This window comes from Zea mays, chromosome 2 (genome assembly GCF_902167145.1).
Source record: "Zea mays cultivar B73 chromosome 2, Zm-B73-REFERENCE-NAM-5.0, whole genome shotgun sequence".
Taxonomy (NCBI): Eukaryota; Viridiplantae; Streptophyta; class Magnoliopsida; order Poales; family Poaceae; genus Zea; species Zea mays.
Genome location: NC_050097.1, coordinates 11526792 through 11670203, shown reverse-complemented (window position 1 = coordinate 11670203; position 143412 = coordinate 11526792). Strand labels below are relative to the sequence as shown.

Below are 143412 nucleotides of genomic sequence, written 5' to 3'. Positions count from 1 at the left end.
GCCTGGTCAATGTTGGAGGTGGTACCATGTCAATATATATATATACAGAATAATACTGCAATATTACCATTTATATGGAAACAACGTGGTCTCTGGAACATGCTATGTGTAACTGTGTTGCCTGAATTACGATTGAATAAATATCGATGGCCAAACTGGGATAAATTTAACTAAGATGTACTTTAATTGTGACTTTATCTTCTGATAAAATATGAACAAGATAGTAACACAAGGTCACCTGATGATCAATATGAGCCCCCAAAGGGCAAATTCTGTAGGGGCAAGCAGCAACCATAACCTCTTGTTCATCCCTTCCACTAATCTCCACCACCTTCTTCCGTACAGTGTCAAGCTGCAATACCAGCAAACATATGTAAAAGGAAAAACATTGCAATAGACTAACTAACAAGATTAAGTTAAGGTCGGCCACCCTACACTAACATGGGGTTTCCCATTTGAGATCATGCAACTTTGACAAGATCAGTTCCAGTCCCATTTGTTCAGCTAGGTACATGATCAGGTGGGGTCATCGGAAACTAATATGCACGCATCCTTCCTGTCCACAGAAATGGCCAGTCATATCGTTGTTGCTTATTTGAAAGTTGAAACCAGGAAAATTCAGGCTGTTCTGAGACCAGATGAAAGCTACAGGTCATTATACCCAGACTCGAACCAACAATGAGAACCCATTATCCCAACAAAAGCATAATGAATATATATCCTCTCCTTTTGTTTTATCAATTAAAAGGGAAATAATGGAACCTTACTTTCCACTACTAGACACGTCATCAGAAAGCAAAAGCGGGGTACGATATTATCCCAAATCAGTCGAGTATCACTAACTACCACCCAGCATTTTCCCAATCAACTCGAAGCTAAGAAAGACGTCTCAGGAGCATAAGCTTAATAATCAAAAGAGATGCATCTGGAACAAACAAAAAACGGCATGAACGGATCCAGATAAACTACTAATCAAGTGACGAGTAAATCAAGTAGTGTCTGCCAACTGGAGCCGCCTTCGATGGGCGTCCCCGGCCATAAACAATCTGAAATCGCCGGCCGCGGCTTCACCTCTGGATCCCCCGAGGCGGCAAAACCCACGCGGCCGCGAGATCGCAACCCAGCAACGCACGCACGCACGCCCGTCGCCCGCAGCCGGCAGCCCCATGCGAATCCCCGCCCCCATGTCGGTGGAATGCCGCACGCAACCTCTCACCTCCTCCGCCGCCGGCCACCGCGACGGACCTCCTCCTGCTCCTCCCCCCGGCGCCACCATTCCTATTCCGCCCGCCGGTGGCTGCGGCTGTGGTCTCTGTCTCCCGCGCGCGTGGTGGCGGCGCCGGCGCGGCTCGTGCGAGAGAGAGAGAGAGAGCGGCGCGGTTGGCGAAGGAGATCGTAAGTGGTGCTCTTAAAAAACGTACGTGGTGGGATCGGGGGATTTGCTTTGCCCCCGTGCGTTTCGACCGTCCGGTCGGCGTGTCGTTTTGCTATAGGTCGCGTGAACTCGTCGGCGTCTCCGGATTGGGTCGAGTCGAGGTGACCATGGCTCCAGTGGAGGCTGCTGCCTGCTGTAGAGTAATTTTTTACTCCCGCGCCGCGGGTGCTTCTCTTCTTTGGTGGCCTGTGGCCTGTGGGGTCTATTGGCGATGTACTAGCGAAGTGGATCACGGGCACGGGGACAAATGACAGAGCAAACGGTTGGTTTTGGTTCTTTGTGCAGTGAGCTCGTGATCCGCCGCCGTCGCGTACGGCGATGCTTGGTTTTTTCTTCTCAGAAGAGGTCACGCACGCGTCAAGGACCGCTCACGTTTGCTCGTCGCCACGGAGGCCCGCTCCAGGTTTGCTTTGACGCAGTCATGGCCCAGTTGGACAGAGATTGTTCTGAGCCGTCACGGGTCTAGTCGGCCCCATCCGACGGCAGCATACGCAGGGAGCGCTAGTCTGGTTTGGCCCACAACACGCGTGACGCCCAGATTGCTTGAGAGATAAGGCCCAAGCGGCAAGCGCTGGACGGTCGTTGCAGATCGACTGAATTATTCAGTCACGGCGGCATATGCACAAATATACAGGATTGAAACAGGATATAATAGTAAACTAGGTATGTGCCCGTGCTTGGCTACGTAAGTTAAAAATTAGTACACTTATTCGGTGATGGTCTAAGAGCTGTGACAACTGCAAATGCTACAATATTTACTTTTTATATAACGTGACGTAGCAGCATCAGCTACTGCTGCAGGGGCAGCAGCCGAACGCTAGTCCAGCAACCAAACAATATGAGTATAAAACATCAATACATAACGACAAATGTCACAATGATATATAAATCCATAGTACAATGAGATTCAAATATTCTATGTGACACGTACTAAACTTTAGTCTCTGGAACTAAACATCCCTTATCTATGATTAATACCACATCTCTTCACGATTGAAACGAATAGCTAGATCAAGGGTTGGTCTGCTACCAACAGACTGGCCATACAGAACAATGTCTTCTTCCCTGGTTCCATAAACGTTCACAAGACACTTATATGTATGGGTGACAATAGACTCTAAATTTTATACTATAAAATTACACTATATTCTACGTTTTCTTCATCCCAATTCAAAGATCTTTTGATGCTCCCGTGGCATACTACAAGATATGAAACGCTTGTCTTCATTTAAGGTCCTATCTGAATCAGAAGGCATATCTCTTTCCCTTGCAAAAGCAATTGGATCCACGGGTCTAGAGATTACACCAAGCAAGCAGTAAACAACATAGAACATAACAACATGATAATAAAAGGCTTCTAAATAATGTGCTCATTTAAACATACATAGTGGAGAAATCCCCAAAATGGCATACTTGGGTGCAAAAGAAAAAGAGATGAACTAACCCATGTGCATTATATCCTGCGATGATAAACAAAGAATCATCCCAAAAAACCTTAAGCTGCACTTAAAGGTTGATATCTCTAGTTTCAAACAGATGAAGCAACAAAGGCATGTTTGTTCACTCGTCATTACTGTGATTTTACTTATATTATATTTGTCAACAATTAACACGCCTTGTTTATCCTGGTCTATCTAGTCCTCAATCTATGTTTACCAGATATATAGGGGGATATGGCCAGTATTTTTTGAAATGAAACGACCCAGAAGAGATCTGAAGGTGCAGTTGGTGTGAATCCACACAATTCACTTTATCTCTGCCCTTGACAATAAAGAAATATTGTGGATCGACATATGTAAGCACTCAACTTTCCCATTTCAATCAGAGTACCAGGCAAATCAATTGTAATTATTGCATGCCAAATGAGGAAATTCTAGTGACAACCAGACTATAGCAAATTAGGAATTGATCGAGCCATATAAAGGCACCGTGATGAGTCACTCACCTAAACCCATGTCAATAGTGTGGCTCATCCAAGGACCTAGCTAGAGTGACAGAGAATGCCAAAAGCCACATTGAATATCGATCAGCAACAAAAGTTCAATGTACAAAATGCCCAACCTTAGAAAATTCTGGAGTAATTGCAAGTCTGGGATACTGTTTTGTCAAGCACAGATAATCCCTCTCAACATCCACAAAGCATTCGTGCACATAGTCATTTAGTAAAAGCAAAAATGTTGGGTGGGCGCGTGAGAATAGAAATGTCACCACCTGGAAATGGCATGTCCGGTCTTCCTCTGTCCTTGTTTGCATTGTCCTTGATGTGCTTTGGCAGCATGACAATCTCCTTCATGTCACTGCCTCCACCAATTGCATTGAAGGCACGCCATAGATCATTAAATGTGCATAGATGAATCAATAAAAAAACAAAGGAGAGAGCAAATCAGGAGAAAATTGAGATCACCCCTGGGAGGACTTGCTAGATGTAACCAGCGGTGAAGACCATCCATACATAGGTAAGAAATGAAGCCAGAGGAAAGAAGCGCTATGACGGTCGGAGGAGGGGGTGTTGGGTTACTCTCCACTGCCCCTCTGGGTCAACCTTGCTACTGCGTACTGTTGCTAGGCTTCCTGTCGAACTCATGGTCGGAGTCATCCATGTCGTCGTGCTCCCACCGCATCTTGCCAGAGTCATCCATGTCGTCCAGCTTCCAATAGTGTAATGAGGCGCCTTGTTTCTGGGAGGGAGTATATAGGTACTCATCCGACACCTTTAGAACGTCATGAATTTTGATCCATAATGAGGCGGACATCCCAGACCTAGAGAAAGAAAGCATGGGGTGTGTAAGCTGCTATCACTGAACAATGAACATTCAGTAAACAACAAAGCATTATTCATACCACTGAACTTCACTTTACATGACATATTTGACACACTAAGAATGTCCTAGCAGTAGTTCATGATATGTGCCTCAAATTCAAATAGAGTAGGAATAATGTTAGGAGAAGACATGAACCTGCATCGACGTTTTGCATCACATCCTTCAGGCCTTCACCCAAACTCCCGTGACGCAGCAACCCACCATTTGAGAGTACAATATTTCTGCAGATGCATGATTTAACCACTTGAATTCTTTCATGGTGCCAGCTCATCCCAGCTACATGATGAAGATGGTACCATGCCTATGCAGAACAGTTATTCAGAAATGTTATAATCTTGAGAAAAGCCATAACGCCTTCTCTAACATAAGCTTGTGAACAAGCTAATGGAGCTAAAAACAGACCAGATCAGTAAATGATAGAGTAAAAGCCTTATCTAACATAACTAAGAGTAGAATACATGGTGGATATGCCCATATTTCAGTATGTGTGCAGGCGACTAACACAGATATGCCCCTATCTTAGGGTGCGTGGTGGTAGGCAGCTTCTAGAGTTCTGAGAGGCTCCAACGTTCTGCAACGGCGCGGTGTGAACGTGCCGACAATCCTCATCGCGAGTTGAGGTGGAGCAGGGCGAGGTCAGCGAGGAGGTCGAGCCTAGGGCAAGGAGACCGCATCGTCGTCGTGGTTGAGGTCGACCCCGGCTACAACGAGCACACGGCGGTCGGGGCCGGAGGGGAGCGGTGCGGAGTACACGCCCGTGTAGATGCAGACCCCCGATGTGGATTCATGGGGTTATTGCTCTAGAACCTGCTTGCATATGTTCCACCTGGTCTTCTCGTGCGCGTTCGGGAGAGAGGTCGTGGCTGCAGCGGAACTCTGATCGAGCGCATGGCCGGCTCCAGCTCCAAAACTGTGAATAATTTTCATAAATGGGAGAACGAAGTGCGTACTCTTTATATAAGCTAGTTTATATATACAAAATAGTAGCAGCGGAACCTGTCAGTCTAGACCAGAACGTGTTTCTTTCTGCGATCAATCGTGTTCAGTATGGCAGGTGACTTGGGACCAGGACACGTTTCTTTTCGCGTTTCCCTTTCACACTTTGCCTGCTCCACAAACAAATATCCATAAATATATTCAATTATCAAAAAAAGGAAAAGCATACCTCGATAAGAAAATACTCATAATCGTGTTATCCAGCCACCTTCATCACCTTATATCAGGCAAACAAAAATGTTGTCCCTTAGATCAGTAAGGAATTGGCTTCCCAGCAAAAAAGTTCCTGAGACTGCAAGCCATGGTAGCGACCATAAAATTAAGACCATCACATTAACAATAAGTATTTGTAACTGAAGAATAAGGTTTACCTTAACAGAGGCATATGTCTTCTCATAAATTTCAACAAAAGGAATTGCTTATGGATGGGTGATACAGTTGAACTCTGATGGTAGGAACTTGTGTAAATGGGTGATACAATTAAACTCTGATGGTTCAGACTTTCCAAGGTGCAACAATTAGATTAATAGATCTCGTCATTTCAATTTTTTCATGGTGACTTGGAACCTTTGGGCTTCACAGAAACAATTATATTCATTTAAATTTGTGACAAGAAAGAGATGAACTAAAATAGACTAATTCATGTTGTCAATAAAAGAAATTCATAAGAACGGTTGCTGAAAAAGGCAATTGCTAATTAAAGATAGAAGAAAAAATCCTAGGCCTACTTAGGTGCTGGATACCGACAATAGAAAAAACCTTTCCTGCCATGAATCTAGCTGATAGATAACTTTACCTGCATCAGAATCAGATGCATTAATGGTCTGTTTATATAAACAGAAATTATTGACAACATGATAGATAACTTTACCTGAAAATTATTAATGGTCTGTTTATATAAACAGAAAATAGAGGCATTAATAATATGGTACATACCCATCAAAACCAGATGCAACGGTGGAGTTATCCACCTTCTCATCGAGCGATAATTGATGCTCTGTGGCTCCAGCAGAATATGGCGCCGCACACGACGCGCTAAAGCCCTTAGTCCATGGCTCAACAACAAAGCTCAACTTCCAACCTGGCCCAGCGGCGTTTGTCCAGAATGCCATGTTCCCCCATGGCTCACACGACTTCAAGCTTGCAGCTACCTTCTTACAAGACTCCATCCCTCTGTACCTAAAAGAGACGTCTGGTGTAGATATTTTGCTCTTCTCTTTGCACAACTTTCTACTGGACTCAGATACCAGATGTTTCTTGTTTTTTTCTTTGTTACCAGAATGGATGAAGCTAGACAGCCATTGTCCAGAAAGATCCCGCTTCCTTCAAGCCAAATCAACCCCAGAAAGATTCTGCTTCCTTCCGTTCATCCCGTTTGGCAGGAGCAGGATTCCCAAATCCGGTCGACCGCGACCTCCTCTGCTTGGCTTTGGCTCTCCCAGGGGCGGCGACGACGGCACCATCGATGTTGTGGACGACCGTGTACTCGGGAAGGCCCCTCGCCGAGCCCTTCCACCGGCCGAGCGCCCCGAGCTGCGCCGCGGCGACGGCGGGGTCCACCCTGTCGCCCCCGGCACACGGGCTGGTGGCGAGGTACCCGAGGAGGGCCTCGGCCTGGAGCACACGCGTGGCAAAGGCTGCGTCCACCGCTGCCCCGGGTGCGCCGTCACGGACGCCGGCGTTGGTGGACATGGGGCGAGATCCAGCGCGGAGGGAAAGGATGGGAAGAACACGACGCAGAGGGAGAGGATTGGCAGCCGCAAACCGCGCGGAAGGAGAGGATGGGAAGAATCGCGGCGCGGAGGGAGCCGCGGCCATGGATGGAAGGGCGCAGAGGGAGCGTGACTGCCATGGATGGAAGGGGGCGACGCCATGGAAGGGGGAGTCGTGGGGAGGCGCGGTTTGCGGGCACGGCTGCCATGGATGCGGCTGCCATGGATGGGAAGAATCACGGGATTAAATCTTGTCTGCGGGATTTGGGAAGCAACTTCCCTTGCGCGGGCGCGGCGGCTGCCATCGGCGGCGGGGGCTGCGGGCGCGGGGAGGAGGAAGCGGACGGATCGCGCGGCTGCGGGATGCGCGCGTGGGGCGGCTGTGGGCGTATGTGGGGAGGCTGAGGGTTGCGGCGCGGCTGCGGGATGCGCGACTGGGGCGGCTGCGGGCGTACGCGGGATGCGGGCGCGGCAGAACGTGCGCCATGCGGTGGTTGGACGCCTACACTACTAACATAATTAGTAGTAGAGATTATCTCTTCTCTTATTTTTCATTATAAGAGATATTCCTCTGTCCCAAAATATATTTCGTTCTAAACTAATTACATATTTATTAAATAACATATGAATCAAGTTTGTATGCATGTCTATATTCATTATCATTTTAATGAATGTGGACACAAAAAATGGGACGGAGAGAGTATATGTTTATTATATAGAAAGGTAGAAACCAGGAATATGTTTGGTATTAGCCGATATAATCCTACGTGGAGTTTCTTTAACACTCTTCTTTGCACAAATAGAGCAACTAACCCATGCTTCGTTAAAACTCTGAAAAACTCGATGGCAAAAAAATAGAGAAAGAGTGCATAGTATCACTCTATGCATTGCACTTATTGCCTCGTTAAAGACCATCTGTGATAAACTACAGAAAAAAAATACAGTGAAAACATGAGTACAATAGTTATCTTCTGGACAACTACGGTCTTTAGGGTCATATAACTTACGATCTTGGACTGTATAGATATAGAAAAGACTAATATTCAGGGGTGTCCTCTCTCTGAGCCCTACAAGTCTCTTAAGTGTCTCATCTCATAGCTTAGAATTAGAACACATGTTCTGAATATAGTTTTTATAAATAATATTCATATGAGGTCATATGATAAAAAAATATTTCTTTTAGAGATGTTTTATGCAAGCGAGTGGCCAAACAGAGGACTTTTTATTAAATATACCCCACATAGCAAATTTCCAAAAAAAAATATAGCTTATTTATATGACTCCGTATGAATATAAAATTTATATAAAAATTACGATATTTCATGAGATCTACAACTTATGGACTTTTTGTGTGAGGCTATTTTAGTGGCAAAATAATTGACACAATGTTTAGAGTTCCAAACATGTGTTTATATATACGAATATATATGAAGGTGACCCCTAATGAAAAGGTAGTAAGCTACAAAACTATAGATTCGCAATTGGCATACCTATTATATGAAAAAAATTGTGAATCCTTTATGATAGTACGTAGTGCATAAAAGAGAATATCTGCTCATTGAATCAGCAAAAAAACGAAATTCCACCAATTTAATTGATGCAATTAAAATATATATGACCAGTTTAATTGGATCACATGAGTATATTTCTGTATTTTGTATTCAGACAATTAATTTTTAAAATATAAGAGAATGGATTGATGAAAAAATATGTAAAAGTCATATATTATATGGGCGTCTTTTATTTTCAACAAAATAACAAACAGGCATGTCGTCGGCCCAAATCCACCGCAACTCCTCCGCGGAAGGGAGCCCACAGCCCAGCCTGACCAAAAGCGGAAGTTCCGTGACCAAGTCAATACAGATTAAGAAGCGTCGACAGAAACACATACATAGACTAGTCGGTTACCCGTACGTGTTACGATGGCGCACAATAATACCTATATAAATTATCTATTAAAAATATCTCAAGATTTTTTATTGATTGTCTCCGTTCTACGCATAATATTTTTATGAACGCATGGGTAACATATGCAGCAAATCAGAGACCTCCATCCCTCGACTCTCCCACTTCCAAAGTTTCGTAGAGCAGGGGAGGAATGGAAGAGGCGGACATACATATTCGTTGCCGGAGAAAGACACGACGAAGACCTGTGCATTTAGAGGCGACATAGGTAATATACCGCTAAATATATAGGGAGAGAGCACGCAAGTGGAGAAAGAAACTCAGCCGAAGCAGCTCCAAACCGAGAGGTACCCGCACCAGGCGTCAATCTGAGAAGGGCGAGAGAATGCAAGTGTCTTCCTAGCCCTGGACTTGCCGAAGCGACACAACACCACCACCAACTCCGTAGCATATGCTGACTACTGCCACGCTACGGGCCTTGATTGTCCAGTATCTCAGACCTGGACTCCTCATCGCCAAGATAACCTAAGCGTGGCAAGCGTCATCATGTTCTCCTTGATGGCACGCACGGAAAAAGCTCAGGAGCATGACCGACTCGCGTCGTACCCGCGTCGACGACCGTGGGCGGGGGCAGCAGGTATAGGTGTACATTTGGGCCGGGCCTGATGGACCGGCCCGAAGCATAAAAAAAGCACAGCCCAGGCACGTCACGACACGAAATATTTTAGTGTCGGGCCGGGTTTAGGCCGAGGTCACGGCCCGTTTAAGGCAAGCACGAGCACGGCCCGTTTAAGGCAGGCACGAAAAGGCCCATATATTTATTAAAATCATACTTCATTCCACACTTTCATGTACTTGATAAAGAACACAAAGCTATAGATAATGTTAGTTAGATGTTTTTTGTAGCTTTGAATTATAGTATGTGATGTAATTTTATTTTTGTTATGAACATTAGATAATAAACTGGACTTACGAACTTTATTTAGAGCTGATTATACTCTTTTTCTTTGTAACAAAATGATTTGTAAACGAGGTAGTCATTGCATAGCTCTAGTAACTTAATACAAATATTAAGTTTACTTTTGGTCAAATTTATTTGTCTTATCTTTTATTTGTTTTATTAAGTTTATTTTGAATTTCGGGCTCTGATGTGAATTTCGGCCCTGATGTGAATTTCGGGCCCTAATGTGAATTTTGGGTTTTTATAATTTCGGGTCGCCTGAAATGAGCCCGGCACGTTTAAGCAATTACGGACCGGGCTGTGGGCCGAGGGCTAGGCCCATGGGCCGGCCCGGCACGGCCCGAAATTCAAATGGGCCAGGCCGGCCCGGCACGGCCCGAAATTCAAACGGACCAGGCCGGCCCTAAAATTCAAATAATACGGGCCTTTTCGAGCTTGGGCCGGGCCGGACCGGGCAGCCCGAATGTACACCTATAGCAGCAGGTTGGGGAGAAAAGAACAGGGCGAAGGCTGGGAAGATGAACGGGACGTCCGACGACGGCGAAAACGATGATGCGCGCATGATGTAGAACTTTCTCGTGGACGTGCAATAGCCACTGCACGAGTCGATGTCGGGGCTGGTGCAAGACGAAGGGGAAGGAGGCGCATGCTCCTACGCCCTCCTCCGAGAATAGGGTGGCGCGGAGGTGGAGGCATGAGGGGGGAGAGAGAAAATAAGTAGAATGGCGAACGAGGTGGTGACAACTAATGCGAGGACTATCATTATCGTGTGAATGTATAGATGGTCAAATGGGGCATGTCTGGCGAGTCGGTCCGAGGCACGTCCTATTTAATAGTGTCTGGGCCAAGCCGGCACGAGCGTCGTGCGGTGTTTGGGCTGTAGCCTCGGCCCGTAGTGCTGGTCTGACCCGACACAATTATTTTTTTTAGAGGTCGACCAACTTTGACGTGGACAGAGGCTGTGAAGAGAGACCTGAAGGAGTGGAATATTGACAAAGAGCTCGCCGCAGATAGGAAGGGGTGGAAGTGTGCAATTCACGTGCCAGAACCCTGATTGATAGTTTCGCTTTTCCTCCTTAATCGTTTGACCTTTTCTTGTGTCCATTTTAGATCTTGCTGGTCCTTGTGGGTTTTATCTCTTTTATGTGTTTCCCCGTTTCGTTGTTTTCGGTTCTCCTTTGCCTTTGTTTCCCTTTTCTGTTCTTTGGGGGTTGAGCTCTGAGGTTTTCATACGGGGTTTCATCTCTAGCCTACCCCAACGTGCTTGGGACAAAAAAGGCTTTGTTGTTGTTGTTGTTGTTGTATAAAAAACTATATATACATATGTATAATTTGTATTCAATATTATAAACTTCTGTCTCCTGATCATGATGTTCTATTGGTTAGAGAACTCCGTCTAGTGTCTCTCGCACTTCTTTCGTCAGAACGTGAGTTCAAACTCAACGTTAGAACTTTTTTAAAAAATGACGCAGGACCACATCTCAGACTCAGAGGCGCGGACGTTCTACGCACGGGCAAGCTGCGGCGACTGACTATGACGAGGACGACGTTTCTTCGGCTCTTTGCAGCTGCCCGCCGACGACCGGCTCGCTTTCTATCCCAGAGCCCCAGGGTTAGACGGAGAATGATGCCGGCCAGTGAGAGCACGCGCGGCCAGCTTGCTGATGGCGACGGACTCATTTTTACCAAAGGTCCGAGAAGATGGTGAGCTCGCAGAAGCCTCGCATGCCAAGCTATAGCCATGGAATCTGTGGTCTGCATTCCATGTTCATACCATCATGCATGCTAGTCCCAAGTTTTACCAGTCTTGGTCCGCCGCCGCCCCGACGTGTCGACCGGGGTCACTGGTAGGTAGTACGTGTGATTGTTGCACGTACGTTATTTGTACAACTCAATGTATCCGTGCGGGGCCAGCTGAGACTTCATTCGTAACTTGGTGGCCGCTTACCAAACTTGTTTCTTTCTGTTTGATCCAATTGGTAGTATAGTTTTTCAGACTAGATCGACTTCAAACGACTTGTTTTTAACTTTCTTATTGTATGCTCTAGCAACCCGAACCTTAATTGTCCTTCTATATATAGCTCTATATCCTTGAGTACCTTTAATCGATCTCTTGTAGCAACCAAGACAAAGTGATGCACTACCGGAATCAACCTCTTCGCCGAGTGCCGGAAGCACTCGACGAAGCCTTAAAAATACTCGGCAAAGGCTTTGCCGAGTGTAACACTCGGCAAAGAAGGCTCGGCAAACAGTACATCGGCAAAGACTTCTTTGCCGAGTACTTTTCTTCGGGCACTCGGCAAAGATCTTTGCCGAGTGTCGTGGTGCACTCGGCAAAGAAAAGCGACCGTTACGGCGCCGGTTGACGGAGACGGCGGCTTTGCCGAGTGTCAACGGTGACACTCGGCAACGAAGATATCTTTGCCGAGTGTCCTCTTGGCAGTACTCGGCAAAGCCGCCGTCTTTGCCGAGTGCCACTTGGGACACTCGGCAAAGAGCCCGCCAGGGAGGGTCCCCATGTCAGGCTCTTTGCCGAGTGTCCCAACTGGCACTCGGCAAAGCCGACCTCTTTGCCGAGTGGCAGCGACATAACACTCGGCAAAGAGCCTAAGCCGGTGCCCAGGTCTGTGCTCTTTGCCGAGTGTTATGACCCAGACACTCGGCAAAGAGCCTCTTTGCCGAGTGTTACACTCGGCAAAGTGACCAGTATGTACCTTTTTTATTTGTTTTTTGTTTTCCATCCACACAAACAGAAGATATCACATATATACATCACAGATATCATCACAGACATAAATAGCCAACACAAACATAAAACCGTGACCACAAACATAAATATCCATCACAAACATAAGTGTTCAACACAAACATAAGTCTCAAACGTCGCAAGATCTCACATAAGTATCAAACAGAAACATAAGTAGTATACATAAGTTGTGAAGTCTAAAACAACGACTCATGGAGGTGGGCGGTTTGTGAGAGCACCTAGAGGGGGGGGTGAATAGGTGATCCTGTAAAAACTTAAACTTATAGCCACAAAACTTGATTAGGTGTTAGCACAGTTTACGCCAAGTGGCTAGAGAGGAGTCAAAACACAATAACCACAAGAATCCAATCACAGAGATGACACAGTGGTTATCCCGTGGTTTGGTCAAGTACAAAACTTGCCTACTCCACGTTGTGGCGTCCCAACGGACGAGAGTTGCACTCAACTCCTCTCAAGTGATCCAATGATCAACTTGAATACCACGGTGTTCTTGCTTTTCTTTTCTCAATCCCGTTTGCGAGGAATCTCCACAACTTGGAGCCTCTCGCCCTTACAAAAGATGTTCACAGAGAATCACAGAGCAAGGGAGGGATTAGCAACTCACACACGACACAAAGATCACAGCGAATACGCACACACAAGACCCAGACTTGAGCTCAAAAGACTAGCACACTAGAACGGAGCTCAAATCACTAGAATGTCGAACAAGTGCGCGAGATTGATGTGTGAGTGATCAAGAGTGCTCAAGGAATGCTTGGTGTACTCCTCCATGCGCCAAGGGGTCCCTTTTATATCCCCAAGGCAGCTAGGAGCCGTTGGGAACAAATCTGGAAGGCCATCTTTGCCTTCTGTCTCGTGGCGCACCGGACAGTCCGGTGCACACCGGACACTGTCCGGTGCCCGATTTGTTTCCTTAAATGGCGAAGCCGACCGTTACCGACCGTTGCAGATCTGGCGCACCGGACAGTCCGGTGCACACCGGACAGTCCGGTGCTTCCTTCCGACCGTTGGCTCGGCCACGTGTCGCGCGCCGATCGCGCGGCCGACCGTTGGCCCGGCCGACCGTTGGCTCACCGGACAGTCCGGTGCACACCGGACAGTCCGGTGAATTTTAGCCGAAGTCGCCGGAGAAAAACCCGAGAGCGGCCTCTTCGGCCGAGGCAGCCTGGCGCACCGGACACTGTCCGGTGCACCACCGGACACTGTCCGGTGCACCACCGGACAGTCCGGTGCCCCAGACCGAAGCAGCCCCTTGGCTGTTCACAGCCAAGTCTTCTCTTCTCTTCTTCTATCTGTTTCTAACACTTAGACAAATATATTAGTACACAAAACTAATGTACTAAGGCTTAGAAACATACCTTTACTTGTGATTTACACTTTGTTCATCCATGAGCATATTTTCACATTTAGGCCCTTGTGTTTGCACTCAATCACCAAAATACTTAGAAATGGCCCAAGGGCACATTTCCCTTTCAATCTCCCCCTTTTTGGTGATTTATGCCAACACAACATAAAGCAACTAGAACAAGTGCAAAATCACTTCAAATAAAAACTCAAATTGGTTTTGATTCAACTTTGGCATATATGGATCATCCTTTGCCACCACTTGGTTTGTTTTTGCAAATCAAACTCAAATCTCTATTTCTAAGTCAAACACACATGTTGAGACATAAAGAGAGTCATTCCAAAAGAGATTGATCAAAGAGTTCAAAAAACTCCCCCTATTTCCCATAATCAACACTTCTCTCCACAAGGCCAACTTTTGACAATAGAGACAATAAGAGACAATAAAAGCTTTTGACAAAACAAAAACTCTATTCTACTATTTTCAAAATCTCTCAAGTGGTAGCTGATCCATTTATCACTTTGGCCTTTATTTTCTCCCCCTTTGGCATCAAGCACCAAAACGGGATCAATCTTGGCCCTTTTAACCCCATTGCCTCACAAAAATCTTCAATTAAGATCAAATGGCAATAAGAGTTCATGAGATGAACTTGGAATTAGTTACCCTCTCATCGGAGTGCAGTGGAAGTCTTTCATGGTCCAAGTCCACCTTTTCCCTTTCAATTCTCCTTCGAGACTAAGTCAAACAAACTCAAGCATATGGTTAGTCTCAAAAGGTCAAGTTGTAACACATCTCCCCCTACAACTGTGCATCACTTTGCAACGGACTTGTGAGGTCCAGGGAGTGTTTGTACAACTTGAGCACCACAATAAACAGCAAAATGCAGAATGAACATGATCAGAGGCATAAACACATGTATGCTACAATTCAATCCAAGTTCCGCGAATCTAAGACATTTAGCTCACTACGCAGCCTGCAAAAGGTCTTCTCATCTAGAGGCTTGGTAAAGATATCGGCTAGCTGGTTCTCGGTGCTAACATGAAACACTTCGATATCTCCCTTTTGCTGGTGGTCTCTCAAAAAGTGATGCCGGATGTCTATGTGCTTTGTGCGGCTGTGCTCAACAGGATTCTCCGCCATGCGGATAGCACTCTCATTGTCACATAGGAGTGGGACTTTGCTCAGATTGTAGCCAAAGTCCCTGAGGGTTTGCCTCATCCAAAGTAGTTGCGCGCAACACTGTCCTGCGGCAACATACTCGGCCTCAGCGGTGGATAGGGCAACGGAGGTTTGTTTCTTAGAGTTCCATGACACCAGGGACCTTCCTAAGAATTGGCACGTCCCCGATGTACTCTTCCTATCGACCTTACATCCAGCATAGTCGGAGTCTGAGTATCCAACTAAGTCAAAGGTAGACCCCTTTGGATACCAGAGTCCGAAGCAAGGCGTAGCAACCAAATATCTAAGAATTCGCTTCACCGCCACTAAGTGACACTCCTTAGGATCGGATTGAAATCTAGCACACATGCATACGCTAAGCATAATATCCGGTCTACTAGCACATAAGTAAAGCAAAGAACCTATCATTGACCGGTATGCTTTTTGATCAACGGACTTACCTCCTTTGTTGAGGTCGGTGTGTCCGTCGGTCCCCATCGGAGTCTTTGCGGGCTTGGCGTCCTTCATCCCAAACCGCTTTAGCAGATCTTGCGTGTACTTCGTTTGGGAGATGAAGGTGCCGTCCTTGAGTTGCTTCACTTGGAACCCAAGGAAGTAGTTCAACTCGCCCATCATCGACATCTCGAATTTCTGCGTCATCACCCTGCTAAACTCTTCACAAGACTTTTGGTTAGTAGAACCAAATATTATGTCATCGACATAAATTTGGCACACAAACAAATCACCATTACAAGTCTTAGTAAAAAGAGTTGGATCGGCTTTCCCAACCTTGAAAGCATTAGCAATTAAGAAATCTCTAAGGCATTCATACCATGCTCTTGGGGCTTGCTTAAGTCCATAGAGCGCCTTAGAGAGCTTACACACATGGTCGGGGTACCGTTCATCCTCGAAGCCAGGGGGTTGCTCCACGTACACCTCCTCCTTGATTGGCCCGTTGAGGAAGGCGCTCTTCACATCCATTTGAAACAACCTGAAAGAATGGTGAGCGGCATATGCTAGCAAGATACGAATTGATTCTAGCCTAGCCACAGGAGCAAAAGTCTCCTCGAAATCCAAACCTGCGACTTGGGCATAACCTTTTGCCACAAGTCGAGCCTTGTTCCTCGTCACCACCCCGTGCTCGTCCTGTTTGTTGCGGAACACCCACTTGGTTCCCACAACATTTTGCTTCGGACGAGGCACCAGTGTCCAAACTTCATTGCGCTTGAAGTTGTTTAACTCCTCTTGCATGGCCACCACCCAGTCCGGATCTAGCAAGGCCTCCTCTACCCTGAAAGGCTCAATAGAAGAGACAAAAGAGTAATGCTCACAAAAATTAACTAATCGAGATCGAGTAGTTACTCCCTTGCTAATGTCACCCAGAATTTGGTCGACGGGATGATCCCTTTGAATCATCGCTCGAACTTGGGTTGGAGGTGCCGGTTGCACTTCTTCCTCCATCACATGATTATCTTGTGCTCCCCCTTGATCGAGCGCCTCCACTTGAGGTACCTGTTCGTCATCTTCGGTTGGGGGATGCACCATAGTTGAGGAAGAAGGTTGATTTCGTTCATCTTGTTCCTGTGGCCGTACTTCTCCAATCGCCATGGTCCGTATAGCGGCCGTCGGAACATCTTCTTCATCTACATCATCACAATCAACAACTTGCTCTCTTGGAGAGCCATTAGTCTCATCAAATACAACGTCGCTAGAGACTTCAACCAAACCCGATGATTTGTTGAAGACTCTATACGCCTTTGTATTTGAGTCATAACCTAACAAAAACCCTTCTACAGCTTTGGGAGCAAACTTAGAATTTCTACCCTTCTTCACTAGAATGTAGCATTTACTCCCAAATACACGAAAGTACGATACATTGGGTTTGTTACCGGTTAGTAGCTCATACGACGTCTTCTTGAGGAGGCGATGAAGGTAGACCCTGTTGATGGCGTGGCATGCCGTGTTCACGGCTTCCGTCCAAAAGCACTCGGGGGTCTTGAACTCTCCTAGCATCGTCCTCGCCATGTCGATGAGCGTCCTGTTCTTCCTCTCTACCACACCATTTTGCTGTGGTGTGTAGGGAGCGGAGAACTCGTGCTTGATCCCTTCCTCTTCAAGGAACTCCTCCACTTGAAGGTTCTTGAACTCGGACCCGTTGTCGCTTCTTATCTTTTTCACTTTGAGCTCAAACTCATTTTGAGCCCTCCTGAGGAAGCGCTTGAGGGTCCCTTGGGTTTCAGACTTATCCTGCAAAAAGAACACCCAAGTGAAGCGGGAAAAGTCATCAACAATAACTAGACCATACTTACTTCCCCCTATGCTTAGATAGGCGACGGGTCCGAAGAGATCCATATGCAGCAGCTCCAGGGGTCTTGAAGTGGTCATCACATTCTTGCTGTGATGCGCTCCTCCCACCTGTTTCCCTGCTTGACAAGCTGCACAAGGTCTATCTTTTTCGAAATGAACATTGGTTAGACCTATCACATGTTCTCCCTTTAGAAGCTTGTGGAGGTTCTTCATCCCCACATGTGCTAAGCGGCGATGCCACAGCCAGCCCATGCAAGTCTTAGCCATTAAGCATGCATCTAGACCGGCCTCTTCTTTTGCAAAATCAACTAAATAAAGTTTGCCGTCTAATACACCCTTAAAAGCTAGTGAACCATCACTTCTTCTAAAGACAGACACATCTATATTTGTGAACAGACAGTTATATCCCATATTGCACAATTGACTAACAGATAGTAAATTATATCCTAGTGACTCTACTAAAAACACATTAGAGATAGAGTGCTCATTAGAAATTGCAATTTTACCTAACCCTTTTACCTTGCCTTGATTCCCATCACCGAATATAATTGAATCTTGGGAATTCTTATTCTTGACGTAGGAGGTGAACATCTTCTTCTCCCCCGTCATATGGTTTGTGCATCCGCTATCAATAATCCAGCTTGAACCCCCGGATGCATAAACCTGCAAGGCAAATTTAGGCTTGGGTCTTAGGTACCCAACTCATGTTGGGTCCTACAAGGTTAGTGCAAATATCCTTAGGGACCCAAATGCAAGTTTTGTCTCCCTTGCATTTTGCCCCTAACTTCCTAGCAACAATTTTCTTATCCTTTCTACAAATAGCAAAGGAAGCATTTAAAGCATAATAAATTGTGGAAGGTTCATTCACTACTTTCCTAGGAGCATGAATAGCATTCTTTCTAGACACATGATGAATAGTATTTCTCTTAGGAACAACATTTCTCCTAGTAACATTTCTATCATACACATAAGAGGAGCTAGGAGCAAACATGGCATGAGAGTCAAAATCATCAAAAGCATTATAACTCCTATAAGCATTTCTAGTTTGTCTCCTATCATAATACATAAAAGCATGGTTCTTTTGCACATTACTAGCCATAGGGGCCTTCCCTTTCTCCTTGGCGGGAATGGGAGCCTTATGGCTTGTTAAGTCCTTAGCTTCTCTCTTGAAGCCAAGTCCATCCTTAATTGAGGGGTGTCTACCAATTGTATAGGCATCCCTTGCAAATTTTAGCTTATCGAGATCATTCTTGCTAGTCTTAAGTTGAGCATTAAGACTAGCCAGTTCATCATTAAGCTTGGAAATTGAAACTAGGTGTTCATTACAAGCATTAATGTCAAAGTCTTTACACCTAGTACAAATTTCAACATGTTCTACACAAGAATTGGATTTGTTTGCTACTTCTAATTTAGCATTTAAATCATTGTTGACACCTTTCAAAGTAGAAATGGTTTCATGACAAGTAGATAGTTCAAAAGAAAGCATTTCATTTCTCTTAACTTCTAAAGCATAGGATTTTTGTGCCTCAACAAATTTATCATGCTCTTCATACAACAAATCCTCTTGCTTTTCTAAAAGTATATTCTTTTCATTCAAGGCATCAATTAATTCATTAATTTTGTCTATCTTAGATCTATCTAAGCCCTTGAACAAACATGAATAATCTACTTCATCCTCATCACTAGATTCGTCCTCACTTGAAGAAGCATAGGTAGAGTTGCGAGTACATACCTTCTTCTCTCTTGCCATAAGGCATGTGTGACGCTCGTTGGGGAAGAGGGTTGATTTGTTGAAGGCGGTGGCGGCGAGTCCTTCATTGTCGGAGTCGGACGAGGAGCAATCCGAGTCCCACTCCTTGCCTAGATGCGCCTCGCCCTTTGCCTTCTTGTAATGCTTCTTCTTTTCCCTCTTGTTCCCCTTTTCCTGGTCACTATCATTATCAGGACAGTTAGCAATAAAATGACCAAGCTTACCGCATTTGAAGCATGATCGCTTCCCCTTGGTCTTAGTCTTGCTCGGCTGTCCATTGCGACCCTTTAGCACCGTCTTGAATCTCTTGATAATGAGGGCCATTTCTTCTTCATTAAGACCGGCCGCCTCAATTTGCGCCACCTTGCTGGGTAGCGCCTCCTTGCTCCCTGTGGCTTTGAGAGCAAAAGGTTGCGGCTCGTTGATCGGTCCATTCAAGGCGTCGTCCACATACCTTGCCTCCTTGATCATCATTCGCCCGCTGACGAATTTTCCTAGTACTTCTTCGGGCGACATTTTGGTGTACCTGGGATTCTCACGAATATTATTCACCAAATGAGGATCAAGAACGGTAAAGGACCTGAGCATTAGTCGGACGACGTCGTGGTCCGTCCATCGCGTGCTTCCGTAGCTCCTTATTTTGTTGACAAGGGTCTTGAGCCGGTTGTATGTTTGAGTTGGCTCCTCGCCCCTTATCATCGCGAACCGTCCAAGCTCGCCCTCCACCAACTCCATTTTGGTGAGCAAGGTAGCGTCATTTCCCTCATGAGAGATCTTGAGGGTATCCCAGATTTGCTTGGCGTTATCCAAGCCACTCACTTTATTATATTCATCCCTGCACAATGAGGCTAGAAGAACAGTAGTAGCTTGTGCATTCTTATGGATTTGCTCATTAATGAATATAGGACTATCCGAACTATTAAAGTGCATTCCACTATCTACAATCTCCCATATGCTAGGATGGAGAGAGAATAGGTGACTACGCATTTTGTGGCTCCAAAATCCGTAGTCCTCCCCATCAAAGTGTGGGGGCTTGCCGAGTGGAATGGAAAGCAAATGTGAATTTGAACTATGCGGAATACGAGAGTAGTCGAAAGAAAAGTTAGAATTAACCGGTTTGCTTTGTTTGTCGTAGTCGTCGTCCTTTTGGGAAGAAGAGGACTCATCGCTGTCGTAGTAGACGATCTCCTTGATGCGTCTTGTCTTCTTCTTCTTCCCATCTCTTCGCTTGTGGCCCGAGCCCGAGTCATTGGACTTGTCATCCCTTGGCTCGTTGACGAAGGACTCCTTCTCCTTGTCGTTGATCACAATTCCCTTCCCCTTAGGATCCATCTCTTCGGGCGGTTAGTCCCTTTCTTGAAGAGAACGGCTCTGATACCAATTGAGAGCACCTAGAGGGGGGGGGGTGAATAGGTGATCCTGTAAAAACTTAAACTTATAGCCACAAAACTTGATTAGGTGTTAGCACAGTTTACGCCAAGTGGCTAGAGAGGAGTCAAAACACAATAACCACAAGAATCCAATCACAGAGATGACACAGTGGTTATCCCGTGGTTCGGTCAAGTACAAAACTTGCCTACTCCACGTTGTGGCGTCCCAACGGACGAGAGTTGCACTCAACTCCTCTCAAGTGATCCAATGATCAACTTGAATACCACGGTGTTCTTGCTTTTCTTTTCTCAATCCCGTTTGCGAGGAATCTCCACAACTTGGAGCCTCTCGCCCTTACAAAAGATGTTCACAGAGAATCACAGAGCAAGGGAGGGATTAGCAACTCACACACGACACAAAGATCACAGCGAATACGCACACACAAGACCCAGACTTGAGCTCAAAAGACTAGCACACTAGAACGGAGCTCAAATCACTAGAATGTCGAACAAGTGCGCGAGATTGATGTGTGAGTGATCAAGAGTGCTCAAGGAATGCTTGGTGTACTCCTCCATGCGCCAAGGGGTCCCTTTTATATCCCCAAGGCAGCTAGGAGCCGTTGGGAACAAATCTGGAAGGCCATCTTTGCCTTCTGTCTCGTGGCGCACCGGACAGTCCGGTGCACACCGGACACTGTCCGGTGCCCGATTTGTTTCCTTAAATGGCGAAGCCGACCGTTACCGACCGTTGCAGATCTGGCGCACCGGACAGTCCGGTGCACACCGGACAGTCCGGTGCTTCCTTCCGACCGTTGGCTCGGCCACGTGTCGCGCGCCGATCGCGCGGCCGACCGTTGGCCCGGCCGACCGTTGGCTCACCGGACAGTCCGGTGCACACCGGACAGTCCGGTGAATTTTAGCCGAAGTCGCCGGAGAAAAACCCGAGAGCGGCCTCTTCGGCCGAGGCAGCCTGGCGCACCGGACACTGTCCGGTGCACCACCGGACACTGTCCGGTGCACCACCGGACAGTCCGGTGCCCCAGACCGAAGCAGCCCCTTGGCTGTTCACAGCCAAGTCTTCTCTTCTCTTCTTCTATCTGTTTCTAACACTTAGACAAATATATTAGTACACAAAACTAATGTACTAAGGCTTAGAAACATACCTTTACTTGTGATTTACACTTTGTTCATCCATGAGCATATTTTCACATTTAGGCCCTTGTGTTTGCACTCAATCACCAAAATACTTAGAAATGGCCCAAGGGCACATTTCCCTTTCAGTTTGGCCGGGGTTGCGTTGGGCTGAACCCTTCCGGAGGGTTGTTGGATGTCGCCCCAGATTGGCCCTGCACAAAGAAGAGATAGCATGTGTTATACCAGATGCATTACAAACATCTAACTACAATTTTGGTACTCACAGGAGTGTGGAAGAGAGTAGGGTCAACTGGGGGGAACAATGGAGGTGGCGGAGCGATGCCCTGTGCGGCGCCAAGGCTCTGCATGTACTGGAACATCTCCGCCATCCTCTGATCAGCCGCCGCCCGCTCCGCCATTATCCTCGCCTCCATCTCTTCTAGTTGGGTCTGTAATATTACAAGCCAACGTTATAGTAACTCAAAGACTAGGTATATAACTAAAGGAAGGACGAGTTACAGAAGCACTAACCTCGAGTTGTGAAATGCGATGCTGTGAGCTGTCGTGCCGAGGTCGAATGGCTGGGCTCGAGCCAGTGCTCCTTGCTCTCACCTGAGACAGAGTGGGAGTGGAGGACGAGTCGATTGCCCCGTCGGCAATCCAGTACCGCCCATGTCTCTTGCCTCCTCCGACCCTCATGAGCACATCGGGGTCGATAGGCTCGGTGCTCGGATCATAGTCTGGGCCATGGACCTCCTGCGCCATGGCGGTGTAGTCATGGAGGCGGCTGTAGACGGCGGGGTTGGTGTAGGCCTCGGGCCCGTCATCCGGGTTGTAGGTGACGTCGGACGTCGCCTTACCCTTATGGGCCATAGCATAGGCCGAGAAGGTGGAACAAGGCCTGCCACCATGTGACGCCGACTGCAACGAAAACCAACGAGATAGTTAGAAATAATATCTAACTTAGTGCTATATATCGAAATAAAAAGGTGGCGTACCCATGCTTCGGCATATTGGCCCAGGCTCCGGCTGCCTTGGTGGTGCGAGGGCCCTTGCATCTGCAAACGCCGTTCCCGGCTAGCTGTGTGCACCTCGTCCCACTCAGCCGAACACCACCTATCCACCATCTGCTCCCAGCAGAGAGGATGTGCGGCGCACCAATGTGGAATCACCTGCAAAGTAAACACATAAAGTGCATATCAGAAGATAAAATAAAATTCATGCATGGAGTACTGGTACCAAACATGCATGACTTTACCTGCATGTACTGCTCCCTGGTCAACGACATGGTTCGGGCTTGAGGTTTGGTCACCTTCTCCCCAAGGACGGAGCCGTGGTAGGTGATGATGGCCTGGATGCGGGCCTCATAGTGCATGTCCACGACGAGCTTCTTACAGCACGTGGTGGCCACCACATCCGCCCTAGCCTCGTATCCAGCATCGCATCTGAAGAAATCCTGCATACAAAAACGATGTATCCATACATTATTTCAAGAATTTGCAACGAATGCGACATATTTTATATTATACTAAGACTTACCCACAGCTCTTGCTTCACCCGCTCCGCCTTGTTATTGAATTCTCTGCCGTCCCGGTCTACTGCATCGGGGGCGACGGCGTAGTGGTCGAAGGTGAAGGCTGGGCCCGTCACTCCGGCGTACTCCACAAGTCCAGGGAAGTGTTCCCTGCACAGCAGGCCGAGGATGTTGTTGGGGGGGCGACGATGACCCCCAGCATAATCCAAAACCGTCCAAGACATGTCCAAGTGATAAATAAAAAGTATTAGTTTATATTATGATTTTGAACACATAATATGAACAATGAAGAACATAAAGTTACATACCTCTCCCCTTCCGGCCGAATCAACGGCCGTCTGTCCCGAAGTATGGGACGCGGCGGGAGACTCGCGGGGCCTCGCAGGTAGATGCTCCTCGAACTAGAGCCGCCTGAACCTGAGGCGTCCTGCTGCTGGTCATCGTCGTCCTGCTGGTCGTCGTCGTCCTGAGGCGCCGGCTGCTGCTGCGCTGCCTGCTCTGCCTCCTGCTGCTGCGCTGCCTGCTCTGCATCGTCCGCCGTCCTACTCCTCCTCCCCCTCCTCCTCCTCAGGAAACCGCCCACCATATTTGTCCAACAACCTGCAATTAAGAGTAAACAAATAAGCACATATAAAAAGATGTATTTAAAAACAGGTGCGAAATAAAAAGTCATATAGCATTACATCGATTAAAAATAATCTTCATATGTGTCGGGGTTAGCCGGATCAAAACTCTCATCATCACTATCAAGCATTTCAATCTCAACACCATCGGAAGACGCAACCTCATCATTGCCTTCAAGGATTACTAAGTCATTATCATTTTGCACCTCATCATCCTCCTCATCAACAACCATTTCAATATCTACGTCCATTCCGATAGCTTCTGTTAAGTCTATCTCAAATCGCCCTTCTAGCCCATCTTCTTGGAAGAACTCTCCATCATATGTGTCCGGGTCTAAGTTGTAATCTTCATCGTTAGGAACAGGTAACCTCCCATGCGGCGATACCTTATACACAACATCCCAACCCTTAAGATGTTCTTTCGTTTGACACGCATATGGGAGATAATACACTTGTGTGGCCTGTTGGGCCACGATATAGACATCGTCTCCTGCTAAGGTGGAATCTTGTCGAATTTCGACTATCCCAAGATTAGAATGTGTCCGTCTCGTCACTTGAGGGTCAAACCAATGACATTTGAATATCACTGGAGTAAGAGGTTTGGAACCATAAAAATTGAGCTCATATATTTCTTCAATTCGTCCAAAATAATCGACATTGTCAAGCCCCGGCGTAAAGACTCCAGAACACGTTGTTTTCCGATTGGGCCGACTTTGGTCGTAGTGTGTTGTGCGAAAACGGTATCCATTGACGTCATACCCAGAATATTTCTTGACCCTATAAGCAAAGTCGTTGGCTACTTGTCTCAACTCGGCACTCATAGACGGATCTCTTTGGCCCTGCAAGTATTCGCAAGTTAAAAGATGCTAAATTGAGTTCAAAGACGTATCTCTTTTACAAACTAAGCACGTACCTTACGTTTGAACCAGGAAATGAAATCGGGCAACCCATTTCGCGCACCCTTTCTAAGAAGAGCGTCATATTCCTGTGGAGTGGGGTCCCTTGATCGACGCCAGAATTCATGAAGAAATTGTTCCATGTATGGCGTCACCTCTTCAAGGTTGGTCAATACGTATAGCATGATATGTCGCCACTCGTCATGATTCAGGGTCTTGGTGGTCGAGCCACTTGCGCTTCCGAGTTGGCCTCGAAATATGCTAAGGTTCGATTCATTGTCGCCATCATTGTAACGAGGGGGTGGATTATGCACGCTCGGCAGTTTGTCACCATAATAAGTTGTTGTGAAGTTTGAGACCTCCTCTAGAATGTATGCCTCTGCAATGGAAGCCTCGATTTTGCATTTATTTCTACATTTCTTTCGAATAGTCTTTAGACATCTCTCGATTGGATAGCACCAACGTCCCTGCACGGGGCCCCCCATTCGTGCCTCATAGGGGAGATGAAGAATCAAATGCTGCATTGGATTGAAGAAGCCGGGTGGAAATATCTTCTCAAGCTTACACAGTAACACGGGGGCCAATCTTTCCAAGTCTGCAACCACGGTCCGAGATAACTCTTTTGCACAAAGCTGACGGAAGAAATAGCTCAACTCTGAAAGCGTTAGCCAGACATGCTCAGGGACATAGCCTCGAACCATCGCAGGAAGAATCCGTTCAATCCATATGTGGAAGTCATGACTCTTCATCCCTAAGACTCGCATAGTAGATAAGTTCACCCCCCTACTCAGGTTAGCTGCATACCCATCAGGGAACATCAACATCTTGATCCACTGAAGTACTTCCTTCCTCTGGGCCCTGCTTAGGACGAAATCGGCCTTAGGCCTTCTCCATGTCTTTCCGCCACTTGGCGGCTTCATCTCTAGTTTTGGTCTATCACATAACGCTGCCAGATCCACTCTTGCCTTCACATTATCCTTTGACTTATCAGGAATGTCCATAATTGTTGCCCACAGTGCCTCGGCAACATTTTTTTCAGTGTGCATCACGTCAATGTTGTGTGGAAGGAGCAGGTCGTCATAATAGGGGAGCCGAGTCAAGCCAGACTTATGTGTCCACATATGCTGCTCACCATATCCCACAAAACCACCTTCTGTATTGGCCACGAGCCCATCTATCTGTTGACGAATTTCGGCACCAGTCATCGCTGCAGGTGGGCGGTCTGTCACTACGACACCTTTCGTAAAGTTCTTGATGTCTAGGCGGAATGGATGGTCAGCAGGAAGAAATTGTCGATGTTTATCGAAGGACGAATATTTGCCACCCTTTTTCAACCAAATGAACCTGAGAGCTTCCTTGCAAACTGGGCATGGGAACTTACCGTGAACACACCAGGCACAGAATAGCCCATAGGCCGGTAAGTCATGCATGGAGTACTGGTACCAAACATGCATTCTGAAGTTTGTCTTCGTAGCTCGGTCAAACGTCCATACCCCTTCCTCCCAGGCACGTACCAATTCATCGATCAAAGGCTCCATGTACACGCCCATTTTGTTCCCCGGGTGTCCGGGAATTATCAACGACACGAATATATTCTGCCTTTGAAAGCACACACCAGGGGGGAGATTGATTGGGATAACAAACACGGGCCAACATGTGTACGGGGCAGCGCTCATTCCATAGGGATTGAACCCATCTGTGGCCAACGCAACACGTACATTACGAGCCTCTTCGGCTTTCTCACGGTGAATGTCATCAAAGTGTTTCCATGCTTCACCATCTGATGCGTGCACCATCTTGTCAGGATTGTATCGTTTTCCATTTTTGTGCCAAGTCATCTGTTTCGCGGATTCCTCTGTCATGTACAGACGCTGGATCCTCGGTACGAACGGAAGGTGTCGTAGGATTGTCAAGGGGATGTCGAGCTGCCTCTTTTGTCCATCACCAGAGTCTACCTCCATAAACCTAGACGAATTACACTTGGGACAGTACTTTGCCTCCGCGTATTCTTTCCTAAATAGCACGCAGCCCTTCGGACAAGCATGAATCTGCTCATACGTCATCTTGAGTGCACGAAGTAGTTTCTGTGCCTCGTACATGCTCTTTGGCAGAACGTGATCATCCGGAAGCAGACTCCCAATAACCGTCAACAAGCCATCGAATGCGTCTCTACTCATGCTGTACTGCGACTTGAACGCCATTACACGCCCAATGGCATCCAGTTGAGAAACCTTTGTCTGGCCGTGAAGGGGCTTCTGTGCCGCGTCGAACATGTCGTAGAACGCCTTTGCAGTCGGCTCTGGCTCGTCATCCATACATCCTCCCGTGTACTGTGCCTCCTGATAGTCGTTCAACATATCTGCTACCCCCGCATCCGCGTCATAATCCTCGACACGTTGTCTCAGCACCTCCTCTCTCGTACGATGCGCTTCACCATGAAATATCCACCGAGTATAGCCCGACGTAAATCCATTCTTCCAAATATGTTCTACCATGGTCTTCTTTGGTTTTCTTTTCCGGTTGTCACATTTGCTGCACGGGCACGGGACTAGACTCGCTCCTTTAGTAGCTTCGCCATATGCCCGTTCCACGAAATCATCAGTCTTTCTAATCCATTCAGTGGTGACATCGTTCCTTCCTCTACGGCCCGTGTACATCCACTCACGGTCCTCCATCCCCTAACAGAAGCCTAGCAACAGAAAATTTCGGCAGCACCTCCCCTGCACGGGGAGGTTTCGAAATCCTGCAAATAAAAGTATCAGCACGATGGCTGTCTTCCACGCATAATTCAACGGCACGATGGCCGGAAATCCATGCATAAAATGATAAGGACATTCAACCTACGCAGAAATACCCTCATTCTCCTTCTCATTAAAAATGTGACTGTGTCTACTTTGATTACATTAATATAAACATGTGTTTGTTCAAATTAAAAGGTGGCGTAAATAATATTGTTTATTAACTAATACCGGTTCGTTATCAACAAATGACCAAAACAGTTAAACATGCATATAAATATTTTTGTTTATTAACTAACAAACACGCAACATATAAACATGCATAAATTCATGAACACACATATAAACACGCATATAAATAATATAAAAACGCATAATTTATACCTTCGGTGGCGGGCGGCGAGGCGGCGGGGCGACGAGCGAGCGGGTGCGGCGGGGACGGCCGCGGGGAGGGGGCGGACAGACGGCGCACGGCACACGGCCGCGGAGAGCACCACGCACGGCCGAGGAGGGCGCGGCGGGCGGCGCGGCGGGTGGCGCGGCGGGCGGCGCGGCGGGTGGCGCGGCGAGCGGCGCGGCGGGCACGGCGCACGGCCTCCAAGGCAGACGGCGGGCGGCGCGGCCTCCACGGCGGGCGGCGCGGCCTCCAAGGCGGGCAGACGGCGGGCGGCGCGGCGGCGACACTACGGCGGCGCGGCGGCTCGGGAGAGAAGAAAGAGAGAGCGTGAGAGAAGAGAAAGGAGAAAGAAGAACCGGCTAGTTATTTTCCTTCTTTGCCGAGTGCCAGCGATCTGGCACTCGGCAAAGATTTTTTAAAAATTGTAAAATATTCTTTGCCGAGTGCCAGATCGGCGGTACTCGGCAAAGAGTTCTTTGCCGAGTGTCCCCCGTTGCGGCACTCGGCAAAGAGTCTTTACTACTTCTTTGCCGAGTGCCCCCAGTAGCGGCACTCGGCAAAGAGTCTTTACTACATCTTTGCCGAGTGCCACACATCTAGCACTCGGCAAAGACCTCTTTGCCGAGTGTCATCTCCAGACACTCGGCAAAGTGTATTTTCATTTTTTTTTATTTTGCCTCCCAAACTTTTTGTGGTATGTTCCTACACTATGTAGACCTACATGTATCATTTGTGGACAATTATAACATAGTTTCCATAGTTAGTAGATTTAGTTCGTTTATTTGAATTTCTTCGGAAAATTCAAATTTGAACTGCAGGTCACTCGAAACTTGTAAAACCGTGCATGCAAAAATGATATTCATGTTACTTAGCATAAGTTACGACCGATTGCAGAAGCGGACCGGAAACTTCGAGCAACATGCTCACTAAACATGGTCGTGAACTTGCCATACACATGTTTAAAAATTGTATAAAACACAAACAAAGTCAGAAAATCCTGAAACTTGTCCACGTGTCATGATATCATATGTACAGGCTGCGATAAAAAATTTAGAATGTTTGGAGAAAGTTGTGGGACACTATGTGTAGAAATCTAGGAGAACTACACATGAAATCATAGAGTTTCAATGTAGTTCTCCTAGGTTTCTACACATAGTGTCCCACAACTTTCTCCAAACATTTTAAAATTTTTATCGCAGCCTGTACATATGATATCATGACACGTGGATAAGTTTCAGGATTTTCTGACTTTGTTTGTGTTTTATACAATTTTTAAACATGTGTATGGCAAGTTCACGGCCATGTTTAGTGAGCATGTTGCTCGAAGTTTCCGGTCCGCTCCTGGAATCGGTCGTAACTTATGCTAAGTAACATGAATATCATTTTTTCATGCACGGTTTTTGAAGTTTCGAGTGACCTGCAGTTCAAATTTGAATTTTCCGAAGAAATTCAAATAAACGAACTAAATCTACTAACTATGTAAACTATGTTATAATTGTCCACAAATGATACATGTAGGTCTACATAGTGTAGGAACATACCACAAAAAGTTTGGGAGGCAAAATAAAAAAAATGAAAATACACTTTGCCGAGTGTCTGGAGATGACACTCGGCAAAGAGGTCTTTGCCGAGTGTCTATTACGTAGCACTCGGCAAACAAGCCTCTTTGCCGAGTGCCAGCCGTTGGCTCTCGGCAAAGACTGACGGCCGTCAGCTCTAGGACGGCCGCTGACGGCCCTTTGCCGAGAGCCCCGTTTGCCGAGTGCGTTACACTCGGCAAACTTGTCTTTGCCGAGTGCCTACCTGTGCCGAGTGTTTAGCACTCGGTAAAGGGGCTCTTTGCCGAGAGCCTAACTTTACCGAGTGCGGCACTCGGCAAAGCCTTCTTTGCCGAGTGCCCGACAAAAGGCACTCGGCAAAGAATGCAACACTCGGCAAAGCCTCGAATTCCGGTAGTGATGTCCCTTTAATGATGGGGTGTTTGGCCAATGAAATCAACTATGGAAAGGCCATGCATAGACCCATAGTTTGGTGATATATGATGTAGCATAGCAGTAGGCATAGTTGAATATTCCCAAACCGCTGTGACGACTCTTCATAACCTTTATTTATAGCAGCGAAAATAATCGACCATCATAGTATATATTCCAATGAAATCTAACTCTATACAGTAACCATTTCATTATCGGATCCAGTACGTATGGATGTGGAGCACAAATATCTGCATGGAATTCTCCCAAAACCACTCAGCACTACCGGAATTCGAGGCTTTGCCGAGTGTTGCATTCTTTGCCGAGTGCCTTTTGTCGGGCACTCGGCAAAGAAGGCTTTGCCGAGTGCCGCACTCGGTAAAGTTAGGCTCTCAGCAAAGAGCCCCTTTACCGAGTGCTAAACACTCGGCACAGGTAGGCACTCGGCAAAGACAAGTTTGCCGAGTGTAACGCACTCGGCAAACGGGGCTCTCGGCAAAGGGCCGTCAGCGGCCGTCCCAGAGCTGACGGCCGTCAGTCTTTGCCGAGAGCCAACGGCTGGCACTCGGCAAAGAGGCTTGTTTGCCGAGTGCTACGTAATAGACACTCGGCAAAGACCTCTTTGCCGAGTGTCATCTCCAGACACTCGGCAAAGTGTATTTTCATTTTTTTTATTTTGCCTCCCAAACTTTTTGTGGTATGTTCCTACACTATGTAGACCTACATGTATCATTTGTGGACAATTATAACATAGTTTACATAGTTAGTAGATTTAGTTCGTTTATTTGAATTTCTTCGGAAAATTCAAATTTGAACTGCAGGTCACTCGAAACTTCGAAAACCGTGCATGAAAAAATGATATTCATGTTACTTAGCATAAGTTACGACCGATTCCAGGAGCGGACCGGAAACTTCGAGCAACATGCTCACTAAACATGGCCGTGAACTTGCCATACACATGTTTAAAAATTGTATAAAACACAAACAAAGTCAGAAAATCCTGAAACTTGTCCACGTGTCATGATATCATATGTACAGGCTGCGATAAAAATTTTAAAATGTTTGGAGAAAGTTGTGGGACACTATGTGTAGAAACCTAGGAGAACTACATTGAAACTCTATGATTTCATGTGTAGTTCTCCTAGATTTCTACACATAGTGTCCCACAACTTTCTCCAAACATTCTAAATTTTTTATCGCAGCCTGTACATATGATATCATGACACGTGGACAAGTTTCAGGATTTTCTGACTTTGTTTGTGTTTTATACAATTTTTAAACATGTGTATGGCAAGTTCACGGTCATGTTTAGTGAGCATGTTGCTCGAAGTTTCCGGTCCGCTTCTGCAATCGGTCGTAACTTATGCTAAGTAACATGAATATCATTTTTGCATGCACGGTTTTACAAGTTTCGAGTGACCTGCAGTTCAAATTTGAATTTTCCGAAGAAATTCAAATAAACGAACTAAATCTACTAACTATGGAAACTATGTTATAATTGTCCACAAATGATACATGTAGGTCTACATAGTGTAGGAACATACCACAAAAAGTTTGGGAGGCAAAATAAAAAAAAATGAAAATACACTTTGCCGAGTGTCTGGAGATGACACTCGGCAAAGAGGTCTTTGCCGAGTGCTAGATGTGTGGCACTCGGCAAAGATGTAGTAAAGACTCTTTGCCGAGTGCCGCTACTGGGGGCACTCGGCAAAGAAGTAGTAAAGACTCTTTGCCGAGTGCCGCAACGGGGGACACTCGGCAAAGAACTCTTTGCCGAGTACCGCCGATCTGGCACTCGGCAAAGAATATTTTACAATTTTTAAAAAATCTTTGCCGAGTGCCAGATCGCTGGCACTCGGCAAAGAAGGAAAATAACTAGCCGGTTCTTCTTTCTCCTTTCTCTTCTCTCACGCTCTCTCTTTCTTCTCTCCCGAGCCGCCGCGCCGCCGTAGTGTCGCCGCCGCGCCGCCCGCCGTCTGCCCGCCTTGGAGGCCGCGCCGCCCGCCGTGGAGGCCGCGCCGCCCGCCGTCTGCCTTGGAGGCCGTGCGCCGTGCCCGCCGCGCCGCTCGCCGCGCCGCCCGCCGCGCCACCCGCCGCGCCGCCCGCCGCGCCCTCCTCGGCCGTGCGTGGTGCTCTCCGCGGCCGTGTGCCGTGCGCCGTCTGTCCGCCCCCTCCCCGCGGCCGTCCCCGCCGCACCCGCTCGCTCGTCGCCCCGCCGCCTCGCCGCCCGCCACCGAAGGTATAAATTATGCGTTTTTATATTATTTATATGCGTGTTTATATGTGTGTTCATGAATTTATGCATGTTTATATGTTGCGTGTTTGTTAGTTAATAAACAAAAATATTTATATGCATGTTTAACTGTTTTGGTCATTTGTTGATAACGAACCGGTATTAGTTAATAAACAATATTATTTACGCCACCTTTTAATTTGAACAAACACATGTTTATATTAATGTAATCAAAGTAGACACAGTCACATTTTTAATGAGAAGGAGAATGAGGGTATTTCTGCGTAGGTTGAATGTCCTTATCATTTTATGCATGGATTTCCGGCCATCGTGCCGTTGAATTATGCGTGGAAGACAGCCATCGTGCTGATACTTTTATTTGCAGGATTTCGAAACCTCCCCGTGCAGGGGAGGTGCTGCCGAAATTTTCTGTTGCTAGGCTTCTGTTAGGGGATGGAGGACCGTGAGTGGATGTACACGGGCCGTAGAGGAAGGAACGATGTCACCACTGAATGGATTAGAAAGACTGATGATTTCGTGGAACGGGCATATGGCGAAGCTGCTAAAGGAGCGAGTCTAGTCCCGTGCCCGTGCAGCAAATGTGACAACCGGAAAAGAAAACCAAAGAAGACCATGGTAGAACATATTTGGAAGAATGGATTTACGTCGGGCTATACTCGGTGGATATTTCATGGTGAAGCGCATCGTACGAGAGAGGAGGTGCTGAGACAACGTGTCGAGGATTATGACGCGGATGCGGGGGTAGCAGATATGTTGAACGACTATCAGGAGGCACAGTACACGGGAGGATGTATGGATGACGAGCCAGAGCCGACTGCAAAGGCGTTCTACGACATGTTCGACGCGGCACAGAAGCCCCTTCACGCCCAGACAAAGGTTTCTCAACTGGATGCCATTGGGCGTGTAATGGCGTTCAAGTCGCAGTACAGCATGAGTAGAGACGCATTCGATGGCTTGTTGACGGTTATTGGGAGTCTGCTTCCGGATGATCACGTTCTGCCAAAGAGCATGTACGAGGCACAGAAACTACTTCGTGCACTCAAGATGACGTATGAGCAGATTCATGCTTGTCCGAAGGGCTGCGTGCTATTTAGGAAAGAATACGCGGAGGCAAAGTACTGTCCCAAGTGTAATTCGTCTAGGTTTATGGAGGTAGACTCTGGTGATGGACAAAAGAGGCAGCTCGACATCCCCTTGACAATCCTACGACACCTTCCGTTCGTACCGAGGATCCAGCGTCTGTACATGACAGAGGAATCCGCGAAACAGATGACTTGGCACAAAAATGGAAAACGATACAATCCTGACAAGATGGTGCACGCATCAGATGGTGAAGCATGGAAACACTTTGATGACATTCACCGTGAGAAAGCCGAAGAGGCTCGTAATGTACGTGTTGCGTTGGCCACAGATGGGTTCAATCCCTATGGAATGAGCGCTGCCCCGTACACATGTTGGCCCGTGTTTGTTATCCCAATCAATCTCCCCCCTGGTGTGTGCTTTCAAAGGCAGAATATATTCGTGTCGTTGATAATTCCCGGACACCCGGGGAACAAAATGGGCGTGTACATGGAGCCTTTGATCGATGAATTGGTACGTGCCTGGGAGGAAGGGGTATGGACGTTTGACCGAGCTACGAAGACAAACTTCAGAATGCATGTTTGGTACCAGTACTCCATGCATGACTTACCGGCCTATGGGCTATTCTGTGCCTGGTGTGTTCACGGTAAGTTCCCATGCCCAGTTTGCAAGGAAGCTCTCAGGTTCATTTGGTTGAAAAAGGGTGGCAAATATTCGTCCTTCGATAAACATCGACAATTTCTTCCTGCTGACCATCCATTCCGCCTAGACATCAAGAACTTTACGAAAGGTGTCGTAGTGACAGACCGCCCACCTGCAGCGATGACTGGTGCCGAAATTCGTCAACAGATAGATGGGCTCGTGGCCAATACAGAAGGTGGTTTTGTGGGATATGGTGAGCAGCATATGTGGACACATAAGTCTGGCTTGACTCGGCTCCCCTATTATGACGACCTGCTCCTTCCACACAACATTGACGTGATGCACACTGAAAAAAATGTTGCCGAGGCACTGTGGGCAACAATTATGGACATTCCTGATAAGTCAAAGGATAATGTGAAGGCAAGAGTGGATCTGGCAGCGTTATGTGATAGACCAAAATTAGAGATGAAGCCGCCAAGTGGCGGAAAGACATGGAGAAGGCCTAAGGCCGATTTCGTCCTAAGCAGGGCCCAGAGGAAGGAAGTACTTCAGTGGATCAAGATGTTGATGTTCCCTGATGGGTATGCAGCTAACCTGAGTAGGGGGGTGAACTTATCTACTATGCGAGTCTTAGGGATGAAGAGTCATGACTTCCACATATGGATTGAACGGATTCTTCCTGCGATGGTTCGAGGCTATGTCCCTGAGCATGTCTGGCTAACGCTTTCAGAGTTGAGCTATTTCTTCCGTCAGCTTTGTGCAAAAGAGTTATCTCGGACCGTGGTTGCAGACTTGGAAAGATTGGCCCCCGTGTTACTGTGTAAGCTTGAGAAGATATTTCCACCCGGCTTCTTCAATCCAATGCAGCATTTGATTCTTCATCTCCCCTATGAGGCACGAATGGGGGGCCCCGTGCAGGGACGTTGGTGCTATCCAATCGAGAGATGTCTAAAGACTATTCGAAAGAAATGTAGAAATAAATGCAAAATCGAGGCTTCCATTGCAGAGGCATACATTCTAGAGGAGGTCTCAAACTTCACAACAACTTATTATGGTGACAAACTGTCGAGCGTGCATAATCCACCCCCTCGTTACAATGATGGCGACAATGAATCGAACCTTAGCATATTTCGAGGCCAACTCGGAAGCGCAAGTGGCTCGACCACCAAGACCCTGAATCATGACGAGTGGCGACATATCATGCTATACGTATTGACCAACCTTGAAGAGGTGACGCCATACATGGAACAATTTCTTCATGAATTCTGGCGTCGATCAAGGGACCCCACTCCACAGGAATATGACGCTCTTCTTAGAAAGGGTGCGCGAAATGGGTTGCCCGATTTCATTTCCTGGTTCAAACGTAAGGTACGTGCTTAGTTTGTAAAAGAGATACGTCTTTGAACTCAATTTAGCATCTTTTAACTTGCGAATACTTGCAGGGCCAAAGAGATCCGTCTATGAGTGCCGAGTTGAGACAAGTAGCCATCGGCTTTGCTTATAGGGTCAAGAAATATTCTGGGTATGACGTCAATGGATACCGTTTTCGCACAACACACTACGACCAAAGTCGGCCCAATCGGAAAACAACGTGTTCTGGAGTCTTTACGCCGGGGCTTGACAATGTCGATTATTTTGGACGAATTGAAGAAATATATGAGCTCAATTTTTATGGTTCCAAACCTCTTACTCCAGTGATATTCAAATGTCATTGGTTTGACCCTCAAGTGACGAGACGGACACATTCTAATCTTGGGATAGTCGAAATTCGACAAGATTCCACCTTAGCAGGAGACGATGTCTATATCGTGGCCCAACAGGCCACACAAGTGTATTATCTCCCATATGCGTGTCAAACGAAAGAACATCTTAAGGGTTGGGATGTTGTGTATAAGGTATCGCCGCATGGGAGGTTACCTGTTCCTAACGATGAAGATTACAACTTAGACCCGGACACATATGATGGAGAGTTCTTCCAAGAAGATGGACTAGAAGGGCGATTTGAGATAGACTTAACAGAAGCTATCGGAATGGACGTAGATATTGAAATGGTTGTTGATGAGGAGGATGATGAGGTGCAAAATGATAATGACTTAGTAATCCTTGAAGGCAATGATGAGGTTGCGTCTTCCGATGGTGTTGAGATTGAAATGCTTGATAGTGATGATGAGAGTTTTGATCCGGCTAACCCCGACACATATGAAGATTATTTTTAATCGATGTAATGCTATATGACTTTTTATTTCGCACCTGTTTTTAAATACATCTTTTTATATGTGCTTATTTGTTTACTCTTAATTGCAGGTTGTTGGACAAATATGGTGGGCGGTTTCCTGAGGAGGAGGAGGGGGAGGAGGAGTAGGACGGCGGACGATGCAGAGCAGGCAGCGCAGCAGCAGGAGGCAGAGCAGGCAGCGCAGCAGCAGCCGGCGCCTCAGGACGACGACGACCAGCAGGACGACGACGACCAGCAGCAGGACGCCTCAGGTTCAGGCGGCTCTAGTTCGAGGAGCATCTACCTGCGAGGCCCCGCGAGTCTCCCGCCGCGTCCCATACTTCGGGACAGACGGCCGTTGATTCGGCCGGAAGGGGAGAGGTATGTAACTTTATGTTCTTCATTGTTCATATTATGTGTTCAAAATCATAATATAAACTAATACTTTTTATTTATCACTTGGACAGGTCTTGGACGGTTTTGGATTATGCTGGGGGTCATCGTCGCCCCCCCAACAACATCCTCGGCCTGCTGTGCAGGGAACACTTCCCTGGACTTGTGGAGTACGCCGGAGTGACGGGCCCGGCCTTCACCTTCGACCACTACGTCGTCGCCCCCGATGCAGTAGACCGGGACGGCAGAGAATTCAATAACAAGGCGGAGCGGGTGAAGCAAGAGCTGTGGGTAAGTCTTAGTATAATATAAAATATGTCGCATTCGTTGCAAATTCTTGAAATAATGTATGGATACATCATTTTTGTATGCAGGATTTCTTCAGATGCGATGCTGGATACGAGGCTAGGGCGGATGTGGTGGCCACCACGTGCTGTAAGAAGCTCGTCGTGGACATGCACTATGAGGCCCGCATCCAGGCCATCATCACCTACCACGGCTCCGTCCTTGGGGAGAAGGTGACCAAACCTCAAGCCCGAACCATGTCGTTGACTAGGGAGCAGTACATGCAGGTAAAGTCATGCATGTTTGGTACCAGTACTCCATGCATGAATTTTATTTTATCTTCTGATATGCACTTTATGTGTTTACTTTGCAGGTGATTCCACATTGGTGCGCCGCACATCCTCTCTGCTGGGAGCAGATGGTGGATAGGTGGTGTTCGGCTGAGTGGGACGAGGTGCACACAGCTAGCCGGGAACGGCGTTTGCAGATGCAAGGGCCCTCGCACCACCAAGGCAGCCGGAGCCTGGGCCAATATGCCGAAGCATGGGTACGCCACCTTTTTATTTCGATATATAGCACTAAGTTAGATATTATTTCTAACTATCTCGTTGGTTTTCGTTGCAGTCGGCGTCACATGGTGGCAGGCCTTGTTCCACCTTCTCGGCCTATGCTATGGCCCATAAGGGTAAGGCGACGTCCGACGTCACCTACAACCCGGATGACGGGCCCGAGGCCTACACCAACCCCGCCGTCTACAGCCGCCTCCATGACTACACCGCCATGGCGCAGGAGGTCCATGGCCCAGACTATGATCCGAGCACCGAGCCTATCGACCCCGATGTGCTCATGAGGGTCGGAGGAGGCAAGAGACATGGGCGGTACTGGATTGCCGACGGGGCAATCGACTCGTCCTCCACTCCCACTCTGTCTCAGGTGAGAGCAAGGAGCACTGGCTCGAGCCCAGCCATTCGACCTCGGCACGACAGCTCACAGCATCGCATTTCACAACTCGAGGTTAGTGCTTCTGTAACTCGTCCTTCCTTTAGTTATATACCTAGTCTTTGAGTTACTATAACGTTGGCTTGTAATATTACAGACCCAACTAGAAGAGATGGAGGCGAGGATAATGGCGGAGCGGGCGGCGGCTGATCAGAGGATGGCGGAGATGTTCCAGTACATGCAGAGCCTTGGCGCCGCACAGGGCATCGCTCCGCCACCTCCATTGTTCCCCCCAGTTGACCCTACTCTCTTCCACACTCCTGTGAGTAACAAAATTGTAGTTAGATGTTTGTAATGCATCTGGTATAACACATGCTATCTCTTCTTTGTGCAGGGCCAATCTGGGGCGGCATCCAACAACCCTCCGGAAGGGTTCAGCCCAACGCAACCCCGGCCAAACCGCCCACCTCCATGAGTCGTTGTTTTAGACTTCACAACTTATGTATACTACTTATGTTTCTGTTTGATACTTATGTGAGATCTTGCGACGTTTGAGACTTATGTTTGTGTTGAACACTTATGTTTGTGATGGATATTTATGTTTGTGGTCACATGTTTGTGTTGGCTATTTATGTCTGTGATGATATCTGTGATGTATATATGTGATATCTTCTGTTTGTGTGGATGGAAAACAAAAAACAAATAAAAAAGGTACATACTGGTCACTTTGCCGAGTGTCTGGGTCATAACACTCGGCAAAGAGCACAGACCTGGGCACCGGCTTAGGCTCTTTGCCGAGTGTTATGTCGCTGCCACTCGGCAAAGAGGTCGGCTTTGCCGAGTGCCAGTTGGGACACTCGGCAAAGAGCCTGACATGGGGACCCTCCCTGGCGGGCTCTTTGCCGAGTGTCCCAAGTGGCACTCGGCAAAGACGGCGGCTTTGCCGAGTACTGCCAAGAGGACACTCGGCAAAGATATCTTCGTTGCCGAGTGTCACCGTTGACACTCGGCAAAGCCGCCGTCTCCGTCAACCGGCGCCGTAACGGTCGCTTTTCTTTGCCGAGTGCACCACGACACTCGGCAAAGATCTTTGCCGAGTGCCCGAAGAAAAGTACTCGGCAAAGAAGTCTTTGCCGATGTACTGTTTGCCGAGCCTTCTTTGCCGAGTGTTACACTCGGCAAAGCCTTTGCCGAGTGTTTTTAAGGCTTCGCCGAGTGCTTCCGGCACTCGGCGAAGAGGTTGATTCCGGTAGTGCAGGTTAGAGTGCTGCCGGTCTAAGTACTTACGCTAGACGGCTAGATATATGTGTGACCTACAGAATTCCTGACCAACGACAACGACTCTCAGTCGGCCGCCGATGCTGTGGTGGACTGTTACTAGCTATAGCTAGTACAGGTTTTGAAGGTGACAGTGAAAAAAGCGAAAAGGTAATAAAGGTGGTGCAAAGATCACAAATGAGTGACAGCCACCACCAGTTCTTGCCTCCGTGCGCTTTTTCCGTGCTTCTACTACTCCGTCAGTCTCCAAATAAAGTAATTTCTAGAACCAAAAAAAACTAAATACCTTAAATTTTACTAAACTTATAGTAAAAAAACAACAATACATATAGTATAAAATAACTATAATGTAAAAATATATCCTATAGTATATCTAATTATATTAGTTTAATACCATAGCTTTCAATAGATTTTTTTTTAAAAAATAGTTACAAATTTAAAAAGTTTATCAGTCGAAACTCGACGAAAACGAAGACCGCTGAAGGACAAGGACTGAAAGACGACGGAGCATGCGGCATGCGAAATGGCCCTGCCTGCCTCTGCATGCGGACCAGCGACACGCGCCCGCGCGAGTCGTCGGCTCCTCGCAGGTCGCATTTTCGACTCGGAAGAAAGCTCGCTCGTCGCTCGACAACTATTGCCCGCAAAATCAAACGCACATGCTGGACATTGCAATTGCATTGCATGCTTGCTTTCGGGGTCGTCGTCGTCGCGTCAATTGGCCCCCCAAAAGCACGAGAATTAAATTTGGTGCGGCCCAAGAAATTCTAGTTGCTAAGTTAAATAATTCCGCTTCATCACATTTTCAAAATTCAAAGGCTTCATTTTCTAATGACCAGGTGGATTTGGTTGAGCAGCTTGCGAGGCATTTTTTTAGGTCTCTAACCAAGGAACAAATGGAGGCAATTATGGAGCTGGCAACTCAGGGGAACTCAGGGGAAGGAAAAGGAAGGGATCAAGAAGGGCAGCAAGGTGACACCCCTCCAGGCTCCTATCATCGAGGCTTCTGAGATGCGCTGAGTTGTAATCTGAGAGGTGTGGGTAGTTCTAGTGCATCATGTTATGTCATCGGTGTGCTTGCCTGTGGGTCGCCCAGGATCTTTTGTTGGTAGCTTTGTGTAGCAGGTTGTTGCCTGGGCAGTGGTGTTGGTTTCTTTGCCTGGCATTATCTGTGTCTCTGTCTATCTTATTTTCTGTTGTAAGACGCTGGTTATTAGCTTCTGAAAGTATGTTATGGACGGTGGAAGGCTGGTTGGTTCCTATCCTCCTTTCCTATCCTGTGTACCTCATGTGTGACATTTATTTAAGTAGGGGAGCTGGTTTTGATTAATGAATATCAACTGTTGTATTCTGTCTTGGAATGTGAGGGGTCTAAATGACCCAGCTAAGAGGGAAAGTGTGAATCAATTGGTGCAACTATTGTTTGTCTTCAAGAAACAAAGATAATGAGCTGGAATTGTAAGTTATTAAAGGAAACTCTCGGGTGTAAGTTAGCAACTCAGACGACTCATTTACCTTCACTTGGAGCCTCAGGTGGGATTCTAATCGCTTGTGATGCGGATTTTTCGATATGGTTACGATTCCATACCCATCTGTATTTTCGTTATCTGTCAGGGTTTGCTCCCGTCTTTGCGATGTGGCGTGGGACCTTACAGGAGTTTATGGCCCTCAACATGAGAACGAGAAAATGACTTTCTTAACAGAGCTGCGCAATATTCGACATATGATGAAGCCTGAATGGTTGATCTTAGGTGACTTTAACATGATAAGGAGAGCAAGGGAGAAAAACAAAGGTTCAGTAAATAGAAGAGTGATAAGGCAATTCAATCACACAATTGACTACCTTCAGCTTTTAGAGATTGAGCTCAATGGTAAATTATTCACTTGGTCAAACGAACAAGACGACCCTACGATGTCTAGAATTGACAGATTTTTGGCGACTACGGAGTGGCATGATACGTTTCCTCAGGCCGATCTGCAAGCCTTTGGGACCATGACCTCGGATCATTGCCCTCTTGTTATGCAAGGTTGCTCGGATTTTGGTTTCTATAGGGGTTTTCGATTTGAGGCTTTTTGGACAAAAATTGATGGGTTCAATGAGGTGGCCCGTACGGCTAAAGCTCTAAAGATCTGGAGTCGAAAGACTGTAGGCAATTTTAAAGTGCAACTAGCAATTATTCAGACCGTCCTTACCTTCCTTGAGAAAGCGCAAGAATTGAGACAACTCTCTGGTGATGAGCTAGAATTCAGGAGAAGCCTAAAATTGAAAATCCTCGGATTAGTGTCAGTTCAAAAGGTAAGAGCTAAGCAACATTCAAGACTCGACTAGATGCGCCTGGGTGACGCAAACACAAAAATTTTCCACTTGATGGCAAATAACAGAAGAAGAAAAAACTTTATTAGATCGCTGGTTCGAGACGGCAGACTGCTCACTAGTCAGGAAGATAAAGTGCTCGAGGCCCATAATCATTTCTCTACAGTTATTGGTAGGACGGGTGCTAGACAATTTGTTGTTCGTTGGGACAACTTAGGCTATAGCCCTTTTGAGTTATCAGATCTGGACTCTACGATCAACGTGGATGAGATTAAAAATGTGGTTATGGGGATGCACTCTGAAAAGGCGCCGGGTCCAGATGGGTTCATAGGATTATTGTCACACCCGGATTTAAGGGACAAAGCCGGGTGCATCTCATACATGCGCCAAGAAGACAACATATATAATAACAGAGTATATAGAGATAAATGTCACGATACATCTGAGTATTTATTACAAAGCGGAAGACTTATTACAAAATAAAAGAATAAATATAAAATGAACTAAGGATCGTCGGCGCCAATGTCAACTGAGGAACGCCACCTAGATCAAGTCGAATGCCTCAGTGTTAGGCGGCTCCTCTTCGACCACCTGTTCTTCTCCTGTGGGGGGGTGTGAGACAGCAAGAGTGAGCTCACATACGTTCATAGCTCAACAAGTCGTAGGGAATAATGTGGCATGAACTCACCAAAGGTGGGAGTTCATGAAGTGTAAGGCTGATCAATGAAATAGAGGCTGAAGCTGAGCATTGCTTTTAGAAGTTGGTTAATATTTTATTAGCAATTACTAAGTGTAAGTAAATACCAAACCTTAATAATAATAAGGAAAAATAATAGTAAAATAATCCCAAATGTGATGCAAATGTCAAATTAAATTTAAGTTCCATAATTAATCATGTGAGGGTCCGAGCCGCTCATGACCGTGAGCACGACTAGTATACTAGTTTTACACTCTGCAGAGGTTGCGCATCTTTACCCACAAGTCATGTTACCCATCTGCCAAGAGACGGCCAATCCCATACACCTCTACCGAGGAGGCGAGGCAGGGTAACACTATGAGGCCTTTATAAAGTTCCACTAGCTTCAGAAATCCCGCTACAGTTTATAGGAAGCTCCAGTGCAGGAATCCCTCGCCTGACCGCCATCGCAGCAAAATCAACCCAAGGACCTTCCTACACTGACCACTCCCCTACTGCCCTTGCCCCTTTCGGGTAAGGAAGACCTCCACTAGCTTTCCTAGTTAATCAGCCAAGGACGTCCCATTAAACCCTTGTGGTAGCACTGTTTTCCCGGGTGGTCGCTCCATGTTCCCATTAATTTAATGATCTTAACATGAACAGTAATAATAATAAAAAAAAAGATAATAAAAGAGTAATCATGAATGTTGTATCTCCATACCCAAATCCACATAAAGCAATAACAGATACTACCCAAAAATATTTCATGGGTGAACAAGGTATAAAGATAACCAAAACTGGGGTAACCTATTGGATCCCATCAAAATTATCCTATGCAGATCATTATAATTAACAAGAACATGGCTGGGAAAAGTAAGTGATCAAGGGCACAACTTGCCTTCAATGAGCTCCTGCTCAGCTATCTCTACTTGCTGAACCTCAGATTCCACGGTGGCTTGCTCGTCTACTCGCATCAACACAATACATACATAGTATAGCATAAATTAACATCACATCAAACATGCAAATAAAATATACAGTAAAAATCTACACATTAAAATGAGATCATAGGAACTGGAATCACTAGATTTGGAGTTATAGATTCCAAGTTATGAATTTCCTAAGGTTTAATGTGATTAAAATAGGATTAGATGAGAAATTAATTTTCTTACTGTTTTCATGTAGAAACAGAGACTCTAGATGATGGAGAATATTATTACAAAATTTTAGAAATTGGAATGGCTCAATTTGGAGCTAGAATGAATTTTCTATGCAATAAACAAGTTTTAGGAATTCTTTTTATATTAAAAATCAATTTCTATATTTATTTACCTATTTTATATGTTCTCTGGACTGGGCCTCATTTCCTGGAAAGTTCAGGGGCCCTGGCGTAAGTTTACCGAGACTCAGGGAATAGGGTCCATGGACTGTGGGTTCTATTCTCTAAAACTGTAAGGGTTCTTTAATAAAATTGTGTCACGAAGGGGTATCCTTAGATGTGGGCCGTTGGATTAGATCCGAACGGCGCAGATGAATCTATCATCATACCGAACCTGCATGCTACGCTAGCCGTTGGATCTAGGACCGATGATTCGGATTTAATTATCCCGAGATCACGGCCCAACTGTACGATGCGAGATCAACGACTTGGATCGACACGAGGCGAAACGGTATCGCTGGACCTAATCGGGACTGTCCGTCAACGATCCGACGGACCAGGGGCCATCACCTACCTCCCGACCAACGACGGCGGCTCACAGCATCGCGTCGCGGCAAGGCCATGGCCGGGGCGACCAATTTGCCCACACGATGAGTCGATTGCTAAATTAGTTGGTGCAAAATGAAATTAGGAAGGTGGCGAACACAGAGGTGGGAACTTTACCGAGGATTAGGTCACCGGGAGGCTCGCCCACGGCGCACGACGGAGGTTTGCGGGTCAACAACGACGGTGAGCAATTCGGGCCGCTTCCCCGACCGACTCCACTTGGCTCACCCGCGGAAAGCTCCACCGCGAACCCGCGACGATCACCAACCCAAACTTCAGCTCACACGCGGCCCGGACGCCAAGATGGTCGTGCGGCCGTCTCTCTTCTCCCTGTTTCTCAACTCTCTGCGGAATGTGGTAGTCGTCGCGGCGCGGAGTGGCTTGCGGGTGGAGGAATAAGCACGACGACTCCGCTTTTATCCGCGAAGTACAGGTCTCCCGAGGATCCCGCGGTAGCTGTTGAGATCCGATGCCCACGGAGCCTGCGCCGTCCGTGGCCATCAACGGAGGGAAGGTGGCTTCCTGCTCCTGGCAAACCGGGCCCACATGACAGCGTCCGCATTTTCCAGGGCGCGCGCGGGGAAAGACTGACGAGCCGAGCCCACGAAATCAGTGAGAAGATAGGAGTGCACGCGCGCGAAGGATCCGCGGTATGACATGGGGGCCCTATGTGACAGAGCAGCGCGCGGGGGGGGGGGGGGGGGATGGAATTCGGGCCTGCGCGAGGTGAGAAAGAGATAATGGGCCAGAAATGAGGTGGGCGGCCCATTTAGGTCGGTTTTGCTTTATTCTTTTCCTTTCTACTTCTTTTCTAGGTTTAAATTTGAATTTGTATTTTGAAGTCAAACTTGTGCTCCATTAATCTTTATTACTTTTGTGAAGTTAAGAATACCAATTCTTGAAATATAATTATATCATTTATATTTCTATTACCTTTATTTATAATATTCATTTTGTATATATATATATATATATTTCCTTTTCTCTTCTTGGTTTCAATTCTAGAATTTCTTTTAGGGTATAAATTCTAATTTAGGTACTATTAATAATATTATTATTTTATTTAATGCACCAACACATAAACTCCAACATGATGCATTTTTTTATCATTTGTTTGAATTAATCTCTAAATTTTGTGTATGCTCTTTTTATGATGCAAATGAGGCACATCAAATAAGGGAATCACTATATATTCTTTGTATACAATTTTTAGTGTTACAGTTATTTTATAAGTGTTGCTTTGAGCTGATTAAGGATGATCTCTCCAATGTTATTCATGATTTCTATAATCATAGATGCAAAAGCCTGCATCTGGTTAATGAGGCAAATATCACACTTTTGCAAAAGAGGGAGGGGGCTGACAGGATTGGCATGTTTAGACCGATCAGTCTCATTAACAGTTTTATGAAAATTTTAACCAAAATTTTAGCAAATAGACTTGCGCCAAGAATGAATGAGATTGTCTCCACAACCCAAAACGCGTTCATTCAGAAACGTTCAATTCATGATAATCTTCTCTACGTTCAAAAAGTTATTCAGAAACTTCATAAGAGCAAACAGCCAGCACTTTTGTCAAGCTCGACATATCAAAAGCGTTTGACTCCGTCAACTGGGCATATTTGTTAGAGGTTTTGAGAGCTTTAGGATTTCCTCAGAAGTGGAGGAATTGGATCGCCACAATTTTGGGCTCTTCCTCCTCCAGAATCTTAATCAATGGCCAACAAACAAATGCAATCAGGCACATGCGTGGCGTTCGTCAAGGGGATCCGCTATCGCCGTTCCTGTTTATTTTAGCTATGGACTCGCTACAGAGGATGATTGAGATAGCGGCAGATGTTGGGTTTCTGGGGCGGGTTCTGCCAAGAGCGGCAAAGCTTCGCTGTTCTCTTTATGCTGATGATGCTGGAGTGTTTGTTAAAGCAGATAAAGAGGATTTGAAAGTTCTGAAAAGGTTTCTGGAAGTTTTTGAAGGATGTTCAGGGCTAAAGATCAATTTTGATAAAACTGAAATTTTCCCAATTCGTTATTCCGAGTCTCTCTGGCCAGAACTGATGGAGGTGTTTCCTGGCAAATACTCAAAATTACCGGGGAAGTACCTTGGTCTGCCGCTTCATTTCAGGACCGTTAGGAGAGTGGACTTTCAACCTTTAATTGATAAAATTACTAATAGGATAGCAGGATGGAAAGGCAGGTTGCTCTCTAAGGCAGGTAGGGAAACCTTGGTTAAAGCGGTGCTATCTGCTCAGCCTATTTATCATCTGACGATCTTTCCGGCGCAGAAGTGGCTTCTTAAAAGAATTGACAAATTAAGAAGAAGCTTTCTTTGGAAAGGGAATAGCCCAGAATTTTGCAGTGGGGGTCATTGCTTGATTAACTGGCCCACAACTTGTCTGCCAAAGAATAGGGGGGGTCTAGGAGTTCTGGACCTTGAGCGTTTTGCGAGAGCGCTAAGACTGAGATGGTTGTGGCTACAGTGGACGGTTCAAGAAAAGGCATGGGCTGGCATGCCATTACCATGCGACAAGGCGGATGTGGATCTCTTCAACGCTTCAACAACTGTGACCATTGGGAATGGGAAGATGGCGGATTTTTGGGGTTCCAGTTGGATTGAAGGGCAGGCTCCAAAGAATATGGCACCAAATCTATACAAGAAAGCAAGAAGGAAAAACATCACGGTGTTCAAGGCTCTTCGAAATAATTACTGGATACAGTTCTGCGCGTCGTTCACTCGGGAGGAGGAAGTGAGAGAATTCGTCTCACTTTGGCATTCAATCAGCAACACTCACAACCTCAATGATCTCGACGACACCATTTCTTGGAGATGGTCGGCAGATGTGAAATACAGTTCAAGAAGTGCTTACAAAATTCAGTTCTCAACAAACTTCTGTAAAATTAAATTCAATCCCATTTGGAAAGCAAAAATAGAACCTAAGTGTCGTTTCTTTGTTTGGACTTTGTTGCACAACAAAATCTTAACTGCTGACAATTTGCAAAAGAGGGAATGGCCCTGCAATCTTAATTGTTCTCTTTATACCCTGTCTTTGGAGACAGTGTCGCATCTTTGTAAGGATTGCCCTTTCGCTGTGGAAGTGTGGAGCATGATTTTGTCTTGGGCTAATCTCCGGGTCCTTGTCGGTATTTCAAAGACGGGAACACTTAGCGAATGGTGGTTCAGGCTGAGGTTGCGCTGTAGCAAGCATTCAAGAAAAAGTTTCGATGGCCTTCTATTTTATTTCTGGTGGAGTTTATGGTTGGAGAGAAACAACAGAATCTTCAAGGGTCAACAGAGAACGCCAGAACAAGTGGTGTAGATGGTGAAAGATCTTGTGAGTAGTGGTCTGGCCTGCTAGTAGTGTCTGCGGGTCTGGCCATTTTTTCAGTGGTGCTAGCTAGGTATTGCTTGTCTAGTGGTTTTGGTGTTGGCGCCATTTTTGGTGCTAGTTTTTGTACAGTGTTTTCTCCTTTCATCTAATATATTGCTAGGCAATTCTTTTACCTTTCCCTTTCAAAAAAAAAAATTGGTGCGGCCGCGCAAGGTTTCCAACGGACGTCAACATTCTATCGCAGCAAGCTAGCTCGTCCTCGTACTTCCTATCGACGACGGCTCCACTCACCAAGGCTCGACGACCAGTCGCAGCAGGCTCGTCCCGGTCCTTCTAATCGACGACGACGACGACGACGGCTCTACTCACCGGGTCGGCCTGGCTAGCTCTAGCTGTGGAACGTGGAATCGTGGATAGCTACAGCTAGCATTTGGGGGTCAGCTTGAATCCACTAATTTATAGTGCTTGGTTTGAGGTTAAAGTGGGACGAGGCGGGAGCGACACCGTTCCCTCGATTTTTTAGGATCACACCACCAAAAAATTACTCCGATGTTTATCTCGCTTTTATACATGACTCTCATCCAAACACTATAGAAACTGTGGCCGCCCCCTTTCATCCCTCTTTATACATCCAACCAAACGCACCCCTCCCTCTATCCTAATATATTGTTCATTTTAGTATAACCATATTCAAGTAGATAATAATATATCTAGACATATATATAATACACATATATTAAATATCGTATGGATCCGTTAACACTTAAAACAAATATTATCTCCAATTTTTTTATTTGACGTTCTTAGTTCAAATTTGAACTGTACAACATCAAATATTAACGATCGGATAGAGTACTATTTTGGGACGGAGAGGGTAGTATTAATTTTTAGCTAGCTAAATTTTTTAGTATAATTTAGATCTAACTATTAATAGCTGATTGCATAGCAAGTTAGTTGAAGATGTATATTAGTTATTCGCACCTATTAATTAGCTAGCTAAATATTTGTCTGGATCACCTTTAATTTTAGAAGGCAGACCAACCAAATTCTCACAAGACCGAAAGCCTCTATCATCTACACAGAGAACGTGAAGTCTCCCTATCCGATACTTAATTATATGGATCTAATTAAGCATGGCTTTGAAAGTCTACTACTACTATATACTACTGTGTATTTTCAAGAAACTAAGCTACATGCTTTCTGCACAAATTCATTAGCAAACAAACAAACACGCGTCAGCTGAAGAAACTAGCAGCAACAATGGCGCGCGTCTCGTAGCCGCCCAACATATTCACCTTTCAGATTTGACACATCGTTTTCGCTCGTGCGCAACCACCTCTCGCTGAACGTACGTACACACAGTTGGACACATATTATTTCCAGGAGGAGAATAGTATAAAGATGTCTCTTTTATGCTAACTCCGTAGAAAAAAAAACACTTTAAATTTATCCTAAATCAAAAACTATTTTGAGTCTACTCAAGTCTACAGACCAAACATGCATGTACAACATCGTCTATATTTCATGACAAACGACGAATATAATAACCCTCATTTAGTGCTTTCTTTGTTTTAAATTATAGCTTATTTTTTATTAGTCTTTTTAGATATATTATTTTTACCTATATATCTAGCCATATGTATATTCAAAAATAAACTGTCTTATAGTCAAGAATAGAGGAGGTAATAGTATATAAATACTCGTATTTATAAACGTAAGTGAATCAGCTGATATTAATATTACACTATATATGTGGATGGACACAATAGACAAAACGGGCTTAAATTATATACTGCTCCAGCTTAGAGATGACAATGGGTACCCGAAACCCGATGGGTTTTTACCCCATTAGGGTATGGGTTTGGGTCAATTTTCATACCCATGGGTTTGTTAATGGGCATAAATCTATACCCGGCGGGTTTATGGGTATGGGTTTGTTCCTATAGTACCAAAACCCGTGAACCCGTGGGTTTTTTAAACCCGACCAAACCTAGTGCATATTGTCATTTTATTTTATAAACGAACAACAAACTTGTTATTCCTTATTTACTTCATAATTTTTATCAATTGGTGAATGTATCAGTAGTCGGTGAGAGTGTTGCTTGCTTGCTATTATAGTTTTTACTAGCGTTATATATGTGGTGGATGGATAACTTAGTGCAATGTCACTTAATTATACAACTTATTATTTGTATTTCATTCTCTCTACTAATAATTTTTATACCAAATCATGATCTCATTGTTCATTACATAGATTTTGGATCATGATATCATTAATCATTATGATACTTATTGATTATGAAAAGAATAAGTATATTGGAGATGAAACCCGCGGGTAACCCATGGGTACCCGCTAACCCGATGGGTACGGGTTTGGGCAAAATCTCAAACCCGTCATGGGTACGGGTTTTTTAATGGGCATAGATATTTTTCACGGGTACGGGTTTGGGACGGCAAAACCCAGCGGGTTTGTACCCGTTGCCATCTCTACTCCAGCTTGCTAGCTATAGGGTTTGACTGCGCCAACTAATTTAACCGCCAGTAGTTTAGTACGTAGTAGATTGCTGCATATACGCATGCTCTTGCAGTCTCCAATTTCGATGCTTTGCGTGGAAAGTACTGTCATCTTTGCATTGCATGCAGCGTGCACCGGCCTAGCTAGCAGTAGCAGATCAAAGTCAAACTAGGCCAGGCAAGAATCTCAGCCAGCGTAGGTAGGACGTACAAGTACCAGCGCGCGCATCAGTACGTACGGATCAAATAATGTAGATTAGCATCGCTGCCTTATCGAGGAAAGCTGCCTTTTATCGAAGAAATGGGTTTCGGACCCTATATACAGTATCGTACCGGTTGATTCTCACTGTTAGCGCTTTAGAGTAAGCATTAATATCAGTTGATGATTCGAACCGATATTAATATTCTGACTTTAAGATTCCCTCCGTTTGAAAATAGTAAGTCGTTTTAGTTCTTAGATTTTTTTGTCTATATATATTTAAATGGATGAAAATGAAACTAGACATAAATATAAAACATATACATCAAACATTTTATGAACCCCTATTAATTAACTAAAATGAATTTTAATTTGGGATAGAAGGAGTACTAGTTGTTGGAGCTACTAATCGGTACTAATATATATACTTGAGAGGTTAGTACTTGTTAGAGCGATCAATTGGTACCACTATTTTAGTCCATTATTTGAGAGCTGCTTAATTTCTTTGACACCATTAACAGAGAGATGCTTTTCACTCCTCGGACTTGTGGATCTTGAGACTGTCGAGCTAGTCCTATTTACAGAGCAGTGACCCTAGCTAGTTGTCGAGGAGGGGCATCGGCTTGTGCCCTTGCTCTCGAGTCTTCGACGATATGCAGCGTGTCGATCACCTCCTCAACAGAGATGTTGTTGATGACGATTAGGGTCTTGATGGAACTGTCACCTAAGTCAGATGCTCTGGATCGACTTAGCATCTTCCGCACTACCTTGACATCAGTGATGTTGTCACCGAGGAGACGCAGATCAACAACAAGCCTAGTGATGTTCAAGAAATCTTCTATGTTCGTTCCTCCTTCCCACTAAGAGACTCTGAATTCACAACAAGCTATGTGTGTATCATCCCATTCCCCTTATATATCGTGACTGTGATACAAGGAAGCACTCAGGAGAATAACTTCTTAAGCCCAGCATAATGATAAATTTATATAAAAAATAGAGAGAAATAAGAGAATCACATGTCTTGACAAGAGACAGCCACATGTCAAGTTGCCATGCATCAGCCATTCTAGCTAGTGTGGATCAGCAATTCAGCATGTTACCTCTTTGGAGTCTGGAGTCGATCTGGGTTCAGGCAAGAAGACGAACACAGATGCTTTGATCCATCAGTCGTCGTGCTACTGGCTGGGGTTATGTTATCGTTCAAGCGTTGGCAGATGAACAACTTGCAGACTGTATTGTAGTAGCTCTTACTGATCGATCAATAAAAAGCGAGGAACAGCCAGCCAAATTTTCTTGGCACAGAGATCGAGAGAGCTGACGACTAACAAAACAATCATGCAACGAACACGAACACCTTTTGGCATTATTGAGATTTGGAGCACTAGCTTGTTTTAAATACCAGCAATGGCATGGTGGTCTTCAGACTTTGATCATTAATTAACCACACCCGATCTGAGCAGCCGATCATGTGGTGTGGTACGTTTTTCGTACGGGACAACACGGTCGGTAGGGGTGAAGGATGCGAAGGACGATCGACACCGTAGATGCCGAAACCTGATGGGGGGAAAATTAAAAAATAAACACGAGCGCAGGCCAACTTTTTTCTTTCCTTTATCCAAGTCAACGCTAGCTGCCATGCATTGCCAACCGCGCCAAAATGATTAGGGCAAGGTAATCACAGGCAGCTGGTTGGCTAATTGAGGTTAGGAAATTAGCGCTGGTATAATGCTTTGGCTTGGCAGCTGGTAAAAAAGGCTCGTTGTGGTATAAGGGCTAATTATGAGCTAGCTAGCTAAAGATTGGGTCTAGTGTGTGTCGAAATAGGGGGGAAATATTGGTGGACTATTTTTTTACAAGTTTTCAGCTAGTTGGTAGCCATCTAACTAACCGGTTTTAACAAATTTAACATTTTTAAGCCTAAATATTAAGCTTTGTCTAGATTATCACATGTACTATATAGCTACTAGATTTTCAGCTAGTTAGTAGCTTCTTTCAACCGGCATGTTCACATTCTGATGGCCGGACTCCGGCCTCTCTTTCAATGCGTACATCCAGCATCAAATCCAGAGATGAATATATATACATAATAATATGGAGGAACAAGAACTTTTAACGAGGCCTACGCTGGAGCGACCACGCACGCCGCATATGCAGATGCAGAGCAGAGTGCATGCAGTTCTCGCTGGATTCCTGGCCGCCCAAAGCGCAGAGACAGAGAGGCTCTGACACGCCCGACCTGCTGTAGATCTGTTGCAGTTGCCGCAGAAGAGGGGGTGGGGGGGTGGCTGGTGGTCAGGTCAACTGGCGGTTTTCGGAGAACGGCCGTTGCTTGTTGGCAGACCAGAGAAGGAAGCTCTGGAGATCGCCAGCGCGCTTTGTTTGACTGGATATTTCAGCCCAGCTGGTGACGGTAGATTTTCGAGCCCGATAGCTGTCAGAAAAGAAAATCAACAATAACTTCTGCACATCCATGGACTGGCGCGTGCAAAAGGCAGCATTTTGTCCAAGATAAGATGAGAGAAATGTACCCAGCGTCTCCAGCACGCTTACCTGTTTCTTCGCGCCCGGTGGCCGTGGCTCGTCGGGTGCAGGAACGGCTGCCTGCGCGAGCGCCGGAGCCCGGAGGCGAAAGGCATGCAAACGTTGCCGCTGAGCCTGGGGCCTGGCTTCCGCGGGCGGGCGCGAGTGGAGACGCCTCGTGCCTCGTCTCAGAGACAGCTACAAACCAAAGAACAGACAATTTGTCTCCAAAAATTTAAAGTGAACTATATATACGCACTCTCAAAACTTAAAACTCTCCAAAAATAAGTCAAGGCAATTTGCCTGAAACCCACTACAGATCGAGGGAAAAATGAAGCTTCAGAGCCTCACTAGGATGATATATGCGCGGGCGACATCTAAAACTATTTTCAGATTTAAAGCTCTGTAGAGCTTTGTGCAGGTATCTAATTAAAGTTGCATCTCCGGAGCCTGGCGAGAACATGTACGGGCAACCAATGCTGACATAAAGCTAGTATTTTGGTCTGAGACTCTGATGGCCTTGGCCACAACCAGCAAGAAATATATCCAGGTGCCTTTAACTAGTGGCGGATCAATAAGGACTTCAGAAACCCAAAATACTATGGTTAAATAAAAATATTTATCTAGGAAAAAAAATGTAATGTTCCTTTTTGAAAAAGATCATTTGCGCTTCACCGTGTCTAAGGGGTGTCTGGTTTATAGTGACTAATTTTCAGTTCCTCTATTTAAATTCTAAATTATTAAGTTTTAGTTTCCATATTTATTAATTTAGAGATTAAAATAAAATAAAATTGAGTGACTAAAAATTAGTGCCTATAAACCAAACAACCGCGGTCATCTAAGGGCGTCGTGAGGTGGATCCACCACTGTCTGTCGGTGTACATCAGAAAAACGGAGCAATTAGGGCGTCTCTAATGGTAAAGTCATTATCTATAAGAAACATGCACTTTACCTGAAGATGGCATCAATAGACAGACTCAATCTTAACATGGGTTCGGCTGCCGCAGAGCTTTATTAATTACTCCCTCCGTTTCTTTTTAGTTATCGCTGGATAGTTCAAATTTGCACTATCCAACGACAACTAAAACGAAACGGAGGGAGTACTTCCTTACTTCTAGAATATAAGTAATCTTTAGTTCTCCCAAGTCAGATCATTATAACTTTGACCAAGTTTGTAAACACAAGCAATAATATTTGTGAAATCAAATGTGCTTCATTAGATACACTGTAAGGTATATTTTCATGGTTACTCATTTTAAATATGATAAAATTTTAATAATATTCTATCGAAATTCGACCAAGTTTGGGATATTATTACATTCTTTGGATTTGAAACGTCTGACAAAATCCTAAGAAGATGAAGAAAGGAGCGCTTTATTGACCAGTTAAAACTAGTCGACAGTTTCCTTGAATCAGTATTTTTTTAAGATAATAATCGACAGAGAGAAACTCACCCCAAAAAAATATATTGAAGTGGGACCACCTACCCAAGAAAAAAGGCCGCTGGGGCAGTGGGGCCCATCGCTCCCCTGCCTTTAAAACCCCCTCGATGCGCGCCGCAGAGCTCCATCGACCGCACCATCAAAACTAACTCGTTGAGAGCGGCCTCCTCAAAGCCCGCAGAAAAAAATTCCCAAGATCGTCGTCGTCCCGAGCTCAAACAAGCGCAGATGGAGCAGTCCGGCGCCAAGAAGTCGAACAAGATCACCGAGATCGTGCGGATGCAGCGGATGCTGAAGAAGTGGCGCAAGCTGTCGGTCACCCCCAAGGAGCCAAGCTCGCCGACCGGCGGCGGCGGCGGCAATGCCGTTGGCGAGAGCAAGGCTAAGAAGTTCCTGAAGCGGACGCTTTCTTTCACGGACGCACCGCCCTCGGGGTCCCCGCCCAAGGGCCACCTCGCCGTGTGCGTGGGCCCCGCGGCGCAGAGGTTCGTGATCCCGACGGAGTACCTGAAGCACCGCGCCTTCGCGGCGCTGCTGCGGGAGGCCGAGGAGGAGTTCGGGTTCCAGCAGGAGGGCGTGCTCCGCATCCCCTGCGAGGTCCCCGTCTTCGAGTCCACCCTCAGGGCCGTCGAGAAGAACAAGAAGGACGCCGCCGCCTCCTGTTACTGCAGCGCCGAGTACGCCGCCGACGAGGTCGGGCGCGGCACGCCCAACAACCCGCTCTGCAGATAGGTGGAGCTCGAGGACAGAACAAAAATGTCTTCTTCCTCTTCCTTTTTTTGTTTCTTTCTTCTTGCTCTATGTAACGTGGTGTGGTGAGGGATTGAGCCGATAGCATCTCCCCCCGCGGATTACAATTACTGCTCCGATTTCTCTCTCTCTCTGCTGAACCGAGCTGATCTTGACTGGGTAATGCAGCCCTCGTGGATGCAACGAATTATGGAAAAATTGATGTGGAAACGACGGGTGTTACGTGTTCTATTGAAAGGCAATGAGGAGGATCTACCTCTGACTGAAAGATTCGATTTTGTTTTTCCTTTCCGACTGTCCTTTGTCATCCTTGATTTGCAGTAATTGCTCTCCTATCTTTACGTAGTGCATCACAATTATTTATGAAGAATCTTGACTAGTTGCGCATAATCTATAAAATATAATGTACATTATGTACTTCATCAGTACATTTGTCTAGTACTCTAATGAAATGGTTGCTGCTTCAAAATTAATCTGTGCATAGTTTGATGGACTCTGGAACATCAGTTGTTTAGACTGAGAACCAATAGCTGACATTTTTTTTTATTCGAACGATGAGAGCTGTTGACTACTACTTCACATGAAGGCAAAGTATGAGGTCTGCATCACTGCATGAGTCAAGACCTACCTGAGCGAAGAATGAGCAACAACTTATCGACGGTACGGGCTAGATCGCCAAGGCCGCACACGACCCAAACATACAGCGTATGGAGGTCTTAACGGCGAGGTCGACCAGCAGGTCGATATGATCGATTAAACGCTCATTTTTTTGATCCCACAAATGATGAAGAGTTAGATCGCCAGAAGTCGCACACTCTCTACCATATAGCAGAGGAAGGCCTCACTAGCGAGAGGTGGATGAGGCTGATTAGACAGACGCTCGTTCTTTCTCTGATGACCCACGAAAGTCTTCTCCGTCCACATGAGTTTGCCTTTATTCTTCGTTTTGATCTCACTAATCCATTCTAGACCAAAGTTTGTTTTGTTGAGCTGTTTTTCTACATGATCACCTATTCACCCTCTCTAGGTGCTCTCACAATCAGATATAGGCTTTCACATTTATATTAGGCTATCTTGCTTGCGTGATTTACCTTCCTAGCTTAATTATAGGCTAGTGGATAAGTTTCGAACCTAGGTTGTATAACTTCTTTGTGATAGTGTTAGCAACACTTAGTTAAAACCTTAATTGCATACAAGATAACTTAATTATTGCATAAATTTTGACTAGGAAAAAATAGATGTCATAGTTTAGGAAGAAATTGGATTGCCTAATTCACCATCTCTTAAGCGTCAAGTGTTCCTACAATGTAGTTGGATGCCTTAATTGGCTATGTATACTATATTTTATATGGAATCGGATGGACTTGTTATGTTGGAAAATTAATATGATATTATTTATATATCTTTCCGTAGAGTTTTTAACTTAGATTTAGTCAAAACTAACATGAGACAATTCTAGGACCGCTCAGGTCTAATTTAAACGTCAACATCTGATATATTCATATATATGTTGCAAATTGGCAGCAAGTTGTTTGATGTAGAAAAAACACAGCTTTTGAATTCCTGAAGCAATACCTGATGTATGCATGTTCCCATGACCATGAGGCCATGGCACGCCTAGTATGTTTTCTGAGAAAGGTATGAACACCGAGGTTGCGTGAGATTTCAATCCCCCCACCCCCTATGCTAAACCTATTCAACCTCCACATTCCTGGTGAATGCATATTTGTTTTTCCAGGATTTCAATCTATTTGAAAGAAATTCTTTAAAAGTTTGAATTCACTGAGTTGCTGTTAGAAAAGTTCTTGCTCCTCATATGCCATTGCTTGGGACTGCACTTCCCTTATATGCCACTGTCGCTATGACGGGCTTAACGCCAATGACGTATATAGGGGGGGCGGGGGGGGGGGGGGGGGGGGGAAGCTAGGCGGTAGCATTTTTAGATAATGGAAAAATAGTTCCGGCCTTCTCCGTAGAGGGTCCGAGCCAACAGCTACATAAATAGCATCCACACGAACATCCTAGCTAAGCACACATAAAACTGAAACAAGGGGAAACCACGCAGGACTTCAAATATATCAAAAAGCTACAGATTAATGCGATTGGAGAAACGCCATCCATTATGCGCAAACACCATCATCACCACTTTCTCCAGATGTCTGCAAGCCTGGACTAGCTTCTCCTTTGCAGCTTCATGCCTTTGAAGCGGCGCCCAGGAACGGCACCAGTAGGTTCCCCTGTAGATTACCTGCATATAAGTTTTCGGGTTATCGTGATCAAAAACCACCTCATTCCTGCTAAGCCATAGAGCCCAAACCATTGCCGCCACCCCCGTCATAATTAGGGATTTGTCATGTTTACTGAAACCCATCAACCAATTCCCAGCAACATGCTCCATATCCCGAGGGATCGGCAAACCGAAAGCGGCTAACAGCGCCCTCCAAATGAAACGAGCGAAGTGACACTCAAAGAACAAGTGTCTAATCGTTTCGTCATTAGAGCAAAACACACAACGCTTATTCCCCTTCCAGTTCCTACGCGTCAAGTTATCTTTAGTAAGGATGACCCCCCTACCCAGATACCACAGAAAAACCTTAATTTTAAGCGGTAACTTCAATTTCCAGAGAGGATTATTTTGTCGTATAAGACCATTGGACATAAGCGCCAGATACATGGAATTAACCGAGAACTTCTTATTCTGGTGTAAATCCCACTCACCCACATCCTTCGCATTATTAACCTGAACTGTCACCACCAGCGACACCAATCTAAACCAAGCCTCAAGGTTGACCCCCGTCAAACCGCGCCTAAAAGAAACGTTCAGCGGAACTGACCTGAAAACGTCAGCCACCGAACTCCCTTTTTTCCTAGTCAAATTATACAAGGAAGGGAAACGATCTTTAAGCTTGAAATTGCCCACCCAACGGTCCTCCCAAAATCTGGTATTGGTTCCATTATTGATCCTGAACCTAATGAAGTCCAAGAACTTATGTTTGACTTTCATTAGACCTGACCAAAATTGGGAATCGCCCGGTTTTCTGTCCACCGCCCCAATGGGTAGGTCCTTTAAGTACTTACGATGTAACAAAGTTTGCCACATCCCTTCCTCATTGATGAGCTTAAAAAGCCATTTGCTCAGAAGGCATTGATTCTGAACACCCAGATTTTTCACCCCAAGCCCCCCTTGGTCCTTAGGCTGACAGATAATATTCCACTTGACCAACCGGTATTTTTTCTTGTGGTCATATAAGGCTAGTTTGGTAACCTCATTTCCTCGGAACTAATTTTACTTTGCAAAATTAGGTTGCCAAACTAGCCCTAAGTGATAAAACTTTTCCATGGTGCATAATAAATTATCTCAGCACGGACATCTGAGAAAATTCACTCTTGTCAAAGTATGATGGAATCCGCCCCCCCCCCCTCTAGAACACTTAGGGCTTGTTTGAGTAATCTTGGATTGGAGTGGATTGAGGTGATATAAGGTGTATTGAAGTGTAATATGAACTAATTTCCCTTTCAATCCCTAAAATACACTTCAATCCACTTTAATCCCTCTTTATCCAAACAAGGCCTTAGGAGATCTGAGTTTGATGCTTGTTTGACCTTGTTTTGTTTCATTCTTGCTGCTTTCTTTGTCCTCTTATCATCTCAGTGGTGATACTACTGTTGATCCGGCGACGGTGGAGTCATACATGTCCATGAGACTTCTGTACTAGTCCAGCACCTTTTCAGGTCTCAATGCTTGGCCCGCCGTTTTCCTCCTTGCTCGTTGTGGCTTGAACCCAAAGGAAAAAGAAAAAAAAGCGAAGGTCCTTTTTCCCCAATTAAAACGAACGACTCTAATGATTTCATCTGCTTCATTGCGAATATATTATACTAGTTGTATGCCCGTACGTTGTTACGGCGGCAACATGTTATAATAAAATACATTAATATGCAGAAACGTTAATCATCATTCCACATATGTGCTCCCCAATGAACAAACTGATGTCAAGAAAACAAAAAGGATGAAAACAAAATCATCGACCAGCTAGTAAATATTATTGAGATGCCAATAATAAAATGTATGCTATTGCAATAACATTGTATAAATCATCATTCCAGTTAGCTGTATGCTCGTGCTTTGCTACGGAGTCAATATATAATAATAAGATATATTGAGATGCAGAAGCACTATTTGTCGGTCTATACTCTCGTTAGCATCTTTTAAAAGTTAATTAGATTTACATACCTTAAAGATCTGCTATAGAATATAAGAACATCCTATTTGCGAGTTCAATAGGATTACCAGAACTCAACACGGAGGACATCGGAAATGGGCGTTGGCAGTTAACACACGTGCAAAACAATTATCAACATAAGGTTAAGGCAGAAGAGCACCAATCTATCCGAGCACTACAGGTGCAAGACAAGCAGACAAGCGCGCAACAGAGGCTAAAAAATTGATAAAAACTTGCAAGCGTATAATTTAATGCAAGTATAAGCCACTATATGTGAAGTGATGCAAAATAATTATGTAAACATAGATCTGAATACAACAAATCAAGGTCACACAACAAAGTGTACTTAGCATAGGCCAATGAATAAAGGTAAAGAAACAACCTTTTCAATCAGATCCAGCATATCCTGATTGTCAATGAACTCAATGTAGCTCCAATCCATTTCCTCACTTTTGTACTTCTCCTATTCCATCTTGAATACATGCTGTGAGAAGGCATTTATAGATCCCAGTATCAAGAGAAGTAAATGAAAAGGACATATGAATCCTATAGAAAAATACTATGCTCTTGGCTTGCGCGGGATTCGCGGCGTGGGCTGTTGAGGCGAGGGCAGTCTACGCTATGCTCTTAATAGTTAGTAGAGATTTTGAGATTTGTTACCTTATATACAAGACACTATCAGCTTCCACGTAATCTTGAAACTACTACTATGAGGGTGTTTGGTTTAATTAATCACTCCATCCAAAATATGGTGGTGCATGATGTATCCATTCCTTAAATTGTGTGATAACCTCATTCCTCATATTAATAATAACTAACTAACTATAATAAATGAGGTGTTAATGAATCAACTCATTTCATTCCATAAACCAAACAAAAAAGTGAAAAGACGATGAACTAACTCGTTTCTCAGACCAAACACCACCTATCTCTCCAATGCAAACATTCCTGGGCAAATCTCTAAGACATGCCATGGTTCTCCTTCTGTTGCAACCGATGAGTGATGACACAGATCCAACTTATTACTATATATGTAACTGATATACTATGCCAAATTCCTAATTAATGGAGTTAAAGCTTCTGCTACTCTATTTATGCACAAGTAGTGCAGCAGAACGCGGTATCAGTATCAGCATATATACTATGTAATCATACAACGATCTTGGTATATGAATATTGTAGCATCAAAGATCTTGAACCGAACCAACAACATCCTATTCATTTAGATGCTTATCGCACAGGATTCCAGGGGACCTTTTTGGCATGCATGCATGCATGTGCCGCAACACAAACATCTAGACCTTTTTGGCATACAATCCAATGCCAAATGAACATAATAATAAATTAAAAGTGGAGTCCTAGTTTTTATCTCAAATGAAAATGAAAGACTGCCCTCGTCCGTTCATAATAAGGAAGACATGAACAAGGCATGCCTTTATTCTCATACAAATGATGTTACAGCCTCTGAAACTGCATTGCATACATATCAAGTGCAAAATTCTTGTGTGGCTGGAGAGAGAGAGAGAGAGAGAGAGGAACCTGTGCACGAGCACTGAGCAGCAGGGCAAAGCAAAACAGATCTGAGCAGCAAGTGCGGCATATCACCTCAGGCTGTCCAAGGGTACGTGTGAACTGAACACCAGCGTGAGATGCTCACATCACAGGGCCGGTGGAACAAGCACCGATGCACCCACCATCCACCATGCCATGTCTGATGTCTCACAGTGCTGCCCATGGACCTTTCCTTATACCACCAAGAAACGAAACAACTGGAAAGTACAAGAGGGCATAGCACTGCGACAAACCGTTGCATGCATGAAGATAACAGGTAGCTCATGCAGTTCAGGTGTGTTCATCCATCTGCTCCGCTGCTCGTCACTATGGCACCTCCAGATTGCCATTCGTGTTGTGCACAAGGTGCATTCCAATAATTGGCACCAGAGCGCTAAAGGACATTGGTACTGCAAACAGAATATTAGGAGACAAGATGCTGGCGCCCCACAAATTACATCATTTCAGAAGAAAAGGAATAGGAAACTATGCCAAGGTCATGGATATGAGTGACACCCATGTATCAGGTGAAAAGCTCAAACATCCCTGTGGAGGAATGAAAGTCGCCTAGAGGGGGGGTGAATAGGGCGAAACTGAAATTTATAAATATAAACACAACTACAAGCCGGGTTAGCGTTAGAAATATAAACGAGTCCGAGAAAGAGGGTGCAAAACAAATCGTAATCAAGTAAGGAGTGTGACACGTGGATTTGTTTTACCGAGGTTCGGTTTTCGCAAACCTACTCCCCGTTGAGGAGGCCACAAAGGCCGGGTCTCTTTCAACCCTTCCCTCTCTCAAACGGTCCCTCGGACCGAGTGAGCTTTCTTTTCTCAATCACTTGGAACACAAAGTTCCTACAAGGATCACCACAAGATTGGTGTCTCTTGCCTCAATTACAAGTGAGTTTGATCGCAATGAAAGAATCAAGAAAGCACGATTGAAAATGCCAAGCGACAAGAGCGACAAATAACACACGGATCACTTTCTCTCTCAAGCCACTAATCACTAATGATCTCTTTTCTCAATTGTGAAACTTGGAGAGATGGAGGCTTTGAATGTGTCTTGGAATGGGTTGCTAGCTCTTGTATTGAATGTTGAAGGTTGGAATGCTTGGATAGATTGAATGGAGGTGGTTGGGGTGGTATTTATAGCCACCAACCACTTCCTAGCCGTTGGGCCATTCTGCTGAGCGCGGACAGTCCGCGACCCAGGTCCGGACGGTCCGCCCCTGTTGATCAATGGCTGAAAATGCAACGGTCAGCAGTAACGGCTATATCAACGGCTATATTGCATTTAATGCGTCGTCAGATGTCAGATAAAGCCAGTCGTGCACTCCGGACGGTCCGCGAGGCCCTCTATAATTCATTTCTCTGAACCCGTCACCTTCGGGTTTTTCGGCTTCTTGCCTACCGGACTGTCCGCGCTAGAGGCCGGACGGTCCGCACGAGGACCCAGACGGTCCGCCCTTTTCTCCGGACGGTCCATAGTGCAGACTTGGATTTTCGCATTGGTTCTGTCCGAGTGTCATCTTCGTGTCGCGGACGGTCCGCCGCAAGGGCCCGGACGGTCCGCGCTTGGCCTGTTTTTCCAAAAAGCTTCTCCTGTCCGGAATAATCTACGGTATTCCGGACAGTCGATTTAGTATAGTTGTATATGAACCTTTGGCACCTGTAGAACATATAATCTAGAGCAAACTAGTTAGTCCAATTGTTTGTGTTGGGCGATTCAACCACCAAAACTATTTAGGAACTAGGTGTAAGCCTAATTCCCTTTCAATCTCCCCCTTTTTGGTGATTGATGCCAACACAAACCAAAGCAAATATAAAAATGCATAATCGAACTAGTTTGCATAATGTGAGTGCAAAGGTTGCTTGGAATTGAGCCAATATAAATACTTACAAGATATGCATGGATTATTTCTTACTTATAACATTTTGGACCACGCTTGCACCACATGTTTTGTTTTTGCAAAATCTTTTGTAAATCTTTTCTAAGTTCTTTTGCAAATAGTCAAAGGTAAATGAATAAGAGTTTGCAAACCATTTTCAAGATTGATTTGAAATTTTCTCCCCCTGTTTCAAATGCTTTTCCTTTGACTAAACAAAACTCCCCCTTTTTGAAATTCTCCTCTTAGTGTTCAAGAGGGTTTTGATATATCATTTTGAAATACTACTTTCTCCCCCTTTTGAACACAATAGGATACCAATTGAAAATATTCAACACTTAAGTTTTTGAAAATGGTGGTGGTGCAGTCCTTTTGCTTTGGGCTCATTTCTCCCCCTTTTTGGCATGAATCGCCAAAAACGGAATTATTAGAGCCCTCGAAGTGCTATCTTCCTCTTTTGGTCATAAATAAATGAGTTAAGATTATACCAAAGACGAAGTCCTTTTGCTTGGTGCTCATGTTTTCTCCTCCTAAAACGGAGAGTTGCTTGGAGCGACGGCGAAGGATGAGTTACGTAGTGGAAGCCTTTGTCTTCGCCGAAGACTCCAATTCCCTTTCAATACACCTATGACTTGGTTTGAAATATACTTGACGACACATTAGTCATAGCATATGAAAGAGATATGATCAAAGGTATATAAATGGGCTATGTGTGCAATCTAGCAAAAGAAGTTCCTAGAATCAAGAATATTGAGCTCATGCCTAAGTTTGTTAAAAGATTGTTCATCAAGAGGCTTGGTAAAGATATCGGCTAATTGATCTTTAGTGTTAATGTAAGAAATCTCGATATCTCCCTTTTGTTGGTGATCCCTAAGAAAATGATACCGAATGGCTATGTGCTTAGTGCGGCTGTGCTCGACGGGATTGTCGGCCATTTTGATTGCACTCTCATTATCACATAGCAAAGGGACTTTGGTTAATTTGTAACCATAGTCCCGCAGGGTTTGCCTCATCCAAAGCAATTGCGCGCAACAATGGCCTGCGGCAATATACTCAGCTTCGGCGGTGGAAAGAGCGACTGAATTTTGCTTCTTTGAAGCCCAAGACACCAAGGATCTTCCCAAGAACTGGCAGGTCCCCGATGTGCTCTTCCTATTGATTTTGCACCCCGCCCAATCGGCATCCGAATAACCAATCAAATCAAATGTGGATCCCCTAGGATACCAAAGCCCAAACTTAGGAGTATAAGCCAAATATCTCAAGATTCGTTTTACGGCCGTAAGGTGAGCTTCCTTAGGGTCGGCTTGGAATCTTGCACACATGCATACGGAAAGCATAATATCCGGTCGAGATGCACATAAATAAAGCAAAGAACCTATCATCGACCGGTATACCTTTTGATCCACGGACTTACCTCCCGTGTCGAGGTCGAGATGCCCATTAGTTCCCATGGGTGTCTTGATGGGTTTGGCATCCTTCATCCCAAACTTGGTTAGAATGTCTTGAGTGTACTTCGTTTGGCTAATGAAGGTGCCCTCTTGGAGTTGCTTCACTTGGAATCCTAAGAAATACTTCAACTCCCCCATCATAGACATCTCGAATTTATGTGTCATGATCCTACTAAACTCTTCACATGTAGATTCGTTAGTAGACCCAAATATAATATCATCAACATAAATTTGGCATACGAACAAATCATTTTCAAGTGTTTTGGTAAAGAGTGTAGGATCGGCCTTTCCGACTTTGAATCCATTTGCAATAAGAAAATCTCTAAGGCATTCATACCATGCTCTTGGGGCTTGCTTGAGCCCATAAAGCGCCTTAGAGAGCTTATAGACATGGTTAGGATACTCACTGTCTTCAAAGCCGGGAGGTTGCTCAACATAGACCTCTTCCTTGATCGGTCCATTGAGGAAGGCACTTTTCACGTCCATTTGATAAAGCTTAAAGCCATGGTAAGTAGCATAGGCTAATAATATGCGAATTGACTCAAGCCTAGCTACGGGTGCATAGGTTTCACCGAAATCCAAACCTTCGACTTGGGAGTATCCTTTGGCCACAAGTCGAGCTTTGTTCCTTGTCACCACACCATGCTCATCTTGCTTGTTGCGGAAGACCCATTTGGTTCCTACAACATTTTGGTTAGGACGTGGAACTAAATGCCATACCTCATTTCTAGTGAAGTTGTTGAGCTCCTCTTGCATCGCCACCACCCAATCCGAATCTTGAAGTGCTTCCTCTACCCTGTGTGGCTCAATAGAGGAAACAAAAGAGTAATGTTCGCAAAAATGAGCAACACGAGATCTAGTGGTTACCCCCTTATGAATATCGCCGAGGATGGTGTCGACGGGGTGATCTCGTTGGATTGCTTGGTGGACTCTTGGGTGTGGCGGCCTTTGCTCTTCTTCCTCCTTGTCTTCCTCATTTGCATCTCCCCCTTGATCAATGCCATCATCTTGAGGTGGCTCATTTGCTTGATCTTCTACTTCATCAACTCGAGCTTCATCCTCATTTTGAGTCGGTGGAGATGCTTGCATTGAGGAGGATGGTTGATCTTGTGCATTTGGAGGCTCTTCGGATTCCTTAGGACACACATCCCCAATGGACATGTTCCTTAGCGCGATGCATGGAGCCTCTTCTTCACCTATCTCATCAAGATCAACTTGCTCTACTTGAGAGCCGTTAGTTTCATCAAACACAACGTCACATGAGACTTCAACTAGTTCAGTAGACTTGTTAAAGACCCTATATGCCCTTGTGTTTGAGTCATAACCAAGTAAAAAACCTTCTACAGTCTTAGGAGCAAATTTAGATTTTCTACCTCTTTTAACAAGAATAAAGCATTTGCTACCAAAGACTCTAAAATATGAAATGTTGGGCTTTTTACCGGTTAGGAGTTCATATGATGTCTTCTTGAGGATTCGGTGAAGATACAACCGGTTGATGGCGTAGCAGGCGGTGTTGACTGCCTCCGCCCAAAACCGATCCGAAGTCTTGTACTCATCAAGCATGGTCCTTGCCATGTCCAATAGAGTTCGATTCTTCCTCTCCACTACACCATTTTGTTGTGGAGTGTAGGGAGAAGAGAACTCATGTTTGATGCCCTCCTCCTCAAGTAAGCCTTCGATTTGTGAGTTCTTGAACTCCGTCCTGTTGTCGCTTCTAATTTTCTTGATCCTTAAGCCGAACTCATTTTGAGCCCGTCTCAAGAATCCCTTTAAGGTCTCTTGGGTTTGAGATTTTTCCTGCAAAAAGAATACCCAAGTGAAGCGAGAATAATCATCCACAATAACTAGACAGTACTTACTCCCGCCGATGCTTATGTAAGCGATCGGGCCGGATAGATCCATGTGCAGGAGCTCCAGTGGCCTGTCGGTCGTCATTATGTTCTTATGCGGATGATGAATGCCAACTTGCTTTCCTGCTTGGCATGCGCTACAAATTCTGTCTTTCTCAAAATGAACATTTGTTAGTCCTAAAATGTGTTCTCCCTTTAGAAGCTTAAGAAGATTCTTCATCCCAACATGAGCTAGTCGGCGGTGCCAGAGCCAACCCATGTTAGTCTTAGCAATTAAGCAAGTGTCGAGTTCAGCTCTATCAAAATCTACCAAGTATAGCTGACCCTCTAACACTCCCTTAAATGCTATTGAATCATCACTTCTTCTAAAGACAGTGACACCTACATCAGTGAATAGACAGTTGTAACCCATTTGACATAATTGAGATACGGAAAGCAAATTGTAATCTAAGGAATCAACAAGAAAAACATTGGAAATGGAATGGTCAGGAGATATGGCAATTTTACCCAAGCCTTTGACCAAACCTTGATTTCCATCCCCAAATGTGATCGCTCTTTGGGGATCTTGGTTTTTCTCATATGAGGAGAACATCTTTTTCTCCCCAGTCATGTGGTTTGTGCACCCGCTGTCGAGTATCCAACTTGAGCCCCCGGATGCATAAACCTACAAAACAAATTTAGTTCTTGACTTTAGGTACCCAAATGGTTTTGGGTCCTTTGGCATTAGACACAAGAACTTTGGGTACCCAAACACAAGTCTTTGACCCCTTGTGCTTGCCCCCAACATACTTGGCAACTACTTTGCCTGATTTGTTAGTTAAAACATAAGATGCATCAAAAGTCTTAAATGAAATGTCATGCTCATTTGATGCACTGGGAGTTTTCTTAGGCAACTTAGCACGGGTTGGTTGCCTAGAACTAGATGTCTCACCCTTATACATAAAAGCATGATTTGGGCCAGAGTGAGACTTCCTAGAATGAATTCTCCTAATTTTGCTCTCGGGATAACCGGCAGGGTATAAAATGTAACCCTCGTTATCCTGAGGCATGGGAGCCTTGCCCTTAACAAAATTGGACAATCTTTTAGGAGGGGCACTAAGTTTGACATTGTCTCCCCTTTGGAAGCCAATGCCATCCTTAATGCCCGGGCGTCTCCCATTATAGAGCATACTTCTAGCAAATTTAAATTTTTCATTTTCCAAGTTATGCTCGGCAATTTTAGCATCTAATTTAGCTATATGATCATTTTGTTGTTTAATTAAAGCCATGTGATCATGTATAGCATCGATGTTAATATCTCTACATCTAGTGCAAATAGAAGTGTGCTCAACGGTAGATGTAGAGGGTTTGCAAGATTTTAGTTCTACAACCTTAGCATGTGATAGTCGCCTAGAGGGGGGGTGAATAGGGCGAAACTGAAATTTACAAATATAAACACAACTACGAGCCGGGGTTAGCGTTAGTAATAAAGAAACGAGTCCACGAGAGAGGGCGCAAAACAAATCCCAAGCGAATAAGCAAGTGAGACACGGAGATTTGTTTCACCGAGGTTCGGTTCTTGCAAACCTACTCCCCGTTGAGGAGGCCACAAAGGCCGGGTCTCTTTCAACCCTTCCCTCTCTCAAACGATCCCTCGGATCGAGTGAGCTTTCTTTTCTCAATCACTTGGAACACAAAGTTCCTACAAGGATCACCACAAGATTGGTGTCTCTTGCCTCAATTACAAGTGAGTTTGATTGCGATGAAAAGATCAAGAAAGCACGATTGAAAAAGACCAAGCAACAAGAGCGACAAATAACACACGGATCACTTTCTCTCTCAAGCCACTAATCACTAATGATCTCTTTGCTCAATTGTGAAACTTGGAGAGATGATGGCTTTGAATGTGTCTTGGAATGAATTGCTAGCTCTTGTATTGAATGCTGAAGGTTGGAATGCTTGGATGATATGAATGGAGGTGGTTGGGGTTGTATTTATAGCCACCAACCACTTCCTAGCCGTTGGGCCTTTCTGCTGAGCGCGGACGGTCCGCCCTCCTGGTGCGGACGGTCCGCCCCTGTAGATCAACGGCTGAAAATGCAACGGTCAGCAGTAACGGCTATATCAACGGCTATATTGCATTTAATGCGACGTCAGATGTCAGACAGAGCCAGTCGCGGACGGTCCGGTCGTGCACCCCGGACGGTCCGCGAGGCCCTCTATAATTCATTTTTCCGAACCCGTTACCTTCGGGTTTTTCGGTTTCTTACCGACCGGACGGTCCGCGCCTGAGGTCGGACGGTCCGCGCGAGGGCTCGGACGGTCTTAGCTTTTCCTCCGGATAGTCCGTAGTGGAAACTTGTATTTTTGCATTGGTTCTGTCCGAGAGACATCCTTGTGTCGCGGACGGTCCGCCGCAAGGGCCCGGACGGTCCGTGCTTGGCCTGTTTTTCCAAAAGGCTTCTCCTGTCCGGAATAATCTACGGTATTCCGGACAGTCGATTTAGTATAGTTATAGATGAACCTTTGGCACCTGTGTAACATATAATCTAGAGCAAACTAGTTAGTCCAATTGTTTGTGTTGGGCGATTCAACCACCAAAATTAATTAGGGACTAGGTGTAAGCCTAATTCCCTTTCAATCTCCCCCTTTTTGGTGATTGATGCCAACACAAACCAAAGCAAATATGGAAGTGCATAATTGAACTAGTTTGCATAATGTACGTGCAAAGGTTGCTTGGAATTGAGCCAATATAAATACTTACAAGATATGCAAGGATTGTTTCTTATAACATTTTGGACCACGCTTGCACCACATGTTTTGTTTTTGCAAACTCTTTTGTAAATACTTTTCAAAGTTCTTTTGCAAATAGTCAAAGGTAAATGAATAAGATTTTGCTAAGCATTTTCAAGATTTGAAATTTTCTCCCTCTGTTTCAAATGCTTTTCCTTTGACTAAACAAAACTCCCCCTAAATGAGATTCTCCTCTTAGTGTTCAAGAGGGTTTTGATGTATCATTTTGAAATACTACTCCCCCTTTTGAACACAATAGGATACCAATTGAAAAATTTTCAACACTGAGTTTTTGAAATTTGAAATAGGTGGTGGTGCGGTCCTTTTGCTTTGGGCTCATTTCTCCCCCTTTTTGGCATGAATCGCCAAAAGCGGAATCATTAGAGCCCTCTGAGTAAGTTCCTCCCCTTTGGTCATAAGTAAATGAGTTAAGATTATACCAAAGACGAAGTCCTTTTGCGTTTGAGCTTTTACTCTCTCCCCCAAGGATGAAGTCCTTTTCCTTGATGCTCATTTCTCCCCCAAAGACGAGAGAGTTGCTCGGAGAGATGGCGAAGCATGAGTTACGGAGTGGAAGCCTTTGTCTTCGCCGAAGACTCCAATTCCCTTTCAATATACCTATGACTTGGTTTGAAATCGACTTGAAAACACATTAGTCATAGCATATAAAAGAGATATTATCAAAGGTATTTAAATGAGCTATGTGTGCAAGCTAGCAAAAGAAATTTCTAGAATCAAGAATATTGAGCTCATGCCTAAGTCTGGTAAAAGATTGTTCATCAAGTGGCTTGGTAAAGATATCGGCTAATTGATCTTTAGTATTAATGTAAGAAATCTCGATATCCCCCTTTTGTTGGTGATCCCTAAGAAAATGATACCGAATGGCTATGTGTTTAGTGCGGCTATGTTCGACGGGATTGTCGGCCATTTTGATTGCACTCTCATTATCACATAGCAAAGGGACTTTGGTTAATTTGTAACCGTAGTCCCGCAGGGTTTGCCTCATCCAAAGCAATTGCGCGCAACAATGACCTGCGGCAATGTACTCGGCTTCGGCGGTGGAAAGAGCGACGGAATTTTGCTTCTTTGAAGCCCAAGACACCAAGGATCTTCCCAAGAATTGGCAAGTCCCCGATGTGCTCTTCCTATTAATCTTACACCCTGCCCAATCGGCATCGGAATAACCAATTAAATCAAATGAGGATCCCCTAGGATACCAAAGCCCAAACTTAGGAGTATAAGCCAAATATCTCAAGATTCGCTTTACGGCCGTAAGGTGAGCTTCCTTAGGGTCGGCTTGGAATCTTGCACACATGCATACGAAAAGCATAATATCCGGTCGAGATGCACAAAGATAAAGCAATGAACCAATCATCGACCGGTATACCTTTTGATCCACGGACTTACCTCCCGTGTCGAGGTCGAGATGCCCATTAGTTCCCATGGGTGTCTTGATGGGTTTGGCATCCTTCATCCCAAACTTAGCAAGAATGTCTTGAGTGTACTTTGTTTGGCTAATGAAGGTGCCCTCTTGGAGTTGTTTGACTTGGAATCCTAGAAAATACTTCAACTCCCCCATCATCGACATCTCGAATTTCTGTGTCATGATCCTACTAAACTCTTCACATGTAGACTCGTTAGTAGACCCAAATATAATATCATCAACATAAATTTGGCATACAAACAAGTTATTTTCAAGAGTTTTAGTAAAGAGTGTAGGATCGGCCTTGCCGACTTTGAAGCCATTAGCAATAAGGAAATCTCTAAGACATTCATACCATGCTCTTGGGGCTTGCTTGAGCCCATAAAGCGCCTTAGAGAGCCTATAGACATGATTAGGATACTCACTGTCTTCAAAGCCGGGAGGTTGCTCAACATAGACCTCTTCCTTGATTGGTCCATTGAGGAAGGCACTCTTCACGTCCATTTGATAAAGCTTGAAGCCATGGTAAGTAGCATAGGCTAATAATATGCGAATTGACTCAAGCCTAGCTACGGGTGCATAGGTTTCACCAAAATCCAAACCTTCGACTTGTGAATACCCTTTGGCCACGAGTCGAGCTTTGTTCCTGGTCACCACACCATGCTCATCTTGCTTGTTGCGGAAGACCCATTTGGTTCCTACAACATTTTGGTTAGGACGTGGAACTAAATGCCATACCTCGTTCCTCGTGAAATTGTTGAGCTCATCTTGCATCGCCACCACCCAATCCGAATCTTGGAGAGCTTCCTCTACCCTGTGTGGCTCAATAGAGGAAACAAAAGAGTAGTGTTCACAAAAATGAGCAACCCGAGATCGAGTAGTTACCCCCTTATGAATGTCGCCGAGGATGGTGTCGATGGGGTGATCTCGTTGGATTGCTTGGTGGACTCTTGGGTGTGGCGGTCTTGGTTCTTCCTCATCCTCCTTTTCTTGATCATTTGTATCTCCCCCTTGATCATTGCTATCATCTTGAGATGGTTCGTCTTCTTGATTTTGCTCTTCATCATTTTGAGCCTCATCCTCATTTTGAGTTGGTGGAGATGCTTGCATGGAGGAGGATGGTTGATCTTGTGTACTTGGAGGCTCTTCGGATTCCTTAGGACACACATCCCCGATGGACATGTTCCTTAGCGCGATGCATGGAGCCTGTTCTTCACCTATCTCATCAAGATCAACTTGCTCTACTTGAGAGCCGTTAGTTTCATCAAACACAACGTCACAAGAGACTTCAACTAGTCCAGTGGACTTGTTAAAGACCATATATGCCCTTGTGTTTGAGTCATAACCAAGTAAAAAGCCTTCTACAGTTTTAGGAGCAAATTTAGATTTTCTACCTCTTTTAATAAGAATGAAGCATTTGCTACCAAAAACTCTAAAATATGAAATGTTGGGCTTTTTACCGGTTAGGAGTTCATATGATGTCTTCTTGAGGATTCGGTGAAGATATAACCGGTTGATGGCGTAGCAGGCGGTGTTGACTGCTTCGGCCCAAAACCGGTCCGGTGTCTTGTACTCATCAAGCATGGTTCTTGCCATGTCCAATAGAGTTCGATTCTTCCTCTCCACTACACCATTTTGTTGTGGCGTGTAGGGAGAAGAGAACTCATGCTTGATGCCCTCCTCCTCAAGGAAGCCTTCAATTTGAGAGTTCTTGAACTCCGTCCCGTTGTCGCTTCTTATTTTCTTGATCCTTAAGCCGAACTCATTTTGAGCTCGTCTCAAGAATCCCTTTAAGGTCTCTTGGGTTTGAGATTTTTCCTGTAAAAAGAATACCCAAGTGAAGCGAGAATAATCATCCACAATAACAAGACAATACTTACTCCCGCCGATGCTTATGTAAGCAATCGGGCCGAATAGATCCATGTGGAGTAGCTCAAGCGGCCTGTCGGTCGTCATGATGTTCTTGTGTGGATGATGGGCTCCAACTTGCTTTCCTGCCTGACATGCGCTACAAATTCTGTCTTTCTCAAAATGAACATTGGTTAGTCCTAAAATGTGTTCACCCTTTAGAAGCTTATGAAGATTCTTCATCCCAACATGAGCTAGTCGGCGATGCCAGAGCCAACCCATGTTAGTCTTAGCAATTAAGCAAGTGTCGAGTTCAGCTCTATCAAAATCTACCAAGTATAGCTGACCCTCTAACACACCCTTAAATGCTATTGAATCATCACTTCTTCTAAAGACAGTGACACCTATATCAGTAAAAAGACAGTTGTAGCCCATTTGACATAATTGTGAAACAGAAAGCAAGTTGTAATCTAAGGAATCAACAAGAAAAACATTTGAAATAGAATGGTCAGGAGATATAGCAATTTTACCAAGTCCTTTGACCAAACCTTGATTTCCATCCCCGAATGTGATAGCTCGTTGGGGATCTTGGTTTTTCTCATATGAGGAGAACATCCTTTTCTCCCCGGTCATGTGGTTTGTGCACCCGCTGTCGAGTATCCAACTTGAGCCCCCGGATGCATAAACCTACAAAACAAATTTAGTTCTTGACTTTAGGTACCCAAACGGTTTTGGGTCCTTTGGCATTAGAAACAAGAACTTTGGGTACCCAAACACAAGTCTTGGAGCCCTTGTGTTTGCCCCCAACAAATTTGGCAACTACCTTGCCGGATTTGCTAGTAAGCACATAAGATGCATCAAAAGTTTTAAATGAAATGCTATGTTCATTTGATGCATTAGGAATTTTCTTCTTAGGCAACTTAGCATGGGTTGGTTGCCTAGAACTAGATGTCTCACCCTTATACATAAAAGCATGATTAGGGCCAGAGTGAGACTTCCTAGAATGAATCTTCCTAATTTTGCTCTCAGGATAGCCGGCAGGGTATAAAATGTAACCCTCGTTATCCTGAGGCATGGGAGCTTTGCCCTTAACAAAGTTAGACAAGTTCTTAGGAGGGGCATTAAGTTTGACATTGTCTCCCCTTTGGAAGCCAATGCCATCCTTGATGCCAGGGCGTCTCCCATTATAAAGCATGCTACGAGCAAATTTAAATTTCTCATTTTCTAAGTTGTGCTCGGCAATTTTAGCATCTAGTTTAGCTATATGATCATTTTGTTTTTTAATTAAGGCTAGGTGATCATGGATAGCATCAACATTAATATCTCTACATCTAGTACAAATGGAAATATGCTCAATATTAGATGTAGAGGGTTTGCAAGATTTTAGTTCAACAACCTTAGCATGCAACATATCATTTTTAGTTCTAAGGTCGGAAATAGTAGCATTGCAAACATCAAAATCCTTAGCCTTAGCAATTAGTTTCTCATTCTCATTTCTAAGGCTAGTAATGGAAACGTTTAACTCATCAATCCTAGCAAGCAAATCAACATTATCATTTCTAGGATCAATGCAAACATGAGAATCTACCTTAGCAATTAATTTAGCATTTTCATTTCTAAGGTTGGCAATAGTGTCATGGCACATGCTTATTTCACTAGATAATTTGTTACATTTTTCTACTTCTAGAGCATAAGCATTTTTAACCTTAACATGTTTCTTATTCTCCTTGATTAGGAAGTCCTCTTGGGAGTCCAAGAGATCATCCTTTTCATGGATGGCACTAATTAGTTCATTTAATTTTTCCTTTTGTTCCATGTTAAGGTTAGCAAAAAGAATGCGCAAGTTATCCTCCTCATTTTTATCATTATCCTCATCACTAGATGTTTCATATTTAGTGGAGGACCTTGATTTTACCTTCTTTTTGCCGTCCTTGGCCATGAGACACTTGTGACCGACGTTGGGGAAGAGAAGGCCCTTGGTGACGGCGATGTTGGCGGCGTCCTCGTCGGAGGAGGAGTCGCTTGAGCTTTCGTCGGAGTCCCATTCCCGACAAACATGGGCATCGCCGCCCTTCTTCTTGTAATACTTCTTCTTCTCCTTTCTTCTTCCCTTCTTGTCGTCGCCCTTGTCACTGTCACTAGACATAGGACATTTTGCAATAAAGTGACCGGGCTTACCACACTTGTAGCAGACCTTCTTGGAACGGGGTTTGTAGTCCTTCCCCTTCCGTTGCTTGAGAATTTGCCGAAAGCTTTTGATGATTAGGGCCATCTCCTCGTTGTCGAGCTTGGAGGCGTCAATTGGTTGTCTATTTGGTGTAGACTCCTCCTTCTTCTCCTCCGTTGCCTTGAAGGCCACCGGTTGCGCCTCGGAGGTGGAAGGCTCGTCAAGCTCGTTGATCTTCTTGGAGCCCTTAATCATGCATTCAAAGCTAACAAAATTCCCGATGACTTCCTCGGGGGTCATTAGTGGATATCTTGGATTACCACGAATTAATTGAACTTGTGTGGGGTTAAGGAAAATAAGAGCTCTTAGAATAACCTTAACCACTTCGTGGTCATCCCACTTTGTACTCCCGAGGTTGCGCACTTGGTTCACCAAGGTCTTGAGCCGGTTGTACATGTCTTGTGGCTCCTCCCCTTGGCGAAGACGGAAGCGACCGAGCTCCCCCTCGATCGTTTCCCGCTTGGTGATCTTGGTGAGTTCATCACCCTCGTGCGCCGTCTTGAGTAGGTCCCAAATTTCCTTGGCGTTCTTCAATCCTTGTACTTTGTTGTATTCCTCCTTGCTTAGGGAGGCAAGGAGGATGGTTGCGGCTTGGGAGTTGAAGTGCTCGATTTGGGCCACTTCGTCCGTGTCATAGTCCTCATCCCCTATTGATGGTACCTGTACACCATACTCAACAACATCCCATATTCTTTTGTGGAGAGAGGTTAGATGAAATCGCATCAAATTACTCCACATAGCATAATCTTCACCATTAAAAGTTGGTGGTTTGCCTAATGGGACGGAAAGTAAAGGTGTATGTTTAGGAATGCGAGGGTAGCGTAGGGGGATCTTACTATACTTCTTGCGCTCTTGGCGCTTAGAAGTGACGGAGGGCGCATCGGAGTCGGAGGTCGATGTTGATGAAGTGTCGGTCTCGTAGTAGACCACCTTCCTCATCCTCTTGTGCTTGTCGCCTTTCCGATGCGGCTTGTGGGAAGAAGATTTTTCCTTCTTCTCTTTGTGGTGAGAAGAAGATTTCTTCTCCTTCCCTTTGTTGGAGGAGCTCTTCTTCTTCTCCCTCCTTTTGGTGCGGGACTCTTCCGATGAAGTGCTCCCGTAGCTTGTAGTGGGCTTTTCGCCGGTCTCCATCTCCTTCTTGGCGTGATCTCCCGACATCACTTCGAGCGGTTAGGCTCTAATGAAGCACCGGGCTCTGATACCAATTGATAGTCGCCTAGAGGGGGGGTGAATAGGGCGAAACTGAAATTTACAAATATAAACACAACTACGAGCCGGGGTTAGCGTTAGTAATAAAGAAACGAGTCCACGAGAGAGGGCGCAAAACAAATCCCAAGCGAATAAGCAAGTGAGACACGGAGATTTGTTTCACCGAGGTTCGGTTCTTGCAAACCTACTCCCCGTTGAGGAGGCCACAAAGGCCGGGTCTCTTTCAACCCTTCCCTCTCTCAAACGATCCCTCGGATCGAGTGAGCTTTCTTTTCTCAATCACTTGGAACACAAAGTTCCTACAAGGATCACCACAAGATTGGTGTCTCTTGCCTCAATTACAAGTGAGTTTGATTGCGATGAAAAGATCAAGAAAGCACGATTGAAAAAGACCAAGCAACAAGAGCGACAAATAACACACGGATCACTTTCTCTCTCAAGCCACTAATCACTAATGATCTCTTTGCTCAATTGTGAAACTTGGAGAGATGATGGCTTTGAATGTGTCTTGGAATGAATTGCTAGCTCTTGTATTGAATGCTGAAGGTTGGAATGCTTGGATGATATGAATGGAGGTGGTTGGGGTTGTATTTATAGCCACCAACCACTTCCTAGCCGTTGGGCCTTTCTGCTGAGCGCGGACGGTCCGCCCTCCTGGTGCGGACGGTCCGCCCCTGTAGATCAACGGCTGAAAATGCAACGGTCAGCAGTAACGGCTATATCAACGGCTATATTGCATTTAATGCGACGTCAGATGTCAGACAGAGCCAGTCGCGGACGGTCCGGTCGTGCACCCCGGACGGTCCGCGAGGCCCTCTATAATTCATTTTTCCGAACCCGTTACCTTCGGGTTTTTCGGTTTCTTACCGACCGGACGGTCCGCGCCTGAGGTCGGACGGTCCGCGCGAGGGCTCGGACGGTCTTAGCTTTTCCTCCGGACAGTCCGTAGTGGAAACTTGTATTTTTGCATTGGTTCTGTCCGAGAGACATCCTTGTGTCGCGGACGGTCCGCCGCAAGGGCCCGGACGGTCCGTGCTTGGCCTGTTTTTCCAAAAGGCTTCTCCTGTCCGGAATAATCTACGGTATTCCGGACAGTCGATTTAGTATAGTTATAGATGAACCTTTGGCACCTGTGTAACATATAATCTAGAGCAAACTAGTTAGTCCAATTGTTTGTGTTGGGCGATTCAACCACCAAAATTAATTAGGGACTAGGTGTAAGCCTAATTCCCTTTCAGCATGCAATATTTCATTTTTACTTCTAAGGTCGGAAATAGTAGCATTGCAAACATCAAAATTTTTAGCCTTAGCAAGCAATTTTTTCATTTTCATTTCTAAGGCTAGCAAGAGAAATGTTCAATTCTTCAATCCTAGCAAGCAAATCATCATCATTATCTCTAGGATTGGGAATTGAAACATTACAAACATGTGAAACATTACAATTTTTTCATTTTTAGTCTAAGGTTGTCAATTATCTCACGGCAAGTGCTTAGCTCACTAGATAATTTTTCACATTTTTCTACTTCTAGAGCATAAGCATTTTTAACCTTAACATGTTTCTTCTTTTCTTTAATTAGACAATCCTCTTGGGAATCCAAAAGGTCATCCTTTTCATGAATAGCACTAATTAATTCATTTAATTTTTCTTTTTGTTCCATGTTAAGATTGGAAAAAGGGTACGCAAGTTATCCTCCTCATCACTAGCATTTTCATCACTAGAGGTTTCATATTTAGTGGAGGATCTTGATTTTACCTTCTTGCTTTTGCCGTCCTTTGCCATGAGGCACTTGTGGCCGACGTTGGGGAAGAGAAGTCCCTTGGTGACGGCGATGTTGGCGGCGTCCTCGTCGTCGGAGGAGTCGCTTGAGCTTTCGTCGGAATCCCATTCCCGACAAACATGGGCATCGCCGCCCTTTCTTTTGTAGTACCTCTTCTTTTCTCTCCTCTTGCCCTTCTTGTCGTTATCCCTGTCACTATCACTTGATAATGGACATTTTGCAATAAAGTGACCGGGCTTACCACACTTGTAGCAAACTTTCTTGGAGCGGGACTTGTAGTCTTTCCCTCTCCTTTGCTTGAGGATTTGGCGGAAGCTCTTGATGACGAGCGCCATCTCCTCATTGTCAAGCTTGGAGGCGTCGATTGGTTGTCTACTTGGTGTAGACTCCTCCTTCTTTTCTTCCGTCGCCTTGAATGCGACGGGTTGAGCTTCGGATGTGGTGGGTTCGTCAAGCTCATTGATTTTCCTCGAGCCTTCGATCATGCACTCAAAACTTACAAAATGCCCGATTACTTCCTCGGGGGTCATTTTAGTATATCTAGGATTACCACGAATTAGTTGAACTTGAGTAGGGTTAAGGAAAATAAGAGATCTTAGAATAACCTTAACCACTTCGTGGTCATCCCACTTTATGCTCCCGAGGTTGCGCACTTGGTTCACCAAGGTTTTGAGCCGGTTGTACATGTGTTGTGGCTCCTCCCCTTTGCGAAGCCGGAACCGACCGAGCTCCCCCTCGATCGTTTCCCGCTTGGTGATCTTGGTGAGCTCGTCTCCCTCGTGCGCGGTTTTGAGCACATCCCAAACCTCCTTGGCGCTCTTCAACCCTTGAACTTTGTTATACTCCTCTCTACTCAAAGAGGCGAGGAGTATTGTTGTCGCTTGAGAGTTGAAGTGCTCGATTTGGGCCACCTCATCCTCGTCATAGTCTTTATCCCCTACCGACGGTACCTGTGCACCAAACTCAACAACATCCCATATACTTTTGTGGAGTGAGGTTAGATGAAATCGCATTAAATCACTCCACCTAGCATAATCTTCACCATCAAAAGTTGGTGGTTTACCTAATGGGACGGAAAGTAAAGGTGCATGTTTAGAAGTGCGAGGGTAGTGTAGGGGAATCTTACTAAACTTCTTACGCTCTTGGCGTTTAGAAGTTACGGAGGGCGCGTCGGAGCCGGAGGTCGATGTTGATGAAGTGTCGGTCTCGTAGTAGACCACTTTCCTCATCCTCTTTTGTTTGTCTCCGCTCCGATGCGGCTTGTGGGAAGAAGATTTTTCCTTCTTCTCTTTGTGGTGAGAGGAAGATTTCTTCTCCTTCCCTTTGTTGGAGGAGATCTTCTTCTTCTCCCTCCTCTTGGTGCGGGACTCTTCCGATGAAGTGCTCCCGTTGCTTGTAGTGGGCTTTTCGCCGGTCTCCATCTCCTTCTTGGCGTGATCTCCCGACATCACTTCGAGCGGTTAGGCTCTAATGAAGCACCGGGTTCTGATACCAATTGAAAGTCGCCTAGAGGGGGGTGAATAGGGCGAAACTGAAATTTATAAATATAAACACAACTACAAGCCGGGTTAGCGTTAGAAATATAAACGAGTCCGAGAAAGAGGGTGCAAAACAAATCGTAATCAAGTAAGGAGTGTGACACGTGGATTTGTTTTACCGAGGTTCGGTTTTCGCAAACCTACTCCCCGTTGAGGAGGCCACAAAGGCCGGGTCTCTTTCAACCCTTCCCTCTCTCAAACGGTCCCTCGGACCGAGTGAGCTTTCTTTTCTCAATCACTTGGAACACAAAGTTCCTCAAGGATCACCACAAGATTGGTGTCTCTTGCCTCAATTACAAGTGAGTTTGATCGCAATGAAAGAATCAAGAAAGCACGATTGAAAATGCCAAGCGACAAGAGCGACAAATAACACACGGATCACTTTCTCTCTCAAGCCACTAATCACTAATGATCTCTTTTCTCAATTGTGAAACTTGGAGAGATGGAGGCTTTGAATGTGTCTTGGAATGGGTTGCTAGCTCTTGTATTGAATGTTGAAGGTTGGAATGCTTGGATAGATTGAATGGAGGTGGTTGGGGTGGTATTTATAGCCACCAACCACTTCCTAGCCGTTGGGCCATTCTGCTGAGCGCGGACAGTCCGCGACCCAGGTCCGGACGGTCCGCCCCTGTTGATCAACGGCTGAAAATGCAACGGTCAGCAGTAACGGCTATATCAACGGCTATATTGCATTTAATGCGTCGTCAGATGTCAGATAAAGCCAGTCGCGGACGGTCCGGTCGTGCACTCCGGACGGTCCGCGAGGCCCTCTATAATTCATTTCTCTGAACCCGTCACCTTCGGGTTTTTCGGCTTCTTGCCTACCGGACTGTCAGCGCTAGAGGCCGGACGGTCCGCACGAGGACCCAGACGGTCCGCCCTTTTCTCCGGGCGGTCCATAGTGCAGACTTGGATTTTCGCATTGGTTCTGTCCGAGTGTCATCTTCGTGTCGCGGACGGTCCGCCGCAAGGGCCCGGACGGTCCGCGCTTGGCCTGTTTTTCCAAAAAGCTTCTCCTGTCCGGAATAATCTACGGTATTCCGGACAGTCGATTTAGTATAGTTGTATATGAACCTTTGGCACCTGTAGAACATATAATCTAGAGCAAACTAGTTAGTCCAATTGTTTGTGTTGGGCGATTCAACCACCAAAACTATTTAGGAACTAGGTGTAAGCCTAATTCCCTTTCAAGGAATAATTTCAATGTCAGTGTACTTCCATAGATATATAGGCAATGGATCTCAGTATACCTGTAATTAAACAGGTCTACCAAACGAAACCTACCTTTGGTTCAAAACTGTACAAGGTTAACTTGGGCCTAATGAAAACATACAGTCACTGATTTGAAGGATAACAGATAGAAGTTAGTGACACGAGCTGCTGAGTTCTTATCCGTCGGGTGGTCATGAGCTAAATGAGTTACTGAACCATTTCACATGGCTTCACCAGTCAGAGATGGAGACATGTCCTTCTCGGTAGAGCTCTTTTCTTGGCAAAATTTTGCTGGATCTGCAAACAACCTTGTAAACGGCTACCTGAAAAGAAAACGAATGGTTGCTGCAGTGGAACTTCAGATCAGTACTCCAAGAAGCAAATTAAGGGAAGACTACCTGCTTAGCCGGATGGTCTTGGACCCTATAACAATTTCTTCGAACGTGTATCCTGTTCACAGTAAAGAGAATCATAATTACATAGTTAGATGCCTGTGCGCTGCAACGGCACATAGATTATCTTTTGATAAAATATTAGTGCGCCAAGAGCATATAAGAGCAATAGCAATGCAAAGAAAAAATTACATGATTACCAACACCAGCCACCTTAAATTGGGACATTAAATAGTATTAAGAGAAGTAACAATGCCAAACCCTAAACCTTTTATCATTGATTCAGTAAATCCGTAGACATATTATCCATAACTTGTCCATAACTTGACTGACAAGTAGTACGATCAAATGAAATCTGGAATGAATAAGAAACCCTTGAGTGAGCATACAACTAAATAGGGTACGAAATATTTAATAAAATGTTATTGCATAATAATTTATACATAATAAGACCAAAAAACAGGTACCACAAGCACCAAACTGGAACATTTGGTAGAAAAAAATAGCACAGATTTGAATTCATCATCTTTGGATTCTATCAAAATGAAAATGAATAATCAGGGATATTGCATGATTTTAAATTGAATAACAGTAGCATTCTCGAGGTGATAATGCACCGCTAGCATTCTCTAGCTAGGTAGCAGTGGTTTATGCGGAATTTGTTTCTGTTTTGGGCTAATCCAGTTTGGTTTGTTAGGGCTAGTGTATAAAATAGATTAGTCTGGCGGCATGCTCTAGCGGCAGCGAGGGAGACACGAGAACGGCCGGGAAAGGTAGCGAAGTACACCTTTGTCCACCATGGATAATCAAGAAACCACTCATCTCTCTCTTCCTCTCCTTCTCGACGAACCCGTCCCACAAGCACGTGCGAGCCAAGGCAGACAAGAGCGAGGTGGAGAGAGAGAGGAAAACCCCTCTCCCGTCCAGGCAACCTTCATCGACGCATACGGCGGAGGCCACAGAGGCGCCACGCGAGGGAGCCCCACCGCAGCAGCACTGGGCTCGGGCGGCCGCTGACGCCCAAATTGGGCACCCCCGGATATCCTTGCCGGCGCCCGGGGCCTCCTCCCCATGGTCGTGCCTCTCCGGGGTTCTCCTCGCGCGGGTGTCGACCATGCCGGACCTCGCTTCCACCAGCAAGGTATACGCCCGCCCGAGCCCAGTTCGCCACCTGATCCCTGTCGATTTAGACCTCGCTTCCACCAGCAAGGTATACGCCCGCCCGAGCCCAGTTCGCCACCTGATCCCTGTCGATTTCCCCCTCGAATTCCCCGGGCTGAGCTGGCTGAGAGATGTGAAGAGCCATTGGCGTACCTGGACATCGTCGAAGGTCTAGCGGTTGAAGAGCTTCACTGCGTCCTGCGGCTGCTCCACCTTCGCCATGGCTGAGGTCGAGAGAGCGATGTGCTGTTTCGGCGGAGGCCTAGGGAAGTTACCGCTCGTGGGGTGCGAGGTGGATTCTAATAATAGGCGTGGGCGTGCGGGAGCGGGGGGGTCGCGGGAGCGGCAGTTTCGCTGGCGCGCGGGCATGCGGGAGCGGCAGTTTCGCTGGCGCGCGGGCATGCGGGAGCGGGGGCAGTCTACACTGCCCCCTTAATAGTTAGTAGAGATATCTTCGCCTTGTCGAAATGGTCCATCCATCCATCCATCAGCTGGCCCAACAGCAACTCATCTCGATAAGGGTCGGCTTCGCCTCCCAATGCAGACGCATGCTGCGTGCAGGTGCAGCACCACCTCACCGGAGGTCTACTACTACGCCTACGTTGAAATTCGGTCTAGAAGCACAACAAGGTCGTCCGGCCCGAGGAGCATACATTACATAGATCATGTCGATCCCCTCAAGTCCAACCCAATTATATGTATAATATCGCAAACCGTGAACAAATCAATGCGCCGTTTTGTCAAAAACTTGGCCCAAATTCTTCGCACATCCATCCACCTCATTGAGCAAGAGGTTTCACCTCGGTAGGGAAGGAATGGGCTGTGCCGGGTCAATTATCATTCGTCGAGACTGAACGGCCGGCGAAGCTGTCAAAGAATTCTTGAACCATTCAGATCTGTTACTCGAACGCACGCACCGGCACCGTGAGTCTTCCTCTCTCTTTTTTTTACCCGGTTCTTGAATCACCCCCAACTTGGAGCATTTCGAGCTGCAAGAATAATCAGCCGCGCGAGCATGTGGGATGGGTCGCCAGCCAAGCCAAGCCATTGCGGCATTGCCCCAGGTACCTGCAGGTGCGTCTTCGCGTTGGATCCCACCACGGATCCATTGAATCGCGTTTACCAAGGTGCCGCATGTGGGATGGGATGGGATGGGAGAACCGGCCGGGCCGGCCTATGCGGTCACAGTAGGACTGAGTCATCATCTGCTCTAGCCGTCGCTGCCTGAATACAGCAGATGACAGGGAAACAAGAGCAGCGTCGCTCGGCTGAACAAACAAGCATGATTAGACAGTAGTGCCTTCGTTTTCTTGTGCGGCCAGAGAAAAGTATGGTCTGCGATATGGTTCCCAGTATGAGATTCTTTTTTTAAAAAAAAGGAATACTAGGACATCTCTGAATTCTGAAGAATTCAGAATTCAGAGCTAGGAAGTTAGACCGAGCATTCGGTTGTTTTCTGCCGCTGTCGATAGTTGCCCTCGTTTTCTTATGCAAAGCGCTGTTGCCACTCGTTCGTTCGCATGTGACGGGATACGGAGAAGGATTTTGCGCCTGAGTAGTGGCCGCTTGCAGAACGAAGATCGACAGCTGAAGAATAAGAAGAACATGCATGTGTAAAAAAAAGAAAGAATAAGAACGAAGATCGTGTGAGATTCTGAGACGAAGGTTTCAGAACATGTCTGTTGTCTCTGGTATGGTATGGCCAGTAGTATGTCTCTGCTAATGGACTACAACTATACAAGTATTGATTACGACGACCGCAGTTTCCATGGTTGCCTAGCTAATAATACTTGATACTGTCATTCATGTGACAAGGTAGCTCTTCTTTTCTGCATCTTCATGTCGTAGGGCAGGGACGCCTCAAAACCCTTCAGATATGGATGATCGATATGTGCCGTCATGAAGAACTGAAGGTGACGAAGAGTAGGAGACTATCATACCTTCTTGTTTCCGTTTGTTTTTCCTATACTATGTAAATGTTCATGTGTTGCAACAACAACAACAACAACAAACAAAACATAACACCATAATAACATATATGTTATACTGTTATCTAAAAAAAGATAGTGCAATTGTGATATTTAAAATATCAATATTCTATAAGTCTTGTAAAGGATGGATAATTAAAATATAACTCTTAAGCTTTACTGTGAAGCTTGTGGTTTAAAATATTATTGCTGCTACTCGAGGAGAATTTCAGAGGCCCTGACATCTTGCCTATCCATCGACTCTTTGGCTCCAGCTACATGGCCAGACTCCACTTCGATCAAGCAGTGGTGGCTCGTGATCGACTCATCCGCAGTGCCGAAAAAGGGGACCCGCTCCCTGCTACTTCTGGTGGGCTGGAAAATCTGGATGGAAAGAAACATCCGCACTTTCCAAAGGCGAGAGAGGTCAGTGGTAGACCTGTTAGCACCAATTAAGACGGAGGCAAGGCTATGAGATGTTGCAGGTGCTAAACACATTTTTACGCTTTTACCTCCTGATGTAATTATATAACTTATTTATACTCTCGCTGTGGGGCTTCTTGGCTCCCGCTTGATTCTCTTCTTTATTGATAGAAGCGAGCACATCCTCGTGCCGTTCGTTATAAAGCCATAGTTCTTTCAACTAACAAAAAAAGATAAAAACCCAAAAATGTAAACGTAGACGACTACTCACTATTTCTTACCTTACAATGATATGTATACGTGAATACATAAATATATAATGTACAATTAAGAATCTAGCCTCTCAAATAGTTTGGTCCAGTGCTTTACACGGGCACCAAGCTGTAGCTAGTCACCAATCAAAAATGATCCAGAAGATCTTCAAGTTGAAGATGCCGCATCTGACTTCTTGCAGCTGAAGCACGGCAGCACGCAGAGGGCTAAAGCTGCAGTTGGAAGTGTCCTGCATGCGTACAAGTTCTTTATAAATTGTTAAAGCTAAGGTATTGTTGACTATATTAAAAAAATGCATCAGCGCGTGAGACATTACCTCTTTTACGGAGCTAGAACCTCTGTGTATATTATATTCTTCATGAATATATCTTTTGTCGTTTCTTCTTGCTCTTCTCCTTCCCTTTCCCCTTGTTCATGTCCTTAACAGCTGACATGGCCAAGATCCTAATGTTCGATCTTGTCATCAGGGACGGGCCCAGCATAAGTTGTCATGGATCTTGATAACGCTACATACAATTGGTCGTACAAGAATACTGGTTCTGATAAGTACTGTATCTCAGTCCAGCGACCGGGCCTTCGTTAGCACCAAAAGAAGGCTATACTGTTGGATGTCGCCAAGATGCATTCAAAGATTCTTGTATAGCAAATCATCACGAAGCCTAGCTACTAGGACCACTATTCTCGAGGATCCATGTCCTCGGAACTATCCTGGGACTGACCCGGAATCCGGATAGGGGCCTAACCCTTCGGGAAACTTGATCTAAGGTACTTCAAATGAATAAGGCATCTATACTGTAATTTCTCGGCAGAACAACCAAGGGTCCAAGGACTTCTAAGTCCTAGGGTACTCTAAATAAAAAAAATAGTTATTTATAGTCAAAATTTATAAGTTTGACTCGAACATGGTTTAAAACGATAAAATAGTAGGACACCGGATGAAGTTGCTTGAGGGCCTCTTTTGACCTTGGATCCTAAGGTCCCTGGTTTCAAGTATATGAACAGTTGGGCCCCAAGCCCCCTAGGGCCTAGGCTCTCCTAGGATAGCGTGTTCGGCTGCAGCTGTTCATACTGTTGCAACTGTAATTTATAGAGACAAAATATTATAGTAGTTGTAGTCAGATTAAAGTCGTAGCAAGCCACATTAAACAAGTCGTAAGTATAAAGCCACCTGCAAGACAGAAGGGTATAGTTAGCCGCCCCCACCAAAGGTATTGTAGCCCCCAAGACAGAGATGCCACCTTTGAGACCTACTTCTGACAAGGCCATAACACTATGACTTTAGATAAGACTACCGTGCGATACATTAAGGGTGTGTTTGGTTACAATGACAGGATGGGACGATCCCTTAAATAAGGTTATTTAGTTCAGAGACAAGGGTTATGACAGAACTATTCCAGGTGAGAACTATCTCAGTTGTCTCAAAAAATTGAAGGATGAGAGAGGACGCCAATGGACATCTCTATCCTGGCTGTCCCACAACCAAACACACTATAAGGTACGTTTGGTTGCAATAACATGACGGGATGAGATGAGACGATCCATCAAATTAGGTTGTTTGGTTCTGGGTCAAGGGTTAGGATGAAACTATTCCAGTGTTGTCCCCTGTTGTCCCTCAAAATTGGAGGGACGACAGAGGATGCTAGGGGACATCCCTGTCCTAGCTGACCCGCAACCAAACGCACCATAAGTGTGTGAGGCGTGATGTTACAACCTGACAGGTGAGATGTGATATCATAATGTGACAGGTGCACTATCACCACAACTTAGAATCGACAACATGGTACTCAAGACTAGGGATGAAAACGGTTTCGGAATTTTTCGGTATTCTGGAAACCGATTTCGAAATTTTTCGGTCGGATTCATCGGTAACGGTATTTTTCGAAAACGGAATCGGTTTTCGGAATTTTCTATCGGAATCGGTATCGGAATCGCCGTGGTGTTTTACCGACCGTTTCCTTCGGTTACCGGTTTTTGTCGGAAATTACCGGATTTGTATCTCGGAATTTTCCGGAATTGGGTCTCGGAATTTTTCGGAATTGTGTCTCGGAATTTTCCAGCATGTGATTTTTCGCATCGCCTGTACGTCTCTAGATAAGGATTACTTATTTTGTACTTTTTGGACACCTTTAGATTTTTTTGATAGATGGTGTTGGAAGACAGTTGAGATTAACGATTTGGTCTTTTCCACACACTAGGTTTTTGTGTTTTCCTGTGAGGTTGTGAAAAACTCTTTATGTGAGGAAAAAATATTTCATAAGTAAGCATGCTATGTCAGCTAGATCGAGTGGGTATTGTGAATTGTGAACTTTTAGTCTATGAACTTGTGATCTTTATGAACTTGTTATATTGTGAACTTGTGATCTTTGTACACTTTTTATATTATAAATTTGTGATCCTTGTGAACTTTTTATATTGTGAACTTGTTATATCATGAATTGTGAACTTGTGGTCTTTGTGATCTTTTGTCAACTTTGTTGTATTATGAAGTTTGATATATTTACCGATTGTATTTTAGATTCCGACCGTTACCGGTGTATTTTCCGCACCAAACTTTTGTTTCCGATGTTTCTGAAATACCGATATCGTTTCCGTTTCCGGAGTTACCGTTTTCGATTTTGTTTCCGATAAAAAATATGAAAACGATAATGGTTTTAGTGTTTGCCGACCGTTTTCATCCCTACTCAAGACCACTATCCTGTACGTACATCGACCCTGTAGCTATGTATCGGCATACCGGTGTACCCTGTACGTACATCGACCCTGTAGCTATGTATCGGCATACCGGTGTACCATGAAATATTATTAAATATAGATTATTACATCGATTACCAGCTATGTCATACTAGACATCGTTGTTTGTTGATACAACATAATATACATGCCCATGTGGTAGGTATGATTGCCCCTAAAGAACACCTCCGTTGGTCGTCCGACTGTAGTAGCTGCAATCTATGAAGACAAAATATTATAGAAGCTATAGTTGGATTAAAACCGCAGCAATGAATAACCCAGATGAATAACCCAGGCTCTATGTATGACTTCACGGCTAGGATAAAATCAGGGTTGTTGGGGCTTAGCTATAAGAGCACCCAGATTCTCAACGATGATCCTATAGAGCCGACTCAAGTATAATTCTCGAGCCTACAAAAAGTCTTCCAACCAACAACAAATTTCCGCACACTACATACTCAGAAAGTAAAAAAAAAAAAGATAACAAAAGGTATAGAAAGGACGAGGGGAATCGCAAGTTCAGACCACCAACACAACCCTCTACGGACCCAGGTATCTACGCTTATGAGGAGTACTCAAAGGGTTGCGGCGGTTGTGGCTCGTCGTCAACGGCCATGGCAGATGATCCGGACCCCTGTTGGCTTGCAGCTGTGGCAGTGTTGCCGGTGCTTCCTCCAACTGCTGTGGGAGCATCGGTCAGTGCAAGGTCCTCGGCCTCAGTGGGCTGAAGGTCTCGGAGGAGGATGAATCCAGAAGGCGCTGGTTTCACAGGGACGTATCGGCTGTTTTCAAGAAACTTGATGAACTTCTCCTGTGCAGGGATCACCCGAGCTGGGTTCGTCAGGAGTTGATACGTTGCTTCTGGTTCAGGAGCTTTCTTTTCAGTGGCATTATCAACCTTGAAACAAAAAATCGAGTCTGGTAAGTTTATGGTCTAACTTGAAATAGCTCCAAGCCAGCATCTAGATTATGCATCATGGCAGTAAATTATAACAAAATGACTAATAAAAAAATACATTGAATGTTTACAAGCTTATCAGAGTGGCCTCCACAGGCACTGCAGTGGCTTTTCAACAATACGTTTTCCCCCTAGATTCAGTAAGTTCATTGAACTTTTGGGTAGACATGATCAGTGAAGAGTAAAGACTTCCCCAGGTATGCAAACCCTAGCCCCTAGGCGACAGTATATAACATGACTAGATGTTTAGAATCTAGATGTAGAAATATTTAGGTGCAAATTAGTTAAATTGATTGATGGGTACATTGTTGATGCATTATGTACTTCCTTGGATTGTGAAGAAGGATTCAGATATGAAAAGACAGTAAAGTTTCTGCGGTTCCACGGACGTCGTGTGTCACCCTTCCACTTCCCGCTTTATGCAGCAAAAATAAGGTAAAATTGCTTTATGCAGCAAAAATAAGGTAAAATTGTGCACAACTGAGGATTCAAAACTTGGTGGTGGGCTCCACATTCACACCTATCTAACCAACAGAGCAACACATATTTTTGTGTTTTATTAAAACAAAGTCTACTCATGTGATATATAAAAATCATAGCAATGTACGGGCATCTAACTAGTATTGTGTTATTTATTAGTACTCCCTTGGTTCTAAACTATAAACTTTCCTAGATACGTAGCTTTTTTTATGCACTTACATATTACACTGTCTATAATCTGTCTAGATACATTGCAAAAGTAATGTATCTAGAAAAAACAAGCGTCCTATAATTTCGAACGCATTATCTGTGTAGTGAATTGTCGGCAAATACTTTGTTTGTTCATCGATTTCCTAAATGTCTTTTACCGAATTACATGTGGAAAAATTGAGCATACCCCATGAAAAAATCATAGGCCCGCCACTGCTCGGGGATGTTAATACAATGAAGAGAAAGACATAAAGTTGTTACCTGCATGACATCAGCATCCTTCTCTTGAGCTTTAGCCGCCTTGCTTGAGGTAGAACCAGAAGCCTCCTCTGTTGCTTTCTCCTGGTTAGCTTTGCTTTCTGCGTCCTTCTTTGCCCTAGATTTTGCTTTCGCATAAGTTGACAAAATGGCTGTTGGCAGTTTCACTGTCGAAGTAGTAGTCTGCTGAGTTGTCGGTTTGGGATACTCGAAGAGAGACGGTTTAGCATGTGACAGGAACTCAAACTTTGGCACTTTCAAATCAGAGTTGAGCCCAATGAAGGCTGTTGGTGAGAAGGCCAGGCTGATAAAATATAAGAGAGGATACCAGTACCAGAACTGACTGAAAACGGCAAGACCAATCACAGCAGTGAGTTTGTCATGCTTGTTTCTTGAAAGGAGCTTGATTGTAACATTCCTACCACCAGCATCAAGGACACCAGAAGCTAGTATGGCACCCATCTTGCTCATGGTGTCCTCATGTTTGTCAAGAATGATCTTCTCCAACTGACGCCTAAATGCTCCAACACGAGAATCAAAGGATTCATTCGTTTGGATCATTACCATTGCCATGGCAATGAGAGCTCCCTGACGCACAAAGTCAACAACGTCTGATGTAAGAGGCTCCAACAAGGAAATTGCATCACTTAATCCAGACCCTGCACATGATATCCCAACGGCTAAGGCTGCACCATAGCGAACATGTGGGTTGTATGATTCAGATAGCAGGGATACAATTCTTGGAGTCTGCAAAAATACAGATGTAATGTGTGGGTTAAAAAATGGCATTGATGTTTGTCGGTCAAATTTCATGTATGATAATAATTAATAAATGAAACAGAATTTCAACAAAAGGCATCTAGTCTAGTTAAAATAATACTCCTTCCGTTCTTTTTTATTTGTCGCGATTTAGTTCAAAAATGAACTAGCCGGTGACAAATATTCGAGAACGGAGGTAGTATAATGCAATCTGGCGATTGATTCCAGTATTCGACAAACCTGCTCGGGCTCATTGTACAGAACAAAACCAAGAGCCATAACTGCAGTCCTCCGAACATCATCACTGACATCTGATACAGCAAAATGCAGCAGCTGGTGGATGGCTTTGTTGTTGGCAGTTCCCCTGTAGGCTAGAGCCAATGCATACATACCACCATAACGTAATATGGGATCTTGATCTCTAGTCATTTGTTCAATCAAGGTGTCTGCTTCCTCTTCTCTGCCATATACTGTCAGTGCAATTCCCAGTGACAAACCCCTGGAGAAAGAGAGAATTGTCAGAGGATTGTTCTTAAGATCAAGTGCATAAGCACTGTACAGCAATCAAACAGCACCAACCTTATAATCTTTTCATGCTGTGTATCATGTGCATAAGCAAGCATCTCACTAGCCTTTTCACTAGCGGTCCCAACCATGAGCAAGCCCATGCCAATACCAGCTGCCTCACCAGCAACAGCACTGTCTGTGTAAAGGACATTCTTTATGTCCTCATATATTTCCTCATCTGATGTGCCCAAAGCTGCAAGCCCAAGCCCCAAACATGCACCATGCTGGATGACCTGTATGACATTGGGGGTTGGGATTAGCACAATATGCATGAAATGAATAACAAAACAAAGGGATAGAAATAAACGATAATCACCTCTGCACTGGTGTTGCGAAGACTTTCACGGAGGAATTGTTTGATTCCTTCACCATGATTGGCATGAATCAGACCTAGTGCGTAGAGGGCACCACCTTCTGAATATGGACTGCCACCGCCAACTGCACCACTTTGAGGTAGGTAGGGGGCCATCAAAGCCCGGCCTTGTTGAAGGTGACCTCTATGAATGACACCTAGTCCAGCAGTTGCACTGAATTTTGCCCAATTGGTTGCCCTGCTTAACCACTCCTGGAACACAATGGCTTTATGAAACGGTGCAACAGCTAAACTTAATGCAGAGGCAGTAGAAAAGTCATATACCAGGTTCTCTCTTAGAAAGGTATCTACAGTAGTTCCCGCATGCATGATTGCATTGGCACATATTGTTGAACTGTGACAAACACTATTCCTCATTTCCACAGCTTGCTTTATTGTCTTCAGAATTAAAAGATCAGATCTGTTGAAACAAACAACCATACGACATCAGTATCTGGTGAAGGCATATGCTCAAGGACAGTTGCCACCATTTAGCAAGAAATAATTGATTTACCTGTTGTGGCTATATAGAAATTGCAATGTCAGCTGAATAGAAGTCTCCCCTGACAGTATTCCTTTAATTTTTTGAAGCCGGTCAGCATGTGCTACCTCATTTGGATCCACAGTGTGAGCATTTCCATTTGGTGCTGTATCATCTCTCATCTGAACATCTCCAGCTGCTTCTGTGCCTGTACCCACAGTGCTGGCAGTTTGATCATCTTGCACAGCTGGCTCGCTGTCAGGGTTGGATGGCACAGGAGTCGGTGAGGCCAAACGATTCCTCACATTCAAAAGAAAAGCTTGGTTTTCATTCTCAACAAGATCGAAGGCAGTTTGATATGCAAGTAGAGCATCATCCTGGAGACAGAGCATGGCATCTCATGTAAGCAACTACAAATGCCATTAATAATGCAGCAGAAGAAAGAACAAAAATGTACCTTGTTTCCAGAAAGCAGCGTGTCCAATATGCTTGCAACAGTTTCTGGCTCACCCAAAAACATAAGACACTGGCAAATGCTCTGATAATCTGGGTTTGGCAAAGTTTGGTATATTTTAACAATACAACGGAGAACCTGCGAAAAGTGTAAGATATTTGATAAGTCAGTTAATTTCATTTTAGCAGCATGTACTATATGCCAGAAACAGACACAAAATTCTAAAAAGATCCATGCATTTGCCTCCAACTAGACCTAACAATGGGTTTGGATTATCCAAAATAAAAAAGGATTTAACCTGAGTTGGAATTAATTGGATGGATTAGTTTGGAGCCCAATATCCAGTACGATGAGATCCAAAATACAACGGATTGGTTTAAATTCTAGAACCTAGATATCCAGAAATCCATTGGATTGGTTCAGATTCTGGCACCTCCAGGGGCCATGTCATTCTGGAACATGGCCATAGTCGTCACCTACATAGGTAACATTGGCAGCGGCCTCCTCGACATCCTTCCTAACCCGCACACCCCGCAAAGGCTTGAGGCCATGGAAGGTCAACATGTTGTCCTGCTCCCCACTCCAGCCGTGGTCCGCATCTGTGGGCGCCACCTCCTGCTCCAACGCCACATCGTCCACCTCGACCTCGACCTCGCCAACCCACCACAATGGCCAAGGACTTGAGCCTCTCGCCGACATCACCCATGTCTTCTACATCGCCTGACCACCATGCCACGGTGCGACCGAGGACGAGGCTCCCAAGGCCAGCTGCGACATGCTCCAAAACGTCCTCACTGTCATCATCCCCAACTGTCCAGCAGATAGCACTCGTCCATGTCTGCGTCCAAATTGGCCACAAGCACTTCGTTGACCTGTTGGAGCCCTTCACCGTCTGGTTTGTGGTCTCAAGTCTGTTCATGGCCTGTAGATTTTTGGACGTTTGGAACTTTGGATTGGTTTGGATTATTGTGTATTTGGCCAGATTGAATTGGATACTACAGGGATGCTATTGGTTTGGATTGTACCGGGGGGTGGGGACATTTTAGTTTTTTTTAATTGGATATGGGTCTTAATCCATTGTCAGCCAGGTCTACCCCCAACAAAGCAAAATGACTAAATACCTCAAAGCGATATTCACGGTGATTAACATATTGATGAGAAAGATTGATGCAATACGATAGAGCCCCATGAATATTATCACACCGAACAATTGCTTCCTCCAGCTTATCCAACCTTCTGCATTCAACAGCCATACCCATGGCCTGTTGATATTTCCCATCAAGAATACACCTGAGTCAAAGAATTTGTATTAGATTCATAACCCATCCGCCAAATTGACGGTACCAGACAATATAATCTTATCATACTTTTCAAGCATCCTCTCCACTATGGCCTCTAATCGAGGATCAATGTTCTCTTCCTCCTTTGCAGCTTTAGAGGCTCTGGTCTTGATACTGGCATATTCATCTAATGCTTTGGCTGAAAAAGAACAACCAGCAATTCAACATGATGACCAAAAGATATCATAATAAAACTATCATTCATATAAGCTCAAAACTTATGACCCTTTTCACCTAAAAGAGCATGGGCATAGTCTGAATCATCGGAAACATCAAATAGGGACCCAGCACCAAGTGCATATGACAGTGAATCATTTAACTCGCCCAGGTAGTAAAATACCTATATGATATACAACACACTTCAGTATTAACATTTAACAATACAGAAGAATGATCTTTTCATAGAAATAAAAAAAATTGAGGCATAATACCTTAGAAACAACAAGTGCTGCAAGCTGCCTCTGCTCAAACTCTTCATCTTCATACAGGCTCTCGCTGCAGATAGATAACAGCTAGAAACTAATTAGTGACTTAAATTATTGGAAAACAGGAAATACAAGAAAAGGCACACTTTGTGTGCTTCTGCAGTCATGAACTTTAATTGATGGTCCAATCATCTTCACCATGAAAAATATGGGGCAGAGTAGCTCCACAAACTAAATGAGAATTAAAATTAAGCTACATTTGTATCAAAAAGTCTGATAGCTACCATGAAACAAACATAGGAATGTAATGAAATCTAACTAGCTATATATCAATTAAAAATAGAAATTGAGATTAATAAAAACAGAAATTGAGGTTAATATTTCAAACAAAGGGACCATGCGGAACAGGCATTCCAGAAACAAGAGGTTTATAATATATAAGAAAGCAACTACTATCGAGATACATAACCACCAAAAACAAGCTTATCATACTGCAACTGAATTATACATAACGGAACCGAACAGGGAATACCCTAAACAAAATTGTTGAAGGGAGATAATGCATGCATTCATTTTTCCTTTCATCTGTAAAGACCAAGCCTTCACATTCTCACTTCACAGTTTCACACAATATTTCCTATCAAGACATAACCACAATCGTAAATGTACACCTGTCCACCCATGAAATTTCAAAAACAAAATCTGAAGTACCTACACTCAGCTCACTCCTACTGGGTACTGTACCCTTTCCTTATAGGTTGCCTCGAATAGCTTAGCCTTCCCATCAAAACCCAAGCTAAATCCAAGTAAGGGCAGAAGAAGTACAAGAGTGGCACACCAGTTCAGCTACAATCAATGTACGAAAGTATAGTTATCACACTCTTGCACACGGACGCGAATTGGGCCTCTGGAATCCACGTGTCAGAACCAACCCGTGACCTACGACGTTCAGCTTGCACAGACGACTGACTCTGAAGAAATTGCGCAAAAAAGACGGTATCTAGGTCAAGGTCTCTTCCAGAGTCATCATCATCAATAAGAGAAGCGGATCGAAACACTTCAGAAATTCAGCCAAACCAACGCCTGAACAAATCGCGCAAACACTGCAGCTACAGCGGCGGCAACCGCGTACGCCCAGCAGAAGCGAGGAGGGGGGAGGCCGGGCTCACATGGTGGGAACACTGGTGGAGATCTCGGGCCAGAAGAGGTGGACGACGGAGTTGAGACTGTCGAGTGCGTGCAGCTTCAGCTCCGGCGCCGGCTCCTGCAGCATAGCAAGGAGCCCACTGGCAGAGCTCACCGTGGCCACCGCCGCCATGGCCACCTCTGCTATCCCGTACGCCGCCGCCGAGAAGGACCGAGGGTTTGAGTACCGCGGGTCCTGCTTGGATGAGTCGACGACAACTGATGAAAACAATGAAACGAAGGTGCGGTAAACAAATAAAGGATACAATACAAGGGTTTATGTGTCAATAGAATTCTGGTTCTTTAGTAATTTCTTCTCTGTTCCAAATTATATACGCCTCTATCTCTTTAAAATGACGTCTATATCTTTATGTCAGTTAAATTTTCTGAAATGTGACTAGATTTATAAAAAATATTAGTGTCAGATAGATTTTTCAAGTATAACTAGCTTTTTAAAAAAATATTTATATCTTTTAAATAAATGTCTTATACAAATATATGTTTAATGAAATTTATTATACAGTATAAGTATTAGTAATATTTTTACATTTAATTAAAATTAAATATGTTTGACTATTCGATATAAAAAATGGTAGTTAAAGGGGAATAAATATAGTACTTCAATTTAGATTTGGCCTATAAGTCAAATAATTTAGACCAAATTTATATAAATTACTCTCAAGGAAACTTAGAGAATCAATTAGAGGGAGTATACTAACATCTAAAATATCAAAATGTATTATTAAGTTGTTTTTTTTGGTGTAACTAGTTAGAGCATGTCTAGATTCTCTCCTCTAAATTTTAAAGTTAAAGCTCCAAACAAGTTATCTAAATTATCTTTAAACTCTTGTCCATCCCATGTTAGAGTTTTAGAGCTCAAAAGTGTTAGAGAATTAGGCATTTTTTGTTTTAATTTAATCCAGAAAATTAGTGTGATGTATGTGACGGCATGCATGTGCATATGTGTATGAATACTCGCATAAGCAGTAAACAACATTAAAACATGCACAATTACTAAGAACAGAATGTACCCTACGGATGGACCGATGCTCAAAGCATTAGTGGATCCATTCACACGAGACATCTCGTATGTATGTTCGATGTAGTCATACGCAGTCGATGTAGACAGATGTAAGTAGTGCAGTCCCTTGAACGACGCCGACGATGAGGAACTTGGTCGAGCGGACGAAGCGAGCGGTCGCTAGTACGCTCCCTGGAAACCTGATTGCCCGCACACCCATGCAAGTGTAGCTCTGCGGACAGCGATTGCGGAGGCTTGCTCTCCCACTCTCTCTGTGCTCGCAGAAGGTGGGGACGATGATGGGTTGAGTGCAATGCGTATGAGAGATATTCGCGTGCGTGACTAGAAGCAGCTTCACCTCCTCTGTCGCCTCCGTATTTGTACACATCCAGAGGGAAGCAACTTCACCTCCTTCATCTCCTCCATATTTGTACATGGCCAGATGGAGGGAAACGGACAGTAATGGTCGCCATTAGGACTAGAAACTGACATACATTACAAACCGTCTGTTAGTAGCCATAACACGGGAAACGGACAATAGTCATCACTCTAGGCAAAATGTACAACTGTTAGGAAGGAATATTCGGACCAATGTCCGATCTACCATGAGCCACGGCCATGGCCTGGCCTGACCAGCGACGCGCGCGTGTGTGGCAGTCCTTCATGCTTTTCTCAACTTCTCAATAGATGCATCAATGATCCACCTATTTAAGTTGATCGATTTGTCCCTTGAACTTTCGATATTGTACTGAAGTATTAGTACACCGTAGTATTAAAGTGTGCCTTTGGCATTGACTATTATTGAATATTAATTTAGGTCAGGCCCACATTAATCCAACAAAAAATAGGCTAAAGTGATCTATAACTTTTAGAGCTCTAAGATTAGAGTAATATAGATCCAAACATGCCATTAATCTAGTTTGATGTTGCAGTGATTATACATTTTATACAACTTTGGTCAAAGTCTACAAAGTTTAACTTGGGTGAAAACTATAAATGACTTATAATTTAAACTCGGTTAAAAATGTCTTGCAATTTAAAACCAACTATAGCCTATGTTTGGTGCAATAGAAACATGCCATTAATCTAGTTCTGATGTTGTAGTGCTTATACAATTTATACAACTTTGGTGAAAGGCTACAAAGTTTAACTTGGGTGAAAACTATGAATGACTTATAATTTAAACTCGGCTAAAAATGACTTGCAATTTAAAACCAGCTCTAGGCTATGTTTGGTCCAATAGAAAAGGCTTCTGCTGCTAAAAATATAGTATGCAACTTTCTAAAAGCGTATAGTTTATGATAATTTTTTTATAGTTGTGACGGCAAGCTGAGGCCAGACATGAGAGCACGACTAAGGATGTGTTTGCATTGGTTTGAGAACCACTCTATTCAAGACAAAGTAGTGCATCATGAGTCCATTTCTCAAATTTAGTGAAATGACCTCATTCTTCGTGTTATTATAAACCAACTATAATGAATGAGAGACTGATGGATCAAATAATTCTATTCCACAAACCAAACAAAAAAAGTAAGTAGCGAGAAGATGTTGGACTAACTTATTCCTTAAACCAAATACCAGGTAAGAGTTTGTGCTCATCCTCCAACCAGCATGGATGCCGATGATGCAGACCACAAGCCATGTGTTTGGTTCCCCCGATGCAAACGTACAGCCTCGTCCAAGCCTGCATGGTGGGATACGGGACCTGGTCTAATCTCCGCGGATGCAACCCATGTCTTCTAAAATGGCTTTTTTTTATCCGCGTGTGCAGTTTAGAGCTCCATCACACAGTCAACCAAACGGGTGCACTTTCTCGGTCAATGGATGCCACGGACCTGGACGCGTACATCTAAGAAACCAAACACACAGAAGCTCCACCCCGTGCAAACTCCTTTCACTGCGGTTGCTGTCATATGCTGTGCTGCCGCAGAGTTGCGCTTGCTATATTAGCTGCAGTGCAGTTTTTGTAGTTTGATTATACAGTATCACACAGTCGCAAGCCCCTTGTGGAATTTCTGCCATTGCATGAGCAGAATTTCATGATGTTTTCAGATGGCAAGCTGAGCAGGCGTCAGTATTCTGCCCAACGCTAACCTGTATCTAGTTGACGTTGCAGCTTCACCTTGTCAAAGCTTTTTGTGTCTGAAATTGGGTGCGGTGCGGTCGCAGCTGAAACGGCACCGGTGGCCTAGTGGCATTCTGCACAGACCACAGAGCAGCGATCGCGGCCGGTATCCCACTCTCCGCACCGCGGTCTGTCATCGGGCCTGTTTGGTTCAGTTTTTTTTCTGAACCGTTATTTTGAAAATCTGTCTGTGGGAAGAATCTGAGTATCATTACGATTACGTGTGGAGAAAGATAAAGTTATTCATAGGGCTCAGGATCTAGAAAGTGACGGATTCCTACTATTACAGCGACTCAACCGATTATGTGTTTATGTTGATTTTGGATGGTTTTTGCCCCAACGAATTTTATAGAAGCTGGCTGAAATGCTGAGCGTTTGGCAGTCCGCAGCAGCTTTTGGTGGCCAGAAGCTGCCAGAAGCCCGGAACCGTACACGCGCCGCGGCCGCACGATCGTGTATCGGGCCTACGCCGCGCGACGACGCGAGTGCTCCCGGCTCCCGCACTGGCTCAATGTGTCACTCCGCCGCCTCGTCTCCGTCGTGGCCCGCCTCAGATGTAGAGAAAATAATGAGGAGGTTAGATGAGAAATTACTAAATTTAATAACTTTATTTAGAGAAATGTTGGAGAGAAATTTTTATATTAGAGAAAAAGAGTTATCTAAATTATTGATTTAGAAAGTCTTTTAGAGCACGTAACTAGTGAAGTTGCTCTCACCACTGGCCACAACGCGGGCAGAGGTCTCTCCTCTCTCCATATCTATAGTCAAGGTCCCAAGGACGACGACGAGTCACAGCTAAGCAAAGGTTTCCACCTTGGCTGCCTTAATCTCTAATCAACCAAGTGCAGGCAGCACCCCAGCGCTCGATTTGTTCTCTACGTCGCGAGGAAACCGCGTATACGCGCGCGTTCCCTGCGCTCTGGCTCAGCGAGCACATGCGATGCGAAGCCTGCTCGCTTTTGAGCTCCCAACCCAAACTTTCTTCCCAAGAATGAGGGTCCGCGTCAGCACGTACGTACGTACGTCGCCTTGTCGAGAACCCGAGATGGTTTGGAGAAAGGTGAAAGTGACAAAAGGACCGAGCAAGGCCACGAATGAGTGACCGTTGCCGAGCAGTCGCGCACATCTTTTGCCTGAGGGCTTTTTCACATGGGACTCGTGCATGAGATGAGATGAGATTCGCACAACTTCTCCACGTATGGTTCAATTACTAAGAACGTACGAATGAATTCAACAGAACACGTCCAGTTCAATTACCAAGGATTTAGCCGCGCTAGAAGAAGAAGAAAAAAAATCCAGCGTTTCAATCGTTGGTTTCGACCGGGATTTAACCCACCAGCATACGTACTAGATTGGACCTAATTTGGGTGGCTAATAAAATGACATCCAGGATGCCATCTCTCCAGCCCGTCCGATCCTACGTTTAATAAACATGAAGAATCACGCAAAACTGTCTGCAGCCACCTTTTTTTCTACTCGGCCACGGGCCACCCACGAGTTCAGTACTCGTTCAGAGACCACTCGCAAAACCCCCGTCTCCGGTCTCCCACTCTCCCTCGCCTCGTTCCGCTCCCGTCCCCAACTCCTGCATCGGCTGGGCTCTCGCCACCGCAGCACCGCCCCGCCGCTCGCCGACCACGCCTCCCGCCGCCGCAGAGCTCCAGCTCTCACTCACTGCTCTCGCAGGCGTCCTCTTCCTTCCGCTTCCGCTTCTGCTGGAGACGGTATCCGTCTGGACCTGGAGGACTGGACTGGGCTCTCCTTTCGCTGGTAAGGAGAGGTCTCTTCTGTTTGCCCGCCGTGATCTCTCAACTCCAAACGCTACTCTGTCCGATGGACGCTTGGTTCCGCTCAGTTCGTGCCGGATTGTTCGTTTGGCGGAGTGCTAAGCGGTAGCTTATTTGTCCGAAATTCCGGAGGGGTTCGAGTTCAGTCGTCGAACTCGAACCCCCATGCCCGACGTGAAGTTCGCCTGCCATCAGCTTTCAAGGGACGGGACGGGACGGGAGTTCCTGTGTACTACTCCAGATGCTTCGCCGCCAGGGCATTTGATCATTTGTGTTTGAGCAAATGTCTAGGACTTGTGAAACTTCGGCCATACATAGGTGTCGTCGCTTCATGGTGTGTGTGTCCCTGTGTTCAAGTGCTCTTCTGTCTTCCCTGAAGAACCGGCATTGTTTTACTGCACGGCGTATAACGGGAGCTCGTCGCCGATGTCCTATGCACATGAAATCGGAACCCGTATTTGTTTATTTATTCAGTATCATGAGAACTTCTTTAACCAGTTCGTGCGTGGTTTGGCATGTTAGTGGCATCCTAATCCTATTATTGGTTTACTTTGCGCTCATCACAATGCACCTTATACTGCTCACTCAACTTACACATGGCTGTTCCTTTTCGTCAGGTCATATGGTGCCATCGGAACCACAGACTGTAGTTGAGAACAAGCATTCCACAAGTGTGGGTGCCGAAGAGGTTATAGTAGTACAGTAATGCTGGTTCCTTGTTTTCTTCGTCTTTGCCAAACATGAAGTTTGATATGTTTCTTGTCTGTCAGCTTCTTTTGACAAAAGATGAAAGCACATCTACCACTGTCGTCCAAGGTGCAGGCTCCTTAATGTCACCAAAAGGTGTTCAAGAGGAAGCTAGCTTTATGGGTAAGGGTAAAGGTGGAGAACAACAGTTGGGCTACCAGCCCAATGTGTATGTTTCTCAGCCACACACACCCTTTTCTGGAGGTTAGACTTCTTTTTTGTTTCTCTGTGTTGATGCTTACACCTACCTGTACATTGTTGCACAAGATAGAATGCACTAATGCTGCATAATATGGTCTGACTATAATCTGCCCCCCCCCCCCCCCCCCCCCCCCCAATAAAAGACAAATTCATGCATTTACGTCTATAAGAATTACCTATTATTTAGCCCCCATGATAGTTTTTTCTGCTTGACTTGATCTAAGCTTTTGCTTTCATGACTTCATCTACAGGATACTCGAACCATTTGGATCAATGGGAGGGATACCCATATGCTGTGAGTGCAGAGGGACTTGATGCTGCATACCCTGTAAACCTGTTTCTTAATTTTCTTGAACATGTTTACTGAAGTGATTTTACTGCAAAACTAGTTACTCATGTATCTCCTCAATATGCAAACATTTCACAGGTGACGTATGGAGCTTATTCCCCTTTGTCAGCCATTGGAGATAGCCATACATATTTCTCTTTGCTCTGCCCCTTGTCAAGGCCTTGCTACCAGCCACCTGCTTCTCCAAACATGAGATATTCAAGTCCTGGTACTGGAATATCTCAATTTTATCCTATGCACCAGTATTACAGTCCTGACGAAGTTCATTACTCAGTGACTCCTAGCTTCTATCAGCCTTTTGGTTCTTTTAACGGAGGTAAGAATTCATTTTGTCGATACCTTTGTGGCTGTTTATAGTATATATGAAATTTGATTTCTTTTACTGTATAATTCCCATTCCATTTTGGAAATTTGTTGCAGTTCCAATGCAACCGAGTAGTTTTCCTGGATTTTTTGGGCAAGGAAACATACCCCTGACTTCTAGAATGGTATGTGGTCATTTAATTGCATTCTAGCATGTTCTTGTGAATTGATATATCAGTGACTATGATCCAAACATGGTTCTATAACTAGATGGATTTTTAATTATACTTCCCCTGCACTTTCCATGCCAGTTTTGTTGTTTTGGAACTGATGGCATGCATTCTTTTAGCATCAGGAGTCCATGTCTAATTCTGGATCACACAAGGCATTCCAGCAAGGTGGTAAATTTGGAGGCAGTACACAAAGTTGGAGCACTGCTAGTTGCAAATTCGGTACCTTCAAGGATGAGAAGTGCTCTCCTGACTTTCTGAATGAGCAATGCCGTGGCCCAAGGGCCACCAAAACAAGGAAAGAAGTGGGGAGCTCTTCAACCGAAGACAAAAATAAGAATGTCTTGCCAATAGCTGATTCTGATAAATACAACCACCCTGGTTTTGTGACTGAGTACAAGGATGCCAGATTTTATGTAATAAAATCCTACACTGAAGATCACATTCACAAGAGCATAAAGTATAATGTTTGGGCCAGCACTCCCAGAGGGAACAGAAAGTTAAATGCTGGTTATCATGAGGCAAAAGCGAAGGAAGATCATTGTCCTATTTTCTTGTTTTTCTCGGTATGGTTATTCACTTTATCGTTATATTTTTTTAACCATTTGCATTCTTACTGAGGGAGAAACAGGACAATCTCCATGCCCACGAGTGCCCGGTTACCATATGATTTGGCTTGGAGTTGGTCACTGTGCTAAACGAAGATGACTTATCAATTTACGACTATTTTTTTGCAGGTTAATAGCAGCGGTCATTTCTGCGGTGTGGCTGAGATGATTGGACCTGTCAATTTTGACAAGAGTGTTGATTACTGGCAGAATGAAAGATGGAATGGCCAATTCCCTGTCAAATGGCACATTGTTAAGGATGTCCCAAACAACATTGTCCGGCACATCATCCTAGAGAACAATGAGAACAAGCGAGTTACAAATAGCAGGGACACGCAGGAGGTGCAAATACAACTGATGCACATAGTTCCCATCTAGCTTTATGTTTCTGGGCAATTTTTGAACAATAGTTCCATTAACTTAACAAGCTAACTTGCAGGTGAAACTGAAGCAGGGTCTCCAGATGTTAGCCATCTTCAAGAACCATGAAGCCCAGACAAACATCCTTGAGGACTTCGACTTCTATGAGCAACGAGAGAAAGCTATGCTAGATGACAGGCAACAACAGAAGCCAGAGTGTTCCGATACTGGCAAGCAGGTGCAGGCCAGTGCACCGGTGGATATTGTGACTGGTATGTCGGACGCATTTGCACAGGCAGTTCAATTGGAAAAAACCAATGACAAAGAAAATAAACCAAGGATTGAAGATGCTGATGCTGCTGATAATGCTCCCGCTGCTCCTGTGAAGATCGAAGAGGACATGCTGAAAACAGCGGAAGTGGGAGGCCTCTTGAAGGAAAGCGGGTGATTGCTCGTTCTCCATTCATGACTAATCCAGAGCAGCAGCTGGGCCCATTTCTGAAGCCATTTCAGGGATGAGAGAATAAGAGTTATGCAAATATTTGCAGCCACAGGTTCAAAGCAGCCTCTCCGCATTTGTTGCTCAGACCTCTTATGTGGAGTCTGACACTGGGCCCTTTTGTACAGCATGGTAGGCTAGAGACATAGGCTTTGTTTTACCTTCAGTTAGCTTTGTTTTTTACCTTCAGTTAAACAGACTACAGCTAGTTACAGAGATTCCTAAATTGTCACCGTTTTCCTCCGCTCACTGCTTTGTTAACTTTTTTTCCACTGACCCCCTGAAGAATTGTGCTCAATGTAGCCAATTAGCCAGGAAAAAAAAGAAAAATACTATTTTCTATTAGTCCCGACCAAATTCTACATGTTAGCTTGGACTGACGCTATCAGAACTATTGCCATTGGAACAATTCATTGTCAGGAAATTATACATGCTATATGCTCAAGCAACGAAGTATTTGTGCATATTCCAGTAGGAGGGTTATAACATGAACAGACCACCTCCAGTAGGAGGCACATTCCAGTAGCAGGATCACAAGAACATTACAAGAATAGGAACCCTGCATGATGTTTCGACAGGACATAGACTAGCCCTAAAACATCTCAAGAGTCTGAAAACGCGAACTAGGTATATTTCTAAGTGCAGGAATATTTCAAAGACAACAAGGCTTACACCTGAGTATACACACATACAGCCATAAACTCAGGTGTGCTTTCTACTTCAGCTGAGCGAAGTTTGGACACATGATAAATACACTCAATTACGCTTCCATGGAGTTCATTTCAACTCTCTTGTTTGATTCAGTCGGTAGTCATCGGTTGGGACATGCAACACCGAAATCGGGCCTTGCGGACAGTGCTCAGGATCTCCATCTCAGCATGCTCCAGCATCCTCACAACTTCAGTGAATGGCGGACGGACATCAGGATTTGGATCCCAGCACCTGGTCATGATCTCAGCAAGGGTGGGCAGGCAGTCCTGGGGTATAGCTGGGCGGACACCCTTGTTCACCACAGCGAAAGCAGCCTGCACTGCTGTCATATTAGCAAAAGGGAGCATGCCAGTTATGAGCTCCCACAGCACAATGCCAAAGCTGTAGACATCAACTTTTTGGTCATATGGCCTGTGCTGAATCATCTCTCTGCAAGATTAAAAAAACAATATGTAAACATCTTCAGTCCTTTTACAACTTGTCAATTGTGTATGCATGACTGACTTAGCTTCAAACAAGAAAACATTCGGCCAACAGCTGGACCTTATACAGTCCACCCAAAGCATCATAATCAAACTTACAAAAGTAAAATAACAAAATACATAAGCTACTACTCCCTCCATTCCAAACGCTGTTCAATTTTATTCTAAGTCAAACCTATCTAACTTTGACCAAGTTTATAGAAAAAAAGTACCAACACCTATTAAATCGAACTGGTTTCATTAAATCCACCATGAAATGTGTTTGAACTTTGAAGTGCATTGCTTTGGTAATTATGGATTAGTGAATGTTATCTTTTCTACGAACTTAGTAAAAAAAGAGAAGTTTGGCTTAAAAAATATAGAGGTAAAACAACCTACAATAAGGCCAGATATGGCAACGGGTACAAACCCGTTGGGTTTTGCTATCCCAAACCCGTACCCGTGAAAAATATTTACGCCCACTAAAAAACCCGTACCCATGACGGGTTTGAAATTTTGCCCAAACCCGTACCCATCGGGTTTGCGGGTACCCACGGGTTACCCGCGGGTTTTTATCTCCAATATGCTTATTATTTTTATAATCAATAAGTATCATAATGATTAATAAGATCATTGTCCAAAATTTATGTAATGAATAACGAGTTCATGGTTTGGTATAAAAATATTAGTAGAGAGAATTAAATATAAATAATAAGTTGTATAATCAAGTTACATGCACTAAGTTATACATCCACCACATATATAACGCTAGTAATAACTATAATAGCAAGCAAGCAACACTATCACCAACTACTTATACATTCACTATTTGATAAAAATTAGGAAGTAAATAGGTAGATAATAAGTTTGTTGTTTGTTTATAAAATAAAATGACAATATGCACTAGGTTTGGTCGGGTTTAAAAAACCCACGGGTTCACGGGTTTGGGTACTATAGGAACAAACCCGTACCCATGAACCCGTCGGGCATACATTTATGCCCATTAACAAACTCATGGGTATGAAAATTGACCCAAACCCGTACCCTAATGGGGTAAAAACCCATCGGGTTTCGGGTTTCGGGTACACATTGCCATCTCTAAATAAGGCCCTGTTTGTTTCCTTCCAGGATTATGTAATCCAGCTTATAGATTATATAAGCACCTGATGACCTGCTTATGGATTATCATAATCTAGACATCTAGATTATGACCCGTGTTGTTTGTTTGTCTCTTAACTTATTTAAGCTGGATTATATAATCTAGAGGGTAAACAAGGGGCCTAACTACTGTGCAACAACTGTTTTAGAACACTGGTGCAAAAGCTACTAATTATTAATTAACACTGGTCACTCGTGCGAAAAAACTGTTTCTATAAAGTTTACAGCAGGCAGTATTTTTTAGAGCAATTAACATTCAAAGACAAAGCATCAATTTACATTCCTATGCAGCTAAACAGGTAAATAAAGCCAAAAAAGTAGTAAAGCTATGCATAAAAATAATTCCTGGATAGCATCATACGAGAAACCTGCAAACACCTTAATGTCCAGTATATGAAAAAGTATATGTGCAATTACTTGACCCACATTTTTGTACTATTGATTGACATAAATGTTCAATATATGATGTGACTTCTAATTTTAATAAGTAACACCAGCAATGTCAGTGTTCAACTTACGGTGCCATCCAACGATAGGTTCCCGTTTCAGGTGTCATCCCCTCAGTTTTTACTTCAATCCGAGCTACTCCAAAGTCAGCTATCTTGATAGATTTATCACCAGATATCAAGAGGTTATCTGACTTAAGATCCCTATGAATGAAGCCAAGACCATGAACATACGCCATCCCCCTTGCAACATCCAGTGCTTGCTTAACCGCCAGTTTTAGTGGAACTGACCTATTCTGCCTCTTTGCCAGAAACTGCCTAACTGATCCGCCCTTGGCATACTCCGTAACAATGCACCAAACCACTGGCTTCCTGCATGCTCCAATAAATTTAACAATATTCTGGTGCCTCAAGGTTGCAAGCATCATAACTTCTTGCACAAACTGCTGTTCCATTAACCCGGCTCTCTCCGGATCTGCCTCTGGCCTCTCCAAAAGCTTAATGGCAACATCCTCACCGTTGTAGGTACCCCTGTAGAGCTTTCCAAAGGCGCCCTGTGCAAAGGGCATTCCCATGTGGAGCTTAGCTAAATCAATCGTCCACTCCTCATAATCCTTGAGTGTCTCAGTCGGGTACCTTGGGTCCATCAACGCCTGTGCCAGCGCATCGTCGCTCAAGGCGTGAGACACCCGTCCATGACGGAAAATGCTGTGCCCGCCGACCGAGTAATTGCCAACGACAGGTCCCTTGAGGCCAGGGTGATTGAGCATCCTAGTATGGGAGTCACAGGACCCTACGCTGCTGTTGTCCACAGACATTGCAATGGAGCCACCATGTGTGCTGGTCTGCATGCTATTAAGGTTGTCTACCGACATGTTTGAGCCCTCACCGAGCTTCCGGTAGTATGCCATGTCGCAGAAATCCCCACCATTGTCATGGCCTCCAATCATGCCAGCGAAATTGGGGCCTTCCGCCATCATACAGCGACCAAATGCCCCCCTTCTCTCTGCAATTCACCTGTCGCACTGTTATGTTATCTACCGCTTGGACGAAGAGAGGCAACCTGCACAGCAAGAGTGCGTCAGAATTAAGAGCTAAATTCTAGGAACTGCAAGCAGCTGTAACACGAAAGCTGCACGCTCTCCAACAAATCATCAAGCCCCGGTCCGCCCCAGAGAAACAAAGGGGGAAAACGAAAAAAAAAAAAAACGCGCAAAATCGGACCATCTTTCTTCGCCAGAGGAACCTAGAAACCAAATCAATCGCAAGGTACCAACCAAAAACCTACACCAGAACCCTACCCGGATCAAATCCCAAGCTCAGGCCGCTTCCAGAAACTGAATCAAGCTCAGACGCGGCCCAAGAAATTGCACCTCGCGAAGCCCACGGTTTCCGGCGTTTCGGGGGTCGATCGGAGCGAGGCGGCGCGGCGGCGGAGATGAAGCCTGGGGCCGTGCCGGGAGTCGGCGGCGCGGGCGGAGTCAGAGCGGGGAGACGGGTGCGATGACCAGAGGAAAGGGGGAGGGAGAGAGAACGCCTCTGGACGGGAGGACCAGACGGACGAGAGAGGGGAGACCAGACGAGTCACTACTCACGACTCACGAGTCACGAGTGGAGGCGCCTCTCTCTTTTCTCTCTCCTGGTATGGTGGTGGTGGTGGTGGGTTAGCCAGGGTGAGCTGGTTAATTGCGGTGTTTTTTAAACTTGTTCTCTCCTAGTCTGCTTGCTGCCTTTGTGCTCCCTTCCTTGGAGAAAAATTCTGAACGGTCCTGCCGTAGAGGGGTTGAGCTGCGGCACCTCTCCTCTCCGGATTGAAAACGCGTGGTACGGAACGGAAGCGCATCTCACGACCAAGGGACATGTCTTTCTTGGATAGTTCGGTGACACCGCCGGCTTGCTTGCATCTCCCTACTTAGGCCTTTTCGTTTCCGTCGGATTGCACCCGGAATCGTTCCAGCTAATCAAAGTTTATATAAATTAGAGAAGTAATCCGGTCAGGAATCGTTCCGACCCACCAATCCGACAGAAACGAACAAACCCTTAATGTATCGTCTTCTATTTTGGGAGACAGCTGCCTGACGCGCGAGTGCGAACTTGGCGTTGAAGTCCGGCTCACTCTCCTTCAGGCAAGCCGTAGTTGAAGGAGGGAGCGCGCGCAGCGGCGCACAAGTCTGAGATGTTGCCGACCTGCCGTCGCGTGTGCCACAACGTGGTGGCGGAGGCCATCGCCCCGTGGTACGCATTCGCGCCCACGTCTCCATCCTCGTCGCACTCCTCCATCGCCGGCAGCCTCCCTGACGAGCAAGCCGGCGTAGAACGGAGCTGAGCCAACCGAAGGAATCGAGTATAGCGATCTCGCTGAGCTATCCAGGAGCGATGTGTTCCTTGGCCGTAGGATGCACTTTCGTGCCACGTGTCTTCAATCCAGAGAGGTGTCGCAGCCCAACCCATATATCGCACGCCGGAGCGCACAGCGACAACGACAGTGGACTTGGTTGGTCTGCTTGCGCACGGAAGGATGGAGACCAGCTATAGTTGGAGATATAAAAAATATGGTCAATTTTTTGTATTTTGGTCTTTTTCGAAAAAAAATTAAGTTTAGACCCTTGAACGACTTATTTTTGTGTTTGAGTCGTTTGTTCGTTGCCATAGGTAGTGGCGCCGAGGTATCTGACCTGCTGACACGCGAGGGCTGACGCGGCGCCGACGTGACACTTAGCTTGGCGCCACATATCTCATGGATAGGTGTGATAGAGTTGCTCTAAGGCTGTTTCCAATAGTTTAAGTTTACACATATGATCACCTAAAAATATTGTTTTACGATTGTCGGGTACCATAATTAGGGGTACCCCCAACACTCCTAATCACGGCTGGTAAACACCCTCAGACTAACTGACGTGCGCGGTTCAAGCCAAGACTTCGTCTACCCAAGGGACGCGACCTCGCCCGAGCCCAGCCTCGGGCTGGAGCAGTAGTCCCAGACGAGTTCACGCCTCGCCCGAGGGCCTCCTCAGGCAGCGGGCGCCTCCTCGGCTCTCCCGAAGCCCGGCTCGGGCAGGCTTCGTTGTGAAGCAACCTTGGCCGGACCGCCTCACCAACCGACCGCTTCGCAGGCGCATTCAATGCAGGGGACGCCTGACGCCGTATCCTGACACACGCGCCTCAGTCGGCCAGGCCGAAGTGACCGCAGTCACTTCACCCCTCTCTTTTTCTGTCCGATATGACGGGAAAACAGCGCCACCCGCCCCGCTCCGACTGCCGTGCCAACCACCCAGGCGAAGACTGACAACAAGTCACGATCAACCACCGAGTTCGGCCTCGGGCGCAACAGGAAGCTCCGCCTCGTCCAACCTCAGGCTCCAACCTCGAGAGGAGGTCTCCGCCTAGTCCGACCCCCGGACTCGGCCTCGACCTCGGCCTCGGGAGGAATCACGTCCTCGCCCGACCCCGGTCTCGGCCTCAAGAGAAGTCTCCGCCTCGCCCGACCTCAGGCTCAGGCCTCAGGAGGAGGTCTCCGCCTCGCCCGACCCCCGGACTCGGCCTCGACCTCGGTCTCGGGAGGAATCGCGTCCTCGCCCGGCCCCGGCCTCGGCCTCAAGAGAAGTCTCCGCCTCGCCCGACCTTAGGCTCGGACCGACCGCGCCAACAGGGGATACATCATTACCCTATCCCTAGCCACCTCAGGCTACAAGGAACAAGACCGGCGTCCCATCTGGCTTACCCCGGCGACGGGTAATGATGGTGCCCCGCGTGCAACCATGACGCCGGTGGCTCTCAGCCCCTTACGGCAGCAAGGAGACGTCAGCAGGATCCTTGCCGCGCTGCCAGCTGTGCTTCTACAGGGCTCAGGCGCTTCTCCGACGGCCACGCTATCACGTGTATAGGGCTCAAGCTCTCCCCCGACAGCCACGTTGGCATGTACACAAGGCTTAGGCATTTCTCTACCGGACACGTTAGCGCATAGCTACACCCCCCATTGTACGACTGGACCCTCTCCTTGCGTCTATAAAAGGGAGGTCCAGGGCCATCCTGGAGGGGGTTCGCGCGGGGGAAGGAGCGAACGAACAGGCTCTCTCTCTCTCTTTCCCTCTCGTGACGTGCTTGTAACCCCTACTACGAGCGGCACCCCTGGTGCAGGATAATACAAGGATTGTCCCACCTCTTGTGTTCCATCCCGTGCCAACCCATCTGGGCAGGGGCACGCAGCGACAATCTCACTCGTCGGTCCAGGGACCCCCCGAGTCCAAAACCCCGACAGTTGGCACGCCAGGTAGAGGCCTGCTGCGTGTTAACGAACACCTTCCCGTTGAGTTCCAGATGGGGAGTCTTCATCAACCTCTTCAGCCCAGGACGGTGCTCCGTTTCGGGAGTCTCGAGTTCATGTCCCTCGACGGCAGCTACGACATGGTACTCCTCCCCTCGCGGCGCGACGACAGCGACGGTCTTCGACTCGCCCGGCGGCGGCGAGCTCGGCGACAACATCTCCCCGCGGCGGAAGAGGAGCACTCCGGTCGTCCCTGCCACCCTCCTCGCCGGAGGAGGCGGAGACGGGGCAACCATGGCCACACAAGAGGCGGCACCTTGTCAGCTGTCGCACCAGAGCGAGTCGACGACGCCGGCACTGCCCCGGGGGACCTATTGGGCATTGTCCTCGCACCTGAGACGACGGCGGGTGTCACTTCCCCGCAACGTGTCAACCCCAAGCAGACTGATGACGCCAGCACCCTCGCAAAGGATCTACTGGGCGTTACCCTCGTACCTGAGATGACGGTGTGCTCCGCCCCCGACGCGACTTCACCACCGACCATCGACCAAGAGGTACCGTCCGTTTTCCATCCCGTACCCTTTCGATTCAGCTTCGATCCACCTAGCGACCCCGCTACGGTGAGCGCCTTCGTAAAGGCATATCCAAACCTTCCGGTGTACCATATGTGGTCGACCTGGGACCGACTGACAGCCGTCTCAACCTTTGGGCTAGCGGGTTCCGAGGACGAGGACGACCCCGACTTCGGTTGGGAATTCTCTGGCCTCAATGACCCTGGTGCCATGCGGGACTTCATGTCCGCATGTGACCACTGTCTTTTCGGTTGTTCTGACGATGGCCACGACCTTGACGACGAGGGTTACGGCCCAAGTCGCGAATGTTTTCACGTCGATCAGGGAGATCACAACGAAGGCAACCACCTCGGTATGCCGGAGGTTGACGATCCCCCTGGGCCCGCATCTCGCGTTGACATCCCGCGGGAGCTAGCTGTGGTCCCAGTCCCTGCGGGGGGTCGGGACATACAGCTCGAGCAAATCCGTGAGATGCAGGCCCAGGTCGACGGGGAAGCAGGCCGGCTTGTGCAGCTCCGACAGAACATCGAGCAGGAGTGGGCAGGCCGAACACTCGCCGAAGGGGCCTGTCATCGGGCCCAAGACGTCCAGCACCGCATCGTCGACAATGCCAGGGCAGCGCTGCCCCCGGCCATCAACGAGTTCGGCCAGGACCTAGCAGCAGCGGCGATGCTACTTCGAGCCATGCCGGAGCCATCCATCACCGAGGGACGGCGTATCTAGGGCGAACTCAAGGATCTCCTGGAAGGCACCGGAGTTCGACGAGCCGAGAGCTCCGCCTCCCGGAGGCGAGCTGACCCCTCGGGGCATCACGCGGTTGTAATGCCCAAAATTAGTGAAAGAGGAAGATAATAGAATAAATAAATAAATATACTTATATGCTAGAGTTTTGGGGATTTCTTGATTTTTTTTCTTCGTGCATATTCAACTAAAGGAATTAAAGTAGTCAAATGACAAATAAATAAATACATAAATGTGCATTCCATGCTGGATTCTTGTATGTTTGCATTTGTATTCAAATTTGTGAGACAAGTTTAAGTTTGAAAATTTAGAATATGGGAAATAAAAGAGAAAAGAGAAGAAAAAGAAAAGAATACACATTATAAGATAACAATAATAAATAATATTATTTCAAACAGTAGAATTATAATTCATGTATACTTTTTCTTGATATTTGGAATCTGGAGTTCAAAACAAGAATTTGAATTGAGTTTGAATAATTGGAATTTGAAATAGAAAAGAAAAGAGTGAAAAAGAAAAACATAAGCCTCACTTGGGCCTAATCCCTCACTTCTAGCCCATATGCACTTTGCCACCCGCCAGCCCACTCCTGCTCTAGCGCTGGCGTATGAGCCCCACTGGCCAGCCTCTCACTTTCACGCGCGTATCAAACACGGTCACTGGTTTGTGGGACCCACTGTCAGCCCTATCCTCTTCCTCAAGTCTGAACGGGGGGCGCTAAAACAGAAATCGCGAGCGCCTCGGCCGATTCACGGACTCTTGTCGTTGGCCGGATTTTTCTCGCCGATCGTTTCCCTACATCGAACTCTACCGCTGCACTATAAAATCGTGTGGTCTCTGGCTCCCTTGCGGCATACATAACACTGCTTCTCTCCCTTTGCCTGAGCGGCGTTCGCCATCGCTAGATTGGAGACGATCTCCCGGTACTGGGAGAAGGAAAGACACGCCCGTGCGTGGCGGCTCTGGCGAGCTACTGGCGGTGACAGGGGGGCCGCGGCTCGGATTGCTGGGGTGGCTGAAGTCACCGCATCGGAAATTCAGAACGCCAGCGTCGTTCGCAGGGCGCCTCGAGGTTAGTCGAACCCTGAACCCGGATTCTCGTGTGTATGGCGGAGAACTTGTCGTGGCGAGTAGAACTTTTTCTTCCCTTCGTCTAGCTAGGCTCGGTTCTGTTCCCCGCCACGTACCAAACACCACCGTGGGCCATGGCGCGCCGCCGTGTAGTCCCCTGTGCGGCGCCGCTCGGCCTGGCTCAGGGAAGGAGGAAGACGAGTCCCTGGCCGTAGGATTGAGATGGACGGCTGGGATTAAAAGTAGCATTTACCCCTTCGCGTATTGAATCCAAGCCTTTGGCGCCTGATCGAGTGGATGGGGTTTGAAATCGTCTGGAACCGTGGATGCCGCATCCAAGGGTTGTGGGTGATTCCTGTTCACTTTAGGGGGGAATCTAATCCCGTCGGTTGATGGGCGATCGGATGGCTCACGGTGGCTGATACCCCTTCGGCCATGACAAATTCTTAAAGAGCCCCTGTCCTTTTATCAAATCAACCCGCCGTCCTCATGCGTGTAAAGGAATTATAAAACAGGCCCAGAATTTTGCATAAAGCACCCTAGGCTTAGTTAAAATAGTGTCCACAGTCCAGAATCCTTGGGAAATTCAGAATTTATTTAGAAAAAGGATTTTTAGTGCAAAAATAAATCTAGGAATTTGCTTAATTCATATTAAATTCATTTTAGCTCCAAATTAATTTATTCCAGAGACATTAATTTTGTTTTAATATTGACTACCACTTAGTAACTCCATTTAGCAATGAAATATGAATTAACATTATTCATCTAAATTAATCTATACCATGTACTCAATAACTCCATAAATTCATAAGTCAATAACCGTAACTCCGTTTTGATCCATTCTAATTTCATTAGTCTCACAATAATATTTATTAACATCTGGTAACTTTGTTTTGTCATGAAATATAGGTTAAAAAGTTGCACTTAGTCTATTCTATATTTAACCACGTGGATCTTCGGAAAACCATAACTTCACAACCGTAACTCCGATTGTAGTGATTCTCGAGCCCATGATCTCGTAGTAACGCGGAGATTATTATTATGTAGTGTATTATTATGTTTGGTGTGATGTTAATTTTGCATATACCATGTTTGTATGTATTGCTACGATTAGCGCGAGGTCACGAGTCACCTGAAGATCATCCTGGTACCTGGAATCTCAAGTCCCAGGCAAGTTGTGCCCTTGATCACTTCTTTTTACCCAGTCATGTTCTGATTAATCATAATGATCTACATAGGTTAATTTTGATGGGACCCAATAGGTTACCCTAGTTTGACTATCTTTATACCTTGTTCACCACTGAATTTTTGGGTAGTACCTGCTATTGCTTTATGTGGTTTTGGGTATAGAGATATTCACTACTCATGATTACACTTTTTATTATCTGTTTATTATTTACTGTTCATGATAAGATCATTATGTTAATTGGAACATGGAGAACCACCCGGGAAAATAGTGCTACCACAAGGGTTTAATGGGACGCCCTTGGCCAACTAACTAGGAAAGCTAGTGGAAGACTACCTTGCCCGAAAGGGGCAAGGGCAGTAGTGGAGTGGTCAGTGTAGGGAGGTCCTCGGGTTGATTTTGCTGCGATGGCGGTCAGACGAGGGATTCCTGCATTGGAGCTTCCTATAAACTGTAGCGTGTTTTCTGAAGCTAGTGGAACTTTGTAAAGGCCTCATAGTGTTACCCTGCCTCGCCTCCTTGGTAGAGGTGTATGAGATTGGCCATCTCTTGGCAGATGGGTAACATGACTTGTGGGTAAAGATGCGCAACCTCTGCAGAGTGTAAAACTGGTATACTAGCTGTGCTCACGGTCATGAGCAACTCGGACACTCACATGATTAATTTATGGAACTAAATTCAATTTGTCATATGCATTGCATCGCAGGTGATGTTGTTACTTTTGTTCTACTTAATTGGGTTTGGTATTTACTTATACTTAGTAATTGCTAATAAAATTTTGACCAACTTTAAAAGCAATGCTTAGCTTCAACCATCCTCTTTGGTAAGCCTTACACTTCACATGAGCTCCCACCTTTGGCGAGTTCATGCACATTATTCCCCACAACTTGTTGAACTATGAACGTATGTGAGCTCACTCTTGCTGTCTCACACCCCCTCCACAGGTCAAGAACAGGTACCACGGGATGAGGCGCATGAAGGATGCTATGATGTGTCTGTGAGAGGTCTAGGCCGTCGTCTCCCAGTCAACTTTGGGTTGCTGGACCGTCGTCTCCTTATAATGTAATTATTTATTTTGTATAGAACTCCTGTTATATAGTAAAGATGTGACATTCGATCCTGTGCCATGATTCATCATATGTGTGAGACTTGGTCCAGCACACCTGGTGATTATGTTCGCGCCCGGGTCTTTGTGCCCCAAAACCCGGGTGTGACAGAAGTGGTATCAGAGGAATGTTGACTGTAGGACGAAACCTAGATAGATCTGGACAACCATTATTTACTTACCTCTGCTACTCTGATTCTTTCTTATCTTTTCTTTCTAAAAGATAAATATGGATTTTACACTTTGAAATCCTGTGCCTAAAGTGATTTTAGGAATAGGAGACCTCATCTTAGGGACAAAATCAAAACTATTTTTGTAAATATTTGTATGCTTGAATGTTTGTTCTTATGATATTTGTCTGATTTGGATTTTTGATTGAGTGTGATGGGTTGTGGAGTAATGTCCATAATTACATCTGCATATACGTATAGGCATAAATGGAATTCATAAGAAAACTAAGCAACTTAGATTACCCTCCATTAAAATGTATCTATCTCATAGAGATCCCTCTAATCTTAAAAGACTCTCCCATATCTTAATAGATTCATCGTATCTTATAAGATTCTCTCTTATCTTACTAGATCCACCTCATCTTAAAAGATTCTTCTTACCTTAATAAATTCATCTTATCTTGAAGAGATTCTATCTTATCATAACATATCTAACTAATCTCAAAAGATTCTAACATATCTTAATAATACATATTCTACCCTATTAGACCTATCTAACCTAAACCAGTCTAATCTAGCCATATCCAATCTAATCTAGATCTTATCTTACCTAATGTGATCTGATCTAGTGTGGTCTAACGTAATCTAACCGAATGTGGTCCACTTAAACAAATTAATGACACTAGTAGAAGAAATTAGACCCTACTAGCCATATATTAACTTAACTTAGCGTATTGGATCAACTCAACCATGAGCTAATCCAACCCATAGAGTCATGATGAAAGGTATAATCTATCTGTCCCCACTTAACATCAAACAAACTTTTAACCTACACCATGTAGACTATCCCATCTTAACAAAATTTTATCCTACCTTGGATATTCACCTTATATGACTAGTTATCACAAGCTTGGTATAAAATAAAGATTAAGCCGTGCCAAAGAATCCTTAGATCAACGAGTTATTGGCCTGTTCGTTTGCCTGCCAAATAATTTTCCTTGCAAAAAAACTATATTCCCATATGCTTCTAACTTTCATGGTCAATACCAGGAAAGGAAAGATTATCACGCAACAGCAAACAGAAATGAATCCTCCAAATCCTCCACCTGTTGAAATCGATCAAGTGGTTGCTGCTCAAAGACTGGTAATACAACAATTGACAGACCTAGTGACCGAGATGCAAAATCAGATAAGACAAGGACGCGAGGAAATACGTCAGGTCCGCCAAGAAATAAGCCAAGCGCGGCTGGAGAGACAACGACAACAACAACCTCCACCACCACCACCAGCTCCACCAAGCTACATAAACATATATATAAATTACTACTATTTGTAAGATCTAGATGTTACTTTAGTTAGTGGATGATATGATATTATTTTAGAAGGAATAATAAGGTCTAATCGACCCCATGTCTTGCTAATGAAGTATGCATCATGCTGAGATTTTGTTTGCGTATATGTGTTGAGTATACACCCTTTCCTTGCAAATCTCGAGGACGAGATTAGTTTTTAAGGGGGTAGGATTTGTAATGCCCAAAGTTAGTGCAAGAGGAAGATAATAGAATAAATAAATAAATATACTTATATGCTAGAGTTTTGGGGATTTCTTGATTTTTTTTCTTCGTGCATATTCAACTAAAGGAATTAAAGTAGTCAAATGACAAATAAATAAATACATAAATGTGCATTCCATGCTGGATTCTTGTATGTTTGCATTTGTATTCAAATTTGTGAGACAAGTTTAAGTTTGAAAATTTAGAATATGGGAAATAAAAGAGAAAAGAGAAGAAAAAGAAAAGAATACACATTATAAGATAACAATAATAAACAATATTATTTCAAACAGTAGAATTATAATTCATGTATACTTTTTCTTGATATTTGGAATCTGGAGTTCAAAACAAGAATTTGAATTGAGTTTGAATAATTGGAATTTGAAATAGAAAAGAAAAGAGTGAAAAAGAAAAACATAAGCCTCACTTGGGCCTAATCCCTCACTTCTAGCCCATATGCACTTTGCCACCCGCCAGCCCACTCCTGCTCTAGCGCTAGCGTATGAGCCCCACTGGCCAGCCTCTCACTTTCACGTGCGTATCAAACACGGTCACTGGTTTGTGGGACCCACTGTCAGCCCTATCCTCTTCCTCAAGTCCGAACGGGGGGCGCTAAAACAGAAATCGCGAGCGCCTCGGCCGATTCACGGACTCTTGTCGTTGGCCGAATTTTTCTCGCTGATCGTTTCCCTACATCGGACTCTACCGCTGCACTATAAAATCGTGTGGTCTCTGGCTCCCTTGCGGCATCCATAACGCTGCTTCTCTCCCTTTGCCTGAGCGACGTTCGCCATCGCTAGATTGGAGACGATCTCCCGGTACTGGGAGAAGGAAAGGCACGCCCGTGCGTGGCGGCTCTGGCGAGCTACTGGCGGTGACAGGGGGCCGCGGCTCGGATTGCTGGGGTGGCTGAAGTCACCACATCGGAAATTCAGAACGCCAGCGTCGTTCGCAGGGTGCCTCGAGGTTAGTCGAACCCTGAACCCGGATTCTCGTGTGTATGGCGGAGAACTTGTCGTGGCGAGTAGAACTTTTTCTTCCCTTCGTCTAGCTAGGCTCGGTTCTGTTCCCCGCCACGTACCAAACACCACCGTGGGCCATGGCGCGTCGCCGTGTAGTCCCCTGTGCGGCGCCGCTCGGCCTGGCTCAATGAAGGAGGAAGACGGGTCCCTGGCCGTAGGATTGAGATGGACGGCTGGGATTAAAAGTAGCATTTACCCCTTCGCGTATTGAATCCAAGCCTTTGGCGCCTGATCGAGTGGATGGGGTTTGAAATCGTCTGGAACCGTGGATGCCGCATCCAAGGGTTGTGGGTGATTCCTGTTCACTTTAGGGGGGAATCTAATCCCGTCGGTTGATGGGCGATCGGATGGCTCACGGTGGCTGATACCCCTTCGGCCATGACAAATTCTTAAAGAGCCCCTGTCCTTTTATCAAATCAACCCGCCGTCATGATGCGTGTAAAGGAATTATAAAACAGGCCCAGAATTTTGCACAGAGCACCCTAGGCTTAGTTAAAATAGTGTCCACAGTCCAGAATCCTTGGAAAATTCAGAATTTATTTAGAAAAAGGATTTTTAGTGCAAAAATAAATCTAGGAATTTGCTTAATTCATATTAAATTCATTTTAGCTCCAAATTAATTTATTCCAGAGACATTAATTTTGTTTTAATATTGACTACCACTTAGTAACTCCATTTAGCAATGAAATATGAATTAACATTATTCATCTGAATTAATCTATACCATGTACTCAATAACTCCAGAAATTCATAAGTCAATAACCGTAACTCCGTTTTGATCCATTCTAGTTTCATTAGTCTCACAATAATATTTATTAACATCTGGTAACTTTGTTTTGTCATGAAATATAGGTTAAAAAGTTGCACTTAGTCTATTCTATATTTAACCACGTGGATCTTCGGAAAACCATAACTTCACAACCGTAACTCCGATTGTAGTGATTCTCGAGCCCATGATCTCGTAGTAACGCATAGATTATTATTATGCAGTGTATTATTATGTTTTGTGTGATGTTAATTTTGCATATACCATGTTTGTATGTATTGCTACGATTAGCGCGAGGTCACGAGTCACCTGAAGATCATCCTGGTACCTGGAATCTCAAGTCCCAGACAAGTTGTGGCCTTGATCACTTCTTTTTACCCAGTCATGTTCTGATTAATCATAATGATCTGTATAGGTTAATTTTGATGGGACCCAATAGGTTACCCTAGTTTGACTATCTTTATACCTTGTTCACCACTGAATTTTTGGGTAGTACCTGCTATTGCTTTATGTGGTTTTGGGTATAGAGATATTCACTACTCATGATTACACTTTTTATTATCTGTTTATTATTTACTGTTCATGATAAGATCATTATGTTAATTGGAACATGGAGAACCACCCGGGAAAACAGTGCTACCACAAGGGTTTAATGGGACGCCCTTGGCCAACTAACTAGGAAAGCTAGTGGAAGACTACCTTACCCGAAAGGGGCAAGCGCAGTAGGGGAGTGGTCAGTGTAGGGAGGTCCTCAGGTTGATTTTGCTGCGATGGCGATCAGACGAGGGATTCCTGTATTGGAGCTTCCTATAAACTGTAGCGGGTTTTTTGAAGCCAGTGGAACTTTGTAAAATCCTCGTAGTGTTACCCTGCCTCGCCTCCTCGGTAGAGGTCTATGAGATTGGTCGTCTCTTGGCAGATGGGTAACATGACTTGTGGGTAAAGATGCGCAACCTCTGCAGAGTGTAAAACTGGTATACTAGCCGTGCTCACGGTCATGAGCAGCTCGGACACTCACATGATTAATTTATGGAACTAAATTCAATTTGTCATATGCATTGCATCGCAGGTGATGTTGTTACTTTTGTTCTACTTAATTGGGTTTGGTATTTACTTATACTTAGTAATTGCTAATAAAATTTTGACCAACTTTAAAAGCAATGCTTAGCTTCAACCATCCTCTTTGGTAAGCCTTACACTTCACGTGAGCTCCCACCTTTGGCGAGTTCATGCACATTGTTCCCCACAACTTGTTGAGCTATGAACGTATGTGAGCTCACTCTTGCTGTCTCACCCCCCCCCCCCACAGGTCAAGAACAGGTACCACGGGATGAGGCGCATGAAGGATGCTATGATGTGTTCGTGAGAGGTCTAGGTCGTCGTCTCCCAGTCAACTTTGGGTTGCTGGACCGTCGTCTCCTTATAATGTAATTATTTATTTTGTATAGAACTCCTGTTATATAGTAAAGATGTGACATTCGATCTTGTGCCATGATTCATCATATGTGTGAGACTTGGTCCCAGCACACCTGGTGATTATGTTCGCGCCCGGGTCTTTGTGCCCCGAAACCCGGGTGTGACAGCGGTGTCCTCCCGACGCATGCGGGAAGCCTCGGTCCATCCCGAGCGCACGCGGGACGAGGCGCCTGCTGCTCGGGATCACCTCGGCAACGAGCACCACTATCTCTGTGACGGAACCTCCCAAGTAATGAGGCCCACCTACAGTTGTCCTTGTCCAACGGACCTCAGACAACCCTATAGGTGCCCCTGAACTACTTGACAAGCTCGGTATCTTTCCTTACCTTTCCAGGAACGTCTCACCCGTCTTGCAGACATTACAGAACATCGGAGATAAAGAAATGCGGAAGCGATTACATAACATACATTTATTAAAAAGTAAGATCATGTTGTTTATTACAGACCAGGAATATATAACGAGTGCAGAGTAATATTATTACACATACCAAGGGAGGCAAAAACTCCTCCCGATAGTTATTACACAAGAAGTCTTAATGGAGGATCCTTTCCTCCCGCACTTCACTCTTGCTTTTCTTCATTAGGAACCACCTTGGTACAGAAGCAACAGAACTCTGCTGCTTCCTCACCTAAAAACAACAAGGGGATAAACCCTGAGTATGGAATTACTTAGCAAGTCTTACCCGACTAAGGAAAAGACTCTCAAGGGTATGCTGGATAAATGGGAATCAAGGAGAGGCTTTAGCAAGAATCAACTTAGATACTTTTGCAGAAATAGCTTACTAAGGTGAGTCCTTAGTTTCAATCTTTTAATGCCATGTTAAGTATTAATAGACTCTGTTTGCCTCTAGTCTAATTTCATCATTTCATCAGTACAACATCATTTTTATCCATACTGTTCACATCCTGACTCTAGGTTGCAGGGAAGTGACCAAGTCTTCATAACCGCGAAGGTACGACGATCCGAATCGATTATACTCAGCTGAGGATCTCCAATCACACGACATCTGTAGCACTTAACCCTTGCATATGTCAACCCGCCACCGGGGTTCTTAAGACCAGATCAGGTTCACGCAAACCGAGAGTACAGATACACCACCGTCCAGCCTCTTGCCACGGAGGGTACACGCTACTCTCGCCACCGCTCCACGCCCATTTTGTGTTATCTTATTCTGGCCTTAGTCTGCCCGAGGCAAGGCTTACCCATGATGAGGCATGTGACCAGTTAAAGGGTCCTCGATCAGCACGCCTACATACATGTTCAATCCTTAATCAACCTGGGTAGAACATCACCTGTTCCTAACCCAAGTCTCGATTTAAGTACTTCCATCCTTAGGATTGTTTCTGTTCCTTAGGATGAAAAGAGCATCACAGGGAACTTTGCAGTAAGATCCCACCATTGCTCCAAAAGAAAATATTCTTGCAGGTAGAAGTCATCTTTCCTCAGGATAACCCCTGAGCTAGGCATTACAGCAAAAGACAACCTCTATCCACAAGACCTAAGCAGGGCTAAGCATTTTTGTAAAACAATTTTGATACTTCACCAGAAGTATCCATAAAGGTGTGGATATCAAGGAAAGCAATGCATCAAAAGGTTCCAAGCAATTTCCTATGAACCTAATGCACATTTCACTTGACTTAAAGTGTGCGAAAAGTATTTAAAAGTACAAGGAAAAGGGTTGCATGCACCGGGGCTTGCCTTTGTTAATAGGTGAGTCTGGCTCGGATCCGCAAATATCAAAGTAGAAGCAGTTGCCTGCTTGAGAATCCGAGGGTGGTGGTGTCCTTTCTTCGGTGATTTCCTCTTCTTCTTCACGTTCTAATCATAACCATGCAGATGTATAAGAATGGATGCCATGGGATGCTCATGAGGGTGCAAAGATAATATAAACTTATTATCTAAGTCTTGAATACAACTTTCCTTCACGGTACTCCGAGAACTTAGGGTTTCCGGAGTCACTAAAGGAGTTCATAGGGCAGGGGGGTGTTTTGGGGTTTGGTGATCAAACAAGGTCCAAATCAACCCAAACTCTACCCAAGGCTTCTAAATAATATGAGGAGCTCATATAAAAATTTTGAGCATTTTTGGGATTACAACTTATCTTTTAAAAATCCAAAACTACTACTTTGAACTACTTTAAATGCCTTAAAATTCCTTATTTAACCTAAAAATCACAAAACTATTTTTATTAAATTCCAGGGAAAATAAAAAACCTAGGAAAATTGGTTTCACAATTTTACCATTTTTCTACATATTTTTAAAGCTGGGTAGAAAAAGAAAAAGAGAAAAGATGTAACAGTGCTGGGCCAAATCTGGTCCAGACGGCCCAACAACACAGGAAACGCGTGCCCGCGCCCGCGTGCGGTGGCAGAATTGCACCGGGGTCCTCGCGTTTTTATCTAACTGTGAACGGGTTCAGCCACTATTCCTACGGGTCTCTGACACTTTGCAAATCGGTCCCCCATGTTTTAATTCTTTACAGGGGGAAGTCCCCGACGACGGCAGCGCGTTGAGGAGCTCCGACGAGGTCCTGCACTGACCGATTAAGGCGACGACCGGCGCTCCCGAGCAGCGGACATCACATCGGACCTACCCCGTGTGTTTCCCGTAACCTAATTGCACAAATGGTGAGCTGTCAAGCTCTGTCCGCGTGAGCCGAATAGGTGGCGGACAGTTGAATGCATTCCCGGTGATCTAGAGCTATCTCGTCCCAATTGGCGGTTCGGTCAGCATCACTAAGTGACAAGAGTGCTCGAACAAAGGAGAAGGAGGGATGAACTGACCTAGAATGGGCTGGCCGCGGTGAGCTTGATTCTACGGTGGCGGAAACCCGATTTGGGGCGAACGCGAAATTCCCGAGCTCCGGCGAACGATTGTGGCTAATTGGCGGTGGCTGGTTAGTTGATAACCCTACGGAGCTAGTCACGGGCTCAATTTATAGGAGGACAAGGCGGTGGCCAGTGAATTTTGGGAGGACGCGCGGCGACCGGAAATGAAGAAGAAGACGGTTGCAGTGAATACGTGTTCCACGACGTGGCAGTAACTCCGGTGATCGACGGGAAGCTAGAGGAGGTCACGGCGATGCGGTGGAAAGGCTAAGCCACGCGGCGCACGGCCGGGAGGCGGCGGTCACCGGTGAGTAAATCCGTTCAGCCGCAAAGAGGAAGAGAGAGCCACGGGGAGTCACCGGAGTGATCTCCAGCTCACCGGCGGTGATCTCCAGGCATTGTCCACTGACCCTGAGCACTAGTCGGGCCGGCAGTCGCACGAATCGCGGCGACAATCGGTCGCCGACGGTGAGATTCTTCTGTCGCGGCTGATCTGATCCGGTTGGCTACTGTACCATGGGGAGATAGTCTTCAGTCTATCTGACAGACAAAGTTTGGGCCACTTTTTCTCTGATTTTCAAATGGCAACACAACCAGTGACCTATAGCAAAGTTGTAGTTTTATAATCCATCTATAACTTTGCTACAATGTGCTCTCACAACAAGTCACTGGATCCCATTCAAAATCGAGCTCAAAGTTCATCTCATAACACTGTTATTCTGAATTTCAGACCTCAGGCAGTCTGATAGTCCAACTTCAGGCTCAATTATCTCTAAATTTCTCTTAACAACTATGCTTTCCTTCTTAAGCAAAGTTGTTCTCCTATGTTTGGTCTTCAACTTTGATGTGGTGACCTAATATAAATTCTCACTATTTTGAAAGCTACACAGCCCCAAAGTTGGGCCTATAACCCTGATTTCAGACTTAGCATAGGAATCAAAATTGGGGTCCTTTTTGCAAATGAGTCCAAAACTTAGGGTTTGGCTTGTAAATTCACATATATGTGACCCAAATGACTTAAGATACTTATTTGACTTGGTTTTTGCACTTTAGCCCAAAAGTGGACTAATTTTGCACATAGGTCCCTAGGGTTTGGTTTTAGGGTTTTCCAGGGTTCTAATTGAGATTTTTGGTATCCCAGGGGTATAAATGTGATTCCACTTTATTTTTGGGGATATTTTATGACTCTTTCCCTAAAGCCTTTAGGTTTTCTCATCTTGGGTTAGGTCTTGCCCCTTTGAGCCTGATTAAGGGTTAGGTCCCCTATCCAGGGTCCTATTTGCAAAAACACTTAAAACAATACAACTTGTTTGAAATTTTTGCCTAGTGAATGCACTCTAGGTGTATCAAACATATACAATGCCAATGCTTATGATGCCATGCTCAAGTTTTAGTTACAGTAACACTAGGGGTGTTACATCCTTCCCCCCATAAAAGAATCTCGTCCCGAGATTTAAAGTCCTAGGGTGAGTAATGGAAAAGGAAATGTGTCACATTTTTATTTCCTTATTTCTGGTACAAGGCCGGGGTGGTGTGGGGGTTCACTCCTTTATGGCAATAACCATATACACTTTACAAATTACATGAGGCTAGAAAGCCTGGGAAATTCTTATTCAAGAAGTCTTGAGTTTCCCACGTAGCCTCTTCCTCAGCATGTTGGTTCCATTGTATCTTGTAGAACTTGAGAGTCTTTCTCCGGGTAACCCTGTCCTTTTGATCCAGAACTCGAATAGGATGTTCCGAGTATGTTAAATCTGGTTCCAGGACAACATCTGTCACTTCAACGGTTCGATCGGGAACCCGAAGACACTTCTTCAATTGCGACACATGGAACACATTATGGATAGCAGACAGAATTTCGGGGAGTTGTAGTCGATATGCCACTGGCCCACATTGCTCAAGTACCGGAAATGGACCAATATACCTGGGTGCAAGTTTCCCTTTAACCCCGAAACGCGATACACCCTTCATTGGTGCAACTTTCAAGTAGACATAATCGCCTACCAGAAAGCATAAGGGTTATCGTCGTCGGTCTGCATAACTCTTTTGTCGAGTCTGAGCTTTCTTCATATTATGAATAATTTGCTGAACCTTTTCTTCGACCTCTTTCACCATATCAGGCCTAAATAAGTACCTTTCTCTAGATTCAGACCAATTTAGCGGAGTTCGACACCGTCGCCCATATAAAGCTTCAAAAGGTGTCATCTTGATACTTTCTTGATAACTGTTATTGTATGAAAACTCCGCTAAGGGCAAACATTCATCCCATTTCTGTGAGAAGTCCAGAACACATGCCCGCAACATATCCTCAAGTATTTGATTGACCCTCTCAGTCTGTCCACTTGTTTGAGGATGATAGGCCGAACTGTGGAGCAATTTGGTACCCAAGGATTTATGAAGCTCTTCCCAAAACTTGGATACGAACTGAGGTCCACGATCCGACACTATAGTTTTTGGAATACCATGCAAACTGAGAATACGGGCAATATATAATGCTGCATAAGTGGCTACTGTATATTTGGCCTTGACGGGTAAGAAGTGGGCAATCTTTGTGAGTCGATCAACGATAACCCAAATAGAATCATACCCTTTGGCCGTCCTGGGCAATCCCACAATAAAGTCCATACTTATGTCTTCCCATTTCCATGTTGGGATTGGCAAAGATTGTAATGGACCAGCAGTTTTCATGTGTATGGCCTTGACATGTCTGCAAGTGTCACACTTAGCCACATAGCGTGCAATTTCGATCTTCATCTTTGTCCACCAGTAATGTTGCTTCAAATCTTGGTACATCTTAGTGCTTCCGGGATGAATAGAATAACGACTAAGATGTGCTTCATCAAGAATTTGCTGGCGGAGTTCTTCATTCTTTGGCACTACTATGCGGTTTTTAAACCATAGCACACCTTGATCGTCTTCTTTGAAACATTTGGCTGTTCCAGCCCTTATTTTCTCCCGTATGTGCTTCATGCCCACATTATCCCTTTGAGCATCAACTATTCTTTGCAAAATGATTGACTCAAGCTTTAGCTGATTCAGAGTCCCTTGTTGGATCATCCCCAGGTTTAACTTTTCCATTTCCTGACACAAAGTGTTGTCAGGGGTCTTCACTATAAGACAGTGGCAGGAAGCCTTACGGCTTAGTGCATCTGCCACCACATTGGCTTTGCCTGGGTGATAATGGATCTCCAGTTCATAGTCCTTAATAAGCTCAAGCCATCGTCTTTGCCTCATATTTAATTCTGACTGGGTGAAGATGTACTTCAAGCTTTTATGATCTGTATATATATGACAAATATTTCCCAGCAGATAGTGACACCAAATTTTCAGGGCATGAACCACAGCAGCTAGCTCCAGATCATGAGTTGGGTAATGCTCCTCATGTCAGCGCAACTGCCTTGAAGCATATGCAATTACTCGACCCTCTTGCATTAATACACAGCCGAGTCCACTGCCTGACGCATCACAATATACATCAAAGGGTTTGGTGATGTCCGGTTGAGCCAATACCGGAGCAGTGGTTAATAATGTCTTCAATTGCTCAAAGGCTTCATTACACTTAGAAGACCAATTGAACTTAATGTTATTCTTCAATAAACTTGTGATTGGCTTCACAAGCTTAGAAAAATCTGGTATGAATCTGCGATAATACCCAGCTAGTCCAAGAAAACTCCGAACTTGGTGAACAGTAGTTGGGGGTTTCCACTCCAGAATATCTTTGACTTTGCTAGGATCGACCGCAATTCCTTCGGCCGATAACATGTGCCCCAAAAATTGAATTTCCTCCAGCCAAAACGCGCACTTGCTGAACTTGGCATACAACTGATGTTCCCTCAGGCGCGTCAATACAATCCGTAGATGTTCAGCATGCTCCTCTTCATTTTTAGAATATATTAATATATCATCGATGAAGACCACTACGAACTTGTCCAACTCGGGCATGAACACCGAGTTCATCAAATAGGTGAAGTGGGCAGGAGCATTTGTTAGCCCAAAAGACATTACCAAATACTCAAATAAACCATACCGCGTAGTAAACGCGGTCTTCGGTATATCCTCGGGCCGAATACGGATTTGGTGATAGCCCGACCTAAGATCAATTTTGGAAAATACCCTCGCCCCAGTCAGTTGATCAAATAAGATGTCGATCCTTGGAAGAGGGTACTTATTCTTGATGGTGACCTCATTCAGGGGTCGATAATCCACGCACATTCGCAAAGTTTGATCCTTCTTTTTAACAAAAATGGCGGGACAACCCCATGGAGACGAGCTTGGCCGGATGAATCCCTTATTCAGTAGATCTTGTAATTGAATCTTCAATTCCGCCAACTCATTAGGGGGCATACGGTACGATCTTCGGGAGATGGGAGCCGTACCGGGCTTTAGCTCAATTACAAATTCTACATCTCTTTCAGGGGGCAGTCCAGGCAAATCTTCCGGAAATACATCTGGAAACTCACATACTACCAGAATATCCTTGATTTCCGGTACAATGGCTTCATATACTCTACCAGAAGTTTTGGCTGGATTGGTTACGGGGAGAGACAAAAGAATCTCTTCTTGATTATAGCTCAACCTGACGGTTCTGAGTTCAGTGTTGAGAATTGCCTTGTGTTGGGTTAACCAATTCATACCCAAAATTACATCTATATCCTGGCCTTTCAGAACAATCATGTTAGCAGGAAAGTTCCGTCCGGCCATTGTTACTGGCACTTCATAGGCCACTTCTCGAGTAAAAATATGTCCCCCAGGTGAATGAATTTTAAATCCCTCTTTTGATTCATGGCATGCAATGTGATGTTGCTCCACAAATTTCTTGCTAATGAATGTATGTGAAGCACCAGAATCAAAAAGAATAATTGCAGGGTGACTGGCCACGGGAAACGTACCCATCATCACCGGTTCTCCTTCCGGTGTAGTGGCCACTTGGGTGTAGTATACACGCCTCGTCTTCTTTGTATTCCTCCCCACAGTATTTCCCTTGGGCTGAGTTGATTTCCCAGATCCTTGCTGAGTATTTGATTGATTTTGCTTGGGATATGGGCAGTCTTTGATGAAATGTCCCGACTTGCCGCAATTGAAACACCCGGTTGAAGAGCTGGGCAAGGCAGGGAATCGAGTGCCTGGGGCACCCGGCTGATTTGGGGTAGTGGGGGTATTGTTGGGGCGAATAATGATTGGCTGTTTAAAAGGGAATGAGGGTGGACGAGAAAAAGTGCGATTTTGGCTAGAAGGCCGGATTACAAACCGTTGCCTCTTCGCCTGGCCCTGATTAGGCCTCTCACCCCCGAACCCCTTGTTCTTCCCAGAACTTGCGTATTTTGCTTCAACAGATAAGGCTGTACTGACAGCCTTTCCATACGTGAGATCTATACATGTGGCCATCTTTCTCTGCAACCGGTCATTTAGACCCCTCATGAAGCAGCTCTTTTTCTTTAAATCAGTATTCACCTGGTCGATGGCATACTACGACAGGTGATTAAACTTGTTGAGATACTGATTGACGGTATCTCCTCCTTGTTTCAGCTTCATGAATTCCTCTTATTTCATATGCAGCACACCTTCGGGTATGTAGTGCTCACGGAAGGCTGCTTTAAATTCTTCCTAGGTGATTTGATGGTTGACAGGTTGAATAGCCACAAAATTTCCCCACCAGGTACTGGCAGGGCCACGTAGTTGTTGTGCTGCGAATAACGGCTTCTGCGTCTCTGAACAACGGAGAAGACCAAACTTTTGTTCAATAACCCGTATCCACTCATCGGCTTCCAACGGGTCCTCTGCCTTGACGAATAGGGGTGGACGGGTTTCTGAGAAGTCCAGATAGGTGGTTTCACGGGGGCCTTGCTGATAACCCCTTCCTGCCTGCTGCTGGAATTGCTGTTGACCCGCCATTTCCCTAAGGAAGCGGGTATTGTCTGCGGTGGCATTTACCAAGGCGGCAATCGCCTCGGCCAACGTGGGAGGAACCGGAGGTGGATTTGGGGTAACATCCCTACCCCAGAAGTTCCTACTGCGTCCTGTCCTCGAGTCCTGGTCGGCATCTGAGGCAAAGAACATTTGAAGTAAACATAATATGCCAGAGAAACCTTCCATTTTACATTACTATAAAAAGTAATGATACAGACTCGATGTTACAAAACAGGATACATTACCCATTATACAAAAGTTCAACCTATTATACAATTTACTATCTCTACTTTTACAACTACACTACTACTCCTGCTTTTGATTGTTCTTGGTAGCTTCATCGTCAGGGGTGGGAGACCATACGTCGACCAGCCTCAAAGAAGGAGGGGGCCTAAAAAGGTCTAACTCTCCACCAAGCGCTTCGCCCGCAGTGTGCGAGGTTCTGGCTTCAGACCTGACGGGATCCGCAGGGACATTTGGGTGTAATTGCGAATACAGTACATGAACTTCTTCATGTAAAGTATTGCAATATACCTGCAAGTTATCAATAGCAACGCTAAGTTCGTTGACTCGTGCTCGAGCCTTCGCTTCCTTAGCTAAAGCTACCGAACGAGACTGCACTGCCCAATCAAGTGCCAAATCTCGGTCAGCTAGTTGATCTTGCAGGGTGCGGATATAACTTCTTAAATCATATATCCGGTCACCGTCCGCAACCCATAGATTAGTCCTGCGTTGTAACTCCGCTTGGAGTTGATTCACGCGAGCTTCGAGATCACCAATAGGATCGTTGCTCCCACTACTGCTGTCTTGCTCCCATGGGGCAAGTTGATGCCGAAGCACACCGATGGGTCCAGTATGCTTGCGTGCCGTTTTCCTTGTACATGGCGGCATTTGCTAGGGGGGAAAATTTATTAGTACAGTTCTTAGCATGATGCATGAATAAGTACAGAATCAACCTTAGTTGATTCAACCTTCTATACATTGCACTCTTTCTATCTGGTCTTCGAAATAAACTCTTCAGAAATACTTAGGTAAGAAGAGAAGCAATTTTTCTAGATAAGTCTTAGGAAATTCTTTTGAAGATGTCACAATAATATCTGTCAAGAAGGGCTACGCTCCGATACCAGCTGTGACGGAACCTCCCAAGTAATGAGGCCCACCTACAGTTGTCCTTGTCCAACGGACCTCAGACAACCCTATAGGTGCCCCTAAACTACTTGACAAGCTTGGTATCTTTCCTTACCTTTCCAGGAACGTCTCACCCGTCTTGCAGACATTACAGAACATCGGAGATAAAGAAATGCGGAAGCGATTACATAACATACATTTATTAAAAAGTAAGATCATGTTGTTTATTACAGACCAGGAATATATAACGAGTGCAGTGTAATATTATTACACATACCAAGGGAGGCAAAAACTCCTCCCGATAGTTATTACACAAGAAGTCTTAATGGAGGATCCTTTCCTCCCGCACTTCACTCTTGCTTTTCTTCATTAGGAACCACCTTGGTACAGAAGCAACATAACTCTGCTGCTTCCTCACCTAAAAACAACAAGGGGATAAACCCTGAGTATGGAATTACTCAACAAGTCTTACCCGACTAAGGAAAAGGCTCTCAAGGGTATGCTGGATAAATGGGAATCAAGGAGAGGCTTTAGCAAGAATCAACTTAGATACTTTTGCAGAAATAGCTTACTAAGGTGAGTCCTTACTTTCAATCTTTTAATGCCATGTGAAGTATTAATAAACTCTGTTTGCCTCTAGTCTAATTTCATCATTTCATCAGTACAACATCATTTTTATCCATATTGTTCACATCCTGACTCTAGGTTGCAGGGAAGTGACCAAGTCTTCATAACCGCGAAGGTACGGCGATCCGAATCGATTATACTCAGCTAAGGATCTCCAATCACACGACATATGTAGCACTTAACCCTTGCATATGTCAACCCGCCACCGGGGTTCTTAAGACCAGATCAGGTTCACGCAAACCGAGAGTACAGATACACCACCGTCCAGCCTCTTGCCACGGAGGGTACACGCTACTCTCGCCACCGCTCCACGCCCATTTCGTGTTATCTTATTCTGGCCTGAGCCTACCCGAGGCAAGGCTTACCCATGATGAGGCATGTGACCAGTTAAAGGGTCCTCGATCAGCACGCCTACATACACGTTCAATCCTTAATCAACCTGTGTAGAACATCACCTGTTCCTAACCCAAGTCTCGATTTAAGTACTTCCATCCTTAGGATTGTTTCTGTTCCTTAGGATGAAAAGAGCATCACAGGGAACTTTGCAGTAAGATCCCACCATTGCTCCAAAAGAAAATATTCTTGCAGGTAGAAGTCATCTTTCCTCAGGATAACCCCTGAGCTAGGCAGTACAGCAAAAGACAACCTCTATCCACAAGACCTAAGCAGGGCTAAGCATTTTTGTAAAACAATTTTGATACTTCACCAGAAGTATCCATAAAGGTGTGGATATCAAGGAAAGCAATGCATCAAAAGGTTCCAAGCAATTTCCTATGAACCTAATGCACATTTCACTTGACTTAAAGTGTGCGAAAAGTATTTAAAAGTACAAGGAAAAGGGTTGCATGCACCGGGGCTTGCCTTTGTTAATAGGTGAGTCTGGCTCGGATCCGCAAATATCAAAGTAGAAGCAGTTGCCTGCTTGAGAATCCGAGGGTGGTGGTGTCCTTTCTTCGGTGATTTCCTCTTCTTCTTCACGTTCTAATCATAACCATGCAGATGTATAAGAATGGATGCCATGGGATGCTCATGAGGGTGCAAAGATAATATAAACTTATTATCTAAGTCTTGAATACAACTTTCCTTCACGGTACTCCGAGAACTTAGGGTTTCCGGAGTCAGTAAAGGAGTTCATAGGGCAGGGGGGTGTTTTGGGGTTTGGTGATCAAACAAGGTCCAAATCAACCCAAACTCTACCCAAGGCTTCTAAATAATATGAGGAGCTCATATAAAAATTTTGAGCATTTTTGGGATTACAACTTATCTTTTAAAAATCCAAAACTACTACTTTGAACTACTTTAAATGCCTTAAAATTCCTTATTTAACCTAAAAATCACAAAACTATTTTTATTAAATTCCAGGGAAAATAAGAAACCTAGGAAAATTGGTTTCACAATTTTACCATTTTTCCACATTTTTCTACATATTTTTAAAGCTGGGTAGAAAAAGAAAAAGAGAAAAGATGTAACAGTGCTGGGCCAAATCTGGTCCAGACGGCCCAACAACACAGGAAACGCGTGCCCACGCCCGCGCGCGGTGGCACAATTGCACCGGGGTCCTCGCGTTTTTATCTAACTGTGAACGGGTTCAGCCACTATTCCTACGGGTCTCTGACACTTTGCAAATCGGTCCCCCATGTTCTAATTCTTTACAGGGGGAAGTCCCCGACGACGGCAGTGCGTTGAGGAGCTCCGGCGAGGTCCTGCACTGGCCGATTAAGGCGACGACCAGCGCTCCCGAGCGGCGGACATCACATCGGACCTACCCCGAGTGTTTCCTGTAACCTAATTGCACAAATGGTGAGCTGTCAAGCTCTGTCCGCGTGAGCCGAATAGGTGGCGGACAGTTGAATGCATTCCCGGTGATCTAGAGCTATCTCGTCCCAATTGGCGGTTCGGTCAACATCACTAAGTGACAAGAGTGCTCGAACAAAGGAGAAGGAGGGATGAACTGACCTAGAATGGGCTGGCCGCGGTGAGCTTGATTCTACGGTGGCGGAAACCCGATTTGGGGCGAACGCGAAATTCCCGAGCTCCGGCGAACGATTGTGGCTAATTGGCGGTGGCTGGTTAGCTGATAACCCTACGGAGCTGGTCACGGGCTCAATTTATAGGAGGGCAAGGCGGTGGCCAGTGAATTTTGGGAGGACGCGCGGCGGCCGGAAATGAAGAAGAAGACGGTTGCAGTGAATACGTGTTCCACGACGTGGCAGTAACTCTGGTGATCGACGGGAAGCTAGAGGAGGTCACGACGATGCGGTGGAAAGGCTAAGCCACGCGGCGCACGGCCGGGAGGCGGCGGTCACCGGTGAGTAAATCCGTTCAGCCGCAAAGAGGAAGAGAGAGCCACGGGGAGTCACCGGAGTGATCTCCAGCTCACCAGCGGTGATCTCCAGGCATTGTCCACTGACCCTGAGCACTAGTCGGGCCGGCAGTCGCACGAATCGCGGCGAAAATCGGTCGCCGGCGGTGAGATTCTTCTGCCGCGGCTGATCTGATCCGGTTGGCTACTGTACCATGGGGAGATAGTCTTCAGTCTATCTGACAGACAAAGTTTGGGCCACTTTTTCTCTGATTTTCAAATGGCAACACAACCAGTGACCTATAGCAAAGCTGTAGTGCTATAATCCATCTATAACTTTGCTACAATGTGCTCTCACAACAAGTCACTGGATCCCATTCAAAATCGAGCTCAAAGTTCATCTCATAACACTGTTATTCTGAATTTCAGACCTCAGGCAGTCTGACAGTCCAACTTCAGGCTCAATTATCTCTAAATTTCTCTTAACAACTATGCTTTCCTTCTTAAGCAAAGTTGTTCTCCTATGTTTGGTCTTCAACTTTGATGTGGTGACCTAATATAAATTCTCACTATTTTGAAAGCTACACAGCCCCAAAGTTGGGCCTATAACCCTGATTTCAGACTTAGCATAGGAATCAAAATTGGGGTCCTTTTTGCAAATGAGTCCAAAACTTAGGGTTTGGCTTGTAAATTCACATATATGTGACCCAAATGACTTAAGATACTTATTTGACTTGGTCTTTGCACTTTAGCCCAAAAGTGGACTAATTTTGCACATAGGTCCCTAGGGTTTGGTTTTAGGGTTTTCCAGGGTTCTAATTGAGATTTTTGGTATCCCAGGGGTATAAATGTGATTCCACTTTGTTTTTGGGGATATTTTATGACTCTTTCCCTAAAGCCTTTAGGTTTTCTCATCTTGGGTTAGGTCTTGCCCCTTTGAGCCTGATTAAGGGTTATGTCCCCTATCTAGGGTCCTATTTGCAAAAACACTTAAAACAATACAACTTGTTTGAAATTTTTGCCTAGTGAATGCACTCTAGGTGTATCAAACATATACAATGCCAATGCTTATGATGCCATGCTCAAGTTTTAGTTACAGTAACACCAGGGGTGTTACAATCTCGACCGTCGAACCCGCCTCGACGAGAAGGTGCGCCGAGGCTACCATCCTAGGCGTGGGGGATGCTGCGACAGCGAGGAGGAACGCAGCCCCTCGCCCGAACCACCCGGTCCATGAGTCTTCAGCCAGGCCATACGACGAGCGCCGTTCCCCGTCCGTTTTCAAGCCCCGACTACCATCACCATGTACTCGGGGGAGACGAGGCCGGAGCTGTGGCTCGCGGACTACTGACTGTAATGCCAGTTGGGAGGGGCGGATGATGACAACCTCATCATCCGTAATCTACCCCTTTTCCTCTCCGACGCCGCCCGAGCCTGGCTGGAGCATCTACCCCCTGCGCAGATCTCTGACTGGGACGATCTGGTCAAGGCTTTCGTGGGGAACTTCCAAGGCACGTACGTGCGCCCTGGGAACTCGTGGGATCTCCGAAGCTGCCGCCAGCAGCCTGGGGAGTCCCTCCAATAGTACATCCGGTGGTTTTCGAAGCAGCGCACCGAGCTGCCCAACGTTACCGACTCGGATGTCATCGGGGCTTTCCTTACCGGCACCACTTGCCGAGACCTGGTGAGCAAACTGGGGCACAAGACTCCCACCCGTGCGAGCAAACTGATGGACGTCGCCACCAAGTTCGCCTCGGGTCAGGAGGCGGTCGAAGCCATCTTCCGAAAAGACAAGCAGCCTCAGGGAGAGTCGAAGAAAGACGCCCCCGAGGCGTCCACCCAGCAGGACACGAAGAAGAAGGCCAAGAAAAAGTCGCAAGCGAAACACGACGCCGCCGACGCGAATCTCGTCGCTGCGGCCGAGCACAGGAACCCTCGAAAACCTCCTGGAGGGGCCGATGCGTTCGACAAGATGCTCAAAGAGCCATGCCCCTATCACCAGGGTCCCGTCAAGCACACCCTCGAAGAATGTGTCATGCTCCGGCGCTACTTCCATAAGACCGGGCCCCCGGTGGAAGATGGCAAGGGCCATGACAACAACAAGAAGGAGGGCGGCAAGGAAGAGGAGTTCCCAGAGGTCCACAACTGCTTCATGATCTACGGCGGGCAGGCGGCGAACGCCTCGGCTCGGCACCGCAAGCAGGAGCACCGGGAGGTCTGCTTGGTGAAGGTGGCAGCGCCAGTCTACCTAGAATGGTCCGACAAGCCTATCACCTTCGACCGAGGCGACCACCCCGACTTCGTGCCAAACCCAGGAAGGTACCCGCTCGTCGTCGATCCGATCATCGGCAATGTTAGGCTCTCCAAAGTCCTCATGGACGGAGGCAGCAGCCTTAACATCATCTACGCCGAGACCCTGGAACTCTTGGGGGTTGATCGGTCCGAGGTCCGGGCCGGTGCGACACCCTTTCACGGGATCGCACCTAGAAAGCGTATCCTCCCCCTCGGGCGGATCGACTTACCCGTCTGCTTCGGGACTCCCTCCAACTTCTGAAAGGAAGCTCTTACCTTCGAGGTCGTCGGGTTCCGAGGAACCTACCATGCGGTGTTGGGAAGGTCGTGCTACGCCAAGTTCATGGCCGTCCCCAACTACACCTACCTCAAGCTCGAGATGCCGGGCCCGAACGAGATCATCACCATGGGCTCCATGTACCGCCACGCGTACGAATGCGACGTGGAGTGCGTGGAGTACGCTGAGGCCCTCGTCGAGTCTGAGGCCCTCATCGCCGACCTGGAACGCCTCTCCAAGGAGGCGCCCGACGCGAAGCGGCACGCCGGGAACTTCGAACCAGTTGAGGCGGTTAAGTCCATCTCTCTCGACCCTAGCAACGACGCCAGCAAGAAAGTCCGGATCGGCTCCGAGCTCGACCCCAAATAGGAAGCAGTGCTCGTCGACTTTCTCCGCGCAAACGCCGAAGTCTTTGCGTGGAGTCCCTCGGACATGCCCGGCATACCGAGGGATGTCGCCGAGCACTCACTGGACATCAGAGCTGGAGCCTGACCCGTGAAGCAAACCCTGCGTCGTTTTGACGAAGAAAAGCGCATGGCCATAGGCGAGGAGATCCACAAGCTACTCGCGGCAGGGTTCATCAAAGAGGTATTCCATCCCGAATGGTTAGCTAACCCTGTTCTTGTAAGGAAGAAGGATGGGAAATGGAGGATGTGTGTAGACTACACTGGTCTAAACAAGGCATGTCCGAAAGTTCCCTACCCTCTACCCCGCATCGATCAAATTGTGGACTCCACTGCTGGGTGCGAAACCCTGTCATTCCTCGATGCCTACTCAGGCTATCACCAAATCAAGATGAAAGAGTCCGACCAGCTCGCGACTTCTTTCTTCACACCTTTTGGCTTGTACTGTTACACTACAATGCCATTTGGTTTGAGGAATGCAGGTGCCACCTACCAGAGGTGCATGAACCACGTGTTCGGAGAACACATCGGCAGAACGGTTGAGGCTTATGTCGATGACATCGTTGTCAAGACGAAGAAAGCCTCCGACCTCCTCTCTGACCTTGAAACGACATTCAAGTGTCTGAGAGCGAAAGGCGTGAAACTCAATCCCGAGAAGTGTGTCTTCGGAGTCCCCCGAGGCATGCTCCTTTGATTCATCGTCTCCGAGCGGGGCATCTAGGCCAATTCGGAGAAAATCGCGGCCATCACCAACATGGGACCGATCAAAGATTTGAAAGGAGTACAGAGGGTCATGGGATGCCTTGCGGCTCTGAGCCGCTTCATCTCACGCCTTGGCGAGAAAGGCTTGCCTCTGTACCGCCTCTTAAGGAAGGCCGAGTGCTTCACTTGGACCCCCGAGGCCGAGGAAGCCCTCGGAAACCTTAAGGCGCTCCTTACAAACACACCCATCCTGGTGCCCCCCGCTGCAGGAGAAGCCCTCTTGATCTACGTAGCCGCAACCACTCAGGTGGTCAGCGCCGCGATCATAGTCGAGAGACGAGAAGAAGGGCATACACTGCTCGTCCAGAGGTCAGTCTACTTCATCAGCGAAGTGCTTTCCGAGACCAAAGTCTGCTACCCGCAGATCCAGAAGCTGCTCTACGCAGTGGTTCTGACACGACGAAAGTTGCGACACTACTTTGAGTCTCATCCGGTGACTGTGGTGTCATCCTTCCCCATGGGGGAGATCATCCAGTGCCGTGAGGCCTCAGGTAGGATAGTAAAGTGGGCGGTGGAACTCATGGGCGAAACGCTATCATTCGCCCCTCAGAAGGCCATAAAATCCCAGGTCTTGGCAGACTTCTTGGCTGAGTGGACTGACACCCAGTTACCAACAACTCCAATCCAACCCGAGCTCTGGACCATGTACTTCGTTGGGTCACTCATGAAAACAGGAGCAGACGCTGGCTTGCTCTTCGTTTCACCCCTCGGAAAGCATCTTCGCTACGTCATACACCCCCATTTTCCGCCATCAAACAATGTGGCCGAGTACGAGGCTCTGGTTAACGGGCTGCGCATCGCCGCCGAGCTAGGGGTCCGGTGCCTCAACGCTCGTGGCGACTCACAGCTTGTCATCGACCAAGTCATGAAGAACTCCCACTGCCACGACCGGAGGATGGAAGCCTACTATGACGAAGTCCGGCGCCTGGAAGACAAGTTCTACGGGCTGGAGCTCAACCATATCGCCCGATGGTACAACGAGACTGCGGATGAGCTGGCGAAGATAGCCTCGGGGCGGACAACGGTTCCCCCGGACGTCTTCTCCAGAGACCTACATCAACCATTCGTCAAGATCGACAACACGCCCGAGCCCGAGGAAGCCTCGGCCCAGCCTGAGGTACCCTCGCCCGAGCCCGAGGAGGCCTTGGCCGAGCCCGAGGTACCCTCGGCCATCAAGGAGGAGGCCTTGCCCGTCGAGGGGGAACAGAATGGGGTCACACCAGATCCGAGCTGGCAGATCCCATACCTGGAATATCTCCTCTGAGGAGAGCTTCCCCTCGACGAGACCAAAGCTCGGCGACTAGCTCGGCGCGCCAAGTCGTTCGTCTTGCTGGGTGATGAAAAGGAGCTCTACCACCACAGCCCCTCGGGCATCCTCCAATGATGCATATCCATCGCCCAAGGACAAGAGCCGTTGCAAGAAATACACTCGGGGGCTTGCGACCACCATGCAGCACCTCGAGCCCTCGTCGGGAATGCCTTCCGACAAGGTTTCTACTGGCCAACCGCGATGGCCGACGCCACTAGGATTGTTCGCTCCTACCGGGTGTCGGTGTTTTGGGTGCGACCGCACACCCGGGGTTGCCCCTCAAGGTGCTTTTAGGAGTAGGACGGTGTTATCGACTGTAGATCAATGGTTCGTGCTAGTTGCACGAGAGGCAGTAGACAATGATTTACAGGTTCGGCCGCTTTGAAGTGCGTAATACCCTACGTCCTGGCGAGAGTGCTGTATTTGGTGATTTACAAGGTAATTCTCTAATGCGTAGGAAGTTGGGGTGGATGGCTAAGTAGTGAGTTCGATTCCTTCTGAAGGGGTGCCCCCTAGGCCTTATATGTTCGACCGTGGGGCAATACATGCAGATATGATAATCACGCGCACCTGAGAAATAGTGAACCGATTGAGTCTATCTCCCTATAGTTCTGCCGACCCATCGTCGCTCGGTTCCGTTGTACGGGCCTCCAGCGTGGAAAGGTCGGGTCTCTGTTGTGATTACTCGTTCGAAGTCATTGGGTCGTCCGAGCTTGCTCCGATCCGGCCTTATGTCGATCTGCTTCACTGGTCGTTCCTCTCCAGGCCCACGAAGGGATGACCTTACGATTTATTGGGCCCTTGGTCCTTTCGTGAGGTCTTTTATCCATCCAGTGGACCCAGGGGATATCTGTCCCCCACAAGCCCTCGATCTTTGGGTTGATTTTAAAATAATCGGCCCAAAGATCCTAAGTCCAGCTTGCGGTCTTTGTTTGTAACAAGAAGTACTTTCTGGGTAATCCGGTAAAAACGATTTCTTACTGTCTCCTTCTGCTTTTATCACTCGAAAATTGGTGTTCTGTCTCAGACTCTTGTTTTGGAGGTCAGCATTTCATACTGCAGGACTTCGAACTTCATTGGGTGCACCAAAGGTGCACCCAATGGGTGTAGCCCCCGAGCTTCGAGTGGGTTTTTGAAAATAATCCGCTCGAAGGTCTTCACTTCGAGTATTATCAGAAATCACCTTCATCTTTCATTTGTATTTTGTCGGAGGTCAACCTTGTATTAATCTTATCCTATGCTTTAGAGGTCAGCATTGTCTTGATCTGAGATGATGATTCATTGGGTGCGCCGAAGGTGCACCCAATGGGTGTAGCCCCCCGAGCTTCGAGTGGATTTTTGAAAATAATTCACTCGAAGATCGTCATTTTATGCCTTTTTCCGGTGATCTTCTTCCCTTTTTGCTGAATGCCTTGGAGGTTAGCACTATGTTATTGATATTATGCTTTAGAAGTCAGCGTATATCTTGTCTTTGAGGCCGAGTTCGTGATCTGCTCATATCTTGCTAGGCGGTGCAATTTATTTGATCTGTGATTGATTGGACGTTCGACAGGTGACCCTTGGCTAGTCTTTGTTATCACTTCTTGCTTCAATGCTTCTGCCGATTAGACTTGTACCTTGTTGGCTATATTTGGCTTTCCTTTGATCCTTGCTGATATCTCACTTTTGTCTTGAAGTATTCATTGCACGTGCTGCACGGATGTGACAGTTTTGAAAAATATACTGGTATTTCCTGGGCGTCCCCCCAATGGGTGTAGGCAAGGGACGGCTTGGTACGCTAAGTGTTTTAGCAAAACTGTCTCTGAGTAGTAACTTGATGTGACCGCGGGTGTAATCATATCGCCCGCGTAGTTGACTGGAGTCCCAATGGGTGTTGTGTTGCGTGAAACGGCGTCAGCCGCCTGACGTGTCTTCAGACGATTTGAATTGCATATTGAATTTTTGCGATTGTTCAGTGGTCGTGGTAGGAGGTGAGCGCTTGTTTCCTTCTTCTATAAATAGTGCTCTTGCTTCCCCGGCATTTTCACATCTCTTATTGCTCTCTGCTGCTTGCTCTCTTCTTCCTCCTTCCTTTCCACCATGGGCAAGAGTAAGAAGGGTAGCAGTTCCTCGCCTCGCTCTGGTGATAAGCGCAAACGTGAGCCGACTCCTCCCTCGGAGGACTTCGGCAACTCAGAGTACTCGGAGGAGGAGTTCTCCTCCGAGTCCGAGGGGTCCCCGGCCCCCGTCTCTCCCCCAGCGTCGTCTGACGATTCAGACGACTCCCAGGGGATTGCCGCGGAGGTCTGGACCTACATCCGGGCCGTCGAGCGTGCCGGGCTCGAGGGCTCGGATGAGTCGGAGTACTCCTCGGACGAGGAGGACTCCTCGGACTCGTCCGAGGAGGGCAGCGACGGCGATGGCGGAGACGACGACGACGACGGAGGCGACGACGACGATGGAGGCGACGGCGACGGTGGCGACGACAGCGGCAGGGGCGACGACGACAGCGGCAAGGGCGACGGTGGCGACGGCAGCGGCAAGGGCAGCAGCAGGGGCAGCAACTAGGCCAGTGGCTAGATGACACTAGTTTTTTGATATTAGTATAGATTAGTAGTAGAAATAGTATTAGTGAAATAATATAGTAGTAGTAGTATAGAATAGTGTAATGTAATGTAGTAGTAGTAGTAGGGAAGTATCAACTCGTAGCGAGTTGATTTGTAAGTTCTGTAGCTTCCCTTCATGAAGAACAATTTCATCTCCTCCTGTGTTAAATACTTCGCCTCCTGGTTAGTTTTCGAATTATTCTTCCATTCATTTTCTCTGCGTCGTCGGTGCCTCAGAAGCAACGGCCGAGTTATTATTGACAGCGTTAGCACTTCTGAAGTAGTGTCCGAATGACGGCGGGGCCACGTCGGTGTTTTAGAGGTAACAGCCGAGTGACTGATGATAACGTCGGCGTTTTAGAGATAACAGCCGAATGACTGACGGCTACGTCAGCGTTTTAGAAGTAACAGTCGAGTGACCGACGGCAACGTCGGCGTTTTAGAAGTAACAGCCGAGTGACCGACGGCAACGTCAGCGTTTTAGAAGTAACAGCCGAGTGACTGACGGCAACATCGGCGTTTTAGAAGTAACAGCCGAGTGACTGACGGCAACGTCGGTGTTTTAGAAGTAACAGCCGAGTGACTGACGGCAACGTCAGCGTTTTAGAAGTAACAGCCGAGTGAAGTCAGGTACTGTCACCGTTTTTAGAAACCGTGGCTGAGTCAATTTGGGTCGCGTTGGTTGTTTTGGAAATAACGGCCGAGCGATGACATGGCACGCCGACTTTTTTAGGAATAGCAGCTGAGTGATGACGTGGCACGCCAGTGTTTTAGAAATAACCGCTGGGTGATGACTGGGCACTTTTTGGAAACGGCATCTGGCCCGGGAAAACCCTATATGTACTGTGCTGTTCCGTACCTCCACATTTCGTGCCCTAGTTCTTGCTTTCCTGCATCCAGATCCTCTCTGCCGATTTGTAATTCTGCTCCCGCTCTGCTCGCCGGCGAGGTTGAGATGGCGCCTAAGCGAAAAGCTTCGAGTTCGTCCACTGCTGTCATTCCCCCCATCGATCCCAACAGTCAGTTGCCTTTCGCAGGTAACCATATGTCTGTTGTTTCTGAGTCTAACCTTCTCCATCTTGTGTCCCTCGGAGTTCTTCTTCCGAAAGAACTCTGTTCCTGGCGGATCTGCTGTGGGGTCACTGTTCCAATAGAAGACACCCATGAATCTGTTGTTTATGTTCCATTCCTCCTCCGCGGCCTTGCTCTTCCTATTTCTCCCTTTTTCCGCGATCTCCTTGATTTCTATCACCTGAATCTGACCCATCTGAACCCCAATTCCATTCTGCAAATCTCCATCTTTGTTCATTTATGTGAGGCTTTTCTTGGCGTCCTGCCGCATTTTGGCCTGTGGAAATATTTGTATCACTGTCGCCCTGGGATGGCCGGAGGTCAGCACCAACTGGTAGGGGGTGCGAGCTTGGAGATGCGCCGTGGGAGGAAGACCGATTACCTTGACATCCCACTCAAAGAAAACATCAAAGGATGGCGCTTAGAGTGGTTTATTGTGGAAAATCATGGGAATTCCCTCCCACCACGGTCAGGGAGACAACCGGATGTCCGCACTCCGAACTGGACTGAATCCCCCACAGACCAAGAAGTGGCTGAGGCAGGGGCTCTGTTGGCTGAAGTTGGATTGTTGAAGGAAAGATGTTTGACTGTAGAGGCTGTAGTTGCTGACTTTGTCTTCAAGAATATTCAGCCGCTGAAGGACAGGGCACACCCGGCTTATCTGTACCGAGGCCTGACTGACTCAACCCGGGTTACCAACAGAAAAATTCCTGCTGTGGATTTGGTGAGCCGACTTGAAATGATACTCAGAGGCAAAGTATCGAATATAGGCGCTCCTGTTGCGTATTCGGCCTAGAACTTGCCTCCTTCTAAGGCCTTCACTCATTTTGTGTCAAATCCTCCTGCTGGTGATGGTGGTTTGGGCCTTAGAGTGCGACCCTCTGCCGAAGAAGTTAGTGCTTTGGTTGCTTCGCTTGAAGAGATTCCTGACAATGAACGACAGGTTCATTTCGAGGTGCCTTTGGATCCTAGTGATGTAGAGATAGGTGCCATGCTGGATATGTTGGCTGGGGATTCTTCTGATGCTGCTCCTGCTGAAACATTGGTGGTGGTGCCCATCCCTGAAGCTGACAAAGCCTTGGACGCTCAGAAGCCTGTCAATGTTCGTCCAAAACGTTCTCGCCGAGTTGATCAAGCCTCTTTTCCTGCTGAGGGGGAGAAAAAGAAGAAGAGACACCTTCGTTGGGTGTCTAGCTTGGATCAAGGTGCCGGTCCTTCTGCTCCTGTTGCTGAGGAGGTGCCAGTGCCTGAATTCACTGAAGCTGATCCCAATGGGTGTGACCCGTCTGACGCTGATCCCAATGGGTGTGTTGTCGGTCTTGCTGATGATGATGGTGAAGAAGAAGACGAAATCCCCTTGATTCGGAAAAACAGCTGTCGTTACACTGCCAGTGGGGAAAGTAGCGGTGTTCCTTCTCCGGCCTTGTCTGCCCTCATTGGTATGCAAGAATTATCTCTAGCGAACTTTGATCAGACTCTCGAGGACATGATTCCAGAAGATCTGCTATCAGAACCGGCAGATGGTAGCGCGATGGATGTTTGTGTTGATGTGCTCGACGTCGGGTTAGGGTCCTCCCGGGCAGCATCCCGCGCCTCATCGACCTTGGAGCTGAAAGGGAAATGTGCCCTTGGGCCATTTCTAAGTATTTTGGTGATTGAGTGCCAACACAAGTGCTTAAATGTAAATCTATGCCCATGAATGGACAAAGTGCAAATCAAGAGCAAAGGTATGTTTCTAAGTCTTAGTACATTGGTTTTGTGTACTAATATACTTGTCTAAGTATCAGAAACAGAAAGAAGAAGAAAAGAGAAGTGTTGGCTGTGTACAGCCAAGAGGCTGTTTCGGTCTGGGGCACCGGACTGTCCGGTGGTGCACCGGACAGTGTCCGGTGCGCCAGGCTGGCTCGAGCGAAGTGGCCGCTCTCGGGAATTCGCCGACGACGTACGGCTAAAATTCACCGGACTGTCCGGTGTGCACCGGACTGTCCGGTGTGCACCGGACTGTCCGGTGAGCCAACGGTCGGCCGAGCCAACGGTCGGCCGCGCGATCTGCGCGGGACACGTGGCCGAGCCAACGGCTAGAAGGGGGCACCGGACTGTCCGGTGTGCACCGGACATGTCCGGTGCGCCAACGGCTCCCGCATCTGCAACGGTCGGCTTCGCCATTTAAGGAAGGAAATCGGGCACCGGACACTGTCCGGTGTGCACCGGACTGTCCGGTGCGCCCGACGACTGAAGGCAAGGATGGCCTTCTAGATTTGTTCTCAACGGCTCCTAGCCGCCTTGGGGCTATAAAAGGGACCCCTAGGCGCATGGAGGAGACAACTAAGCAACCTTAGAGCACTCTTGATCATCCACACTCAGTCTTTGCGCATTCGTTTGTCATTCTCAGTGATTCGAGCTCCGTTCTAGTGAGAACTTTGAGATAGTCTTTTGAGCTCGATTCTTGGCCGTGTGTGTGCGCATTTTGCTGTGGATTTGTGTGTGTTGCTTCCCTTCCTTACTCCGTGATTCTTTGTGAACATCAAAGGTGTAAGGGCGAGAGGCTCCAAGTTGTGGAGATTCCTTGCGAACGGGATAAGAAAAGAAAAGCATAACACTGTGGTATTCAAGTTGATCATTGGATCACTTGAGAGGAGTTGAGTGCAACTCTCGTCCGTTGGGACGCCACAACGTGGAGTAGGCAAGTTTTGTACTTGGCCGAACCACGGGATAAATCACTGTGTCTTCTCTGTGTTGAATTCTTTGTGATTATCGTATTGTGCAAGACCTTCTCTCTAGCCACTTGGCGATTATTGCGCTAACACTTAACAAGTTTTTGTGGCTATAAGTTTAAGTTTCACAGGATCACCTATTCACCCCCCCTCTAGGTGCTCTCAATTGGTATCGGAGCCGTTCTCTTCAAGAAAGGGACTAACCGCCCGAAGAGATGGATCCTAAAGGCAAGGGGATGGTGATCAATGACAAGGAAAAGGAGTCCTTCGTCAACGAGCCCAATGATGACAAACCCACCGACTCAGGCTCGGGCCACAAAAGAAAAGACGGGAGAAAGAAGAAGGCAAGGCGCATCAAGGAAATTGTCTACTACGACAGCGACGAATCTTCCTCCTCCCAAAAGGACGACGACGACTACGATAGACGAAAGACGGTTAACTCAAACTTTTCTTTCGATTATTCGCGCATCCCGCATAGTTCAAATGC

The 143412-nt window shown here is 45.8% G+C and overlaps 6 protein-coding genes and 3 long non-coding RNA genes across 21 annotated transcripts in view; 3 read left to right on the top strand and 6 right to left on the bottom strand.

The window, feature by feature from the left end:
- The window catches only part of LOC100272872 (uncharacterized), a 5629-nt gene extending 4247 nt beyond the window's left edge, over window positions 1-1382 (bottom strand). The window contains exons 1-2 of the mRNA NM_001360152.1: window positions 1217-1382; window positions 239-352 (exon numbers count right to left, since the gene is read on the bottom strand). Of these exons, the coding sequence (NP_001347081.1) occupies window positions 239-352; window positions 1217-1276 (174 nt within the window). The 5' untranslated portion in view covers window positions 1277-1382. The remainder of the gene's footprint in view (window positions 1-238; window positions 353-1216) is intronic.
- A 913-nt stretch (window positions 1383-2295) lies between these two features.
- On the bottom strand, window positions 2296-7456 carry LOC118471904 (translation initiation factor IF-2). Of its 8 annotated transcripts, none has more exons than XM_035965178.1 (8): window positions 6190-7456; window positions 5625-6049; window positions 5471-5545; window positions 5254-5363; window positions 4760-5167; window positions 4393-4558; window positions 3840-4195; window positions 2296-3732 (listed from the first exon to the last, which is right to left on the bottom strand). In XM_035965178.1, exon 1 carries the CDS (start codon window positions 7125-7127, stop codon window positions 6579-6581), a length of 549 nt encoding a protein of 182 aa, XP_035821071.1. In that variant the 5' UTR covers window positions 7128-7456; the 3' UTR covers window positions 2296-3732; window positions 3840-4195; window positions 4393-4558; window positions 4760-5167; window positions 5254-5363; window positions 5471-5545; window positions 5625-6049; window positions 6190-6578. The 8 variants fall into 8 exon arrangements, with proteins under 8 accessions (XP_035821071.1, XP_035821074.1, XP_035821069.1 ...); XM_035965181.1 differs by having other exon boundaries at window positions 2296-4195; window positions 6190-6432; window positions 6530-7427; XM_035965176.1 differs by having other exon boundaries at window positions 2296-4195.
- A 44215-nt stretch (window positions 7457-51671) lies between these two features.
- LOC109944472 (uncharacterized) lies at window positions 51672-52553 on the bottom strand. The gene is made up of 2 exons (XR_002267509.1): window positions 52248-52553; window positions 51672-52128 (listed from the first exon to the last, which is right to left on the bottom strand). It is a non-coding gene; the product is annotated as an uncharacterized lncRNA (long non-coding RNA).
- Window positions 52554-53798: 1245 nt separating this feature from the next.
- LOC100282558 (SAUR20 - auxin-responsive SAUR family member) lies at window positions 53799-54649 on the top strand. The gene has a single exon (NM_001175265.1). It carries the CDS (start codon window positions 53888-53890, stop codon window positions 54389-54391), a length of 504 nt encoding a protein of 167 aa, NP_001168736.1. The 5' UTR covers window positions 53799-53887; the 3' UTR covers window positions 54392-54649.
- Window positions 54650-79347: 24698 nt separating this feature from the next.
- LOC109944471 (uncharacterized) lies at window positions 79348-80121 on the bottom strand. The gene is made up of 3 exons (XR_002267508.2): window positions 80032-80121; window positions 79770-79821; window positions 79348-79694 (listed from the first exon to the last, which is right to left on the bottom strand). It is a non-coding gene; the product is annotated as an uncharacterized lncRNA (long non-coding RNA).
- Window positions 80122-81581: 1460 nt separating this feature from the next.
- Window positions 81582-83462, top strand: LOC103645965 (uncharacterized). The gene is made up of 3 exons (XR_002267507.2): window positions 81582-81848; window positions 82773-82847; window positions 83167-83462. It is a non-coding gene; the product is annotated as an uncharacterized lncRNA (long non-coding RNA).
- A 3125-nt stretch (window positions 83463-86587) lies between these two features.
- LOC103645964 (26S proteasome non-ATPase regulatory subunit 1 homolog A) lies at window positions 86588-94101 on the bottom strand. Its single transcript, XM_008670688.3, has 13 exons — window positions 93771-94101; window positions 92608-92671; window positions 92411-92516; window positions 92204-92315; window positions 91958-92126; window positions 90840-90974; window positions 90416-90759; window positions 90187-90322; window positions 89866-90114; window positions 89562-89782; window positions 89223-89481; window positions 88227-88970; window positions 86588-87215 (listed from the first exon to the last, which is right to left on the bottom strand). The coding sequence occupies exons 1-13, from the start codon at window positions 93917-93919 to the stop codon at window positions 86880-86882; spliced, it is 3024 nt and encodes a 1007-aa protein (XP_008668910.1). The 5' UTR covers window positions 93920-94101; the 3' UTR covers window positions 86588-86879.
- Window positions 94102-98395: 4294 nt separating this feature from the next.
- Window positions 98396-102359, top strand: LOC100381631 (uncharacterized). Of its 5 annotated transcripts, none has more exons than XM_035964886.1 (10): window positions 98399-98702; window positions 99337-99407; window positions 99490-99670; window positions 99919-99962; window positions 100095-100224; window positions 100291-100332; window positions 100437-100504; window positions 100669-101115; window positions 101287-101499; window positions 101597-102359. In XM_035964886.1, the coding sequence occupies exons 2-10, from the start codon at window positions 99342-99344 to the stop codon at window positions 101963-101965; spliced, it is 1560 nt and encodes a 519-aa protein (XP_035820779.1). In that variant the 5' UTR covers window positions 98399-98702; window positions 99337-99341; the 3' UTR covers window positions 101966-102359. The 5 variants fall into 5 exon arrangements, with proteins under 5 accessions (XP_008668272.1, XP_035820779.1, XP_008668274.1 ...); XM_008670052.4 differs by having other exon boundaries at window positions 99919-99995; XM_008670050.4 differs by having other exon boundaries at window positions 98396-98702; window positions 99919-99995; window positions 100095-100332; window positions 100675-101115.
- A 70-nt stretch (window positions 102360-102429) lies between these two features.
- LOC100284719 (uncharacterized) lies at window positions 102430-106631 on the bottom strand. 2 transcript variants are annotated; one of them, NM_001413065.1, is made up of 3 exons: window positions 106094-106631; window positions 104865-105855; window positions 102430-103156 (listed from the first exon to the last, which is right to left on the bottom strand). In NM_001413065.1, the coding sequence occupies exons 2-3, from the start codon at window positions 105770-105772 to the stop codon at window positions 102817-102819; spliced, it is 1248 nt and encodes a 415-aa protein (NP_001399994.1). In that variant the 5' UTR covers window positions 105773-105855; window positions 106094-106631; the 3' UTR covers window positions 102430-102816. The 2 variants fall into 2 exon arrangements, with proteins under 2 accessions (NP_001399994.1, NP_001399995.1); NM_001413066.1 differs by having other exon boundaries at window positions 106166-106631.
- Window positions 106632-143412: the final 36781 nt, after the last annotated feature.

Excerpts from the sequence above, each read along its gene's own strand:
- LOC100284719 (NM_001413065.1), bottom strand. The coding sequence starts at position 105,772 with ATGATGGCGGAAGGCCCCAATTTCGCTGGCATGATTGGAGGCCATGAC. Across the intron at positions 103,157-104,864 it reads ACCTATCGTTGGATGGCACC|AGAGATGATTCAGCACAGGC; the intron begins GTAAGTTGAACA and ends TTAATCTTGCAG.
- LOC100381631 (NM_001174448.1), top strand. The coding sequence starts at position 99,342 with ATGGTGCCATCGGAACCACAGACTGTAGTTGAGAACAAGCATTCCACA. Across the intron at positions 99,671-99,918 it reads ACACACACCCTTTTCTGGAG|GATACTCGAACCATTTGGAT; the intron begins GTTAGACTTCTT and ends CTTCATCTACAG. Across the intron at positions 99,996-100,094 it reads GACTTGATGCTGCATACCCT|GTGACGTATGGAGCTTATTC; the intron begins GTAAACCTGTTT and ends AACATTTCACAG.
- LOC103645964 (XM_008670688.3), bottom strand. The coding sequence starts at position 93,919 with ATGGCGGCGGTGGCCACGGTGAGCTCTGCCAGTGGGCTCCTTGCTATG. Across the intron at positions 92,517-92,607 it reads CAGCACTTGTTGTTTCTAAG|GTATTTTACTACCTGGGCGA; the intron begins GTATTATGCCTC and ends TATATCATATAG. Across the intron at positions 90,323-90,415 it reads TTTCTATATAGCCACAACAG|ATCTGATCTTTTAATTCTGA; the intron begins GTAAATCAATTA and ends TTGTTTCAACAG.
- LOC118471904 (XM_035965179.1), bottom strand. The coding sequence starts at position 7,127 with ATGGCGTCGCCCCCTTCCATCCATGGCAGTCACGCTCCCTCTGCGCCC.
- LOC100282558 (NM_001175265.1), top strand. The coding sequence starts at position 53,888 with ATGGAGCAGTCCGGCGCCAAGAAGTCGAACAAGATCACCGAGATCGTG.